Below are 144,179 nucleotides of genomic sequence, written 5' to 3'. Positions count from 1 at the left end.
GCTGTCAATTAGGTAATATCAAATAAACTTGTCATTTTTAAGTGATCTCTTATTATTTTTTCCAGAGCTGTATATTTACTACTTTATTTTATATCCAGTCTACTGGAGTGCATCCTTCACAAGGGCATTTCATACTTCTTGGCCACAATGTGAAAAAACAACACACAGCTCCAAAAGAGTTCAAGCAAAGACTTCCAAACTAGTTGTTAACTGTGTGGTGAAAATGTGTTAACAGCCCTCCATATGTTTCTAACACATATCTCGCACCACCACACCACTCGAGAGGAGAGTTCAGCAGTACACTGTGACCGTTAACAAAGCCTTTGAGGAGCAGACACACTCAGCACTGCACACAATGGAGTGCCGCCACTGGGTTTTCTGTTGCGGCGAGGGCTGCTGGAAGGGGAGACGTGTGGGACGGAGGGGGTGGGTGAGTGAAATGACCCCGCCGTGTCGGTGCTACTGCAGTTTCGTGACCCCTTAAGCTAGGGCCCAGCCCCCTTGCGTGAATGGCTTTGTAAGGCTTGATGCGTGGCACAGGGTGCCGCCGAGGGGGAGGAAGAATAAAAGAAGCCCACCGCCCTGTGAAGAATGGTGGGAGTGAGGTGGAAAACTCCAGGCTCCTGCTATGCACATGGCACTCCAGTGAAAGGGGAACCTTCCTATTGTGAGGGCATCTCAATGGCCGTGGCACCTCATTTGCTGAAGACAAACGCCCTTCATAACATGAGTGTCTTGTCCCTACAAACCAAACAGACCAGAGTCATTAATCATCCATTTTACGTGAACAGTTGTAGAGGGAATCCCCAGATGTGAAGATAGCTCCACATACTCAGCTAAAGATACATAAACAGTCATGTATGTAGAGGATTATTGTTTTTTGAGCCATCATCTGAAAAATAAGTTTGTGTTTCTGAGTGCGACTCGCTCCATTCAGGCTGAATCCGCATCAGCGTCTGCTTGAGGGGGCCTAAAATTAAGGAACAGATCTTTTCTGCAGTTTCTGCCTGATGAATATTCATAGGCCCACAGCACAATGCAGGCAGCCCCTAAGCCCTTGAGAAGAAGTCAGCTTGTGTTTGACTCTCAGGTCAAGGGATTCTGACAGACTGGCGCACAAAGGAGTCTTGACTCAAGCATTCCTCCGAGTTGCCAGGCAATGCTTTTGTCTGTCCAATTTCAGTGTCTACATATTCATACCCCTTGAAGTCATTAGCAGCCGTTCATTCATAGAGGCACACCCACTTGACCCATCGTCTTTTATCGTGGGAACGCTGTAGGGTGGCTTGGTTGGCGAAACATTTTCAGCATGTTTGAGGCAACCTTAGACCTATAACTCTCTCTGTCTCCCTGTTTTTAAAACTGATGCTTCTGCATGTATCTCAGGGGTGCGGGTGGTCTATGAGTGCAATTATTTTTGTTCAGAGTTCTACATACTGAAATGCACTACACCCAATTACACAGGACTAATTGGGTTCTCTTTGTTGCAAAACATGCAATGGGTAAATATTCTCAGAAAAGTGTAGTGTGCGCCAAAAAAGTAGAGATGCTGAGATGCAAAATGTTGATACAGTAAACGTAAATACAAAAAGAAAATGTGATTAATTGCAAATCTTATAGACTCATATTTTATTTAAAAATAACATGAAACACATATCAGATGTTGAAAGCGTCCCCCATATAATATACTGTATATTGCAACTGCAGCCATGCAGTCCAGCCCACAAACGCAAGGTGCAAGAAGAAGCCATGTGTTAATATAATCCAGAAATGGCCCCGTCTGCCCTCACTGAAAGCTCATTTTAAACAGACTAAGGCAAATGGAAAACTATTATGTGGTCGGATTAATCAAAATGAAAATTCTGAATGAACTTTAGCCCAGAGCAGACGGTGGCGTTTCTGGATTATGTTGGCATATGGTATTTGCTTTGCGAGATACAGCTTTAACGTGTATTTGCGGGACCATGCAGTGATTACCAGCATAGAATCAGTAGAATCAGCCTGTTTTTAATGTTTTGCCCACTGAGTGACTGAAGATCACCAGCACTCAATACTGACAATCAGCCTTGTACCATGCGCACAGGGATTTCTCCAGACACCATAAATCTTTTAACGATATTATGTACAGTAGATTGTAAGATATTGCATCTGTTTTTATTAATACCACTTAGTTTTCCAGTCTTATGTTGCCTTGTCCCAACATTTTTGAGAGTTGTTGCTGCCATCAAGTTCTAAATAACTTTTTTTTTTTCATTAAATTATAGAAATATCTCACTTTCAACATCTGATATACGTTCTATTTTCTATTGAGAGTTAAAATTGGGTTTATGAGATTTGCAAATCATTGGATTCTGTTTTTATTTACATTTCTCTACATTGTACACACATTTTATTGAAATTAGGGTAATAATGTGGGTATAAAAATGCAATATGTTGTCATAATGTCTATTTATGCCTTGTTGCAAGCTTAAGTTTTGAATTTCTCATCATTGTGAATTTTAATTATAAAGGAAAGTTCAGAAATTTTGACACTTTAAACACACATACATTTTTAAAGTTATATTTTGTCATTGCCTAAACAGCAAAGGGCAACTTTTATTGGACAAAAAAAACAATATCATGACATGTGTCACCATTCCCTGTTTGAATTGATGTTTTTAATAATATAAAACCATGGTGGCAACAATAATCTAAAATAATAAATGTGCAGGTAAACATAAATGATCACAAACAAAGATTACCACAGATATAAAACAGGTAATACAATGTATTATTTAAAAACAACATCTTATCAATATCAGTACATGTAACAGTAATATTTGTTGTCTCGATTTAAAAACAACTTGTAAGCCTGTATAAAATAGCAAAAAAGTTTGATTCTAAACTTTTGCACAGTAGTGTACATTAGCATACAGTTCACTGAAACCGTGTCTAATACACCCAACAATGGACGAGCATTTACACATTTTGTGTGTGTTGGATTTTTGTTTCAGCTTGTGTTCTCTTACCTGCCTCATTTACACAGATTGATACTTGCGCATTAGCAGATTGATACTGAGGTACTGATACTTACAAATGCTTGTCTGTTTCTGTCTAAGAATTCAAAAACAAATGCACACACAAAAACACACACAATGAAGGTTTTCTTCAAGCATCAATCTAAAAATGTATTGCTCTGTGAAACTAAGTGTGCATTTGTAAACAGACAGTTTATGTAATATTGTATTAAATATGCAAACAGCTCAAATAAATGTATTTTTTGTCCATGTTTATTATTATTTTTTTTACTGCAAATATCACAGTTACACCACTTTTTACACTCTTTGTATGGAACACATTAAAACATATCAGTAATAAATCTGATATTAAGCAGCAGTGAACAGTAATAACATTTTAATTTAAAATCATTTTATTCTAAGTAATTCTGGAGCATTTATATTAGTCCATCCATCATAAAATTTGACACAATGTTAAGAACAGATGCTAGATTCCCATTAGGTCAAAAGGTGAAAACAAAGCAAAAAATTTAAATACAAGGGATGTACATGACAACAACAATACTTATTATACATATATTACATATATGCCCTGTTGATATTTACTATGTATGTATATGTGTATTTAGCCACCCAATCAAGACTATAAGCATGTTTTGTGAGCATATGATTTTTAAGCAAAAACACAGCATCTTCAAAACAGCAGCTTTACAAAAAAAAAAGAAGAATATGAGAGGAAATTTTCTTTCTCACTAAAAGCAAATGTAAAAATAATAATTTAAGTAATTTTGGAGAATCTCTACAGGGGCATTTACCATGAAATGTAAGGGATAACTTCCAGAATCACATCATGTCAAAAAGTAAAAACTTGCAAAAAAGGTAAATACAAGGGCTGTACACACAGTATACGTGCTTAGATTTATATTTTGACAACATGTATGTATGTTTAGGTGTATGTGCTTATCATTATAAAACCGAAAACTTTTTTAGTTGACATATGTGTTGAGTAAGTGTTATATATTGTCTCTGTTGAGCTAAATCCTTGTATCTTCAAAACAGCAACTTTACAATAGAGAAAAAAACACTATTTTCAATGGACTTCTGTGTAACATTTTAATTGAAGGTTTTGGAGCTCTTCTATTGGTCCATGCATTATGAACTGTAGGCTAAGAACAACAACAAAAAAAGAATCACACCACGTCATAGTACATTTAATAATAAACTACTTGCAATACTTATGTACAAAAAATAATATTTTAGTATTTAGTAAGTAAGTGTGGAGCTTAAATAACACTTTTTTGAAAGAGTGCTTGTCCATGTACTCAAGTCTGGGTCTTCACCATACTTTTATAGTATATATACAAAGTATTTATATTTTGTTGGACCGCCTTTAGCTTTGATTGGTGCACTTATTCGCTGTGGCATTGTGTCAATAATCTTCTGCAATGTCACAAGATTTATTTCAATCCAGTGTTACACTCATTTTTCAAGTTAAGATCTGGACTCTGTGGTGAACAATCCATGTGTGAAAATGATGATCTCATGCTCCCTGAATCACTATTTCACAATTCCAGCCCCATGAATCCTGGCATTATCATCTTGGAAGAAAAAATATAATAACCTGGTCTATATTCAGTATATTCAGGTAGTCAGCTGACCTCATTCTTTCAGCACATACTGTTGCTGAACCTAAACCTGCAGACCAACTGCAGCACCAACCCAACATCATTTACTTACTTACATCCAGGTGGCAGGCAGTGTAAATTAAATAAAGAAATATTATTGTAAGAAAAATATTGAACGAGACGGAGTGACTTCTTGACTGTGTACTGCACACTGAACATTTAGAAACATATGTCCTATCATTTTATATATGAAAAAATTGTTTATACATTGATTGTGGTGATTTTCACAATCAAAGTTACAATCAGTTAAAAGTGCCCCCAAAAAAGACTTGTATCGTCCATCCTGGACTGGGAGAGCTTTACTCTGCTTTACTCTGCTCATAAAGGAGCTGAAGGCAAACATCCGAACCACATTTCTCACATGCCGGATGATCCGCCATAACACGCTGTGCTGTGACTCCGCCCCTCTCCTTATATGGTTTAGAGGCGGCCCCGGAGGGCGGGGCTACGCTCGTCCTGTTCTCATGAATGAGCCTCGAGCTCTCAGTGTGGAAAAGTTGGAACACGCGCTACGGAGCTACCAGCACCTCTAACTAACAGGAGCTCTGAGAATTAAACTATTTAAACTACACAAACATGGATTACCGCAGCGTACAGACCTCCTCCATCTGCTTCTATTTATTTATTAACAGCGTATTTATTGCTATCCACTCCAAGGAGCGTAAGTACACCTTTTATGTTTTTAAAACTCATAGTAGACCCATAGTAAAAATGTTGGTTTCGGTATAGCCGTAAATGGGGTTGTTTTACTAGTGGATGTCTTTTTAGTGCTGTGTAGAGACATTATACATGTTATTTATTTGTATTTAGATTTTTTTTATTTATTTATTCATATTATTAGTTTTATTTAGTATTATTATAATTGTTGTTATAGACAGGCAATTATTCTTTCATTTATTTTTAATGTGTCATTCATGTGCTTACAAATGTCACATTGTAGTTTAAATATAAACTGTTTATAAGTTCAAGTTTTTAGATAAAGCCTCCTAAAGCTTTTAAATGTGAGTAGTGAAATGAAATGAGTAATTTGGTATTTTATGTGGTATTTTTGAGTCACAGGAAATGTTATGTCTGGGCCTGTCACAATGAGAATTTTTTTTGGATGATATATCGTCTCAAAAGTTATTGCGATAACCGATATTACTCTCATTTTAAGACCATTAAATGCCATATATACTTCTTTCTACACCTACTTGCAGTACACACTGTGTGTATGGAGTAACAGTATATTTGAACAAACATACACATAAACACAATAGACGATATCATGATTATAAAATATAATGTAGTAAAATATAAAGTAATGTTCATTTATCGTATGATAAATGTCGATAATGTAATTATCGTAAGAACTGTGAAGTTTCCTGAAGCGTTGATAAGATCATATCATGGCCTTGTCTTATGTACTTAATGTATCTGTGTCCCTTCAGACATGCTACTCGATATGAAGGCCTCTGGAGGAGAACTGGGTTGGTTGACCTCACCAAATGAAGAAGGGGTAAGAGAGCTGTGTGAGATTTTATCCATGTCTTTCTGGTATAATTACACGGTTCGGTTATTCACATTTTGAAAGGCGTTAGATCCATGAGTCAGTGGTACAGCAGCACAGCCATAGCTCTTAAAACACTGCCTCCCTGTGAGTCACATTTCCTCATATCTAGTGATAAGCTTCCCAGCTGTTCATGGTGAACTTGGTTTTGTTCTGTGATTTAGATTTCATTACTTCTGTTCTTGCTACGCCTTATCTTGATAGAAGCTTATCATTGCTGTCTCATATACACACAAAACTTGTCTCCAAAATCTCAGAAATGGAAACTTTACAGGGGGAGGAAGAAACGTTTCTGAATGCCAATGTGACATTCAATGTAAAAAGCTATTTTCAAGTAACTTTGGAGCATTTTTGTTGGTCAATTAATTAGAATTCATTATATATTTACAGAACCAGTCAAGTGTTTGGATACACCTTCTCATTCAATGTTTGTGTTTTTTAGACTATGAAGGAACACACATAAGGAATCAAGTAGCAAACTTAAAAGTGTTAAATGAACCAAAATACCACAAATAAGACTGATAACTCTGATAAACTTGTCCTATACAACAGAGGTAACTCTGGGTCTTCCTTTCCTGGGGCAGTCCTGATGAGAGCCAGTTTCATCATAGCGCTTTTTAATTGTTTGCATTTATTGACCTTAATTTCTTAAACTTTTTTTTCTTTCTTACTTGAGTAGTAATCTACAATGCAGATAATTTAAAGATAATGAAAAAAACACTGAATTTATTGTATGTCCAAACTTTTGGCTGTTACTGTACTTGTTTTATATAGTATTATTAAACAATGTAAAGAACAACTGTCACATTATGCCCAAACTGGACTAACATTAAAAGTTTTTTCACAAGAGCAACAATTTTAAAACACATCTGAGACAGTTTTGCCACCTGATTAAGATAGGAAATATCCTGTGCCTTGGTTTAAACTATGCCTTCATATGTTATATATAAAGTCAGCCTACATGTTTGTGGTCCCCATGGCACAGTTTGTTATATGAATAGTGGTATGGCCCTCATCGGATCCTGTTAATAGTGTTAGCTATGTACAGTAGAAGGAAAAAGAAGGAAACTAAGCCCCGTGTTAGAGGGAGCAGACTATCCTCTATCTTTAGTCATGTGGTTTCCTTTCTGAGGGACCGGAGGAAATGGAGACGTGGTCGGGGCAGTGAGTGAGCCATTTTGCCTCTGGTGAGGTGTCGGGATTACGAGAATCCTGCGTAGATTCCAGCAGTCGCTCCAAGGCCTCACGAGAGATTTACACTCCAAATTTGGCCCCCCCGTGGAGACAGCTCTACAGGTTTAAGAGCAAGTTCGAGGCATTCACACTCTCAGGCTGGACAGAGAGGGGTTTAATTACTCGGTTGGTGAACAGTCCTGTCATTTTCTCTTTCTGATGTTGGAGGCCACCCCTTGTTTCCCTGAGCTCTTGAGTCACTGTGTCCACACAAGGCCTTTGAGGTCCGCATGCCTGGCCTGACCCGCAGCTGAAGTGCTTTTGGTGTGCGGAGGAAAGAGGGAGCTTGATACGTTAAGAGGGGGATGAGAGTGGGAAAGAGGAGGGCTGTTATTTCATGGAGGCATGTCTGTCTTTGCACTCTTTGATACACCTAAGAAGACCTTGGGTGGAAGACATGCCTAGGCTTGTAATTCCCACACCTATACATAGAAGTCTGAGATGCAATAGGGGTGAAATATAAGTCAGTTTCCTGAGTGTCGACTATATACAGAATTCTTTTTTGATGTTAGTTATTGAAGTTGGTTATTACACTCTTAATTGTCTACTTATTGTCATTTTATTCAGTCTTCAAGTCCTATTCAAAGTTTATTAACAGAGTTTAATTCATGTTTCACAGTTGTTCTAGATTTTAGATAAACAGCTAAATAGCTCAGTACAATCTAAAGCTTAAAAAGTTAGACAGTTCTGAAAGAGAGAATAGTTTTATACATGTATCCAAAATTAAGTATTGCATTCAATATAAAACAGTTATGTCTCAATTCAATGCAATTTTTTGGTATTACCACATTTAATTTATTAGAAAGCAAGCTAATATACAAGTCAGAAAACACACAGATGATAATAAAATATGAAATACTGCTACAGTTTGATACAATGCTGTATAAAAACTGATTCACTCACTCTCTGATCTTTCTCTTTACTTCTCTGTCTCTCTTTCAGTGGGAGATAGTTCAGACCGTAGTGAACGGCTCCCTCCTCTACACCTACAGTGTGTGTAATGTGGCCACTGACACCGAACAAGACAACTGGCTCCGGACCACCTTCATACAGCGTCCTGTTGAAGCCTCACGGGTCTCAGTAGAGCTGCGATTTGTCGTCCGTGACTGCAACACTTTCGGCGGCACCTCGCCCAGCTGCCGGGAGACATTTGGCCTCTTCCTGTCCGAAACAGACACTGATGTGGGCACCAGCTTCCGGAAGGGTCAGTTCAGAAAGATTGCCACCATGGCTCCTGACGAAGTGACAGCGAATCGGGGTGGTGGTAAAGCATCTGTGCGGGTAAATGTCGAGACCCGGAGCATCGGGCCGCTCTCCAGACGAGGCTTCTACCTGGCCTTTCAGGATGTGGGTGCCTGTGTGGCCCTCCTGGGGGTCAGGGTGTTCTACACCACCTGCCCGGCCATCCAGCGCAGCCTGGCCACATTCCCTGAGAGAGTGACCGCCGGAGCCCTGGCCGAGGTGGAGGGAGCATGTGTGAAGGACGCGGTGGTGGTGGGACAGGTGGCTCCCAGGATGTACTGCACTGCTGAGGGCGAGTGGGTGGTGCCTGTGGGACAGTGCCACTGCAGAGCCGGCTATCAGGCTGTGGGACAGACCTGCCGAGGTAAGAGTTCTTGTGTTGTGCATGTATTTGTAGTATGTGTGTGTGTTTGTTTGTGTGTATAGTTGAAAAGTGTAATTCAGACTAAAGGACACACATTTCTGGAAGATACAAGCTAAAAGATTTAACACTAAAAGTGAAAGAAGCTTTAATGCTAAAAGAATATGATGGTATTTCACAGATTTGTATATTTGGGTTTCCCAGTGCAGCATAGTTCTTGTGAGTCTTGCCCTGCCAGCTTCACCAAAGTTACATAGTGCACTTAACCGCATTACAGCATAACCAAACCTTGTGAAGTGTGTAAGAGCAGAGAACAAAGGCCTACAGTTCAGAACCTAGAACCACAGTTTTAAATGTGTCTCAAATTTTATCTTTTGTTAAACCATCAAATCTTTTCAAAAGGAACTCAATCGTTTAACTAATTAAAAAAACCAATAAACCCTTGTAATGTCGCAGCAGTCAGTGGCTGAATGGTTGGGGAACAACTGTAAAGCTTTGTGGGTGGCCAGCCAGAGTGTGTGTCTGAGTGAGTGTGTGCGTTAAAATGCCTTAGTGTGTAGCACTCTTACCACAGAGCTTTCCGAGAGGAGTCGCTTATGAGTGTGTGGAAGACAGAGAGCATGACTTCAGCATAAAGGAATGTCTGCCTTGTCCACACCCTCTCACCTGCTCACATTTTACATCCGATCTGCGTGTGTGTTTAGTGCTTTAGGAAGGAAGCGTGAAGATACCGGGTTGCCAGTGCAGCAGTATGTGTGTGAGAGAGTGAGTGAGTGTGTCGAAATGGTAGAACTGGTTTTTATAGATTTCATAGATAAAAGGAAATGAACAGAAGAATTTCTGAACTGCCAGTAGAACCGTGGGAACTTCCTCCTATCTTTTTAACAACTGTATAACTATGATAGTACGTAATATATAATTTTTTGTCTTTCTTGTATGTTGGTGAATAACAATCCTCATTACCTGCTTTTATCAGCTACATCATCAGTCATACATGACTTACAGAATAAATTAGGAATGTTTGGAGAGTTGAGGGTGGGGGTTCCCAGGCTTGTCTCATTCATGGATCTTCTTGTCATCCGGCAGCTAAAGTGACTCAGTGGGAAGACATAGCATTACCTGAATACCACCTTGTTTCTGTGTGTGTTTCTATGACTACACCTCACCGCAGATTACAGGGAAGGCTGTTGGCACACCCTCGTCACACTGACTCAGTTATCATGTAATTGAGGGCTGCAGCTCTCTGGACGCCTTTTGTAGTGGTGGGAAATATGGGTTTAACTCAGTGGTGTTGAAATGTAGGCTTTTTCATGCTGGGCAGCTGCAACCTAAAACCATATCAAAGATAAGGGAGGGCGTGGGGGTGGTTTAGGGTTGAGGGGATTGTTGAGTGAACCTCAGAACCTGTGCTTACTCATGAAAAGTGCAAAAGTATTTTTTTATACTTTAATTGTTTAGCAGGTAATAGCTTTACAATGAGATTTTAAGGTTTAGATGCGACCTACACTGACTTACAACTGATATTTATTTCATGAAAATTCAGCAGATACAATAGAAAATCCAAGGTTTCAATTTAGAATGTGTATCAGTATTGGCCTATATGTACTGTATATGAAAATATTGGCAATCTGTGTTGGCCCCATTCCCATACATCGATACACCCCCAGTATTCCTAAGTTTGGCTCATATAATGAACATTCGTGTGGCTGCGCATATGGAAATCTTCAGTAACAAGTTGTTCTGGAAACCTTGACTCCTGGCGCTTTAACAAGGTCTGACGGTCTGCACCTGAAGCGGACGCGGGGGTCATCAGGGAGTGGGAATGTTTCAGTGATATGAAGCAGTTCTGTGGAAACGGGTAAATTCCGAATGCTTCCAACATTCCATCGTTTCCAGGAGACTGTTTCAATGTTTTTTGCCACCTTTGGCAGATGACTGAGTGACGAGGCCTGAGGGAGGGATGTGATTATGAGAGGGGCGTCTTGTTATCTTTGAATGATGGCACAAGCCAGGAATGAGAGCGCAAGCCCGGACTTCACAAACCTCTTTTGTCTTGCTTTCCCTTTTTCCAACACTCCTCATTGTCAGTTTGAATGCTTTTTACTCACCAAGTACGTTAATTTTTATGCCATTCACTTATCACTTTATGGTTTGTAGCATTTGGCCTCTTGAAAGGAACGTAATCATTAAAGTTAATTTGGGTATTGGGTGAAGTACCCTAGGGCAGAAGGCCTCATAGCATTCATTGGAAGAGAAGGTGCTTAACCCCAAACAGAGAGACAATAAAGTTGCTAGTGACATTGTTCTCATTGGAGTTTTACGAGCGTCTCTTTCTATGCAGGACTTCTGTTCCTCTAGGCTTATCGCCACCTGCCACTCTTGGAAAGGCACTATTGTGATTGGCTAGCAGGCTGGGGTGGGGGTAGTGGCAGATTTGAACAGGGATTTAGGGGAATACTGAGTAGGAGTTTTGGAGGTGATATGGCTGGATAGCATTACTTGTTTCCCAGAGACCTGGCTATGTTTAGGGAGGTGTTTACATGTATCCATGTTTCATATCTGATTTTAAAGACAAGATAACATTTCTTTTTGAAAGTGTCTGTTGATGGACTGTACTGCTCCCTGAATACCATTATAATCCACTATTAACTAGTTTATAACACTGATAAGGCTCGATAAACAAAGAAATCTGGAGATTAGCAGAGAGTACTGTAATAGCATTAGGTGTGTCTCTGACTTCAAAGTGAGACAGTTGGAAAGATGATGTTAGAATGCCAATGGTTTTTTGGTTTTATTTTATTTTTCTTACAGTAGTTTCAAACCTATTTGTTTTTTTCATGCATGTTACTTTATTTTCATATTTTGTTAACAGTCAACTGTTGTGTCTTTTCTTAAAACCTTTTTACTTAAGTCTTAAGAAGTACAGTAAATAGGCTTTTTAATTAATCAAACATTAAACACAAAACCTATATCAGAAACCTTGACCTCCACAGTTCCCCTAAATTGCAATTCCACACTGTATAAACAAGCAAAGTTAGCAAAGATGGTTGATTGGATATATTATCTTAGAATATCATAGCTGTTAAATTCTTTCTCAGTAGCTCTTTTACTGTTTTACAGTAGCTTGCTAGGGGGGAACACATTCCTGGGTCTTCCAAAACTAGTTATTTGACTCTGTCACATTTTTTGAGGCTTTTTTACATTGGCGGCATTGTTGGTTTAACCGCAGACTCTTCCTCCCACACATATGTGACTAATTCCTTTGTGTACTGTGCTTCTTATGACAGTATAACTTCAGAGGGCAAAGTCTGTAGTATTGAAGAGGCTTATCTGATTAATCGGTCATCTGTGCCTTTTCCAAAACTTTTTGGAAGGCAATGCAAACTCTTGTTTAATGGGTGTAAAAACAGACTTACTCATTTGTCTTCACTCTTCCTACACACAGTGTCTCATGTTCGCTGTGGCTGTGTCCGCCCACACTAAGTCCTTGCCACTGCTGTGCCCAAAGCTTATATCTGGCATTTTGTGTTGCCAGCTATGACATAAGAAAGAATGAGCATTACCAATGAGTATTATGAGCCGCCTACAGAATTTTAATTTTTGTGTGTTGTGTGCAAGTCTGCATGGGAAGTCATGCAATGTTCTACAGTGTCTGAGAAGAGTCTGTATTAAACCTATTGGGTTGGTTTCCCAGGCAGGGATTAGGTTTAGTCCTGGACTTCATTATATTGAATACTGAATGGAGATTCTCCATTGATGGCAAGCTGTAGTCTAGGCATAAGCAAAATCCCCATCTAGAAAACTAAGCCTGTAAGTATGGTTTAATCCAGATTGGGTCTAGTTAAAAAGCCAGTGTGTCTTAACTTCAAAGAAAATGAAAAGGGAGGCTACTTTTCATATGCGAACATCTCCTCAACCCCCACCGAACATGCGCTCAAACACACACAGCAAATACACAAACCCTGCGGAAAATCCCCTCGAGAGAACTTCTGTCAGCAATCCTTAAGCGCCAGGCCCATTCACACTCACACACCCGCACCACCTACTGCTCGTCAAACTGAAACTCCGTCCCTTTGTTTGAGTCGATGTTTGAAAGGCTGACCTCTGGGGGGTCACGGACCCTTTCAAAAGATTCAGCACTGCGTAGAATCCATAGTCAGCCTTACTTTGCAAACCTATGAGTTTCTCATGCTCATTAAAAGTACATGTAGCAGCACCAGACCATTCTCAGTGCTGTTCTTGTGCTCCAGAATCATGACCCCCCCCCCAAACATCCTCTTTGTTAATGATTGTTAGCGTCGCCACATCCCTTTTTTCCAGAGTCCCTCTATGCTAGCATGTTCTCATCCCTTGCCGCAGGAAGGAAAGGAGGAGAGGATAAAGCCCATACAGACTTGCAATTCCTGCATCCTGTTTTGTCCAGCGGACGTCCTCGTGGCCCTACGCAGCTCACCTGTGGGGCTCAAAGCTCCTCCACCGGTCTTCTTTTATTCCGAGCTTAAACGTGTTAGTTGCTTCTCACGCTCTTAACTGCTTCTCTTTTGTTGGAAGCTAGAATCACTGCGGGTCCACCGTCCTGGTGTGATAAGTATCCGTTGTGAGGATTTGTGTCGTCGTTGATGGATTCGTCCTGTCCGTAACACAGCCAGTGTGAATCCATTTGCATGTATTGTTCTTCTCTGATGGGCAGAGGGGATAACAGTGGTCTCCTGCCGTTCTATCACTTAAGCAGTCGTGAGCTTTGAAGTGATGGATTTGACGGAAACTCAATGCAAAGAATTTTAAAGCCTCAAGCTGTCTACATGCTCAGAATGTTGAGTTTGCTCCTGTGTGCAGTGTTTTGTTGTTTGCTGAAAATGCAACAGGTCTACAAATTTGTTTTGCCAAAGTAAATTAACTGCAAGATACATATTGTAGGTTTACAAGTCAAATATTTTAGCAATGTAGAAAAAAAAATACAGTATTTACACATATCTGGGCAGATGGTTAGAGTCTAAAGTAAAATAAAACAGCTTCTAGTTTCCAGTTCCTAAATGTTGACTTCCACAGTTCCCCTGAACTGGCAGTTTTTAAAATTTCACACTATAAAACTTAAAAGTGAAATTGTTATACATTTATGCAGGCCATTTTATAATATATATATTTTTAGAAAGCAAAGCACTATCAATCCTGAATGAAATTGTAGAAGTCTTGTTTATATTATAAAAGCCAGAGTGACTATTAAAGGATTTACTGAAAAACCTGAAAACCTAAAAAAAAAAAAAAAAAAAAAAAAAAAAAACCATCACAATCACTTCTCAATTAAAACGAATGTTAATTCGTTTATTTCAAGTGTGGAAACTTTTTGCATACAGTTGTCTTTTAGCCAAACTATATATTTACCTCTTTTAATTTTTTCTGTCTTCACAGCTTGTGACACAGGCTACTACAAGAGTTCAGATTCTGCCAAGCCATGTCAGATCTGCCCAGAAAACACCCAACACTCAGGTCCTGGAGCTGTCCTGTGTCCCTGCATGGAGGGCTTTTACCGAGCACCCACTGACTCCAACTCTACACCCTGTACTGGTAAGTAATGCCAGCTGGAACCTTGTCCTGTTTACAAATTAATAAATGTTTTAGTTGGGCTCATTGTAACCTAAACCAATATCCAATATTTAAACCATTTAATGCTCCTCTCTCTTAGGTCCACCTGGTCCACCAGAAGACCTGACGTTCACTCCTCTGCTCACTGTGGGGACTTTACAACTGACCTGGAGACCTCCGAGCAACACAGGCGGCCGGAGTGATGTCACCTACAATGTGGGATGTGAGCGCTGTGATGGAGCAGTGTGTGTACCATGTGGTAACAGGGTGCGGTTCGAGCCTTCACAGACAGCTCTGCCTGATCCAGAGGTTACAGTCAGCGAGCTGGAGCCTCACATTAATTACACCTTCACTGTGGAAGCATTCAATGGAGTGTCACAGTTCAGTCGTCAGAGATCCAGCGATAGCATTACCACTGTGCTACACTTCACAGGTAAGATATATATACGTAGCATAAGAACTTGTGTTTAAACCCATGTTTTAATACCACAATAAGCTTTGATGGCAATAAAATAGCAGGTTATCTAATGATAATCTTAATATTTCTATCACTACAGATCCTCCTAAAGTGAAGTTTCTCAGAGTGGTGGATCGAACCCCTTCCAGTCTGTCACTCTCCTGGGCTGTTGATCATCGCACCCTTTCCCGCCAGCCTCCTCATTTTGAGCTTATGTACCGCATGAAGGTATGAACACCATCTTTTCTTTCTGTCATTATTTCTTCTTCACTGACCTCAACACCTCAAAAATTAATATTCTTGTGTCATCTATTCCTCAGGAGGACCAGCCAGAGCAGGACGTGACTACCTACACCGTTCTGAAGCTGGAAAAAGACTCTGTTCAGATTAATGACCTCTTGCCTGGCACTAAGTACGTGTTTCGTGTTCAGGCGCTCACACCAGAAGGTCATCCCAGCAGCCACAGTGCAGAGCATGAGTTTGAGACTCTACCCATGGGTAAGAATGCAATTGTGGTCTCAAAAATTCTGAAAATAAACCAGTGAAGTCATTATTTTTAATGTTTTATATTTATGTATATCTAAAATCATGTCTTGTTTGTATCCAACAGCGGAGTCACACACACAAGGCAGTTCCAGTATTGTCATGGGTGCTATCGCTGGAGGCGGAGTCATGCTGCTTATCGTGGTGGTCATTTTGCTCCTGCACAAAAGGTTAGACCCGCCATCATCTTTTTCCCCTCCTTTCCTCATTCTGTCCTTATCATATCTCCTCCTCAACATCGGCGGCACAGGATTTCCCGGACCTGCACCCTGCATGCCTCACCCTCCCCACCCATCGGCCTCCTGTTTACATTCCTGCTTTGATCTGAACTTGCCATCATTAAAAAATCATCTTGATAATAGCGCTAATGTGCAAATGCCATTTGTGTTATCAGGAGGCTGAATTCGCATGTCCGGCAGAGATCAGGAGGAAATTACTTCGCCTGTCCAGGTATGAAATGTTCCTTTTTTCACTTTTTTCTTTCTATTTTATGTATTAAAATTTAATATACAGATCTGGAAAAAAATAAAAGACCACTTCAGTTTCTGAATCAGTTTCTCTGGTTTTGCTATTTATAGGTATATGTTTAAGTAAAATTAACATTGTTGTTTTATTCTATAAACTAGGGACAAGATTTCTCCCAAATACCAAATAAAAATAGCTTTCAGATCTCAAATAATGCAAAGAAAACAAGTTCATATTCATACAGTTTTAAGAGTTCAGAAATCAGTATTTGGTGGAATAACCCTGGTTTTCATGCATCTTGGCATGTTCTCCTCCACCTGTTTTACACACTGCTTTTGGATAACTTTGTGTCACTCCTGGTGAAAAACGTCAAGCAGTTCAGTTTGGTGGTTTGATGGCTTTTGATCATCCATCTTCCTCTTGATTACATTCCAGAGGTTTTCAATTTGGTAAAATCAAAGAAACTCATCATTTTTAAGTGGTCTCTTTTTGCTATATACTTAAGCTTACTTAAGGTTTCTGATCATTGTAAGCATACACAGTCTTTAGTATTAATTTGTAGTGGTGACTTATTATGAGGACTGCAATTTAGAACAAGACTAAGATATATAGATAGATTAAATATTGTCAGTGACAGTAAAAAAGGCTAAAAAACCTTGCAAACAACTCTCCAAAAACATATTTCCCTGTGACATTATTATTGCTACCATTTCCAGAAGCATATTTAAACTTGTCTAGTTAAGTGCTTCAACATGCAAATAGTTTGTGTTCCAGAGTCTCATCCATTCTGAGCCACCCTTACATTATTTGCATTATGTAAACATGATCTCTAACCTTCTGCCACAGAAAAACTGCAGCCTCTGAAGACCTACGTTGACCCACATACCTATGAGGACCCCTGCACGGCTATCCTCAAGTTTGCCAGTGAAATTCACCCCAATTACATCACCAAGCAGAAAGTCATCGGAGCAGGTACACTACGCACACTGATTATCATGATTCCTGAAATGCACTTTTAATTATGATTTTCCATTACTTTGTTGGCACAAACTCCAGTACTTATCAAGTTCAAATTTGATTGGTATGATATTGGTGGATATTCTCAATCTAGAGTTTAATCTTCAGTGCTTTGAGCTAAATGGAATGCACACAAGCTGAATTTATTGCTAATAGCCGTTGAAGCTTTAATTTGCATTGGATTTGCACACAGTTTAGGAGGATAAACCACTATTATCATAATTTATCAATCTCTCTTGTCCTGCAGGAGAGTTCGGAGAGGTTTTCCGAGGTTTGCTGAAGTTGCCCGGGCGCAATGAGGTTGCTGTGGCGATAAAGACCCTGAAGCCAGGCTATACAGAGAAACAGCGGCAGGATTTCTTGAGCGAGGCCAGCATCATGGGCCAGTTCTCCCACCAGAACATCATACGCCTGGAGGGGGTTGTCACCAAATGTACGTGTAAAGTCTTGGTCATCAGAGCTCTCAGTCTACAAGCACCCACTCAGTCGAGTCATTCAGCATGTGCTGAATGTCATGTAAAATGAATGATGACTGATGACAGTGTTTAACATGTTCTAATTGGATTCCTCTGCTGCTTTTGTGTTTTAGTCAAACATGCCATGATCATCACAGAGTACATGGAGAACGGGGCTCTGGATCAGTACCTGAGGGTAAGTCTGACCTTTTTAAATTCAGATTTAAAAGAAATTGCTTACATTTTTCTTCAATAAGTGTTTTTTATCAACCTTATGAATCACAAACACTAATACAGTATGTATCTCCACTTGATTGCACAGGACCATGATGGGGAGCTTTCATCATACCAGTTGGTGGGCATGCTCAGTGGCATAGCAGCAGGGATGAAGTATCTCTCAGACATGAACTACGTGCACAGAGATCTTGCTGCACGCAACATTCTGGTCAACGGTAACTTGGAGTGCAAGGTGTCAGACTTTGGCCTTTCCCGTGTCCTGGAAGACTACCCTGAGGGCACCTACACCACCACTGTAAGCCTCTTGATTGTCTGACTATATTTGGCGACACATAAATAAAAATTAAACATGCAATACACTGAATATTAGCTTTAAAAATAAAATAAATGTTTTTGATTTCAAAGGGAGGAAAGATTCCCATTCGTTGGACAGCTCCAGAGGCCATCACTTACAGAAAGTTCACCTCCGCTAGTGACGTGTGGAGTTATGGTATCGTCATGTGGGAGGTGATGGCCTTCGGAGAGAGACCCTATTGGGACATGAGCAATCATGAGGTATGTAATCTTTTTACCCAGCATGTTTAGAAATATATTTAGGGTGTAAAAAAAGCAAAAATATTTTAAAAAGCAAGAACAAAAAAGAGAATAAGTAAAAAAAACCTCAATTTCATAGGATTTTTTTATTTAAAATAAGTTTCAAAGAATTTCTATTAGTCTGTTTATCATGAAATGCTGATACATTGTACAAAAAAAACAATTACCATATTTTAAAATGTGTAAAAAAGTGAAGAATGATCAAAATGTAGATTTTTAAGAAACAGCATTGACATTTTAAATAATTTTAAATATGTACTGGACAAATATGCATTGTGTTGCAATAGTCTCAGATATTTTAGAGAGTTTTATCTTACACTACATATCATTGCTGTCCAATGAAAAACAATTTTCAATGAAAGTCAATGTAAAAAGAGTTTATTTCAGAGTATTTTGAAGACTTTTTACTGGTCCATTCATCAATAAAGTTTGGCACAGAATAAGGGATTGAAAATCGACTAAATAATTGAGATACTTGTTTTTCATTGGACAGTGACGACATGCACTGTACCTAGAATATGTAAATTGTCAAAAAAGTTTTTGTAGAATAACATTATAATAAACAGATGTTTATATATATTAAACACAAAAATTAAAGTGTGTTGTTTTAATATTTCTAATGTTTTTTTTTGTGTTCCTCTAACTATGAGATCAATTATAATCATACCTTTACTTAAAAACTGAACAAAAATCTTCTTACTTTTTACTCAATTTTGGATCATTTGAATATCTTTTCACACAATGTGTAGTTCAATAGTTCAATAGTTTCAAACAGTTTATTGCTGCTTAAGACTTTTGCACACATGCAGTATAATATTTATAATTATTTACGTTAAATATTACACCAACATACAGTATGTACCATATGTTTCTGGATTTGTATATGGTCTTTACCCATGTTTATTGAAGTTCTATTACTCACTGGGTGTGAGTTTGCAGAGCAGGGAGGTAACCTCTCATTCGCTTTCTGTCTCAGGTGATGAAGGCCATAAATGAAGGCTTCAGGCTGCCGGCGCCGATGGACTGCCCATCCGCTATTTACCAGCTGATGCAACAGTGTTGGGTTCAGGACCGCTCCAAACGCCCACGTTTCCTGGATATAGTCAATCTGCTAGACAAGCTGCTGCGCAACCCTGAGTCCCTGACAGCCATCGCCAATGTTGACCTACGGTGAGGATCACATTACGAGGCACCTCTGTTAAAACTGAGTGGCTTAGAAAAGAGGAAATGCATTTGGTATAATAGAGAACCTGAGTTGTTAGGGCTTGGTGTGTTTGTTTAAGGTTTTGTTTATGACTCACAGCATGTTAATTAATCCGTTGATTTCCTTTTATTTCCTCAGAGTGTCCATTCGCCTGCCTAGCACTAGTGGAAATGATGGCGCCCCATTCAGGTCTGTGGATGAATGGCTGGAGTCTATGAAGATGGGCCAGTATAAAGAAGCTTTTGCTCATGCTGGTATCACATCTATGGAGCAGGTGCTGCACTTGAAGACTGAGTAAGTAAACCCTTACAAATAAAGTATAAAGTATCCTAAACAATTATTCTAAATATTATTTAATTAGTATTTTACTCTGTGCATCCCAAGCTCATCCACTATTTCTCTTTCCATTTTAATAGGGACATCAGGAAGATTGGGGTTCATCTTCCAGGTCACCAGAAAAGAATCTCCTACAGCATTCTGGGTCTGCAAGAACCCACTGGTCCTGTGGATGTGTTTGCAGTGTGACACCCAGTTTGAGGAGAGCTGCACTGCTATACTATTCTACTTTCTGAACTCTTAACAAGCACAGCCAGGCTGCGCTCAGACTACTTGAACTTAATGGTTGAAGAACCAGACAATACTTCTCCTTTCTGGACGACAGTTGGGACCAATGGACTCTAAATAATGACTGAAAATAGACTGATATTTGTACTATTATTTTTTCACTTGTTGTTACTTGCTGTATGTTTTGTAAATGTACATACTACCAAGACAGACCCTCATTTTTGTACTGTTTTAAATGTTGGCCAAATCAAAGGATCCAGTAGTGAAGTGCTTGAGATGGTCCAGCCCGTCCCGCCATTTCAGCTTGACCACACATCAAGGACGGATCACTGCAGTACAGGCTCATGGAAACTTAATAGGGTGTTGCAATACTAACGCATTATGTTTTTAAAGGGGGTTGATGCCTGTTTAAATGATAAATATTGAAATATTAGAATATATTTAGGTATGAAATTCAAATTCAAAGCAAGCATATATTATGCATTTTAAGAATTCAAAGCATGTTAAGAATTTCACAGGCATACTCTGTACCCTGATGAGAGACAATGTTTACAAGTCTTATTTCAGCTCTTTTTTTGGGATTATTTAATATTTATTGTGTGTTTTTTTTATTTATTGTCTGTGTTCATAAAGAAGAAAGCTATTGTACATGTTTAGTAATATTTAGTTGTAATAAAATATTTTGTATCATTAACGATTGCCTCGTATGTTTTGCTACAGCAGAAAACAGAAACAGAAACAGAAACGTTTTCGATTTAAACGTAGGGTATTCAATATTAGACTGCTTTTGACCATGATTAGCTATTATTATATTTTCCTACATGTCCATCACTTGTGCGATCTGTTACAGAATTTACATTTTCCATATTGTAAGACTTATAATAAGAAAGAAACGTAATAAATGAACAGGCAACAGATTGTAGTAGTATGAATCTACTGCATTTTAAATGCAATTTAGTGACTTACAATACAATAAAGTAGAGCACAATATACAGTACATTCTAAAACATCACAGACAAGTGGAAAATAAAAAACATATTTTATCTTTTTTGCTAATTATTGTAAACTATTTATTTATTTATTTATTGTCAAATAGTTATAATTATATAGTTATTACATAGTTATTATTGTCATAGATATGTGTAAAAAAATAGAAAAGGGCCATATGCTTATGTGTGCAGCGTAATATATATACATTTTTTTTTATATGTTTTTTATCTTGATCCTCTTCCGTTTAGGCTTGCAGGGGATTTAAAACTACACATTAAAAACTACACATCACACATACAATAAAACTGCTGTGTTATTTTGTGCCACAAATAATTGTAGACAGCACTAAAGAGAGGAACAGAACAAAACTACATTTCCTTATTCTTGGTCAAAAAATTATTATAAAAGCAATATAAATGCATCAAAGCGAGCTACTCTAAACTTCCCTGGTAAATAACCAACAATACATTGGGTGGTGGCCAATAATCTACAATGCACTGGGTGGTGCGTCCTGTAGCCTATAGGGAACTAGCTAAAAATAGCAGAAGCCTACATACAGCTCTGGTTTCTCTGATTATACTATGTATAGGTATATTTTTGAGTAAAATGAACATTGTTGTTTTATTCTATAAACTATTGATAACATTTCTCCCAAAGTCCAAATACAAATATTATCATTAGAGTATTTTTCAACCCTATTGAAAACCTCTAGGATGTAATCAAGAGGAAGACTGATCAAACAAAAGCCATCAAACAAAGCTGAACTGGTAGAGTTTTTGTTCCAGGAGTCTAATAAGCTTACCCAAAAGCAGTGTGTAAGACTGGTGGAGAGCATGAAAACTGTAATTAAAAATTCAAAAATTTCATATTCCACCAAATATTGGCTTATGAACTCTTCCTGAATTAGAGTATTAGTATTGTTGTTTATAATCGAATGTGAAATGGTTTTCTTAGCATTATTATTGATTATAGAATAAAACAACAATGTTAATTGTACTCAAACACAAACCTATAATAAAATAGTAAATGTAAAGTCAGAGAAACTGATCATTTTTCAGTGGAAAGTTTAAGTACACTTCTTAATTTTTAATGCATTAAAGAGTGTTAAATGTGGTGGAAAATAAATTGTACTTTCAGACATGTTTAATAAGGGAGTAAGTGCACAGGATCTTAAGGGAGTGAGTGACTGAGTGAGAACATTAGAGGCCAGCTGTGTTTTACATCTCAAAAGAGAATTAATTTATAACATTACTGCCTGAAGGACAGTGAGCAGCACCCTGCACACCTCCGAGTTTCTGCCCCCCAGTGGGTCACTGTGTTACTGCCAGAATTATAGTTTATTTTTCTGTTGTGTAAAGTATAAACTTATAAATATATTTAATCAAATATACTTTAAGATATGACAGGGATTATATTTATGTTTATTTGCAAAAATATTTACATATTTAAGCTGAGCTTGTAAAGTGGTCACAGTTACATGAGAGACGAAGCTTTAGTTTGTCTGTAGTACTGCTAGTGCATCTCAAAAAATAGAATATCATTGAAAAGTTGTTGATGCACTGTGTTATATGTTATATCAAATCAAATGTCAGTGCAGTGTTTTTTCCAGAAAATCTTACAGAACTTCATGCTTCCCTCTGCTGGCAACTTTTATAAAGGTGCAGATTTCATTTTCCAGCAAGACTTGGCACACTGCCCACACAGCCAAAAGTACCAATTGGTCTTTTATAATAAAAAAAGAAATACACGTTTAAAAAAAATCACTCTGTGTGTTATACGTCTATATAATATATGAGTTTCACATTTTGAACTAAATTACTGGAATAAAGAAACTGTATATAGTACAGTTTATATAGAAGTGTATTTGATTTTTATTTTAGCCTTTTAAAATATTTGTATCTACTGGTTTTACCCATTATGGATAATTTTTTATGTTAAATAGTCACAACTTGGTATATTTCATTAATGAATCATGAGTTCATTCATGAATCAGTACCGCCGGTGTTCAGGAGGGGGCAGCAACGAGGTTTTAGCTGTTATGAACAGCCTATCCGGCTAGAGGGAGCCCGCAAGTGAGTCAAAAATGAATAGGGGTGAATAGAGCTAAACGGCTAAAACTGAATTTAAAATAGTACCTAATCACTTGAACTGGGATTTTTCTTTCATTTTGGAAAGTGGTGTTAAGTATTGAGCTACAAATTCAAAGGGAATTTACCTATATTTGTCCGTTTTTCAACATTAATATATTTGCCTGCATGCTACTGTGAGCTGACTGAGCATAGGCAAAGTGTGTATCGTGTTCACTAAATTCATTATCTACCTGTAAAGGATCAACTACGCATATATTTATTTACAAATAAAACACCTTAGGTTGTTGTGTAAATACTAAAATTTGTAATCGACAATCACTTATTTACTTAAAGAATTTTAAGATTTTTAAATATATATTACCCAATAAAATGCTTTTAAATTAGTTGTTACTGGTCAACTAACCAGTAGTAGCTATTGGGACTTGTTAGAGACTTTACACAAAAGCTTGTACAAAATTAGTGCTGAAGAAACAGAGAAGGATTATATTTGCAGTTTAAAAATTTGAGTTTTTAAAATGATTTCTGCTGTGCTCAAACATTTGTTAAACATTCTGTGTAAAGAAATTCAAGTTTAAAGTACTAAACATTTATAAACACACATTTTGCTCAATTGCTCCGTAGGAACCCATTCATTTTGGTCTCACTCGGGAGCGCCCTCTGGAGGTTAAAGGTTAAATACGCCTCGAGCTCATTCTCCAGTGGGTCTTCTCCTCACTATAGACTCTGTGGCTTCTTCTTCGTCATCACGCAAACATGGCGACTCAGTGAGAGGGTCCATGCTTGCTTGTTGATCAGTTGTTTTTGGATTATTTGGATATTAAAGCAGATCAGAGGGAAGAGACATGTCTCGCCTTATTGTGAAGAATCTCCCGGATGGGGTGAGTGTGGATTATTGTGTTGGATTAGATTAGATTATAGAGAACAGGCTGTTTTAGCAGTGCAGTCGATTTACACACGTTTACACACGTTTAACATATGCATATATGGGAAACTGCAAAATCTAACGTTAAATTAATATGTGTTGGTGAAGGACTGATTAAATGCCAGTTTTGGAAATAAACTATAAATATTGTTTTTCCTACTGAAGCCTGGAATAATAGCACAAACTCACATCCCCTTCACTCAGCACTGAATCACCTGAGAAACAGGTTAAGTAACAGTTAATACATGTAGTAATAAGTTCCTAATGTGAAACTCATATGTTATATAGATGTTTTACACCCAGAGTGATCTATTTCAAGCGTTTATTTTATGTTATTGTTGATGATTATGGCCTACAACCAATGAAAACTTAGCAGTCAGTGTTTTAGAAAATTAGAAAGTTATAAAAGACCAATTGGTACTTTGGGCAGTGTGCCAAATCCTGCTGAAAAATGAAATCCACACATCTATAAAAGCATGAAATGCTGAAAGATCCTCTGGGAAACACTGCACTGACTTTAGACTTGATAATAAAACACAGTGGACCAACACCAGCAGATGACAAGTCTCTCTAAACCATCACTGATCATCAGTAAATTTGACATTTTGTTTGTAAATCAAGGGAGCAGAGTCTGGAGGAAGAGTGGAGAAACACACAGTCCAAACTGCTTGAGGTCTAGTGTGAAGTTTCCACAATCAGTGATGGTTTGGAGAGACATGTCAGTACTGAAATAAAGTAACTTTTCAATGATATTCAATTTTGAGATGCACTAGTATACTGGTACAGCTGTGCCATTTGAAATTATTCATACACTTATAGGCTTGCCACGATAACAATATTCTGTGGAAGATATTTCATCCCAGAAATTATTGTGATAAACAATATTATTTAATATTAAGACCATTTAAATGCCACTGACAAAATTATAATAGAAATAACATCTGTGCACACTGTGTGTTTGGAGTCACAGTTATGGAAGCACTGATTGGTCATTATTGAAGCATGACTGGCTAAAATACTGTTTACCGTTATATATATATATTTACTTCTATATGTGAACAAACATGCAGATAAACACAATAGACCATATCACAAAATTTTCTGAGGTAATGTCCATTTAATGTACAATAAGTCAATGATATATTGTAATAAATTGTGACAGTCCTATATCCACAGCAATAAGACCTATTGAGTCTCCTAAAGAAGAGAACAGTACTGATGATAAACAGCATAGTGTGAACTAGGCATGTCACAATACTATTTTTTGTGGATGATATATCAACCCAGAAATGATTGTGATAAGAATTATTATTGGCATTTTAAGACAATTAAATTCCACTGTCTCTCTGAATAAGAGCATCAGCTAAATGACATAATTCAGAATATAAATATCACATTTTAGCTTTGCATTATCACAGTTAATTTGATAAATGTAGCACTTCTCTAAAGTCATGTTGTATGTTTTATATCTCCTCGTCCCAGATGAAGGAGGAGCGCTTCCGTCAGATGTTTGCAGCCTTCGGGACGCTGACAGATTGTGGGCTAAAGTTCACCAAAAATGGCAAGTTTCGGAAGTTCGGCTTTGTGGGATTTAAGTCTGAGGCAGACGCAGAAAATGCTCTGAAACATTTCGATAAGAGCTTTGTCGACACATCCAGAGTGATAGTAAGTGATTCATTTTCTTCATATTTTTTTGTTTAAGTTGTTTTAGTCTTCAACTGACTGATCTGGTGTATTAAACTTCTTGTATGTTCTGTTTCAGGTGGAATTCTGTACAGACTTAGGAGACCCCAATAAAAGCAGACCTTGGAGCAGATACAGCCGCCAGCCTGAGAAACCAAAGGAACCAAAGGAGGAACAGAAACAGCAGGATAAAGGGGAAAAGAAGGATGAGAAGAAGGTAAGGGGAACATGCTTTGTATTAGTGCTAGGCGATATATTCCTCAAAAAAAATTGAGTCCACTTCAGTTTCTGAATCAGTTTCTTTGACTTTGCTATTTATAGGCATATGTTTAAGTAAAATGAACATTGTCGTTTTATTCTATAAACTACAAACAACATTTCTCCCAAATTCCCCCCAAAAATATTGTCATTTAGGGCATTTATTTGCAGAAAATGAGAAATGGCTGAAATAACAAAAAAGATGCAGAGCTTTCAGACCTCAAATAATGCAAAGACAAAACAAGTTCATATTCCTAAAGTTTTAAGAGTTCAGAAATCAATATTTGGTTGAATAACCCTGTTTTTTAATCACAGTTTTCAAGCATCTTGGCATGTTCTCCTCCACCAGTCTTACACACTGCTTTTGAATAACTGTATGCCTTTACTCCTGGTGCAAAAATTTAAGCAGTTCAGTTTGGTTTGATGACTTGTGATCATCCTTCTTCCTCTTGATTATATTCCAGAGGTTTTCAATTTGGTAAAATCAAAGAAAATCATAATTTTAAGTAGTCTCTTATTTTTTTCCAGAGCTGTATTTAAAAGAAATGGAATTAGTGTTTCCAATAATTACCACCTTTATGTTTTTTTAATGGAAAAGAATTACACTTTATTTATATTAGAAACAAAATGAATTCGTAATTAATGTCAGAATATCCTTTTTCTCTTCCTTCACAGGGAAAGAAAGAGAAAAAGCCTCTTCTTGGAGAGGTAAGTTTTCTGTTTTTTAAGCAATGTTTAATACAGCAGAGTATTTTATAGTCTATTGTATTTATATGTATTAAGTTAATGTTTAAACTAGTTAATTTGGTTTATATGTGTTAGTGTAACTGGTTCAAATGTATTAAGTGTTTCTACGATCCGCTAATCACTGCACTTTGTAATTTGGTTTTGTTAATATTTACGTTTTGTAAAATGCTGTCTTCTGTCTGAATCTCAGCTGGAAAATGATCCAGGTTTCCAGGAGTTTTTGGCTGTGCACAAAAACCGCACGCAGGTGCCAACGTGGGCCAACGACTCTGTGGAAGCTGGTTCTGCTGCAGCAGAGAAGAACAAAAAGCAAGAGATGAAGAAAGAAAAGAAAGCAGTCAGTGATGACTACTTAAACTTTGATGACGACTCTGATGAGTCGGAGATGAGTGACCTTGATAATGACCAGGATAAAGAGGAAGAAGATAATCAGGGTGTGTCTTTCTCATGTTTTGCTCTGTTTTTCTTGTGAGGTATTTCTTATTTGTGCATAATCACAAAGAAGTAAAGAATAAATAAATCCAGATACAGTTTAAATGTATTACTTTGCTACTAATTACTACAAACTGATGTCTTCTTTAAAACCCTATATGCAGTTTTCATGATGTACAGTTTCGAAACACAAATTGAATCTAATATAAACCTTTTTTTTGGACTTTTCCTAACAAGAAATGTCTTAAAAATATATTGGTGAATGATGCTCATCATTCCTTATTGATTTATATAGACAGACTATAAATACCTGATGCCCCAATATTATTAATCATAATTTTTCTTTTGCAATAGATGCGAACAAAGAGGCTCTGAAGAAAGGTCTCTCTGATATGGATTATCTTCGCTCCAAAATGGTGAAGAAATCTGCTGTGTTGGATGAGGGTGAGGATGAAGAAGAGGGTGATGAGGATGATGATGATGATGATCAGGAGAAGGAGGAGGATGATGACAAGGAAGAGGATAAATCAGAGGAGGGAGAAGAGGAGGAGGAAGAGGAGGAAAAGGAAGAGGGATGCCCACCCCCGCAGACCGACAGTGCATATGAGAGTGGTGACAAGGACAGCAATCAGAATGTCAAAAAAAACCAGAATAAGGTGGGAAATTAAATGTTGGAGCGTGTATTTTGAGTAATATTAGGTAATTACTTTTTTTTAAACCTCTGGTATTTAATGTTATTTTATCTCATAGGTTGAACCCACGACAGAGTTCACAGTAAAGCTACGTGGAGTTCCTTTCGACATTACAGAGGTAAAAGATCTCTCAATTTACAGCCTGTTTATATTGTAACTGTTATTAAACAAACACAGTCTATGAAATTGGAACTTTGTATGTGAAGAAAACATGTCTGTAACTGTTCTTTCTAATAGAGATGGAGCAATACCCTGGTTTCTGTTCTAATATGAATATCAGACCTTTGAGGATCAAGTTTATTTTAGATCCCTGTGATTCTTTCCTTCTCAGGCTACTCAGAACACTCCACTATTTTAAAGAAAGAAACATGAGCCCTTTCCAAACAATATTGTCTCTTTTATGGGGGTCCTCTGTGATTTTATTCCTGTCCCGAACGACCATGTACGTGTTTTTCTTAGACGTCCTCTGAAATTACAGGCTGAATTATCTGCTGTTTTTCGCTGAACTCTATGGTCCTCTGGTAAATTTAGTCCCGTCCGGACTGAAATCTGAGTTTAGACTCCTCACGTTTAATAAAATAGCTATTTGTCCACTGCTACGCACTGTAATTACACTTTGAGCACACGTTTCCACAGAGTGCCACGTAAACACAACAGTAAGGCGAAATGGAGGAGCTACTGAACGCGATGTCATGTGACCGAGAAAGCAAAAAAAAACTCACTGGTCCTCCTGTTTTTTCAATTGCAATCCGGATGCAAGAGTTTTCTGAGGTATATTTTTCACAGACGTCCCCCTGAGAAACTAAACCCACCCTGATAGGGCTTTACATCACATTACACAGTGTGAGTGTGAAATGTACTGTTCCAGTCTAAATTTGTTACAACATAACAAATTGGATTCTTCCTCTCTCCAATGTTTAATTCAGTATTTTTTTAACTGATGCCTGGTGTCAGAACTGTGCCATCTGAAGTTTCTCTGTGTCCTGAACAGTTGGAAAAACTGGGAAATTTTGGAAAACTCTTGTGGGGGAAAATGCCCTTCATGAAGTCCTGGGAAAGCGCTCATTAATCTTTCATGTGGGATCATGTTGTCAGATACACCCCCATCATGTTTTATAGTGTTTAATATCAGAAGATGAACAGGACACTAAAACACATGTACCTCACACATATTGGCAATTTTTCTTCGTTTTCTTTCATCAGCGTAAGTCATCAGTCTAGCGCTGTCATTTGCTCCCGATTTAATGACAGATTTAGAAATATTTGTTCAGGTTTGCATAGGAATAAGCTTATTATATGTGTGTAGGGCTGGGTAATGTGCTAAAAATATTGAATTACCATTAACCTCCACATTTAAAGACATTTTATGATGAGCGATATTTATTGCAATATATGTGAGTACAGCTACTTTTAATAAAAAAAAAAAACTCAAATAAAATAAAGTGGACTTACTATTCTCTGAAATTAACTGTACAGATGTGTCAGTGTTTTTTGAACCCTTAAAAGGCATTTGTCAATTTAATTTGTATTGACTTGTATTTGACTCCTAAATCTTGAGTTCTGTTAAAGCATTACTTAAAATAGTTGTATGTTTGATAAGAAATGTTATTGAAAATCCAAATTGTAAATGCAATAGGAAATATTTAAAATATTGAAGTAAATATCATAAAATGACTAAAAATCGTAAAATCTGCACCTTCCTAAACTTTAACCTAAACATTTTATAATCAATATTTTACTGAATACAATAATCAGTCATTTCATTTCCTCCAAATCTTTTGTTTCTTTATGGTTGTCAAGTTTTTGTCTATTTTCAAACACGGACAGTGGACAGGCAGGCCCCTAAAAAAATTTCAGAATGTAAATAACTTGTTATATTGCAGAGAAAAAGGGTTTTGTATCACCTACACTTAGGTAGCCTGTTATTAAGCACTAAAATAATCCTTGATATGCTTAAAACATTGTTATGTTTTATGATACAATAAAATATCTTCATTTTACCCACCTATATATGTATGTAGTCATATACTACAGTCATCCTGTGCTATAAAAGTCCTTAATGTGAATGTGAACTCTACATCTCCTGTTTCTGTTTGTCCATTAGTTCCAGAATATTCACACAATGTAAAACGGAAATCGTCTGTTGAGTGATTCATTTCCAACTGCTTTTTAAAACATATATTAAATTGAATAATTCCTAGTGATATCAATCAATCCATGCGTACTTGTCTCCTCAGAAACAAGTGCGAGAGTTCATGCTGCCCACCAGACCTGTGGCCGTCCGCATTGCCAAGAATGAAGATGGTCGTACATCCGGTAAGACTAATTACTACTCAAGCAATCTAACACCTAACTCCACTGAAATAAAATTAATGTGTAATTTCTCGTTCCTCAGGTTACGTTTATGTGGACCTGCGCTCAGAAGCAGAAGTGGAGAAAGCTCTTCGACTAGACAAATACTATATAGGTGATTTATTTATTTCTGTTTTTATATAAACAACTTTGAAAATAACACGATTAACACATGATGCTCAGCTTTAATTAAATCAATTATTTTATATATACATATATATATATATTTTTTTTTTTGTTCACAGGAGGACGTTACATTGAAATGTTCAGAGATTTAAGAGACAAGGGGAAAGGGAAAAAACACACAGTACAACAGAAAAACTTTGTGTCTGAGCTGAAGGAGGACGAGGAAGAGGAGGATGTGGCAGATTCTGGGAGACTTTTTGTGCGGAACCTGCCTTACACTTGCACAGAGGAGGAGCTAAAAGATCTCTTTATTAAGTATGGTAAGAGAGGTCCATATCACACAAAAATGGTTTGAACACAGATTATATTGATTTCTTTATATTGGTTTATATTTTTATTACAAGGGGAATTATATATTAAATAGTAATTATTTATTACTATTTGGGCAATAATGACAGAATAGTACAATATAAAACTTTTACAAACCCATTTTTACACAATGCAGTGCATGTATGAAATAATGTTGTTGAATAGTTGTTATTATACCTTATGACTGAGTCAAAGTCATTGGAGAGTAGTTGAAATCTTTTTGTGTTTTACCAACTACAAAGGCAAGTATATATAATATGTGATAAGATAGTGCTCTGTTTATTTCGATTTTTTACTGTGTTTTGTACAGTAGATGGAATTTAATCGCGTATCTGTTCTTGTGTTGTGTCTGTTCTCTGCAGGTCCTCTCTCTGAGTTTCATTTCCCCATAGACTCTCTCACTAAGAGACCGAAGGGATTTGCCTTCGTAACTTACATGATTACAGAAAACGCCATCAGTGCCTTGTCTAAGTTAGATGGCCACATATTCCAGGTACAGATGTTTGTTCCCTCTTATGCATTATCCATCTTCTGGATTTATTGGTGTACTTACCTGTCGTTTGTGCTGCAGGGCCGGGTATTGCACATCATACCTTCCAGGATCAAAAAGGAGAAACCAGAGCAAGGGTCCAACTCTTCCGGCAGCTCTTCCTATAAGAAGCAGAAGGATGCCAAAGACAAAGCAGCCAGCGGCAGGTCGGCTTTCTGAAACGATTTTAATGCCAATGTGACTAAAAGCTAATTTTTTATGGCTACACAGTAGATTAAACATAACTTTCTGATCTTGTGCATTTCAGATTATCTAGCTAATGATAAGACCCAGATGCAATAAATTATTTTTCCCTTGCAGTTCTCATAATTGGAACGCACTGTTTCTTGGCACGAGTGCAGTAGCTGATGCCATCGCTGAGAAATACAACACCACCAAAAGCAAAGTCCTCGATCATGTGAGTTTTCATCTTCACTGACCTTCTGATCTGGTGATTTAAGGTGTGACGGATGGCCTGAGATGTAAAGACTGACCGTGTGTGTGTGTGTGTGTGTGTGTGTGTGTGTGTGTCTCTCACAGGAGTCGCGGGGCAGCTTAGCGGTGAGGATGGCTCTTGGGGAGACGCAGATTGTTCAGGAAACCAGACAGTTCCTTCTGGACAACGGAGTGTCTCTGGACTCGTTCAGTCAGGTAGAAAGTTAATTTCAGTTTATTTTAGTCCTGTGTATTAGGAGTAGGGGTGTATAACATATTTTAATATTGGGAACGATATTATACCCTGAAATATTGTGCCATATCGCCCACCCCTAATTATGACATTAGGGTACTACTTTTTTTTTTTTTTTTTAGCAAAAGAAAAATTCACACTGTTCTCATTTCCCATTATATACCTACATTTCCCATTATATACCTACTATAAACTAGAGATTATATCTGTCCAGTATTATTTATTTTACTTTAATCCTGAATATATGGAGATATTTGGAGTGCATTATTATTAGTATCATGACATTCTGGATCATTGACTTCTGTTACAAATCTGATAAAATTCTTGTATTTTTTAATATCTCAGTTAGATGCGTGCCAAGACATATCATATGCAATAATACAATGTAATTTTAATTCTGTTGCAGTATTGTGTATATTCTTGAAATATATATTTTTTTAATTCATTGTTTAGTTATATCGCCAAGAGTATCGCTATCACGAAATACCATGATATATCGTGATATTATTTTAGGGCCCCACCCATAGTTAGGAGTGCACCAAATATTTGGGTAAAAATTGTGAAAAAAAAAAGCCAGACAAATCAGTTTGTTAGATCACAAAATGCTATGATTCCTTCTGGGAATGCCCTGTTATTAAAAACAAATTCTGAAGAGACATACATAATGTATTAGAGGAGGTTTTGGAAATTCCCATTTAGATTTGGTGTTCTATACTTAGGAAACACCCCCAAGGAAACATGGGACGCTTGAAAGGAACATATTTATTTAAAGGACTCATAGCATCAAGTAAAAAGGCGTTAACTAGAAACTGGCATAAACCAAACTCACCACAAATAGAAGACTAGATTAATGTTGGTAAATATGTTTTTTTAAAGGAAAACTATATAGTTGTATGTTTAATTTTCAATAAACACTTAAAAATTTCAAAAAAGCGCAAAAAAGTGAAAAGATGGAATAATTCATACAGAAAAAAACATATAATTTTTAATCATATTTCAAGTGTTTTCTCTTATCAGCAGTGGTGGCAGGCCAACATTTTACATTTTTTTACATTTACATTTAGGCTATATAATTTAATCAGTGTTGAAAAAAGTGGAAAATGGAATGAAAACCTGTAAATAACAATGTTCTGCATTGGCATTTTGTTTGTTTGCTTTTTAACAAAAACAATTTAATTTTAATACATCCATACAGTGTGTGGTTTAGTTTAGTAAACAGCTTAAATCTGTGATAAAGTTGTTTACTGATCAAAATCAAGCATTTTGCCAAGTGTTGCTCTTTACCCATGGAATAAATGCAGTGTGAACATTGTCTTGTATAAAGGAGCATATTATTTCAAACTAAAAAGAAGACCTTAATGTAGTAACGGTGTTTTATTTAGTCTAAATGCATACATTGAATGTGATGTGCAAATTATAGTTCATTAAATCCAGTTGTGAAATTTGTTATCACAATGTTATACATTTTTAGGTTGCCTTTTTTGTAAAGTCAGCATTTACCCTGGTTTTCTCTGTGTGCATACCTCCAGGCTGCAGGTGAGCGCAGTAACTCCGTCATCCTGGTGAAGAACCTGCCGTCAGGAGTAGCAGTGCAGGATCTGGAGGCTCTGTTTTCACCTCATGGATCTCTGGGGAGAGTACTGCTGCCCCCTGCGGGTCTCACTGCTATAGTGGAGTTTCTGGAGCCGACTGAAGCCAAACGTGCTTTTACCAGACTTGCATACACAAAGGTATGTGTAAATCTGGCCTGTGCAGGAAAATAAAGAATGTAGAATTAAACCCTTTTTAACACAATTAATTTTATTTAACACTGTTTTGTAGGATTAAATAAGAAGGATCTGATTGAGTGGCTTAACTTGTAATTTCCATTGCAGCTTAGTATCCAATTTCCATCACAATGCCCAGCTTTTATATATTTTTCTTATTTGATAAGGATCTGGTCTTTTTGTGTAAAAGTGGTGTTTGTTTTATTTCAAGAATATTAAAGATTCAAGTTTTTGGGTTTTAAAAATCATGATTTTTTTTAACTATTAAAAAGTTCTATAAAGGTGCATACTAGGTACATGTACAAACTGACATCAAGAAATTACCACTTTTTAAAAGCAAGAAATGGCAGAAATAAAAGAGGAAAACACACTGAAAGAGGAAGATAAAGCAGCTAATGGAGCTAGATAGGAATATATATTGTAGAAATCATATACAGTACACATATATCTCAAAGCCTGCTGGAATGACAACTGGTTGTTAGATTGTCAAACAATAAGATAAAATGCAATATTTTCTTACAGACTATGTTTTGCAATACTGTTTCGATTTTAAAAGCACAATAAATATTTTTATAATTAGTTTTCATGTTAAAATGGTGTCACATTGGTTTATTTATTGTGTTCCCATCCTAAAGATAGCAGTGTTGTTCTATGTTGTTTGATCCCACTGTTCTGCAGAAAAATGTAACTTCTTTTATTCATATTTTATAAATGTAATATTGTGTTTTTATACTATGACAGTTTGTTTTTTATTTGATTTAAACATTTGCAAAATATTGCCTTACTTACAATATTGCAATATATCATAATATATTCAGTGGTAAGCACTGTATTATTATATTTACATTTACCTTTATATTTATGGCATTTAACTTTTGCTCTTATCCAGAGCGACTTACAAGGATATTATGAATTACGAATTACAAGTGAATTAGGACTCTTATTGGTGAAGCACAGCATTCAGTAGGCAGGTAGTGGTGTTATCCACTGCGCCACACAAACCAACTGTATCATGGTACATATCGTAAAGTTTTTGTCAATACACAGCCCTATAGAATATATAGATATAAATCAATGCCCTAAATTCTGTTTTTTAATTTCTCCTTTTTTCTTTCCTTAGTTTCATCACGTTCCACTGTATTTAGAGTGGGCTCCAGTGGCAGTTTTCTCAAAACCTCCTAAAGGGCGTAAACCAGGTAAACCAACTACTCATCTAATATGTTGTCTTTATTTGTGATGGGGGCTTTAAAATATCCCCCAAAAGCACTATTAAAGGTTTTTCTGTTGTTTTTTTCTTCAGAACCTGAGGCTGAGAGTAAGGAGACAGTTGGTGAGGACACAAAGAAATCGGAAGGAAGAGAAGAAGAGGAAGAAGAGGAGGAGGAAGAAGAAGAAGAAGAAGAGAGTCTGCCTGGCTCAACACTCTTCATTAAAAACCTCGACTACAGCACCACGGAGGAGACACTTCGGGAGGTGGGGTCACAGTCCATGGGAAAGAGGTCAGGGGTGGAGTTTAGAGGAGCAGATGTGTTTTTTTGTGAATCATCTTTGATCTGTATGTGTTTGTGTTTTGCAGACTTTCTCCAAATGTGGAGTAGTGAGAAGTTGTACTATATCGAAGAAGAGGGATAAATCAGGTATATTCATCCTCACTGACAGACTGCTGGGAGAGAGCTGCACCTTGTAACTTTAATAATTGAGCTTTTACACCAGTGAAGTTGATATTAATGCAGTTAATGTCTCTCTGGATTGGCTAGTCTGTTGTTTCTGTTGGATTCTGCAAGTTACTGTAAAATAATCAGTATACTTTATCTTCTCCAGGGAAGCTATCTTCTATGGGCTATGGCTTTGTACAGTACAAAACCCCTGAAGCAGCTCAGAAAGCCATACGGCAGCTCCAGGCAAGTGTATTCTTTTTGGATCTTTTTTTTTTATGGATGTAACCACAAATATTCAGCCAAAAATGACCAAAAATTGAAGTAAAATTACAAAATATTGTGACTGATATATTAAAATAAATCAATTAAAACAAAAAGATAACAAAAATCAAAACAGAACATAAAAAGAAAACAAAAATGTAAATCGATACACATATTGATGTATAAAAATACAAATGGGTCAATTATTAAATAAAAGTTTATAAAAATACGTCTTCGGCAGCTTTTTGCAAATGTTTTTACTGATGCTGCTTGTCTGATCTCAACTGGTAAGCTGTTCCATTTTTTTGGAGCATAAAAAAAAAAATGCTTCTTCCCCACTTCTTCTCTTCTTATTAACTTTAGGTACTTTAAGCAGACTGGAAATGCTAGATCTTAAGGAACGACTGGGAACATAAAGAGAGAGACATTCTGTAATATATGATGGTGCCAATCCGTTTAATGCTTTAAAAACTAATAGCAGTATAGTCATATTGCAGAGTTTCCTGTAAAGTTAGATTTTTTTTAAACAGCAGCAGCAGAAAACCCACAGTACCCAAACACTAAGCACTCCTGAGGTACATTTATGATTAAAATAGTACTTCTGAAGTAGCTAGCTAGCTTAATGTGTTACTAGACCAGCACTGCTGAAATAAATGTATGTATGTAATTGCACTGCTGAGCTAATTGTGCTTTGTGGGTTTGTCTGCTGAAATATTAAAAAAGTGTTTAATAAATACATTTTTAATTGTAGTTTTGTAATACCCTTTGTTTTTAAAAAATCTAGGAAAAGTATATCTAGGCTTTTTAATTTGTTTAGTGGTAAAATAATTATTTATTAAAATCTGTGGAGGAATAAAAACATGATTTTGGTGAATCTATAGTCTTAGTTGTATTCTAAAAGCTGTTTTACTACAATGCCTTTCTGAAATATTTTATTCTTTCTCTGTCTCTGCAGAATTGTACTGTGGATGAGCGTCAGCTTGAGCTGAAAGTTTCTGATAGAGGATTAAAGTAAGAGATTCTCATCACTTTTACAAATCATATTTTGTCTTTTTATTTGTTTGAACTAGAATTTGATCACCATCTCCCTGAGAATGGCAGTAATCAGTCTGAATCTGTTTCAGGTCAGATGTGGTGAACACAAGAAAAAAGCAGACTGCTAAGAAACAGACGACTTCAAAGATCCTGGTGCGAAACGTTCCCTTCCAGGCCACCGTCAGGGAACTGAGGGAGCTCTTCTGGTGAGACTTCATTTAACAGTATTAGCAGCAGGAGTATACGCAAAAATGCATTTATTCGTACACAGGCAGGTGAGTTAGCAATAGATTTGTTAACCTGCATTTCTTTATTTCTTCAGCACATTCGGGGAGCTGAAAACCGTCCGCCTGCCTAAGAAAGGAGTTGGTTCTGCTCATCGAGGCTTTGCCTTCGTGGACTTTCTCACAAAGCAGGATGCCAAGGTTAGTAACATCCTGTCACACTGTTTGTAGTACAAATCCAGATTGACTGAAACCAGAATCACTTACAAGACAGCTAAGACTCTTGTCTCGTTTTTCAGAAAGCCTTTACAGCGCTGTGCCACAGCACCCATCTGTACGGCAGAAGGCTGGTCCTGGAGTGGGCCTCCACAGAGGAGAGTGTAGAGGATCTGCGCAGGAAAACAGCTCAGCACTTCCATGGTAAGACCTCCCCAGTGCTGTCAGGGACATAATAATGTATCACAAAAGATAATCACCTTGCTAGGCTGAGAGATTTTTATTTTTTATACTTTCAAGGTTAAAAAAATCCCTTGTAAGAAGTGCTGGGAGGTTAATTTAATTAATTTGATTAATGAAATTACTTTAATACATTTTTAATTTTTAAAATGTGGTAATTGAGATGGAAACCTGGCATAGGAAATCTCAGTAGATAAACTTGAGCCTCTGGCAGAAACCTGTCAGAACCCCATTTGGGGTTCAGAGTAGTCCAGCAGGCTAAGCGCTGCCACTTTAATCGAAAGATCGCTTTTTCGAATCCTGTTTATGTAGATTGCCATCAGCTGCCAGAGCCCCGAGAGAACCATTGCTGTTTCCTATACATCAGCTCACAGATGCCTTATGTAGGGAGTAATGTGGGGAGAGAGCACCATCTACCCACCCAAAGAGAGCAAGGCCAATTGTGCTCTCTCCCCACATTACTTCCTACATAAGGCATCTGTGAGCTGATGTATAGGAACCAGCAATGGTGCGTCAGCAGCAGTTTGAAAAGAGGTGGAGTCTGATTTTACATGTATCGGAAGAGGTGTGTGCTAGCCTTCACCCTCCTGGTGTTGGGGCATCACTGGTGATAGGGGGAGTCCTAATGAGGGTTGGGTAATTGGCCATGTAAATCAGGGAGAAAATGGGCTAGAAATTAGAAAAGAAACATGTAATTTTTTCTTGAGGATGATATATTTGCTCCTCGTTCAGTAATAAAAAAAATTCAGTTTAAAGAGAGCTGCTTTCTATTAAAATAAATAAATAAATAAAACCAGTATGAAACAAAAGTTTGATATATATATATATAAAAACAATATGAAACAAAAATAAAACAAATATATTGGTTTTATGTATATCAACCATTTGATTCAAATTGGTTTTATTGTCCCTTAAACATAAATGCAGTAGAAATAAGGGTTTGGCACATTTGATGGCTCTAAATTGTGCTGATTTTAACATTTTGAAAATCTATAAATAAAAAATCTACGTACAAAATTGTATTCGGGAATTGCTCATATATTCAAAGAATATTGAGATCTTATTTGTTGTACAATATCACCCAGCCCTGGTTGTAAGTTATTCTTCACATGCTTATTTTTCCTATCCCCAGATGCTCCCAAGAAACGGAAGCAGGCCAAGGAGTTGGAGGAGATCTTGGAGCAGATGGAGGTCGAGGGGGAAGACAAATGAAGAGCAGCTAATCATCCACGTGGCAACAGAGCAGAGTAAATATTGTGATCAAACCACCTGTTTCGCTATAACCTGAAATATTTCCGCCAGAAAAAGAATTTGGCATACTCCATTGTTGTGGTTGTGTATCTTCATAGCTGTGTGCACAAGTTACCACATGTAAATAATGCTTTAATATGCAGCACATCTCCTGCTATAACTCTACATCCTCTCTTTCCCTTTGTCCCAGATACCTGAAACGAGTTTTCCTGAATGCCAGTTCATCATAGCTGGCTTTGTTTTATATAAATAATGTTTCCACACCAAGGAGCTCCAGACAATGGCCATCTCTGGGATCAGATCAACAGGAAAGAAAGCAGAAGCCTGAATTATAAAGCTGCTTACATCTGCATTAAGCTTTATTGCAGAACTGTGGAAGACTGTGGTGTTTTGGACAGAAAGAAAGTGAAAGGACTTTGTAAGATCTGATTATGTCACTGATTTGATGGATCATTTAGTAACACACTGTAGTTACATAATTGATATAGAAAATGTGTACATATGACATCTGAATATCTGTCATGTTGATGTAATAGTGTTTCTATCTAATTTCGTAATTTAGTTTATGAAACTTATTGAATTTCTTTTAAAAAAAACTACATTAAGAAGCATTTTGTATTTATTGCTGAATTGTTTTTGTCTATAAAAGAAAATGTTTGTAGTTTGTGTGATTTTTGTGATTCTCTTGTTTTAAAGACCAGCTATACCATTCTTTAAATATGAAACAGAAATGGCTCTATAAATCAAACTACAGATAATAAGATGAATAATGAGCTATAGATTATTTTCTTGGATGGTTTATAAAAAAAACAAAACAATGCTTGATTACACGGTAACAATATCACACGCATTTACCAAGTACGTTTGACGCTCCATAAATTCCTTAGCTTTGTCTTGAGGTTGGCCTTTAAAAAAAGGAAATATACAAAACTCACTTTTTGCAAGCTTGTATTTCCACGTGGGTCTTGACCTCCTCTATATAGACTCCAAGCATGAAAAATATCCATCCATTCTGTGACTGTGAGTCAGTTTAAAGAGTTTGTTGTCAGGAACCATATGCTTCTATGAGCCCTTTGGATGGCTCCCTTTTTGTGACATTATAATAAGGAAACCTGCAAAGAACTACACTGGTTCCACCCCTTACCTGTCAACCCGCACCTGACCCCATCCACTAGATCAATTGAAGAAACTCCATTTCGGGTCATTTTGGTTGAGAATATCAGACAGTAAACAGCAGGATTAGCCAGCAGACTTCGTCTGAGGGAGGGATCTGTACTTTTACTGAGTTTTGTGCTTCTATCACAGTATAAGCTAGCTTTTTCGTGTTTTGTCATTTAGCCCCAACTAACACTAACATGGCATGGCCATTAACAACAGCTTATTTGCATAAAAGTGACTGAGCCCTTAAACAGTTCTTTCTGAAAGTAACTGAAACTGGCAAGAATAGAGCTGGTGAAATCTCTTTATGTAAGAGTGATTTTGTGTAAAGGACTTTATGACCATGTTTATATAGCCCATAGACATATTCTTACTTGTGTAAAAACAGGTATAATATGTTCCTGTAAGGATCAGTTTGGACCAAGCAGTTTGCACATGGTTACCATTTGCGTTGTATATTATTTTTTTAAGGTGAGTACAGTAAAAACAGAAAATTAAGAGAAACTAGTCTCAAAGAAATATTACTTGGATGTTAGCAAAAAAAATCTAGACAAAAAAGGCAAAAAGGATTGACTGTTTACGTCTAATATTTATTATTGATATTAAAACCAATATAATATATAATATAAAAATATTATTTATTTATTTGTATTAATTTATATAATTTATTTAAAGAACACACTGGATAGGAGGTTTCTTAGCCATCACTAATTATTCAAAATTAGTCAAAAATTAGTCAAAATTTATTCAAAATGTATTTTAACCTGTAAAAAAATAAGTGTACAAATGTGGCATTTATATATTTAAATCATACAACCAAATATGCGTTCAGTTTGTGCATCTGAATTTATATTTAAATCGAGAATTGTTAAGGTTTATTTTAGACAGGCAATGTCGATGTTGGCCACAAGGTGGCGCTATTTGATAAAGAATCGCCAGGTTCCATTTTTTTTTAAAGCCCACCTGGACGTGTTCGAGTTTACAAGCCAACAAACTGCTCCCCACAGGTGAGTAATGAGTAAAGATTAATATTAATGTGTTTATGTTTTAAATATAGTTCTGTGGTATTACAGTTTAATACTGGTGACATGTTAGCAGATTCCTGCAGCTCTAAAAATATCCCTAACAAACAAACACTAACCACAGGCAGGGTGGTAGAGGGCAGTGTTTATTACAGGGACCCATAGCTGAAGGGTCCTGCAGTCGACTTGCTCCCTAAAAATATAAAAATGAAAAGTAACAAATATATATATAAACATATGATGCCCATGGCCCTAATGCCATCCCTAAAGCAGCTTATCCACGGAACTACCCTCCATGGGCATCACTGCCCAAATACCCTTTAATCCCTGCACCTCCAGAAGTGAGAGTAAAAAGTTGTATTTTTGTTGTTTTTTTTTAAACAGAATTTGCCTCTGATAAAATAAAATAAACAAATAAAAAAACATAATAAACCGAAGTTTACAGATGGTTTACAGATATAACAGATCCTCATTTTCTTGCCGTTGCCATGCGCTGATGCCATACACATGCACAAACAACACTATTTTTTATTCTGTTTTAGTCTGAGGCTTTATTTAATAAGCTTTAGTAAGACACAATGTGCAAAAAAATTATCCCATACTTTATATCACTAAAAAAAGTTTCCATTTGAACATTTTCAAAAAAATACAAAAAAATGCCTCAACCACAAACATATAAACAAAGTTCAAATTGCACAGTAACTATAAACTTAAATTAAACTAAACTTAAATTTTAAGATTGAGGCTAAATGCATTGCGCCTCTTCCTTTTCGCAGCACACAGAACTGCTTTCAGGCAGAGCTCGGCCACAAATATAACCAAATATAACCTGCCAGAGCTGCAGGTCAGTCCTCAGTGCTCATTCTGCTGGACCTCTCGGCCGCATTTGACACAGTCAACCATGACTTCCTCCTAACTATACTCTCAAACATGGGGATCGCAGACAGTGTGCTGTCATGGTTCAGATCATACCTCACTGGGCGCTCATTCAAGGTGTCGTGGCAAGGACAGCTGTCCTCAGCCCGCTCCTTATCTACTGGGGTTCCCCAAGGTTCGGTACTGGGACCCCTTCTCTTCTCCATATACACCACCTCTCTTGGTCAGGTTGTCCGCTCACATGGATTTTCCTACCATTGCTTTGCTGATGACACCCAGCTATACCTGTCGTTCTCACCTGAAGATCACTCAATCTCTGCACGGATATCGCAGTGTCTCTCTGACATATCCTCTTGGATGAAGGAGCATCACCTTCAATTAAATCTCTCAAAGACTGAACTTCTGGTTATACCAGCAAAACCATCTTTTCAACACAACTTCTCTATAAGTATCAACTCTCTCTCTCTCTCTCTCTCACCGACAAAGGTTGCTAGGAACCTCGGTGTCATGGTTGATGACCAACTCTCCTTCACGCACCATGTGGCCTCAGTTGCTCGGTCCTGCCGCTTTGCGCTCTATAACATCCGAAAAATTTGACCGTTCTTGACGCAACAGGCCACCCAACTCCTGGTGCAAGCGGTCGTCATCTCACGCCTCGACTACTGCAATGCCCTGCTAACTGGCCTCCCGACCTGATCCAGAACGCAGCAGCACGTCTGGTCTTCAACCAGCCAAAACGGGCACATGTCACCCCGCTGCTCATTGAGCTCCATTGCTCCAAAGCTCTTACAATCGCCTACAAGGTGATGACAGAACAGGCTCCTTCCTACCTGCACTCGCTCCTGAAGGCTTACGCTACCTCCCGGCCGCTGCGCTCCTCCAATGAACGTCGCCTCGCTTTGCCAAACATTCACACAAAGCAATCCAGACTGTTCTCATACAGAGTTCCCCAATGGTGTAACAAACTACCTTCTACTACCAGATCAGGAGAATCTCTCACTATCTTTAATAAACTCCTGAAGACAGAGCTCTTCAAAGAGCACTTACTCTCTTAACACCTCTAACACACTAACTACTTCTAACCTCATTTCCTTCTTCCCCTCCTTCACTCCTCTATCCTATTATTCCCCTTTGACCTCCTTTTATCCCTATCCAAAGTTGTTTTTACCTTTAAACTTATTTTACATTGTACTTGACTATTGTAAGTCGCTTTGGACAAAAGCGTCTGCCAAATGTAATGTAATGTAATGTAATATGATACTTAGTTCAGTTAAATATAATATAACACTTAAAATGAGTAAGGACATGTACAGTTAATCAAATATAATGATCAGTGAACAGCTGGTATGCATGGATACTGCTGAACATTTTCCAGACTGGTTATATGCAACTAGTGGGAGGAGCCCTTTGAGGAGGATTCTGTTAGGTGTTGTACTTTCCTGCATCAATCATCACAGAATTTAAAGGAGTGATCACACAACTTTGTTGTTGCATTCAGTTCATAACTACACTGTCAGTTTATCTTCTTTTCTGCTGAAAATATGTTTAGAATTAAAGTAACTTATTTGCTCTCTGCACATAATTGTTTATGTGTCTCAGCCCTTTGAAAAGTGACTTAAATGTAGACAGATTAGAACAGTCTCGTATTGGTTTGGGGAAAATGGATCAAATTGAACTTTGAATTTTAAGATTAGAAAAAAAATTTCTTCAGTTTAAAACATTTCTGCTTGCCTTTATTAGCATTATTAACATAATATGAAAATGGTTCATCTCACTTATTTGCAACCACCCCCTGCAAAAACTAAAACTAAAACAAAATTGCAATGTTATGCTAAACTATTGTGTTTCATATATTGGTCTTTCAAAAGAAATAAAGCAGTGAAGCATTAAAAAAGTGTGAACATGTACAGTACAGGCCAAATGTTTGGACACACCTTTTCATTTAATGTGTTTTCTCTATTTCCATGACTATTTACATTGTAGATTCTCACTGAAGCATCAAAACTATGAATGAACACATGTGGAGTTTTATGTACTTGGCCTGGCCTCCAAAAAAATGGCCTGGTCTCCACAGTCACCGGACCTGAACCCAATCCAGATGGTTTGGGGTGAGCTGGAGCACAGAGTGAAGAAGGCAAAGGGGCCACAAGTGCTAATAAACACCTCTGGGAACTCCTTCCTTCAAGACTGTTGAAAAATCATTTCAGGTGACCACCTCTTGAAGCTCATTGAGAGAATGATGCCAAGAGTGTGCAAAGCAGTAATCAGAGCAAAGGGGGGCTATTTTGAAAAAACTAGAATATATATATATTTGTTTAGTTATTTTACATTTTTTTGTTAAGTACATAAAACTCCACGTGTTCATTCATTCATAGTTTTGATGCCTTCAGTGAGAATCTACAATGTATCTACAATAGTCATGAAAATAAAGAAACCGTATTGAAAAAGAGAAGGTGTGTACAAACTTTGGGCCTGTACTGTATCTTTAATGGAAAACGTGTGAATTATCCTAATTAACTGTTAGAGGTAAGAAAAAAACATTGCACTAAATATTGATAGAATAATTAGTAATGGAGGTAGTAATTAAATATTCACACTACTTGTTAGGATTGTATTGGTTTCAGAAATCTTTTGGATAATTAAACATGCAACACCATTGCTGTTCCTAACAAATAAATATAACAGGAGGGTTAAAAGATAAATTAAACTTTCATGTTTATATTATCAATTGAAAGATGTAATAATAAAAATAATACAATAAAACTTTTTTGCACTAGAGAACCAATAAGATCCTTGTTATACACTGTGATGGACCACCTGGTTAGCTCCATTCACAGAGCTGTAAGTAACCCCTTACAATTTTTCACTCCTATATTGGATATAAGTTTCTACGTAAGTACTAAATAATTCATACTTCGCACTGAGTATTAATGTTGAAGTTTAAGGCCCTAATGGATATTTTCTGTCATTGCATGGGCCATTTAAGTTAGTGTGTGTATATGTATGTATATATATATGTGTGTGTGTTGGAGTGAAAGAGAGAGAGAGAGATGGAGAGGGATAGAGAGGGAGATTGCTTAATGTGCCAGGTGGGACTGGCACCGGGCTGAGCACACAGGCAGGTATGTGGAGAGAGGGAGTTGGCACCCTGTGTGGCTCATTAGTGTGAGTGTGGGCTGAGGTGCTGTCTCTGTGGCGCTCTCCCCCTGCATGCCCCTCATGGCTATGAACAAATTGGTGACAGTGATCGGCCATCACAGCACCGGCTTGCACTGCCCGCTGTCAGATACCTCTTTTAAAACCCTACAGAGAGAGCATTGACATCAGGCGAGCCTTGGGAATAGGTGTCTCAGGACCCCGAAATGTCACGGTACGGATGAGTTAGAGACATTCAGCCGAATAGGAAAATACTAGTGTCAACAAAAGTGTTATATTTCTCCGTCTGTAACGGAGGATCTGTTATTCGTGCTATTCGAGCTGTTCCTCTACCTGCTGTGTGTATGTGTGTGTGTGTGTGCGTGTGTGTGTGTGTCGCTTCAAGACCAGACCTGTCTTTCATTCATTAGTGTCTGCGCATATTTTCTCAACATCTGTTGGGCATTTTATTATAATTATTTTAATTAAATGTACTTTACGCAAGCGTGTAGAAGTTGAAAGTTGAGTAAGAATGATAAGAAAAGTGTGTTTAGAACTTTAGTTGGATTTGTCTTACCAGGTTAGGTCACCAGGTTCTACAACTAGGTTTTTTAAGGCACACTGATGTGTCATATGCCAAAAGTCATGGGATGGCAATATGTAAATTATCATCTAAAAAGTGTTTTAGATTCTTTCTCTTGCACACGTTCCCTGTTTTTACATTTGCATGTATGGCGTTTAGCTGACAGTCTTATCCACAGTGTCTAACAAAGCTATTTCTCTTACATAAGTGGGTCAATATAGTGTTAGGAGTCTTGCCCAAGGACTTTATCTGAATAGTGGGTTTGTTAAGGTCAGTGCCAACTTTGTGATATGCCAAAAGTCATGGGATGGCAGTATATGATTTGATCATGAAGTGTTAACTCAGAGGATGGTTTGGGAATGCTTTGGAGCTCTTGGGAATGCCTACAGTTGTAGGCATAAGTTTTGTGGTGCTATCTTGTGACTGAGGTTGTACTCTGCCACTATGCTCATTACAAGGTAATGTGCATTATGGAAGTTGGAGGGAGGCCTGATCGTGGGTGTAGATAAATAGGATACCATTCCATTTCTAAAGTTTTGTAGGTATTTACCATTTCCAGATCCATCATGTTACAGGTGCAAAGGGAATATGTCATAAAAAGGCATCACAGTAATACAGCATTAACACCCCAAATGTCCTTAAACACCCTGACAAAAAATGGCACTAATTCAGGCACAAGATTTCAGCTATGCGACAATGATAAAAGGTGAAAACAAGGCTAGTATAATCACCCCAACTGCAGAAGACAATAACAGTGCCACAAGTGCACTGATACATTATTATTTCACGTGAAGCAAGCTGACAAATGCCGGCTTTTAATGTTTCCTCATGGCTCTAAGATAAAGAAAAGAAATGCAAATTAAATGACTGGCTCAAACCAAAAAGGTGTGGTGTTTTAGAAACAGAAATAAAGACCCTTAGAAACCTTGCAAAGATTTGTGTCATTATACTGGATGACATCATAAGCACATAAAAAGTAGTTGTAAATTGTTGTAAATGCCAGTAGAAAGGATTTTCAGAACAAAAATTTACACTTTACAGAAGTGTACATTGCCTGTGTAAAGTCGAACATTTTTATTTAATATTTAAGATTCAAGTTTTAAGATAAACACATTAGCACCACCTACCTAACATTGAGTAGACACCTGGGCGCAGTGGTAGCTCAGCAGTCATATTCCATCTGTGCTCCCAACATAAATATGATGAATAATTGTCTTGACTTGTCTTGTCATTTCTTGTCTTTCATTTTTTTGTCTTGCTCTTATATCACCACAGAAGACCTGTCCATTTGACGGATAAACTTTACAAGACTTCAGAAAGTGGCACCAGTATATCACTAGCAAATTCTTCAAGTCTGGTAAGTTGAGCCTCCATCCATCCATGAGTTTGGGTTCTCCTGACCCTGTTGCCAGTTTACTGACTTTCATTTCTTTGAGCACTTGGGTACTGACCACAGTATACCGAACACAGGAACCCCTCACAAGATCTGCCTGATGTTCTGCCTCTATTACCTTATTTTACGGACTGTAAGGCGCACCGTATTATAGGGCGCATTTTAAGCGACAATAGTAAGGAACAAGGGTGTCGGCATGTTTCCCTTCTAATTTAGAAGGCTCCTTAAGTAAACAAAACTATCATTCTCAATAAAAAAAACATTTTATTTTAAAGTCAAACGAGTGCTGGATATTAATCTACACAATGTTTTCTCCTTAAAACTGCTTATTTGGATGAGTAAAGTGCTCTTTTTTAATTTACAGTAAGTGGTTAGCAGCACTTAGCGCTAAAAAATGCCGCCCAACAGCACTAGTGTTCCAGTAATCCAGGCTGCTATCAGCTAGCTGTTTGTCCCACGTACCTTGTTTTAACGCGGTAAACATGCAGGCTACAGTCCAATATACTTACCTCTGAATGGTGAAAGAGCTAGCACTACAGTTACAGGCTAATGCTAACACTGCTCCAGCCTTGGTGCTGGAGAAACTTCACTGAAACTTCTTTATAAAGCTGTACCTCAGTGGAGTGGCTTTACTGCTCCGTACAACCTGACTGGTAGAATTTATACATAAGACTATAAATAAGTCTATACATAAGGTTTAAATGGTGCACTGGCATTTTTAAGGATAGTTAAAGGATTTTACGTGTGCCTTATAGTGCAAAAAATATTATATCTAATCATGACAATTTGGCTCTTACCCAAATAGTGTATTAGATTCTTAAGCTTGCCCATTTTTCCTGTTTTTACATTTACATTTATGGCTTTTCGCTGACTCTTTTATCCAGAGTGATCCAGAGTGTGGTGTTATCCACTGCAACACACCAACCACCCATCAACTTTAAAAATCCTATGTCTTGTCAGATGCCACAGTACATAAAGATACTCAATGTTTTTGTCAGTGGAAATTCCTTTGTTTAAAAAATAATGAAAGAAGTACAGCAATGAGGTTAAAGGTATTATGTTGACTAGGAAAGGTTCAAGACCACCGGAAAAAAATGTACTTCAACTAAGTATAAGCAAAAATGCCATCAAATAATAGAATCAAGACAACATAGTGCACTTTGCATTACAGCAAAGAAGAATTACACTGACTTTAACCCATTGGCTGCAGCCCATCATGGAGAAGTGTGCAATATTTAATAAAACATTTCAGGTAGACACTGCTGTTAATCACACAGGAGCAATCCTCAGATGTAGAATCTATTCATGTGGTCATGTGTGAATGAAAATCTATTCTCAGCAGCTGACCTCTAACAATGATATATAACCATCTTAATAACCTCAAACCCTCTGACACCTAACCATCTTTTAATGTAACTTATATCATCTGTGCTACCAAAGAATGCTGGTTTATATACCAGGCACTGGTACAAGCAAACACAGTATATGTCTAATCTTTACTCCAGTTAAGAGTTAAATTAGCAAAAAAGGTCTTGGGGATATTACCTTAAGGCCGAACCATCATGTGTTTGTCATTGTATACATTTGGTTCTGTTAGTTTTGCTTTCACACTGAAGTTAGGTAAGTGGACTTAAGGACTTTGCTATCTCCTGTTGCTATTACCTATGTGGGCTGTATCTCTCTTTAATTGACATTGATTGGTTTGTAGAATGATATCAGTTTGGTGAGCTGCCGTTTCAAATGTACTAATTTCAATACTCGTTTTTGTGCACATGCACCACACAGTGTAATGAGCATAATAGATTTTTTTTTTTTTTACTATTTGGGTCCTTTTGATTCCAGATGGCAAGGATCATTTTCAAATGTTAAAGCAAACATGTTTATATGAGGACAGCTAGGAGAAATTCAAAAGCACACCAAGTAAAAGTTTGGGTCTCAGGAGTTTAAGAAATGACGAAACAATGCAATGGTGAACTTTCTTGAACAAAAATTATAGACAATGAATGAGATTGCTTGTATTTCTGTTAATAAATAAGGGTTAATGTACAGTAGCTATACCAGTCACAAGTGTAAGTTTGCGTCCAAATAACACACATGCACAACAAGGGGAGTCAGATTTCGGATTTTTCTATGGTTGGATGTGTGGAATGTGGAAAAGTGTTTTTGCACTGCAAACAAACCAGACCGGACCAGATATAAAGTACTAGAGACCCGGACTGTGGTCTCTAGTACTTTATATCTGTTCACCGCACCTTTTACACCTGATATTTAAAAAAATCCTGACCAAGCAAGGAAGCTATGAAAGCACACTTAGGAGTAGATTATGATGCACCACAAAGATGAAGGAGTCTAGATGAGTGTGTTGGAACAAATGCAGATTCTAAAGAAGCTACAGTAAAATAATCAATCCTTCAATTATTAAAGTTTGCATGTTGAGGGGACATCTGAACAGTGGAGCTCATTCACCTTCCATAGTGATCACCCTAAAAATGTTCTTGAATTTGCTTTTGAAAAAAATCCTAACAGTGTGTCAGATTCATATTGTGTTTTCTCTGCTCTTACTGTATAATGAAAGGGACAACTGCCTTTGCAAACTGGACAAATTACAAAGACCCAGTGACTCTAATTAACATGGTTGTTGAAATGCAGCTTGCTGATTCATGTGTGTGCTGTTTATTGTTTGGCCTCAATAGCAAGATTAGCCTACTAGAAGACATGGATTTAGGTTATCTGGGGTTTAAAAGCACAAGTGGGCAGGGCTAAGCTTCTGTAGGCTGAATCAGTGGGTATATGCAAATATGTAAGCCTTTGCAAGATTACAAAAACACTGAGTTTATCATTGAAAACATTACTAAACTGGACTGCATGAGCTTTAGGACTGAATGGTTCATTTTAAAAATCTCACAGTTTTTCATGCTACACCATGTGATGCTGGTTTCACCTTCAGCTTCAACATTTATAGAATTATAGACCAGCCAAAAGTAGACCAGCTTTTTGCATCAAAGGTTAGCGAATATTAAAAAGAGTGGTGAATTTTGACCACCAAAAACCCCTATTCCTTTTCCACTCTTTATCCTATATCTATATCTATATCTATATTTTCGTATTTCTGCATCCACCCTTGATAAACTGTCTCTCTCTCTTTCTCTCTCTCTCTCTGTCTGTCTATCTGCTCTGACTCCCTTCAGAACTCTTCCCTGATGGCAGAGTCAACCTTCAGCTCCTGTCACCTGTCTCTACCTTCATCATGGTTCAGGACCTTGTGTGTATGTGTGTGTCTACGTGTGCGGACGCTCGTGGGGATGACGACAGGCAGTACTACCGACACGCATCTTATTATTTTAAATTTGAGTGTGCCACTCCTTCAGAAAGACTTATTTATTTTTTAACCAGCCGCCAATTTATTTCCCTCCAGGTTTTCTATTGGAAATGTTGAATCTGACAATTATTGGGAGTATTCTGTGGAGAAGGTGCAGTGTGTTCCAGCGAGCCTTGACAGAGATAAGATGAGGGAGGGTGAGAGAGAGAGGGAGGGAAAGAGAGAAAGAGAGAGAGAGAAAATGATGCTCTAGCTTGTCAGTGTTCTTTGGCAGTCCTAGATTTGTGTATGAGCCTGTAACTTTATGCCACTCATGAATAGCGGTGTAGAACACAGGGCAGCATTTAAATGGAGAGGCACCAGGACTCGCTTTCTTATCACGAAATCACGTCCACTGGACACTGTTCGCCCAGCATAGTGAGTTTTGACGCACGTACTGTTGCACCATATGGCCAGAGTCAAAACCTGCCCTAAATTATTCAACCAAACGTCTCGGCTGAACCGCAGCGGTAGCCGTTTCCTCAGGAACAGCCAGCAATACAGGGACTGTCTCACTAAAGCTCTAAAGCTCTGAGTAAAGGCTGGGGTTTCTGTTGGAGTGGCACAGTCAAAGAATGTGATATGCACCGCTAAAACTCCACGTCCAAGCCGTTTAACACCACAGTAAATATTAAGGTCAAATTTGACCAACACTGTGTTTCAAAGCTGTGTACGATGAGTGAATGAATACACTCAGGTGTGTGGCTGCATTCCCTGAAACCTCTTTCTTCCATTATTCAGCCAAGCCTGACAGATTCTCTTTGTCGTTTTAACTCTTCATTCCTGCACTGGGCCAGACTTCATCCATCTGTCTGTCTCTGTTTGACAGAACTGTGTGAGACCAGCATCCACAGTATACAAGCTACTAGTGTTTCTAGAGGCTAGAGGGAGTGTGAAAAACTAAAGCTAGAAATTGTAAAAGTGTAGTGCTGCTTAGCTACAGTAAAATCACTGCAAAAACTGTACAAACTGTACATGCTGTATAAGGTTGTATAGATGCTAAAGTGGCACAGTTCTGAGGGGTAGTTGAAGGATTAATGTGATTGGTTGACAGGTTGAGTGTCCAAAATATCAAATTCATCAAATTCAAAGCTCTTACAGTCGCCTACAAGGTGGTGACAGAACAGGCTCCTTCCTACCTGCATTCACTCCTGAAGGCTTACGCTACCTCCCGGCCGTTGCGCTCCTCCAATGAACGTCGCCTCGCTTTACCAAACAAGCATTCACACAAAGCAATCCAGACTGTTCTCATACAGAGTTCCCCAATGGTGTAACAAACTTCCTTCCACTACCAGATCAGGAGAATCTCTCGCTATCTTTAATAAACTCCTGAAGACAGAGCTCTTCAAAGAGCACTCACTCTCCTAAAACCTCTAACTAACTTCCTTCCACTACCAGATCAGGAGAATCTCTCGCTATCTTTAAGAAACTCCTGAAGACAGAGCTCTTCAAAGAGCACTTACTCTCTTAACACCTCTAACAAACTAACTACTTCTAACCTCATTTCCTTCTTCCCCTCCTTCACATTTCTACTTCCCTTCGACCTCCTTTAAGCCCTATCTAAACAATGTTTTACCTTTAACTTCTATTACTTTTGAACGTGACTATTGTAAGTCGCTTTGGACAAAAGCGTCTGCCAAATTTAATGTAATGTAATATACTGCATTCCTTTTGCTTTATATGTTCAGCTAATGTAGCCATGTAAATGTATAAGAAGTCTAAGGTTGTTTCCACTCTAGCACTATTTGGTCCAGTTAAAATGGACTCATTTGTACCCTTAGTGCGGTTCGATTTAGCTGGTGTAAAGATGCTGTCTCTGCTCCATGCTGTTTACACACGCAGTATGTGCAGCGTTCAGTACTAGCAGCCGTGTGACTCCATTTACTACGTGCACATCTGCGCTGCACGTCCTATTAAAAGCACTGTGTTTAAAAGCACAGTGGCAAATATTCAGTGATAAAGCATACTGCAGAAATACACGCTGGAACACAGAATCTCAAAGTAAACAAACTACTGGTGTAAAGAAATGCCCTAAAAATCTATTATAGGATCAGCCACACTTTCAAAAAGACATCTTAGTTTTAAGATTAGCTTTAAGATTTATGTTTAAATAATTCAAAAAAGCTTTGGGCAAACCTCAACTGAGATTAGTTTGTCAGCAGGCAGTCTGTAATTCATCTTCTCAGTGATAGAACTGTTGCATCTGTTAAATAAAAATATATCAGGAGAAGAGAGATTCTAGGGAGCTGTATTTTACATATTGTTTGCTTGCTTCAGGCATGGGCCTATTTGTTGTATGTTTACATTATGTGCTAATTATTTTCACAAAATTAAATGTTAATTTAAAGTAATATTTATACATGGATTATCATAACAGTCCTCTTTAGATTTGTGATGTATGTAATTTTAGTTTTACTTTCTGCTCCTGATAATTCTCCCCTAGACAAGAGGATGTTGACTGGTCTTTCACACAGTAGATGGAAAAGTGGCTGATCTGTTTTTTGGTTTAGCACTGAAACTACGAGACTGATGTACTAATAGCTTTCTTAGTAACTATAAAAAGACATGGTGACTTGGGCCCAATTTGGACAGGATTCAATTTGTAAAGGCTCCTGAGGCAATTTCCTTATTACAGGTGCTATTTTTTTGTTGTCATTTCTCTTCCTTTAGAAAACAATTACAGGCCGAAATATCTTCTGCTGTCCTCTAAACTCAGCTCTGCTTTGATACTTTTAGACCCATTCTGTATGGATAACAGAGAGTTTTTACTTCTACTATTTACTTTTAGTAGATCTGGGGTGGGTTTCCCGAAAGCTTCGTAACGCTAAGAACTTCGTTAACTCGTACTTAAGATTGATCGTTAATTAAAGAGTGTTTCCCAAACCCGTGCGTAACTAAAGTACTGCGTAAACTCGCTCGCAGATTAACGAGTGCCCTGACCCAGTCGTTATTTTTAACAAGCTTCTTTAGGGGATCTCGACTTGCAGTTCAGCACCTTAAACACCAGGGACCGCCAATTTTGAGGAACAAAAATGATAATTTCCGTGTTTGAAGCAATTATATTACATTACTATTAATCATAATCAATTATATTACTATATAATTATTAATATTTTTATATTATATTATATTACTATTAATTATAATCAATTATATTACTATATAATTATTAATATTATTATATTATATTATATTACTATTAATTATAATCAATTATATTACTATATAATTATTATTATATTATATAATTATTATATTATATTATATTATATTATATTATATCCCGTGTCTGCGGGTGCTCCGGTTTCCTCCCACAGTCCAAAGAAATTAGTTCAGGCTAATTAGATGTCGGATAAAAATTGCCCCTTAGGTGTGAGTGAATGTGTCTGTGTGTCTGTCTGCCCTGTGATGGATTGGCATCCTGTCCAGGGTGTATACTGCCTTCAGCCCGATGCCAGCTGGTATAGACTCCAGCCACCAAGCATCGACCACCCCCCCCCCCACCCCCCCGCGCCCCTTAACGGATAAAGCGGTTGACGAGTGAGTAAATGAGTGAATAAGTTATATTATATTATATTATATTATATTATATTATATTATATTATATTATAATAATATATATATATATAATGCCAACTGTGGCTTGTAGTCTAACTGGGCAATCAAACCCACGAGTAAATTATTTAAATCCAGATTAGCGATGATAGAAGTCTTGACATTAATGCTGCAAGAAATGCAATCAGTCAATTCCTGCAGATGATGCTCACGGTCTAAGCAAAGCTGCAAAGTCACCAAGTTCATCTGGGCAAACTCTGGGGTGTGTCAGCTCGCAAATATCAGTCAAAAGTTGGACACGTCTCATTCCATGTTTTTTTTTTTTTTTTACATTGTCGATTAATATTAAAACCATGAAAACTAATTGACGCAAATGGAATTAGTAGACAAAAAGGTGCATGGCTTTGACAATCCCCTGACATTAACCCAACTGAGATGGTGATTTAGGATGAGCTGGAGCTTCACAGTATAAAGTACAAAACATATTTCTGTTGGTTTAAAATGTAATATATATATATATATGTATATGTATATATACATATATATACACACACACACACAGGAACATATGTATTATTATATTATTTTTATAATAATAAAAAATTAAAATAATAATAAATTTATATTACTATCAATATTACTGTTAATAATATTAGTATAATATCTATTAATATAATATATATTAACAATAATAGTTTTAAAAATGTAAGAATAAGTTTAATGTTTTAAAATAGATTAGATTTTCGAGTATTTATTTAGTCATATGTATCTTTAGGAGTATAATGTTGTTAATTACAACACATTTCTACGTTTTTAGGGTGTAATAGTGAATAAATACTGCATATTGCAGTGTTGAATCGATATTTGTGGATCGATTGAGCGCGCTGTTTCGGGGGAGGAGTCAACAAAGATGTTCTTTAACCTCGTTCGTTAATTTTCACGTTGCGAAGCTCTTTGGGAAACACTCGCAGAACTGGCTCGTTCTTTACACACGTCATTCGTTAGTTCGTTCGTTATTCGCTAAGATTGATCGTTTTCGGGAAACCCACCCCTGAATGGTAACTGCTGCTCTGTTCTTTCAGAACAGTATTGTGTAATTGTAGGTCTGCATTACTCTATTTAAACCAAGGGCTTTAAACCAACATAGGCTTTGACTGAAAGGAGTGTCAGGAGCACAGCGGGTGACACAGCCAAGCCTGTGAGTCTCTACAAGTAAGACTAAAAGATTAATCCAATTTAATTGGTTATACAAGCAACAGTGAGAAAAATGACTAATGGTAATTCCTCTGGAAAGATAAAAAATGTGAGACTGAGAGGATACAGAGAATACAGTTAGGACTAAGTGAAAACTGAAAATCTGGATGTGCAAAATCTATTTTGCTGCAACAAGGCAATGTCGGATTTCATCAGATATCTCATTCTGACCTGATATATATCAATTAAAATACTGAACAACAAGTTGTTCGATGTTCAAAAGTTTGTTACAGTATTTAGAAACAGATCAGGAATGCATCTGTCGCTGCCTCTGCCTGCATATCACGCTTAATCACACTGAGTTGGCAGCTGCTGCACTAATTTTTTTTAACAGTAAACAGCAGACTCTTTGTGATGTATCTTATCATGCATTCTGGACTAAACTATTCCGCTGTATTACACTGAGTCTAATTCTTCCAATATAAGAAAATTGGCCTGTAATAGAGCTTACTTCGGGTGCAGAAAACCTGACCCTACCGAAGCCTGTGCACATTTTGTCAGAAACCCGACCCAGCCCATCCCATAAACTGTGATCATGAGCCCGAGCTAAATTATGCATGGTATTGTTTTAGCAAGTAGTCTGTAGTTTAAACTGGAACTTCAGTATGTAATGTGGATGAGTGGATGAGACTGTGTGCCCTGCACAGGCAAGTGCTGCAAAATGATTACATTATTATATACAGTGTGATTTTGTTACTTTGCTATATTGTGAATAACACTTTATACCTATTGTGGCGTGAGGAGGCGGGGGAACCGTGGGTCCGCCCCACGCCGGAACTCACAGCCATGTCTGTCCCAGCTGGTGTGCATTCAGGACTGATTAAGCCGCCAGCTGGGACAGGCATAAAAACTCTGCCTCAGCTCACACTCGGGAGAGACTTGGACTTGGGAGGAGTGAGCTGAGGCCGCACGGACCTTTAAACGACCACTAAGTGAGTTATACAGACTCTAGAGCCCCATTGGGCCGAGTTATGTTTATTTAAGTTTGTTTTTGGGTGTGGTGGAGGGCATTTTCGAAAATAAAGGTACGTTTTGAGTTAATTTAATCCCCGTGTCTGTGTATCTCTGTGTGCTTCCTCCTTCCGGGTCACAGTGGTCACGCCCCTAACCCCAGGGGCCTACCACACCTATATTTTAAAAAAAGGCATAAAAAGGCATATCTCCAGCGGACTAAAGTGCTTGCCTCTCTGGGTGGGTAAGTGTCGCTCTTTTGATCAGTTGATCAGTGAGCTGATGTATTGGAATTGAGTTTCTGCGCTTTCCTCCGAGTGCGCTACTCGGTAATGCTGCAACAGCAGAAGTTTGAAAAGAGGCGGTGGCTGACTTCATGTATCTGAGGAGGCATTTGCTAGTCTTCACCCTTCTTGTGTTGGGGCATTACTAGTGATGGGGGATATACAGCTCAGTATCAGCTGAGTAGCAGCTGAATGGGTGGGACAATTGGCCTAGCGAAAATGGAAGAAAATGAGGAAAAACTTTGAAATAAAAAAACTAGGATTACATCACAGACCATTTTCGTGAGCAAGCCCCAATAAGACACGAGGAAACTGGCGGATAAATCTCAGTGGTGGGCATCAGGTTGGGCTTGAGCTCAGGCAGACAGTCTAAATTCAAGTCTGTAAGTACAAAATAAATGAATAACCCAAAATCCCAACAACAAATTAAAAAACATGCCAGGAAGTTTAATACCATGCCCAAAAAGTCAGCAAATTAAAAAAATGAGAAAATGTAGAAAGTTTCTAAACAAATATTCTAAAAAACAAAAAAACTATTATATTAATAGACATAATATGGACAATATAAAACATATCAGCAAATTCAGAACTAGGGCAGATGAACTTTAGTAGAATAGCACAGCCAGTTTTAAATGTGTTTTACACCTTACTCACATCAAATAAAAAAAGCCACAAAGCATCTGCACACATTGGAGCACAGTGTGGGACAGACATTGCATGAAAATTACCAAGTTTACTCTAGCCTTCTTCTTTTCTCTCTCTGTCTTCCTTATCTCCCGCTCCCTTGGCTACAAGTACACTTATCTGGTGTTTTTATTGGGAATGTTGAGTCTTGTGATTCAGATATAAAGAAGGTTTGTTCGGACTTGTGCAAGAGGTCCTTGAGTTCTGTTCGGGTTTGGTTTAAACTTTCAGCAGGTTAGTTTGGAGCTCTGCTGTGTTGTGTTCGGTCCTAGCTCTCTCTGTCTCTCTCTCTCTGTCTCTGAATGGAGCTCACAGGCTGGACCTGAGAGAGGGACTCGTGGGACAGCTCGTCTTGTATTGTGCCACCTCTCCGCCTCTTCAAGCAGCCTGGAACGCAAACAGACACACAATTTCTTTCAATTAGCACGATCAGGGCAGCTCAATAAATTTCAGTTTGTACTGAGAGACGCCTGGACCCTGGAGCCCGACTGAGGCTAAATGAAGACTAATGTGTGTATGAGCTCAAGCTGCTGAGCTGGTCTTCCACTTTACTGCCTCCACAGCGGTTCCCTGCTAACTAGGAGTCCAGTTCTGAAGTACACACACACACACACACGCACACTTACCGGAGCAGACGTGTATTGTTAATTCATGTATTCATGGCTAGCTGCTACTCTTTCCCTTCTTGAACTTTGTTTCAGGGTAACCATGTTGAGCTGTTCATCAGAGCTCAGGACAGATCTGAACAAACGAGCGTTTAGTCACTCACGACCAGGCATGAGTAAACGATCACTCACACACTGAGAAGAGCGGGATCTCTCTCTGCATACGGAGTATAAAGAGTAGCACTGAAGAGACCGAATAGAGTTGTCTGAAGTTTAAAAGCATGTTTAGTACGAATGGCAAAGCAGAAGTTAAGAGAAGAGAAGAGAATAAAACATGATGAAAAAAAACAAAAACTATATATTTAACATATTAAATTAGATTACCACATCTTAGAGATAGATAAGTAAATAGAAAAGATAAAACCATAAATGAGAAGACACTAGATAAAACAGAAACAGTAGAAAATATGCAAATTTAAAAAATAAAAAAGAGAAAAGCGACTACAAGAAGAGGAAACTGGACAACAACAGAAAAGACGAGAATAGAAAAGAGAACAGAACAGAGGATAAGAGAAAATAAGACAAGAGAAGAGAGAAGACACAAAAAGAGAAAAACACAAGTAAAGAGACAAAAAAAGAATAGTTGAAAAAGAAAGAAAACACTGAAAAGGTGAAGAGGAAAGAAAACTGGATAGGAATTGACAAGAACTGAGAAGAAATGAGAACAGAAAATACAAGAAGAATAGAGAATAGCAGGCAAGAGAAATGAAGAAAAGAAAGAAGCACATGAAAGGCACAGTGCCTGTAAAATATATTCTATTTTTTTTACAAGAATTTGCTAAATAAAAAAAGAATCTCTTAAATATTGAGATGAAAACAGATTTCATTAGAGCAATGTTCAATAAACATGAATATATAAATCAGTGTTTTTTATAAATATTAAGTAGATACACTTTGTCTGCATTTACAACACTTTTTCTGCATCTACTTTGCCCTTTACCTTCACATGCCATACAGACCCCTGCTGTCGAGAATCATCCTCAAACCATAATGCTCCCGCCACCGTGCTTTACAGTGGCTATGGCTGTATTCGGTACTGCCAACTATAGCAGCTTAAAACGCATTTTGGGATTATTCAGAACAAAGAAACTTTTTCCTGAAGATCTTGGAGTCTCCCACATGCCTTTGGCATCGTAAAAGTCAAATTTAGAAAAAAATATTTTATACGCACTGTAAAGAGAAAAGAAGAAAGGAGAAGAAATGAGAAGATAAGACAAGAAAGCAGAGGAGAAGAAAAAGAAGAGAAGTCTTCCTTGGAGCAAAGGTTTAATTTCCCTCTTCGATCAGTTGTGTAAATGATGATGGAAGGTATTGACCTGTTTCAGTTTAAATGAGAGACATATCTCACCCAGAGGTCTCACATCCCTGAAAGAACATAATAATAATGTCAATAATAGTAACTGCAATGAATAATACAAACCCCCCTGATATGATGGTATTGTAGTGCTGGTGGGTCGGCCTATAGGCCACAGGCAGTTGATTCAGGCAGAAAGTGTGTTGCGCCGCTCAAGCTAAGATATATTATTTACAAGTCAGAGAAGGTGGAAGGAAATTGATTTTGCAATATGGGAGTCTATCAAAGAGAATTATGGAGAGCCAGGCCTGTGAGTCTCATTAAAGGAGGATCCTATTGTTTCAAGTTCCCTCTGGCGTTCTGAAATGAGATTATATGCAATAAATTAATTAATTAAATAAAGAGAGAGAGAAAGAGATGGTGGCAGGCGTGGCCTGAGAGAGTATGTAGGAGAGAGAGAGAGGGAGAGATATCCATTTGCAAACATATGATGCTATATATGCTATATTTTGGTGTTCGTATTTAAATAGCAGTACTTGTAAGGCCTATATTTGCTGTAATTATCTGTAAAAAAGGTTATAATTTTGGTGTTTAACAATATGAGCAGGTCTTATATTTATTAACAACAAACAAAAGCTTTAATGCACACACACTGAATGCAGTCTGAGGGCTGAAATGTTGATAATGCATTTGCCCTTTACTCAACTCATGGAAAATATAAAGACAACAATTCAGAGTGAGTCATTTGTAGCTTTCCTATTCCTTCTGCTCCTGATGGGTCCAACAGGAAATTATGTCTCTACATATTTTTATTTTAAAGTCACATAAAATTATGTTAAAATGTTTTTTAAAAAATAGAATAGTAATAAATGAATGAATAAATAACCTCATTAACTGTAACTTTTACTCAAATATTTAAAACCTGAATCACTATATCTTATTAAAGAATGTCTTAAATTGAATTTAACCTGATTATCTCATCTCTACCAATTTACAGATTCTCGTAAAATCCACTAGAGTGTGCTAGGTTTTTCAGTAGTTAACCTTTTTATTCATCATATTTCCCAAAAATCATCATTTATTCCACTTAAGTCATTCCACACATGTGGATGGTAATAACACAATTGTTTTAACATTGTTATCTATTTTCAGTTATCTATTTATATCTGTCTAAAAAATCTTTTTGTAAAACCTAAACAATTCAGTTAAGGGTAACTACCAAGTAACAACACTTCAGAAACTACCCCACTTATTTATAATTTTAGTTTTAAAAGAAAGGTTGCTTGATCGATAGCAGTAATAACATAAGAATAGTAATAGGATCATTATAAAAACATTGTAATAACACAGTTGTTATAATGTAATAACAAAGTAGTCATACCATTATGATAACATGCCAATAACAAAACATCAATAACAATAGTAACTACAACTATTTACATAAAATACCCTAGTAACACCCTAGCAGCTGGGCAGACTGAGATGCAATAGAAACTTTCTTGGCTGCACCGGTATTTTGGTCTTTCTATCTGTCTGTTTGTTTAGTCTACAATAAATATCTTTTTGGCAATATTTATTTTTTCTTTGGATTTCACTTTTTGAGTTTTTTGCCTTGCAAGCACTGGACTTCCCCTCAGGAAATGCATATTTAGTTACATTTGTAATGCAATAACCTTCTCTCTACAGTCATGTCAATAAAACTACTTAAAAGACAGAGGGACAGAGCAGACACAAAAAAGGGAGAGAGAGAGAGAGAGAGAGAGAGAGAGAGGGAGAGAGAAATGAGAGAAAGAGATGTGCAGCAATATATATTTTTAATTCTCAATCAGATTGTGTGGATCCCTGCAGGCCATTCTATCCGCTTGGCCGAAAAAGAGGAGCGTGACACCACTGAACTAAAAAATGTATTTCACAGAGAGAGAGAGAGAGAGAATGAAAGAGAGAGAGAGAGGGAGAGAGGGGAATATCTGTTATTCGTATAATCTATATGGATGAGAAAATGAGAGAGAAGAAAAAAAAACAATTCTATTTGTAATGACTTTTCAGGGCGTCTTCATAACACCTTGTGATAATTCCATTATAATATTTTGCCATAAAGTGATAAATTCATTATCCGAGTGAATAGTAAATGGCTGCAATAATATCCTTTAATATTCAGACATTATTCATGTTATTATTTGGAGAGATTCTTTTCCTCCTTTCTTCTTTTGTGTCGCCTCTGTCGCTTTCTCATGGAGGAGAAGTGGAGGGGGTCGGTCTGGATAAGGGAAATGCAATTATGACACGGGCACTTTGGTATTGTCATTACTGAGTGTTTTTGTGGATGGAGGAAGAGAGTGCTATCTCTGACATAACTATACATAAGAGTGAAGAATTTTAATTTAGCTCAGTGAACAGTAAGAAATGTCTTTGTTTGAAACTGGCTCATCTGTTCTCTGAGTGCTCTGTACCTCTCTGTTACACTTTTTACATTTTTTATAAGCAAAAATCCACTGAACAGGCTGAGCACAGATGAATAGTTCAGTTTTTTAACCGTATGTTTTTTTTTTATTAACTTGGCCAGAAATTGCTGTAAAATTCTGACTTTACTATTGTCTTGTCACTGAATGCAATCATATCCTCACAGCTATGCTCCAAACAGGCACTCCAACAGAAGCTGGATAAACTATTAGTATTTGTACTCAGACAAATACCAAATTTGGCCTCAGATTTTGGCCCAAGGGCGTCAAGGTGGTATCACATGTTGTACTATATGTGCACCTAAGTTCACGCTAGTATGTGAGGCATTTGGTTTCCATTTATTGTTTTTTAGATGTTTCAGTTTCTTACACCTTCCGAAATCACACTGGGCAACCCCATTTTCAAAAATGTTGGGTCGTTGTGAGAAATGTAAATAAATGTGGAAAAAAACAGAATGCAATGGTTTATTCACAATAAAACATAGAGCATATATCAGATGTAAAGTGAGACAATAAACCATAACAACCAGAAAAAAACTATTGGAATGAAGCTAGAAAAGGCTGGATAAGTAAGTGGCACTAATAGAAAACAGTTGCAGTAGGAGTAATTTGCTCCTCACATGACGGGGTCTCTTAGAAGAAAAGATGGGCAGAGCTTTGCCAATATGTGAAAAAATTTTCTGAACATTTTGTTAAAAGTTTAAGAAAAAGTTGCACAACATTAAATCCTTACTCAAAACTCATCTTTTTAGGGAAGCTTACTGCTGTTAACATATGTTTACTTGTATACTTTACTTTATTTTTTATTTTATTTTATTTTATTTTATTTTTTTGTTGTTGTTTTTAAATACTTGCACTGTTATGTGTAAGTGCTTGTATGCATGTTTGTTTTTTATGCACTATACTTTTTGTCTACGGCTGTGTTGTTAAGCTCTTTGAGTTTTTAGGAAAGGCGCTATATAAATAGATTATTATTATTATATTATTATTATTATTATTATTATTATTATTATTATAACATAAAATTGTGAATACTTTGACTATTTTACAATATATAGTACATAATGTCATTATCAAAAGATTTTAGAATTTAGAGTATCTGGAGAAATCCCACTGGGCATATAACAGTAGCCCTATCCGGACAGGATTAGTTTCTCAGGGGGACGTCTGTGAAAAATATTTCACACTTCTACTTAGTGATAAATATCTTGCATCTGGACTGCAATTGAAAAAAACAGGAGGACCAGTGAGTTTTTTTTTTTTTTTTTGCTTTCTCTCACGACATCGCATTCAGTAGCTCCTCCATTTCCACTCACTGTTGTGTTTATGTGGATCTCCGTGAAAGCACGCGCCAAAGTGTAATTACGGTGCGTGGGAGTGGACAAATAGCTATTTTACTAAATGCAAGGTGACTAAACTCAGAGATGTGACTCTGGATAGGACTAAAATTACTGGAGGACCACGGAGTTCAGCGAAAAACTGTAGATAATTCAACCTGTAATTTTCTCAGAGGACGTCTGAGAAAAACACATACATGATTGTTCCGGATCCCACATAAAAGAGAAAATTACCCCAAGAACCCCTGAAAAACTAATCCCGTCCAGATAGGGCTAATCCTAACGTTCAGTATTGGATGCTAAAGATCTTCGGGCCCTCAGGTGGCACTGCATTAAAAACAGACTGTACTGATTCTGTACTGGAAATCACTTCATGAGCTCAGGAACACTTCCAGAAAACATGTCTCACTTTCAACAACTTATTTGTGTTCTCTGTTCTATTGTTAATAAAATAGAGATTTGCAAAGGACTGCATTTTTTTAGAATTGAGGTTGTAGATTGACCATTACAAACTGCCTTTAGGTGTGTGTGTGGGTGGGTATTCCTGACAAGCATCCAATAATAGCATGTAAGCTCCAGACCCAGTGACAAGCCGATAGGAAGATGAGTGAAAGATTCTCGGCTGAAATTGACTAAAGCAGAGGAAGCATTTTGTACTTGTTAAGACGAGGCCTTAAATAAGATTTCCTCGCTATTATTTGAACTCAGTCTTGTAAAGAGCTTCATTAGTCATAGTCTTAGACACTGAAATTGACAAAGGTGATATTGACTGTAGCTATAATGTCAGGATAAAGATAACTTGGCAAAAGATTAAAGCTGTTTCTTCAGCGTGAAACTGAAGGGCTCTCTGAAGGAGCCAGTCTCCAAACAGAGTTCCACAGAATATTGAGCAGCTCAGTGGACAAATATAAAAAGTAAGAGAACAGTTCTGAGGAGTATATTTTTTCATGACATGGCAGACATCCTTTTAAAGACTTAATACTTTATGTTTAAGTTACGTTTTGATCATTTTTAAAACATCAGAGCCTTTCTTTATCTTTAACATGCAAAATAACCTCAAATCTTCATCCTCAATTAGACAAAAAGAGGGTTATACAGAATGTAAAAATGTGAAAGAAGAGCCTAGAGACAAAAGTGGGCAAAGGGAAAGAGGAATAGTGAGATAAAAAGATAATGGAGACTGCATGAGAGACAGAGAAAGAAAGAAAGAAATAGAAAATGGAAGAGAGAGAGAATGTATGTACAGAAAGTGCATAATTTAAAGTGAGGCAAAATAATGAAAAGCTAAGAAAAGGGCGGTGAAAGAAAAAAGAGGAAAGAGCTGAGAAAAAAGGTGGCAAAATGGAAAAAGGAATACTGCTAGAGAAAGAAGGAAAGAAATAAAGAAAGAGAAAATAGAGAGAGAGAGAGAGAGAGAGAGAGAGAGAGAAGGTATGTACAAAAAGTGCATAATGTAAACAGGCAGAAGAATTGAAAACTAAGATAAAAGTTGGTGAAAGAGAAAGAGGAATACTCTCTGAGAAAGAAAGAGAGAGAGAGAGAACGAGAGATATAATGCTTGTACAGAAAGTGCAGTGAGGGAGAAGAAAGGAAAGAGCTGAGAAAAAAGGCAGTAAAAAAGAGAGGTATACTGAAAGAAAAAGAAAGAAAGAAAGAAAGAAAGAAAAGCACACTGCATGATAGAGACTGGGAGTATGAGGAAGAAATCTGAGATGAAAAAAATAAGAGATACGGACAGAGAAAAAGAAAGAAAAGTGTAATAGAAAATGGAAGAGAGAGAGAGAGGGGGTATTTATTATTAGTGCTGATAGGGGCTGAGTTAAGGTTTCTGTTCTATCATTGCTGCTTGAATGAAAGCAGGAGCTCTTACACACACATGCGCACCTTCACACACACACACACACACACACATTTTAACATTTATGGGGTTTTTGTGTGAGGTTGTCTAATGTACACACGCGCACGCTCCTGCTCCAACATTTATGCGAGGCTCGCGTCTGAGGTCATCTAATGTGTTTCTAACCACAGAAAGGGGCGTGACCCCTGGCGTTGCCATGGGGACTGGAGGTCATGTTGATGTACAGCCGGTTCCAGTGGAACAGAGGAGTGTGTCTGAGTGCGGTGTGTTGACCTTCCTGGTGACGAATTCAGAGAAAGAGCGAAGAAGAAGGAAAAAAAAAAAACATTTATATCTGCAGCAGACTGCTATTGAACAGATGAGCACAATCCTTTAGGGAACAATAGCTATTGTGTTTGTGTGTGTAGGGATGTGTGTGTGTGTGTGTGTGTGTGTGTGTTTGTGTGGATGTATAAGCAGAGCAGGGCATGGGAAGCAGGTGCATTTTTGGTTTTCCTCTCCTGCCTTAATGCATCTCATTCTGTGGATCACCCAAACACCGCTCCATATCAGCCTGGCTGAGAAATGCACAGTAACTGAGAGAAAGACATATCCTCTCACTTACACTACACATCCACCTTTTAAAAACCTGCACACAGTAAAGTGTTATCACAATATGCTGTACCAGAAAAGTTTGGACCCACCTTAAAAATGTTTTTTTTTATTTCATTCTACATTTAGTAAGCAAAAAAGTGAATATGTGACAAATGTGAATATGTTTTATATTTCACATGATTTAGAGTAGCACTTTTTGCACTGTAAACCCAGACGTTGTTTGAACTGATTCAACTGAAATTATTTAAGTCTGTTTTACATAAAATTGGATATTTCTAAACAATATTCAACTATTTTAAGTTAGTTGAACGTTTGTGGGCACATATATACATTCAAACTGAGATCTTAGAGTTGAACCAACTTATTATAATAACTGAGTTTAATCTGTTGCCATTGACAGCTTCTTTTCCATTGGCTTCTGTCACAATCTATAAGCATACTGGGTGTGTCCAACAGTTTCTGACTAACACTCACCATCAGTGTGTAGTGATTCCCCCTGGGCTACCTTAGAAGTAAATCAAGTTGCTCTTTAGTTGTAATAACCTGATGTTTTAATTTATGCTAACTTAAGCTTTCATTACCCATTACTTTTTTAAGGCAACCGGTTTCCTCAATTTTTTTAAGTAAATTTAACTTATCCGGGCTTACAGTGTGCTTAGATATCAGCTTTGCACATACAGTAAATACCACTAATGACTTCAATAATAACATGTTGTAAATTGAAATTAAACTTGTGTCTTGCTTGTGCAATAGAGCTTTTGAGAAATATCTCTTTTAATACTTGGAACTATTTAATTTTATTTAGTTTTGTAAAGGAAGCTGTGTTAAAGTTGCTGTCATATCTCTTTTTAAGGTCTGTTGTTTACATTCTTCGGCTGTTTTTCTGCTAATGAAGTTTGATTTCAATATATATTGTGTAATTTTATGGGACAAGGAAGCACCAAAGTAATCAATGCCTTAATTTAAATCCTTAGTGTTTTATATTATATATACTCCTAACAGTAAGTCACAAACCTATTTTTTGTTTTGCCCAGTCATGCAAAAATAAATAATAAATAAATACATCAAAATAATAAAAATACAGTGATATACAGTAAAACTGTCAGAATCTTGAAAAATACAGTGACATACATTTTTGGTAATAAAATCGGCAGGAACTGAGTGAGCATATTTAAGCTGCATCTGTTTTTGGTAACCTTTATCTTCTTTCTGCAATCTGATATATTTCGATGATGAATGTGTAACAAGATGTCACCATAGTTGTCTGTTTCATATACAGTAGCTCTTTCCTGTTTATTCACATCGATCAGTGGGGGTGTGAGGGGCGGTACATAACAATGGTTCAGCAGTCTACAGCAGTCTATTGATCATAAGGACTGTTCTTTCTGTTGGCTTTGTTTTAAATTATTCAATTTGTGAAAAGCTTTTCTGCAATAATAGATTTTGACGTGGTGTGAAAACATTGTTTCAGCATGTACAGTTCACTTCCAAATAACTTTCAATAGGTCCACATATGAAAAAAAAACCCTCAAAAAAGCTTTGAATTCAATGTTTCATATAACTAGATGAATATATATCCTCCTGTTTAGTCTACAGTGGTTTAGCAGCACGTTATAAGTTATAAGCTACGTTTTGCCCAGAAAGCTTTAGAAAGGGGCATAATACAGGGCAGCCAATTAGAACAAAGTTTATTAACCCTTGTGTGGTGTTCGGGTCTGTGGGACCCGTTTTCATTTTTCATTAAATGATACTAAAAAAATATTTTTTCTAACTCAAACTCATTGGCATTGGCTCATTTTTTGTGAAAAACATATATCAAAACACATTTTCGATAAACACACACTGTACACCCCCCACCCCCCCACCCCTACACATTTATATTACATACAGTATGTTTGGCCAAGGGCTAATAAACATTGCTTCATTTGTAAATTTGAAACGAAACAAATTTTCTACTCATATCTTGAGTTTAATTCATTTTCTTTTACATTTTATTAAAAAACTAATAAAAAAAGAGTAGCACTTTTTAAAAGAAATGTAACATAAGAAAGGTAAAGGGCAAATATTAACCATGTAAGCTGTTTATATTGCTTGCAATTTAGGTGAAGCAAGCATGTGTAAAGCCTTTTAATGTAAAATTGCTTAATTTTGCTGAATTAAATACAAGTAACAAAGTAAACGAGTAACAAAAATATGAACACCACACAAGGGTTAAAGGCCTCCATCTACTTCCTGTGAGAGGTAGTTTGTGACTTCACAACGACACGCCTTTTTTTTAAACAACAAATCACAGGTGTTGTTACATATTGTCTTCGTCTGTAGAGTTAGGGTAGAGTTAGTGATGATCTGCAGATGATCATTACCAACGAAATAACTGCTCATCTGCACATTGATACTTATTTTTTGGCCTCATATAGAGTATATACACTGCCTGTACCATCTAGTGTTCACATTACAACAATACACTTAATTTGATTGAAAACAAGATAGTGGGAATCCCAGTCAAAATTTTCTACAGCCAGTCCAGACAGAATTATTTTTAAAACTAGTTTATTTACTTACTGTAGAAAGTTAACTCTGTTAATTGTTTTTTGGACTAATTTGGTCCTTCTGATCCAAAATGGCAAGAATTATTTTCAAATGTTAAACTCCTTTCCTGGGTGCAGCGTGGTCTAGCAGTCTGCTGCCACTATGATTAAGAGATCACTGATTCGAATCTCGGTAATATAGCTTGCCATCAGCTGCCGGAGCCCCGAGAGAGCACAATTGGCCTTGCTGTCGCTGGGTGGTAGATGACGCTCTTTCCCCTCATCACTCCTAGGGTGATGTCGATTAACACAAGGTATCTGTGAGCTGATGTATCGTAACCAAGTTGCTGCGCTTTCCTCTGAGCACGCTCTGTTGCTACTCAGAAAGAGGCGGAGTCTGACTTCACATGTATCGGAGGAGGCATGTGCTAGTCTTCCCCCCTTGTTGTGTTGTGGCATCACCTGTGATGAAGGATATACAGCTGACTAGCAGCTGAATGGGTGTGATAATTGACCAGATAAAATTAAATAAAGAAAAAAAAACTCCTGTAAGAGGACATTGTCTTTTGCAAAAATGACTTCCAGTACAAAAACAAAGTTTAGTTTTTATACTTATTAGGTCCTACTTAATTTATTTTGTTTATTTAATATTTTTAATAATTTAAATTTAAATCAATTTAAAATGTACACCAAGCAAAAGTCTCAAGAGGTTAAAGTTTCCCCAATTTAACCTCCTGAGACTCAGACTCAGACACAAACTTTACCACTATAGCATTATTGGAAGGTTCTAAATTGAGGATTTTGGGATCTGGGAATATACAGGTGCATTAGGCTTGGCCAAAGCCTCACCTCTGAGGTAATGAACAGTAATTCTAAGTGTCGCACAAAAGTATCTAATGACAAGCAACTGTCCGGCCCGGGCACGCTAATGCTAATTGCATCAAACACTAGGTAATTACATGATGGTCTCGTTAAGGACGTCAGAGCTTTAGAGGTAAGTGCTTTTGATGCTGGAGCTGACGCTGGAGGAGGTGAATGCCTGACCTTACTGCTTCCTCTATCAATCAAACAGCATGGATATTTCCCACAGGTCAGGGGGCAAATACAGGTGCATCTCCTCTCTCTGCACACACTGCCAAACAACCAGACACAGCAAAAACAAAGTGTGTGTCTCAGAGAGAATGAATTAGAATGAAGGGTTTTATATCATGACTGGAATCTGTAATCGCCATCAATGTCACAGTCAAAAGTAATAAAACCAGTAGACATACAGGTGCATCTCAAAAACATTTATATCACTGAAAAGTAACTTTATTTCAATAATTTAAACTCATATATTATATCGATGTATTTTTTTTATTATTATTGTTGATGATTATGGCTTACCCAAAAAAGCCATAAGTCAAATATCTCAGAAAAATTTTATATTATATAATATAATTATATATAATTATATATATATATAAGTATATAATAAGACCAATTGGCCCTTTTGGCAGTGTGGGCAGTGTGCCAAATCCTGCTGGAAAATGAAATCCTCGTATCCATAAAAGTTGTCAGCAGAGGGAAGCAGGAAATGCTGTAAGATTTTCTGGGAAAAAACTGCACTGACTTTGGACTTGATAATAAAACACAGTCGATCAACACCAGCAGATGACATGTCTCTCCAAACCATCACTGATCATCAGTAAATTTTACATTTCATTTGGAAATTAAGGGAGCAGAGTCTGGAGGAAAAGTGGAGAGTTAAACAGTCCAAGCTGATTGAGGTCTAGTGTGAAGTTTTCACAATCAGTGATGGTTTAGAGAGACATGTCATCTGCTGCTCAAAGCTGACCTGCTAAAGGGGAAAAAAAGAGTAGCAGAACATTTAGAAAACGCTATAAAATTATAAGACTAGTAGATAAATCCAAGCATTAGTGTTGGATCTTTGTTCACTATTTGCACTGCAAAATATATACCTTCAAATTGGCAAATTGAATTAGAATTAATCTCATGAACACATGCAATTAAACCCTGTCTGACTTAATGCTTGTTTACTATGAATATCAGCTATAGCCTCTCTCTCTTTCTCTCTCTCTCTCTATCTCTCTCTCTCTCTCTCTCTTTCTGTCACTGCATCTCGGCATCTCGGCTAGTAGTGCGCTGTGGAGGACAATGGTGAATGCATGTAACAGTTTGCTGGACTGCAGTAGAAACGTACAGCTGATGAGGTCAGCCCGAGGATGCCAGCTGTGATTATAATGATTAGATAACAGCCCCCCCCTCTGTCCCTTTTCTCATACACACTGACCCCCTTACTGAGAAATGAAGGACGAGCAACAAGTCCATTCCCCCCCCCCCTCTCTCTCTCTCTCTCTCTCGTGCTCTCTCTCTCGCTCTCTTGTTCTTGTTCTCTATTTTGGAGAGGCAAGCAACATAGTAGTCAGTCAGTGTCGACATTTTATGGCCTCATCACCTCATTTTGGTGTGTTTAGAGTGTTTACTGTGATTTAAAGAAAGTGTTGAGTAGGTAGCATTTAATTTTCTTTCAGCTGGTTCTGCTTTTTCAAGCTCATGATGCTGAAACGAATTTTTCAGCAAGCAAAGAAGCATCCAGGAGTAAGTAGATTTCATTATTATGATTTTTTGTTTGATAGTACAAATTATAAATTTGTGATATATATGATACATAATTATATTTTGATTTATCTGCTTATGATAATAGTCTTTCTATTCAGTATCCTCTCAAACTCGACACCTTTTGTATATGTTTAAACAATTTACAGAGATGTGCATTAAGAGAAAGTGGAGGTACTCAAAATCTATGTCTAACTCCATCTCCACCAAGTCGATTTAGATGCAAAAAAAACATCCGACTGAATGTAAAGTATGGAAAATAGAACTATATATACATAATATTGTTGTTTTGGATGGAGCTTCATCATTCCTGAGAACACAGTTCAAAACAGCTTAAAACTGTAGTCATAATTCCAATAGGTTCATTGTATTGGCATTACCAGGTCTACTAGACAAGCTGTGTTTGTATATCTGTCTGTCTGTCTGTGTGCTTGCCTGCCTGCCTGCCTATGTGTCTGTCTGTCAGTCTGTGTGCTTGCCTGCCTGCCTATGTGTCTGTCTGTCTGTGTGCTTGCCTGCCTGCCTGCCTATGTGTCTGTCTGTCTGTGTGCTTGCCTGCCTGCCTGCCTATGTGTCTGTCTGTCAGTCTGTGTGCTTGCCTGCCTGCCTGCCTATGTGTCTGTCTGTCAGTCTGTGTGCTTGCCTGCCTGCCTGCCTATGTGTCTGTCTGTCTGTCTGCCTGTCTGTTTGTCTGTCTGTCTGTATAGAGATGTTCTGCTGATTGTTATGTCTTGATTATTGCACCATTCCTGTTATGAAATCTGAAACAGAACCATGAACACCAATTACAGATGTAGGGTTTAAAGTGTAATGATGTAACATAAAATAAGAAAATATGCCACAATGCAGGTCTACATTTTTAATTATTGTTTTTACTTTGATTTGAAGGATACTTCATCTGGAATAAGCCGACATTTAATAAGATCTCTGAAAATTGGTTGCATCTGTTGTCATATTTTTTAAGTGTCTTTCTTCGAGAAAAATCTCCTGAAAAAAAGTTGTGACAGCTCAAAAAACGTCCTTAATTCGCTTTCCTTCAACAGCTGCCACGTTTCTGAAAATCAGTTCGCAGTGACCTAAATTCTTGTTGGCAGGCTACCAAAAGCAGCCAAAAGTGACATTGTTATATAATCAGACTGAAGCACCAAACAGCACTGAAGCGCACTGCATTATCCACAGCCCAGAGCCCACATCGTTCAGACTGATCACGTGAACAGAGCTGCAGCATCTCTACAGCGTTTAGCTGAAGAGCAGTTTCTGAAAACAGAGGAGATCTGGAATCATAGTTTACCCAAATTTCCACTTAACAATTCCATACAAACTCAAATCTCACAGTGAATTTTTATACCATTCATTGGTTAGGCCTGTTCTGCTTAAGAGGAGTCAGGTCAGGACCAGATGTAACACCAGATGCTGAGTATACACACACACACACAAACACACACACACAAAGATTAAGAGTCAGTGAGTTCATCTCTCTCTCTCACACACACAAACACACACACACACACACACTGCATGTCTGTGACGAATGACAGAACATGCAAACTGCACAGGTGTTGAATTCACAACAGAAGTGTGAACTTTTAATGGTAACAGTTTCCACCACTTCTACGAACTAAATAAACATACAAAATATTCTGTGTTGCTTGGAATGCACCTACATAAAATTAATACAGTCATTGAGTAATACATCAGTTCAGCCTTCGAGAATAACACTGAGTATGTCATCAGATGTTTAAGTGTCAAGTAAGTATAACTTTAGCTTAATTACAGCTTCTGTTCTGTTCAAAAGCTCTTTTTCAGAGATTTTCCCACATCTTCACACTTTTCGGAAAGTGATACAAGTAGAGGTGTATAGTAACAAAGTATAAGTACTTCACTACTGTACTTAAGTACTAAAATACTGTGTCTGTATCTACTGGAGTATTATTTTTACTTCACTACTGTACTTAAATACTAAAATGCTGTATCTGTATCTACTGGAGTATTATTTTTACTTCACTACTGTACTTAAATACTAAAATGCTGTATCTGTATCTACTGGAGTATTATTTTTACTTCACTACTGTACTTAAATACTAAAATGCTGTATCTGTATCTACTGGAGTATTATTTTTACTACACTACTGTATTTAACTACTAAAATACTGTATCTGTATCTACTGGAGTATTATTTTTACTTCACTACTGTACTTAAGTACTAAAATACTGTATCTGTATCTACTGGAGTATTATTTTTACTACACTACTATACTTAAGTACTAAAATACTGTATCTGTATCTACCAGAGTATGATTTTTTCACCTACTTTAACGTTTACTTCACTACATATTTTGGACGAGTTTAATACTTTTACTCTGACATTGTTTACGTGCTGCATCGTTACTCAGTACAATTATAAAAATGTCAGGAATCATTTTAAACCCACATTATCACTAATCATTTTAAATTATTAGTGTTGAATAATTTCTCAGTAAAAGTATGAACACAAACATCGGTAGAATAAGTATTATTCTTAATATGAGTATTATGAAATGACACCCAATTATGCATTTATTATGGATTTTAAATTGTTGCTTGATAAATAAACAGCAAGCGTGTGACTTTGGTTGGAGTGAAATAGTCAGTTTCACAAACCTATTAACAACCCTGTTATTTTGCCTCTATTAAATTAAACACCATTTCCTTTAAGCTCCTGAGACGCGGACTTTTGCTTAGTGTGCATTTTAATTCCTTCTAGCTATTTGGGATTAGTAGGAAATAACAAGTATAAAAACTATACTTTATTTTTGTATAGGAAGTCCTCATGTTTCATATGGTGACAGCAGTTAATTTTAACATTAATTTTATCCTTTCCATTTTGGATCGGAAGGACCCAGTTAGTCCAAAAACTTGTAAATCTTACAGTAAGTAAGTAAACTAGTTTCAAAAATAAAATTGCATGAGAATTTTTTCCTGGCCCATGTTTCAATCAACTGGTGTAATGTGTCAGAACTGGACAGAAGTCAGACACATGCAAGGCTGGACAACTTAGCAAACGAGGGCTAGGCAAAAAGTCAAAATCAAATATAGAGTAGCAACGGTCATACACGAAAAATATCAAACAAGAGTGACAGGAATGCCAGTAATGCTAGGTGGCTAGTCAAAACTTGCCAATGAACTGAATAGAGGAGAGGGTATACATAGACAGAGAAGCAGGTGAAAACAATCAATAGTCAGGTGATTGAGACCAAGTGTCATGTAATGATGATCAGGAGTGTCAGCGGCATTCTGGGAAATGGAGTCAGTATCAGTTTGGAAGACAGAGGGAAGCGTGACATAATCTTATCACATTAGATGACCACACTAGATGGTAAGGGCTGTGTCTCCATATGAAGCCAAAGGGTCTCAAGCGGTTAATAGTGGGGTTGTGTAAAAATGATAAACTAGTTTATAGCACCACAACAGATACCTTATTATGCTGTTGTCCTCTCTGCATTGTGTTCTTTAGCTAGCTGAAGAGGCTGTAGCTGATCCACTGTGTTTGTAAAGTGTATTCAGCTTGAATTTTGGCATGACGTTTAAATAATATGCATAATACACTGTATACGCATGTCCTGTTTAAAGTACATTTCTGTTAAGGTGTCTGCTGTGTAGATGTTAGTGGCACCTTTGAAATTAAATATTTAATAGACTTTTATTTGATGCATTTGAGAGACACATGCATCTCTATTCATCATTCTCACCAGGCTGCTACACACACACTGTCAACGCTGAGTGAGAACTCTTGCTGGGAGGTGAAAGCTCATGGTGGTTTATTAATTACCCAGTATGAAAGGTGTGGAACCAGCAGCAGTCCAGTGTTAGAATGGAAAGAGGGCCTTTAATATTTTATACTTCATTGAAAAATTCAAATAATTCTAATAATTAAACAAAAAGCAGGTTAAACTGAAATGTGGTTGGATAATTTGAGTTTGAACTCTGATCCATTTTAGATTCAAATACAGACAAACACAGACCAATGCTAATCGTGGTGCTAACCAATAGATGTGGATGCTTACAAACTTTTGCTTTCAATTTTCAGTTCCTACTAATGAATTTCTGCCTGAAATACACAGCAGTGATTTGTGTCAAATATGTATGAGATAGCATCTACGTGTCAGGGCCGGTGCATTGTGTAATATGTGATTAAAATTTTTTTTTTGATAATAGTGTGTGTGTGTGTGTGTGTTCCTGTATAGCTTTAATATATTATTATTATTAATATTAAATTTACAATGTAAAAAATAATTAAAAAGGAAATAAAACAAATTGATTGAGAAGAGGTGTGTTCGAATTTTGACTAGTACTGTATATTTTTTACAGTACGTATATATTTTTTACAACTGTATAAAGTTGTTGAGGCACCATCTTTTTAGGTGTGTTTATAAAAGTCAAATTTGTTAAGCTAAGTATTCAGCTCATTTTACACCATTGTGGAAATTACATTTGGAATTGCTAAGAATCAGAATCGATAAGCAGAATCAGAATCAGAATTGTAATCAGCAACAATGGAACAATGGAAACCACTGTCCAGTGGTTATTCGTAACAGCACTATTCCTCAGGTTTCTTCTTATAAGTATCTGGGTGTCTACATTGACAGTACATTGGGGTGGTCAACCCATGTGGAGTATCTGTGTGCTAGACTGCAGCAGAGACTGTACTTTTTGAGGAGACTGAGAAGCTTCGGAGTAAATCAGAAGATCATGACCCTGTTTTACAAGTCCATATTAGAGAGCATTTTAAGATATGGTATTTCTGTTTGGTTTAGCAATCTCTCAGTGCAGCTAAAGAATAAACTAGCTAGGGTCGTCAGAACTGCTTGGAAAATTATTGGTGGTAGCCAGTACTCCTCTCCTGAAGCAATTTTTGAAGAGTCTGTTCTTAGGTTAGCAAAGCGAATTACCTCTGATTCCGACCATGTACTTTTCCCAGAGTATCAGCTTCTCCCCTCGGGGAGGAGATTCAGAGTGCCAAGGGGTAGACTAATAAGGTACAGAAATTAATTTGTACCTGCATCGATCAAACTTCTTAATGCTAACAGATAAGGATGTGGATGGAAATCTTAATTTTTTTTATATTCATTTTAGTATTTTTTACTGGCTTTTATGTTCATGTTCATTGTATTGTGTCTTATATTGTATTGTGTTTGTTGAAAGGCTTGTGTGATTGTATTGTATTGCCAATACAGCCGGATGCAATCTGGGGTAGCCCAAGAAAAATTTCCCCTGTGGGGGACAATAAAGTAAAGTCTAAGTCTAAGTCTAACATTTAAACATTTATACTTATACTTAATCCAATATAACTCAATGTACTCTTTAGGAAATTACTAAAGATTAACTGATTGCTCATTGGCTGATTGATTCATAGATTTTTGTCCAGAACACTGAACTCTAATGTTGGCTGTGTGGTCTGCAGTGATGGTAAAGTTATTTTGAAAAAGTAATCTGATTACTGATTGCTCCTAACATAAGTAACTTAGTTACTTGATTACTTGATTTTAAATGTAACTAAATTAGATTAGACATTACTTTATTAGTTACTTTATTAGTTACTGACAACAATAAGAATGCTTGTTTTATTGCCATTGCTGTATTATTTTTGTTGTTATAAAAATGTTGTTAATGGGAAATATACAACAAAATTAATATATATTTAAATACCACCATTGAAATATTAAGAAAGGCTAGGTAGGTTGAAAAAAATATTGAATTGTTTTGATTTCGTTTTCTTTCATATAAATAATGCACAGTACTCAGTGCTTATAATTTACAATTTCTGCTTATAGTAACCTAGCTGTTATATTAACTCATATCCATGCAGTTTAACCCTAGAACCCTAACGCCGGGTGATTTTCACCCACACAATATTTTCATGTGATTTTCATTGTGTTTCATCTGAGTTGTGTGGGACTTTGCGAAGCTTCAGTTCTCATTGATGTCATTAATGTTATGGTTGATTCTCTTCGCCTATCTATGGTTTTTTAGAGGCATGCATTCAGGTGATTTTCATCTGATGTTAGTGGTAGAGAGTAACATATTTTATGGGTGTAATTTACCTGAAGTGTTTGTATGTTTAAATCAAGTGCTCACATGTCCCAGGAATGGGTGGACCAAAGACCAAAAGTTCCCAGCAGCATTTTTTTGTTTGTCAGAACATTACCATTTAAGGATTACCTGATTTTCCAAAAAAAAAGTCTCCTTTTTTATAGGGTCGTTCATGGTACCTTTTTTTATTTTATGTGATGTTGTATGTTGTAAAATTAAACAAGGGTTCCAAAACTTACATCATACAGTGTATACTCAACTTTGTACATGTTACTAATTTTAATGTTAGTGTTTTTGGGGTTAATGCTATAATATCAGAGGAATTTCCACTTTTATTCAGTTTATAATAGCTGGCATCACTGGTGTTGCTGACATCACTGGTGGTCTGCCATGTAATCAGAAGATAGACAGTAATGTAACAGGCCCAGCAAAACATGAAGAACTTATCCCTCCACCTCACAGTGTTAATAACCATGAGGATTACCCCTCTGACCCTCTGCTGGGTCTGTACATGTGACAGTCACCCAGTGGGAGACTCCAATCTGAGACTCCTTTTGAGCTGACAGAGTAGACAAAGGTGCTGCCTCTGTTATCCCAAACAGCATTCAGCAATACTCACAACACAAACCACCTCAGCTTACAGTGCTAAATCAACCATATTAAACCATGAAGACCAGAACGTGTCCGTCACAGTTCTGACCTGAGAGAAGATGAGAGTGGATTAAGCTCGCACACATAACGGGCTACAGCCATTTAAGGCCATTTTAAACACTTGATAAGCTAATGTGAATATCTTCCTGAAAGCCCCTTTGGGGATTATGGAAATGTCTGCTATAGGACGTAAAGTTTTGACAGCTCAAGGCTAAGCTCTCTCTCTCTCTCTCTCTCTCTCTCTCTCTCTCAATCTCTCATTTTCCCTCCTTGGCATTTGAACTGATTTTTCCCCATTTACCCTTACTATGTATTTATATTCTAATCCCTGTCATCGACTGCACAGACACACACCCACAGACAGACACACGCCCACTCACAGGTCTCCCTGAAGAGTGTCTGTGATCCTGTCACTCACTCTGACAGGCAGCGGGTGCAAGCAGGAACACACACACACACACACACACACACACACATCTCTCTATTTGCTGCGTCCTTGCCCGCTCAACCCAGCCTGACACACACCCCACAATATCTCTCTCTCTTATACATATGAATCAGGGAGAGACAGGCAGGAATAACAACCACGTCAGTGTGTGCGTAGGTGCGTGTGTGTATGTGTGTGTGTGTTTATTTATACACTGGAGGTAGAAAATATAACGGAAACCCTTGGAAATGTATGGATGTAGGTAATGAGGACAGGTGTTCCTCTATAGAGAAACTCTTCTACACATCCTAAAACATGCTTGATTTAACATTATAATGTGGTACATTTAAAAAGTAATTAAGACACATTAAATGTGTATTGTGTTTGTTATATGTGTTATATCCCAACTTTATATTTAAGTTTCTTTTCTTTTTCCTATTATAATTGTGATGTGAATGTATGTACAGTATAGGCCAAAAGTTTGGACACACCTTCTCATTCAATGTGTTTTCTTTATTTTTTACTTTTTTTTTTACTTATTTCACCTTTTTTTGTTAAGTACATAAAACTCCACATGTGTTCATTCATAGTTTTGATGCCTTCAGTGAGAATCTACAAGGTAAATAGTCATGAAAATAAAGAAAACGCATTGAAAAAAAGGTGTGTCCAAACTTTTGGCCTGTACTGTATGATGGATGAGTTTACACATATGCATGATGATGAGTTTCTTTGATTTTACCTAATTGAAAACCTCTGAAATATAATCATAAGAAGGATGGATGATCACAAACCATTAAATCAAGCTGAACTGCTTAAATTTTTGCACCAGTAGTAGCATAAAGTTATCCAAAAGCAGTGTGTAAGACTGGTGTAGAACATGTCAAGATACATGAAAACTGTGATTAAAAACCAGGGTTATTCCACCAAATATTGATTTCTGAACTCTTAAAGCTTTATGAATATGAACTTGTTTTCTTTGCATTATTTGAGGTCTGAAAGCTCTGTATCGTTTTTGTTATTTCAGCCATTTCTCATTTTCTGCAAATAAATCCTCTAAATGACAATATTTTTATTTAAAATTTGGGAGAAATGTTGTCTGTAGTTTATAGAATAAAACAAAAATGTTCATTTTACTCAAACATAAACCTATAAATAGCAAAATCAGAGAAACTGATTCAGAAACTGAAGTGGTCTCTTAATTTTTTCCTATTAAAATAGTATCTGATTTTTTTTATTGAGATTTTTTTTTATTAACTAAAACATTTATGTTGCACTTTTAAAACATGCATTTCTGGACAAGCTGAGAGATGGAGATTACCCTATGAATAAGAAAGAATCATGTGGATTGAGGCAATAGAGTAATAATGGAAAAGTTTATATGACTCAGGTTTTGTAGCATTATGCAGTTCTGCTACATAATGTTGCTATAAATGACTATAGTCAATTCCATTGCTTGTAATAACTGCTTTAAGCCAGCAACTCACTGATATAATCAACTTCTTGTAAGATTTTACTGCAGTTTTATTTTATTTTTATATATTTCAGATGATTTATTTTCACACTAAGCTGATTCAGTAAAAGTGTAAATATGTATATATTACTTTTTAAAATGTGTAATTATGATAGCTTTAGAAAACTCACTCTTTCTGCTCTTGCGTACGTTTAATATGAATTATATGGTTAGTTTTTAGGCCATGTGTCAGGATTTTGTAACAGCTCTCCTCAGTGTCAGAATGTCTCTTGTCAGTGAGAATCACTGCTCTCTTCCTAATAGGAGCATTTTCTGGTGTAAAATATGACAGAATTTTGGACCCTGTCTGTCTTGGTACACTTTCTTTCTTGTTTTTGACACAGCACCAGTCTAAAAGTACAACTAGCAGTGATGTTTTACAGGTTTCTAACTCAGAATGTTCATAGTTTTGAAGACATCTGTATCAAGAATAAAGAAAGTTGGCAATGACTTAAAAAGTAGAATAACTTTCAGTTTAACTAATCAGGTGAATGTTGCTAACAGTAAATGGACTTTTTGTGGGTGATTGTCAATTTCTGTTTATCATTGGCATTATTAATATGTTTGGATTTAATAATATAATATTATGCTGCAGTAATTATCTGCTGTTGTAACACTTACACAGTGATATTTGCATCATCTATCCAAACAATCCTGACAGGGTTTTTTAAAATATATTTTGCTTTGTGTTTACAGCTCATCCCCCAGTTTTTTTTCATGGTTTTGGGTATGAGTGGAGCCTCCCTCTACCTGATCCGACTGGCACGAGGACCTCATGTGAGGTGGGTCACTGTATGTATGTGTCTTATTTACCACAATTAAATAATATACACACAAACTGTACTGTAAAAACAGTACAGTAACAAAATATAAATAGGAATATCTGTTAGTAACATTAGTTTTTAAATTGCTGAACTATTTATCACAGTGTGTCATGATATCTATGGAGGTTGAAGGTTTGCAACAACATATCTTAGTTGGAATTGATTAAACCTGAGGATTTTTTAAGCTTTTGGAGTCTTTTTAATCTTTAATATCAAAAAAGAAATGCTGTAATACGTACATGCCACTAATTAACTCTTGAATGTGTACATGTCTCAGCAGTTATTTAGACATACCTTGGTTCATTAGCAATTAGCACATAAACATCCCACTCATAAGAACTCAGACTACAAAGAAACCATACTTTTCCAATGTAATCACTAAATACTAAGCGAATAAATAATAATAATACTATTTGTGATTTTTTTTTGTTATGTTACAGCCTTCATGTTTGAAGGTTTTCCAAGATGACAGGGTGGATAGAAATTCCTTGGACTTCTTTAAATCACTTTAAATTGTGACTCTGGCCAGACACACAACAGACACTCGTAGATACAAATCACACAGTTTATGAATAAAGGGACTAGGCTTACTAGAGTAGTTAGGGACAGGCAGAGTCAGTAACAATTTGGCAGCAAATATAAACAACATACCAGAGGGTAGTCAGGCAAAACAGGGTCATACACAGAAAATCCAGCAAGGAGACGGCAAAGGCAAATGAGTCAAAAAATATAAAAATGGTCAGCAATGGAATAAACCATGGAGAGGGAAAGGCAAAAATTGAGAGTCAGAAACAAAAAAGTCGGTAGCAAAAGGCAATAAACAAGGGGAATGCGTTGTTGAAGAGCTAGAAAAATAAATTCAATACTCAGCAGAGAACAGAGCAAACTGAGGGGTATTTATACTAGAAAGGAGAGGTGGAACCAATTAGTACCTGGGGAGTGGGAACGCTGTAGTGTCACATGATCAGGGAAATCCGGTGTGAGTGCATGCTGAGAAGTGGAGTCTTTGTTGAGTAGTTCAGAGTCCAGAGCAGGCAGACTGACAGCATCAGGACTGAAACACACAACTAAATTAATAATTGAAATGTCCAAACCCTTACGGAGGTTTTGGTAAAACTTTAAGTAAAACATACTTAAAAAGTTAAATATGTCCACATATGTCCAAATATTTATAATTATAACTTATATCTTACAAACCTTTTGAAAACTTACTTTTAACAGCCACTTAACAGAGAACACTTAATTTTCATCTTAACCTACCCATATATCAAAGAAAAAACTATCTGAAATGTACAAATAGTAGTTTAAAGTGAAGGTTAACATTTATCCAGATTAGTTAAAGTAATCATACATTTGGTGCCTGAAAATTAGTTCAAGTCAGTGGTTTGGAAAGCCATAAAATATTTCAGATTTAAACTGCGTAACCCTGCTCTATTCCTGTGTTGCTCTATTGTGTTTGTGTGTGCATGTCTGATCGCATGGGGGCGTTCGGGCCCGCCGCTCTGTTATTGTGCTCTCTCTCTCTCTTTCTCTCTTTTTCTCTCTCTCTCTCTCTCTCTCTGTCTCTTTTTCTCTCTCTCTCTCTTTCTCTCTCTCTCTTTCTCTGTGAGAAACAAACTTTGTTTAATGAAAAGCGGCACTCTGCCAAAATACTGCCCTCCTTCAACTCCAGTGATAATTACTTCCCTCCTCTCTTCTCACCCTCCTTCCCTCCCTCACTTCACACCTTTCCCTTCTCTCCATCCCCTTTTTACTCCTCCCATTCCTGTCTCATTTTCACCCCTTTTCTCTTCCCCTGATTCCAACTTTCCCACATTCTTCTCCCTTTTTTGCCCCCAATTGACTCTCTCTCTCTTTTTCTGATTCTCTTGCTCTCTTTTGCTCCTCCTCTCTCTCTCTCTCTCTCTCTCTCTCTCTCTCTTTCTCTCTCTCTCTCTCTCTCTCTCATACGGGTCTGGCCTTATCCTCATTCTGTCAGCTGGGACAGGAAGAATAACCCAGAGCCATGGAACAAACTCAGTCCCACCTATCAGTACAAGGTAAAAGCTCCTGCTGACTGCACTCAGATCAGTTTCAGCCTGACAGCGGCGACACAACTGTCATGCCTTCTGCTCCCGGTTCAGCCTGCATGATATTTACAGTGGAGAACATTCATCGAGACACAAAAAAACCCCACAATAACCCAACTACAGCGATACACAAGAGGAGGGAGCATTCTACATAAAAGTAATGCATTCAGTGTAATCACAGCTTATACAGGTGTGGCAATTCCTAAATCGTCCTAAATTCCTAAATCTGTGCTATGTATCCCATGACATTTGGCATGTTAGTATAGGTTTCACTTTTTGACATAATGTGGATCTGATGTTATGTGAATTAAAAAATATAATGGAAAAACATTGCACAGACATCTATTAAGAAGCTTTTTTCTTCTCCTATAAATTTGTGTAAAGACTTTTTTTTATGATTGTGGAATTTAAAGCCGATGACCTTCTAAAATCAAACACCCAAATGAATGATTTTGTTGGCAGCAAATACATGTTTTCTGTTAGATAAAGAAGTGACAAATTCAAAAGAAGCATTAAATACAAACAAACTTCAAAGCAGTGCATTAAGGAAGTGTACGGAAGTGTATGTTAAAGGTGTCGTTTTGCTAAAAAGCTTTCAGTACCTGCTTTTTATTTTAAATACAGTAGGTCACACCAAGTTGTATGCTGCACATAAAACTGGTCTTCTACCCCCTTTGCCTGCATTAACCAATAAAAGAAAATAGACAGAAATATGAGTGAATCAGGAAAAGACTCCAGACTGAGGTCGACCCGTAAATTAGAGTTCATGGCCCTGCCCACCTCGACTTGTGATGGCCCACTGCAGAGCCGTGGAGGGAGAGTGCTGTTAGCCAATCAGAGGCGAGACATGTATGAGTATGAGACAAAATCCTGTCGTGCTTCCCCGTCCAGTCCTCCGCTGATCTAAAACAGACTGAAATAGTATAATAGCACTTTTTCACAAACACTGGCTCACAGGGCATTCATTCAAACTAGACCCCGACAAAATAAATGAAAAAAACATGACAGACAGACAGATTACAAAAAAATGTGTAAAAAGTTACAAAACAAGGATAAGACATAATGATATAAATAAAAAATTGCAGTTACACATAGTGAAACAACAAAGAATTATACTTTCATTAAATAACAATAACGAATTATCCTCTTATACTTCCGGCGCCGACACGAGTGGCTGCCTATTCCAGTGGCTCTGTCTCTGTGTGTGTGTTTTATTTCTGATATTAGACCTTTAGACAATCAGAAAATTATCTACAGTATAAATAAAGACAAATATAAATTCTGACAGAAAATCAGAAATTCTGAAAACTCAGACACTTCTTAAAATTCACCGCCTGTCAGACTGTAACTGAGGTAGCTGCGGTTGGGATCCCCTCTCCGGTAGCCTGGCGGTGGAGCATCGCTGAAAGTGTGTTTCCGCGCGCTGCTCGTTAATGACGCTTCAGAGAGAATAATTCAGGACGCGGCAGGTGAACATTTTGTTCCCGTTTGGAATAACAGAACATGCCGGTCGAGAGCGGCATCCCGAAAAGCTGAGGGAAAAAAAAAAACACGAGAAACACAGACAGCAATTTGAATGAGAAATAACAGAAATGCTCAGAAGAGATGCGTGTGATGTGTGTGTGTGTGTGTGTGTGTGTGTGTGCGCGTGCGGTTGGTGGATGTGGACGTGAACACATGCGCCGAAGCACATAAAAAGGTCACAACACACCATGTTTAATTCTCAACCGCAGTCAAAGGTCAGGAATCCTCATTCTACTGCCATCCTTACTCAGTAATAAGTCTGAGTGTGTGTGTGTGTGTGTGTGTGTGCATGAGCGTGTGTGTGTGTGTGTGTATGGGAGTGAGTGTGTTTTGGGCTGTTGGGAGATCAATGAAAATATGCAGATTGAAAATAATCAATGCAGACAGAGGAAACCGCATCTACTAGAGTGGGTTGGAGTGGGGTGGGGTACCTGTTTGAAAGCCGTGACCTCAACATGCAAAGGGTGATGCGGTGAGAAATGTGATTTCATGCTGAGTATAAAGAGGGCGGAGGGGTGGGTGGGGTTTGGGCTGAGCAGACACACAATATATATACGTGTGTGTGTGTGTGTGTGTGCTGAGTGTGTGTGTGTGTTGGTTTCCTGCCTCTGCCAGCCTGATGGTCTTAATTTAAGCTAAGCAGATTTAAATGTATTCCCCCTCTCCCTCTCTTCACAGTTGGTGGCCGTCACTACAGACTACAAGAAGCTGAAGAAGGAAGGACCTGACTTTTAAAGGTCCTCTCTGTGACTCCGAGGGCACATCCAAACACGCACACACACTCACACACACTCACACTGCTGTGGTATCACTTACCGTCTCAGATGTGTGTCGTTGTGAACCTTTTCGTAAGACAACAGCAACCTCAACCCTCTCCCATCCATATTGTCTTCCAGAGAGCAGAAAGCTTGTAGAATATTAAAGTCATATTTCCACGACAGCAGAGGCATGTTCAGCATGCCACACGCACTTAGAGAACGCATGCGTAAAATCCTAGCTCAAGGATATTTCTCAAAGAACAAATAAAGACAATTTCCATGCTTAGAAGTTTGCTCAGGGTCGTATATTATCCACAAAAGAGAAATACAAAATAACATTACTGCATGCTATGATAAAGTGCTGTTTACTAGTATAAAGAACAACAACAGCAGCCATCCCCTGCAACATGAAGAAACATGACGAAATCACGAAAGTGTTTAAGAGTGCACAACAATTACGACTTTTACTGAAGATTTTTCTATTGACAGTATTCTAGAAATCTATAAGTCAAATTTTAATAAAATGTAATTTAAAGAAGCACTTTATTCTAGGGGTGAGCCGATATGATACTCCGTATCGGTATCAGTCTGATATTGGCCAAAATCACATGAGCGAAAATTGCAAGAAAAAAGTCATCTGTTAATCCAATATGATCCATTAGTCTATCCCATAATTGCTTAACCCTAGATGTTGATGTGTTTATGTGTTTAAACCAGGCTACATGCCAGTATTTATTTATAAATATTTATTAAACTCTGAAAATCTTTAACATTACAGCAGAAATACCAACAACGCACAATACTGTTTTATTTTGTAAGTGTGAGTTCATGTAGTTTAGTTGTGGTGGTTCTACTGGTGGTGTGTTATGCATTCTCCTAATCCTTTATTGCTTGAATTACATTTTTGGGAGGAAAAATATACTTTTTGGAAGTTTAGAAATCCATGTGGATATATTAAACATACAGTTCATTTTTATGCTAACTTTTAATAACAAGCTGATCAGTTTTTTAAGCAAGAAATCACCTAAAACTTGCAGGGCAGGTCTCTAGAACCATAGATGAGAACCCTTGATTCATTATGATTAATCTGACAAACATGGTTTAGCTGCATAATGTTTCTCAAAAGGCAACAAATATATATACTGTGTATAAAAATCTGTTTTAGTAAATTATAACAAGAAAGTATGAAAACAGTAAGAATCTGTTGGGTTCTAGGGTGGATTAAGGCCTCCATCAGTTATGAGAGAACCACTGTTTGTTCTTTCACTCTCTTTCCTGTTCTAAATAAAGTTTTAAAATAAATTAAACTATGGCCTTGCCTCGTTTTTCCGTCCCCAGTGATGCTACATTATTAAAAAGCACCAAAAGCATACTTAATATTGTAACACAGTCAAATTACTAAAATATATTTCCATTCCTTTCATTAAAAACAGAAGTACATATGTTGTAGTTCAATCTCTGGTCAAACTAATCTGGTGTGTCTGGCTTATGATGGCACATACAGCTCTGAACATATTAAGTTTCTGAATGAGTTTTTCTGATTTTGCTATTTGTAGGTTTATGTTTACGTAAAATTAACATTGTTGTTTTATTCTATATACTACAGACAACATTTTTCCTAAATTCCAAATAAAAATATTGTCATTTAGAGCATTTTAAGTAGCAGAAAATGAGAAATGGCTGAAATAAGTAAAGTTTTCAGACCTTTCAAAAATCTATATTTGGTGCAATGACCCTGTTTTTTTTCATGCATCTTGGCATGTTCTCCTTCACCAGTCTTGCACACTGCTTTTTTGCAAACATCTATCAATTAAGTAAAATCAAAGAAACTCCAAATTTTTAACTGGTCTCTTATTTTTTCCAGAGCTATATTTGGAACATTGAGACTTCTTTGGACCTCATAGTGAAAGACAACTGTAATGCACTCGTCCAAAATTAGCTCTATACCTGTTGTACTAATGTTGCAACGATGCACAGCATGGTAAGACACAAGTGAGCTGCCAATTGTCCAATTACTTATGGTCCATGAAAACTGAAGAACCGTTTCAAATTAGACTGACATTTATAGTCACTGTTTCATTTCAGATCCAGCGTGCCGCAGCCAAAAGAGCATTTGCGTCAGCGTCCAATTACTTATGGCCTGCGATTCTTATCACGTACGTCACGTTGCGAGATTTGTGAGCCATTTGACAACAAAACAGCAATATGTTCTCCTATGAAGCAATAGATGAGTCTTCAGAAATATCCCTAAGTTTGTGGCTGCCTCATTTAAGGGGCATTATGTGTGAGAATTGGTGGCTGGAGTCAGTGTAGCGAGAATAATACATGCTATCTAGCAGCAATCTCTCCTGTCCTTCGCACAGATGAGTACCCATAGAGAAGTGTTCAGTCGCGCGCACGCGCACCCAGAAACAGATCTATAGCCATGATGAACCATTCAGCTCCTCAATAAAGGATATATTCCAACCCTCTTCCCTGTCTGCATTCCTTTAGCGAAACCACTAGACTAGACAGCCTGGTAGGAGGACTAAGCCCACACACACACACACACACACACAGATGCATGAGTTTCTAAAAGCTCCACCTGGTGTGTGTGTGTGTGTTTGTGTGTGTGTGTGTGTGTGTGTGTGTGTGTGTGTGTTTCAGAGTGTGTGTAAGGGAGAGAGAGTTGCGAAGCTCCTGTCAGGACCCAAGCACATGCTGACAGGTAATCAGGCCAGTTGAGGCAACGCACCATGCATAATCACACACATATGCACGCACACACACACACACACACACACACAGACACACACACACACACACACACAGGCCATCACTGCCAAAGCAGAAGGCTTGGTGGTCCATTACGATTGTATTACCTCCATTTGTTATTCTTTGTATTACTCTTCGCCTGCAGGCCTCAGGCAATCTACACACACACACTCACAAACAGCACCACTACATGTACATGCTGTCCACACACACACACACACACACACACATACAAACATACACATGCTCCAGTGCAGTTCTAAACTACACACACAAACACATGCCAGCATGGTACAAAAATAAAAGCGTACCGCACACACAAAAACAGATCCTTCCGTAATTGTTTTTGTTTAGCTATATAAGAATTGCAATATGTGCACTTCAGATGGGGTTATTTTGAGGTTTAAACTAGTTTCTAGTAGTGTTTTCCAGGGAACGTGACAATGCACACTACAAAGATATTACTCTATATTGTTGCAAAGCATGCGCATGAATCTGAAACGTTACCACCAACAGACATTACTTCACTGAAACAAATTTAGGTATACTGTGGATATTGAGGATATTGTATATATATATATATTCTTTTCTCTCTCAGTTGCTTTTTCATTTTAAAATCGTTATTGAAATATTATAAATAAAGATCATTGAACTTATTTCCAAATTTCCAAAATAAATACATAAAGCAACATTACATATCACAGGCAGCTATGGCCTAATTTTTGTGTGAAGCAGTGGAGAAAGTCTTCATCATCCACTGCCAGGTAGCAAAGCTTGCTCTCTGTGCTGATATCAGTATGATTTTGGCAGTTTGTCAAAGAATCTCAAAATCAGTGTAAAATAAGAGTTTTATTTCATATGTTTTTCTCTTATTTGTGTGTTTTTCTTAATGTTGGCCACCAAATTCACCCAGCTAGCAAGCTTGTTTTTTTAGAAGTGGAATTTGGGCTGGAAGGTCACTGGTTTAATCCCCTGGACTGGCAGGAAGCACTTGGGGTAGGATAAATGAAGGAATGTTGTGTTTCTCTCCTTCAGCATTTCTTGCTCAGGGTGCCCTTGACCAAGGCATCTAACCCCAAATTGCTCCCTGGGTGCTGAAGTGATCCCCCATTTCCCTGTGTGTTGACTTTTGGTGTAGCAAAACATGATACCTTTGTTGAATAGCCCACCTCCTCTCCTCTGCAGTTTTCCGAGATTTTGTGCAGTTTCTCCAAAGATGCTTTAGAATGGAGGATACGGGGTATATTTTCCCCTGCAGATAAATCACTTTTTACACCGTTATCCAGGCTCAAAGTAGCTCCACACTTCATTGGTAAAATCTGGAGAGCCCTGACATTTAAAACTAGGCATTAAGAACTTTAAAAGTGCACAAGACGCTTATTAAAAACACTGATTACAACCTGTAGCGTAACCTATTTTTTTTTTCTGGTGTTTTTTTTTTAAAAAGGTTTGTACTCTTTTTGATGTTTTACTACACCAAAAGTAAATTTTAGACCGGAGTTCTCCTTTAAATGTGGAGCTCAAAATATGTTGCATTGCTTTTTAATAGCAATAACATGTAATCTTACTTTAATATATTACCTTCAGAATCATGATAATGCTTCACTGACTATAATTCAACGAATGGTATCGCTAACATTGCCATTCTGGGCCAGAATGCAGCAACTGCACTATGGAACTTTTAATGCAGCTGCATTAAAGCTTCCACCAAGAAACTGCTGCTTAAATTTATTAATATTTGTATACAATCTTGTACTGTTAGTCTACTACCTACCCTTGCATGATCTCTACCTTTTAGCTTTTCAGCAAATGCATGTAGACATCTGTCCATGAGGTAATTGTTTTCTTTTTCTTTGCTATTGGTGGTTTTAATAAACCTAATTTTTACACAAATAACACTTGAATGAACCTAAAACAAGTTAAATGTGCTAAATATAATATTATTACACTCTCACTCTACCAGTACCAGTACTCATTGAAGGCAAGCATGCTGTAAGAAATCGTTAATCTTAATAGTATTTACAATGTAACCGAAAACATTTATAGTTATAGTCTTTGGCGAAGGCCTTGTCGTCGGCCCAGCTCTGCAACATTTGGACCCTCGTGGATCCTGCTGTGCATAGAAGTCAGGGGGCAGACCCAAGCCTCTGGGCAGCTGGCCAGACCAATCTGTAGGCGGTTGGAAGGAAGGTGGGAGAAGGTGTGTAAGTTGGCAATTGGTCGAGACATGAGTGACATGCCTTTGAGTCTCCTGGTAGAACTTGCACTGAAGATTTCACTTCCAAGAGCCACACTGGATTACTGCGTGCCAGCCTGCTGGTCCCACGTTTATCTCTTATTCTGTTTCTTAAATCCAAGGCGCTCCTGAAGGATATCGTTTATGTCCTGCCAAAAGGGCCAAAGGAGATGTAGCTGATATTTTCTGATAAGGCAGAGTCGTACTGGATGAGATAAGGACACACATGTAAATAGGTAAACAAGGAGCTGTGATGGAGCTCAGCAGTGGCGGCTGCAGGTTCACTGAGGTGGATTATAGGCTTCTTTCACTTTTATAATGCTGATGAAAAAGTGATAAGAACTCCTATACTTTCTCTCTCTATCACACATCCACACACACACACACACACACACACATACAGTTGTTCATCTCAGTCGCATCCAAAGCCCACTACACTACACTCACAGTGCAGAAGCTCATGTAAAGAGAGATGAGTACAGGGATATGTGTATTCAGTAGCAAGGCAACAGCAGTGGAATCTCCAATTTAACAACATGGTAAGAGAACTACTGCTCTCTTCTGTTTAGCTGACCTGACATAATGACTTTCTGTGGATTTTAATGAGAGATCTGTAGGTGGTTATTCTGCGTTCTTGAGTTGAAATAAAAAAAGAAGTTGTCCACTCAATACCATGTCAATGACAAAGTTTAATTTAAAAAAATAATAATTATAAAAAAATTAATTATAAAAAAAAAAAAATAACATTACAGAAGGACATAATGCTTTGAGCTCTGGGTTTTTTTTTTTAATCATATTTGAGATGGTGCCTCATCTTTTTGGAATTAGCAAAAGTCCACCTGTGATGAATTCAATTGATCAGACATTTGATTGATCAGATTTTAAAAGACACACTCAAGATCAGATCAAACATTTAGGGCTCAGGCTGCATTTGATCCACAAGTTTAACAATCTATTATGGCTTAGAAATTAACTTTTTTTAACAACAGTGCTAAAGATGACATGATAGACCTGCATCACAAAATAATGTACTGTAACATTTGAAGAAGCAGCTCCTTATAATCTAAAATCACAGACACCTGACAGGCTTATCATTTTGGGGGAAAAAAATGAGATTGACATCCTATAAGTCATAGTTACAATAAGGTCAAATATACAGAAAAACAAATGAGGGAACTTAATTTTGGTCTTCTCATGATCTTTAGAAGAACCAGCTGATGTAAGGTCCTGCTGTAGATGTGAATGTTCCAGGTGTTTCAGATGGGGTAATGTGCTATGGTAACAGGAATGAGTAAAACCAAGGAACACAACTAAAATGTGTATTTTAACTTAAATATTATTATGATTTTTTTCCGATTTTTTTTAAGCATAGATGGGATTTGGAGTGACACAACAATAAAAAAAATGAATTTTACTAATTATATTTCATGGTGGGGACAGGTAACAAATGCTATTTTGTCAATGTGTGTTTTAAATAGTTTTTATTAATGTTTACATATCTTACTTTTGCAATTAGGTCAATGTACACAAAATGTAATTTCCTGAAGACAAAACTCCGATTTAATGGAATATGACACATATTTTTAATTATTCAAGTGCTTGTAGCCCCTTGAGAAAAAAAGCATAGAAAATAAAAATTTTGTTTTCTTAATAATTATGTGTTTTAAGTTGTTTATTTGTAGTACTAAGATTTAAAACGCAGTTGTAAAAGATGCAAAAAAAAAAAAATATATATATATATATATATATATATTAATAATTTATAGGTTTATGTTATTAAGGTCCATGGTTTGGTTGAAATGGACAGTGTTAAATGTTAAATGTTAAGTGCTCAGTTCAACCTATGTTGGGTTCCTTTATCTTCTTTCTGATTGGATAGTCTAACAGCCTCTCACGCTTTGGGTCTTTTCTATTGGTTCCTGAGTGGGAGGGGCGGGGCAGAGTGGCTGGAGTTTCCAAAGACCAGATGAACTGCAGTAAAGCAGTAAAATAATTGAGCTCTAGCACTTTTAGAGTAAAAAATGCTGTTATTAACTGCAGTAAGTGTCTGCTGGAGCTTTAAAATGCTGAGTAGAAGCTTAACATTCTCACTAAGTGCTAACTAACTTAATTGCGTTGACCAAACGTTCAGTTTGAGTGTTAATGAGGTGAGAGTATGGAGCCAGAGTGGAGAGCTTGGAGTGAGAGTTCACCATTAACTAACTGTTACAGGTGAGTTACTGTCTCTGTACTTCAGAAGAGCTGCTTTATTTGTCGGAGTTACTGGAACTGAGAGATAAACATATTCACAGCCCTGTGTGAGGATAGCTGGAGCTTTAGCTAACAGTGCCAGGGAGTGGGATACACGACTCCAGAGCTGCATACTCAAAGGCTACGTTAGCATTACCAGGCTTAAGTGACTCAAATCTGATTTGTTGCTCAGTGTGGCTCAGATCTGATTTTTTCATGGCTGTGTGAATGTGCCAAATTCGATTTTTTTGCTCAGATCGGATTTTGCTAACTTGACTGTTCACATTCACAAATGTAAGTGATCTGTATCTGTGTGTAATGCGAACGAATCTATTCCTGAAATGCCACACATGTGCAAATTGATACGTGTATAAACGCAGCCTTCTTTACCAACAAAAAAAACGTCATATTTGAGAGAGGACTCGTAGTTTTATAAAGGGAAATGGATGCGTTTGTTAGCAGCTCATATGTGGAGCATGTTTTGCTGGAGTGGAGAGTAAACAGCTGGTCTGAAGTACATGCTCAGGTCAAGGAGGTGAAAAAAGGCCAGGCAGCTTGCTTTTGCTGTTTTTGCAGCTATAGCTGCACCTTGTATACAGTTAGCCCCCTGTACTGTTATATTTTCTTAATAATCACTTTTTTATTTAGGCAATCTAGAGTGACAATTACATTGTCTAAGCAGGCAGTAATAAAGGGAATATAATTCATTAATTAACTCTACTTAAATAGTTTTTTTATAGTATTACTATATATAGTTTTTCAGATTGTGGGGACTTTACTTTAATTTGGCTGCATTTAAAATTGAAACATCTCATTTCACTACACTACATTGTCTGAGTAAAGCTCTTTTCCTTCAGTAAAGTTACACCACACTACAGCAAGAACACAGCAGAAGTATTTAGCCTAGTATGAAGATGATCCGTGCAGAGACTCAAGAGAACTCCAGACAAACTCCAGTCCAACTAAGCTTATTTAATATATATTTACATTGTACTAAAATACATTAATTTTTAATTGGAATATATGCAGCCGAATCAGTGAGCCCAGTGCATCCTGAAGTTATTAACATTTTAATATATAACATTATAATCATTTTAGCTTTTAGAAAAATGTGTTTTGGGGACACAGCTGCACCAAGAGATGTGTGGGTATGAGAGGAGAGAGAAGCACGTAGCGCATGCGTGAAAGAAAAAAGATGCATGAATTCCGATTTGACCGTTCACATTCATGTTGCATGTCCATTAATCGGATATGCAACCGATTTAGAACCACATATGAAAGTGACTCAAATCTGATTTGAAAAAAAAAATCATATTTAGCATGTTTACTCAAAAAAAATCTGATCTGAATTAATGGAATCATAATTGATGCTTCTTTCAAGTGCTACATGTTTCTCTTGGTGCAGATGTCCAGCTATAGCTGCAAAATCAGCAAAAGCAAACTGCCTGGGCTTTTTTTCACCTCCTCGACCTGAGCATAAACTTCAGACCAGGTGTTTACTCTCCACTCCAGCAAAAGATGCTCCACTTATAAGCTGCTAATTTCACCTTTATAAAGCTACGAGTCGTCGCTCAAATATGAGGTTTTTTGTTGTTGGTGAAGAAGGCAATGTTTATACAGGTATCAATGTGCGCATGTGAGACGTTTCAGGGACAGATTCGTTCACATTACACACAGATACAGCTCACTTACATTTGTGAATGTGAACTGTCAAAAAAGCCAGATTTAAAATCTAATTTAAGCAATGTGGCTTGTAATGTGAACGTAGCCTCTGAGAGAGAGAGAAGCTGCGTCCAGGAACTTTTCCTACTCCTCCTTTCCTACTCCTCCTCTCCTACCCCCGAAGAAGGTGGAGGAATCGACGAGAAGAGAGGAGGAGCAGTAATTGGGGAAATGAGACAGCTGAAACCTTTCAAAAGGATGTTAACTACTAATAAACTGGGCCAATCACAACACTTGCTTTCTGCTCCCCGAATACTGCTCAGCCAATAACAGCTTTTGCAAATCGTCAAGCAAATATATATCCTGTCAAAAGTGGATGTTTAAACTCCTGGTTTATTGCAGAGAAAATACTACATTTCTAAAATTATGTGAAATATTTGCCATAAAAGTTGAAGCTTTTTTTAAAATTTTATTTATCTCTTTTATTTGTTCATAATAAGTGAGGATATATGTTCAACATGTTTTTATAAAGTTGTATTATTTCTACACATACACAAGTCAAAATATAAATTAATAAATAAGTACTTAATTTAATAAAAAAAAAAAACATGTACTTTGTGGGCGTGGCCACAGTGATGTTACTTCAAAATCTTTAAAGCATTTCCTGGGTATGATACTGTGGTGTATTCTCTGTTGGAAGCCTCTTGGAGGAGGATTTTAAACAGCTTCTTACGTCTCCTCTGGTATTCTGACAGGTGGCAAGATGGCGTCAAGAAATCAGTTCCGGGTCACAGAGGAGAGGAGGAGGATCGGTAGGAAAACTGAGGTACTTTTGGGGATTCTGGATGCAGCCAGAGAGAGAGCGAGAGAGGACCCAGGATGACTGAAGCGTTGCATTTGTTTGGAGGTACTGTAGCTCTACATTTCTTTTCCTTTCATTTTGCCCAACATGGGCTAAAGTGACCAGTGTCGTTTATTGTTTTAGGCTTCAATGCTCCCAAAAATACAATCAGGTCTGTACAAGTTTGTATCCTGGGTGAGGAAAAAGACTGGAATTAATTTTTCATAGCAGTCTTATAGTGCACACATGCTACTTACTGATATAAGTGAGTTTAATCCAAACTTTCATTCAGTCAACTTTGGGTATTGGTTGGTTATTTTGCATGAGTGTATATATATTGCATTTGTTCATGACTGGTTTAAACTACGGGTGGGCGGGCAATATGGCCTAAAATAATATCAGGATATTTTAAGGTATTTTTGCGATAACGATATTCTTGCCCATATGACAAAACGTATAAAATATATATATATATTTTCAATAATTTCTGCAACAAAATGAATAATAAATTTTAATTGGCAATATAACTGCATACAATATAATATGGTAAATCCTAATTGAAGTTTTCACCAGATTATAACCGAAGTTAATGATTCAGGATATTATCAGACTTATAATTCACTTAATATATCCAGGATTAACGTAAAATAATGGAAACTGGGCAGATATAATATGTCTCCAGTAGATATATTTAATGAAAAAATGAGAAGAATTTTTTTTTTTCTTTTGCTGCAAACAAAAAAAAGTTGTACCCTAATGGCCAGTATAGCGCTAAAATAAAATCACAATATTTCAGGGTATTTTGCAAAAAAAAATAGTCTCGTTGCGATATGGCACACCCCCAGTTTAAACATAAAAAACAAGGTTCTAGCTAGGGGTGTAACAATGCACTCTGCTACATTCATTTTCAATGAGCATATATGCAGCTGAAACAGGAAGGAGCCTAGTGCATCACAAATTTATCAACATTAACATTTTACTATAACATTATATTCATTGTGGCTTTTAGAAAAATGTGTTTTAGGGAGAGGGGTAGTGTACTATAGGACTCTGTGGACGTGGCCTAAGCTTTTGTCCTTAATGGCATTTTTCCCATTAACCGGCTCTTTTAAGATAAGTATACATAGTATATACCTAATATCATTACTGGGTAGTATGCCATTAAGCTGCAGCCATAAGAAAGTCCTACAAATGGAGTTGCAATGCGCTGAAAAATACGACATGCTGAAATATTTCGTGTTTTTTCTGTGTTGAGAAAACGAGTGCATTTGTCTTAATAAAAATGTTTAATGATTTGCAAATTAGGATTTTGCTCAGAAGAAGCCGTTAATTTTGGACTCGCTCGGGAACACCCTCTAGCGTCTTACCAACACGGAAGACATTATTAATTAAGTGGCAGCTCTCCTCACAACACATTCTCTGGCAGAAGGCCCGGGTCTGAAGATCTGACGTGATAGCTCTCGGTGTCGGTGTGTGTGTGTGTGAGTTTGTTTAATTTGTATTGATGCTTTACAGTGACCTCAATAATATTAAACAGCAAACAGCAAGCTCTAAACACACTGTGAAACATCTCTGTGAAAAATATGTCTAGTATACAGTACAGCCTAACAGTGCAGAGATTTCAACATCTACAGAATGGTACAGTAAATACTAATGACTGTCTAAACACATGTATATACACACGTGTAGATTAGGGCTGCAACTAATGACTATTTAAGTAGTCAACAAATCTTCAGATTATTTGTTAAATTAGTTAATTAGTTGCAATTTGCAGTAGCCCCAAGACCAATTTGCAGTACATTTTGATAGTTTGATGTACCTGTATTAAACTAAAAATTACATAGTATATTACAGGAAACATTCACACTGGCTGGATGTTATTTTCAGGAGAATCTTGGATACTTGTATGTATTTTTTTTTTCTTAAAGGTTTTTATTAAAGTATGTAGTTACTGTAACATATAACAGTAACATATAGTAACTATAACATATATTACGACTTCATTTTAATTGAGTGGACAGAGTACAGTATCTCTCTTACACTTAGCCAGGTACTGTTAGTTTAACTAATGTTAGCAATGCTAATGAACATTGCTAACATTACACTTGTACGCTTGTTCGATTTCATGTTTTAAAGTATGCACCATCCGCTACTTTCATCCACGCTTCATTTTCCTCCAAACATCGCTGTGCTGTATTCTCAAATTCTATCTCTCTTTCTCTCAGACATTAGCACATGCACTCAGCTACATTTTATTTAGTTTATTTTTGCCATTAAAGCTCCTAGTTCTCAGTAACTCAGCACTTTACAATATTCTTATTTAAAAAGCATCAATAATAATTATTAATAATAATTAGGGCTGCAACTAATGATTATTTTGGTAGTCGACTAATCTGACGATTTTTTCTGCCAAGTTCATCTCTTAAAACAAGAGAAACAGCTGAACATGAGATTTAAAAGGCAATGTGTTTAAACTGTTGTGTTTGAATACTTTTGGAGACACAGGCTAAGCTGAGTTTAACCTGTGTGAGTGAGCCATTTGCCCATTTCCCGTCATGCTTTCTCCCCAGCACTTTGTGTAATGCAGTACTGTTACAAATGAACGATTAGTCGACAAATTTAAATGATCGAAATTGTCGATTATATCGACTAATCGTTGCAGCCCTAATTATAATACAAAATTAAGTAAAAAAAACCTATATATACTTTGGATAATACTTTATTCGTACAAAGATCAAACATTATAAATACCTTTTTGTTTTTGGTTTCCTTGTAGCTGGTTTTAATATAACCCACACAATATTAATCCACAATTTTTTGTATTCATTGTTTTATTAATAGTAAAAAGTAAATAGAAATAGTGTCAAAGAGCTTAAAAATTAAGATTCATTATGAATCATTATAGATACATTACTTTAAAAGTACCATGTAGTCATGAAATCCTATATAGAACTAAAGTATACATCAAGATACATCAATAATCGTTTTAAAATCACAACATAGACCACTGAAATATAATCAAATCATAAAATACCTAGAGATTCCCAACCATAAATGATAAACATAGAAACAATTAAACCCCAAAATGAGACGCACACTGCGGGCTATATGTTAACATGGTATTTAAATAAAATCCTGTTTCTCTTTATTCCTCAGTCAGCCTCTGCGTGTAACGAACAGTGAGAAGTGACACCACAAGCTGTAGTCTGGTGTGAATAAAAGGAAGGAAAGAGGTGTGCGTTTATGTGCCAGATGTTCATCTCAGAACGAGTTGCCGTGCACGCGATGTGGAAAAGTGTTTGTGAATGTGAAGCCTGAGGTGTAGGTATGACAGATAACATGCATACGTGTGTGTGTGTGCGTGTGTGTATTTGCAAAATATACTGCAGTGTGACTTTGAGGAATCCCATTACTTCAGACCTATAAAATTAGGTCAACATGATATAATTTCACCACTTTAACATCATTGTGTGAGACTCTGAGAAAATTGCTTATATATTCAAATAACAACTTTAGAGAAAGAACATGTGTTTATATACACTAATGTAATACTGATGTTGGGACAGTATGGGAAAGGTACATATAAAACCTAACAAAGTGTTTCTAATATATTCTTTGACTTTTATTTGATTGCAGACTGCATAACCTCAAAATATTCAATTTAATCTCTCTTTTTAATAAAATCCCTGCCTGCATTTCAGGCCTAAAAAAACATTAGGGCCAGTAAAGTATTTTCCATTTTTTAACGTTGCCATTCTTTCTTACAATACAGAAATCTGTGGTCCAGTTCAACTTGTTTGGAATGTTGCAAACCTTGTATGTATGTATGCATGTATGTATACACACACACACATGCTATACATATACACACATATGCTGTTGGAAGCATATTTCTAAAAGTGAGCTTATTTTTACATTGAAATATACACTAGGGTAGCGTGATTGGACAGGGTAGCACAACCTGTCATAACACCGGTCCTTAAAGAAAAGAAAAGGCTCACGGTTACTACCCTCAGTTCGTTAAACCATTTAAATTTCCCCAAATAGATTTACTAGTTATTATTACAACCTGATGCTCTGTTGAGTTTTATATACCCATAATAAGTGAGCTTACACAGAAGTGTCCAGACCCCGGAAATGTAGACCCCGGAAGCGAGAGAAAGGCCTATTCCGCTAGTAAGGGCCAAAAAAAATAGTGGGGGCATACCAGGGGCGGAGGACATGTCTGTCATTTTTGACTGAAGCCAATAATACCAGCCCTTTTTTCCTGGGGGTTTGGCTGGGGTGCTCTTTAAGTAAAGTAATAAATTATATTTCGTTTGTTACTGTCTGCTTAGACAATGATACTTTCACTCTAAATATCCAAGTGATTGAGAAATAAAACAGCATTAGTTTGTTTACGCTTAGAACAGAATATGAAGCATTTTTAGAACAGAAGGTGATTTTTTCATTGTTTATACACAAGAAATTACAAGAATAAAAAGTCTCATAATTTTGCCATTCAAGCTTTTTTCCAAATATTAATTTATTTAGAATCGTGACTCGAATCTAATTGTTAGCATAGCAGAGTGCATCGTTACACAGTAGTGTGTTCTTGAAATATATTTTTAATTCAATGTTTTGTCATCTGATTTGGAACCAAATATAGTAAACTCAGTGAATCATTTCTTTGTAGGCAGTGATACTGGGCCATTAGTTAAAGCTGTCCTCAGCTGAACCGGATGAGGGCGAGTTGAGTCCAGTCTTCCAGGCTAGGAGTTGCTTATCACAGCAGCCTGGCACTCAAACTGGGGGTGGGCTTGAATTTTTTTATTTATTTATTTTTTTTTTAAGCAGCTGCTGGTGGTAAAAAGCAGAGGTGTTAGTATACTTCTGTTAGTTGAGGAGAGACTGAGAGACAGAAAGAGAGAGAGAGAGAGAGAGAAGGGGAAGAAATATGCCCATGTGTAAGAAGATGGGCGTGCTCCCCTTCAGCACAGTCTCTCCACAGGGCTGTCAGGCCACTAACTGATGAGTGGAACGTTTCCGCTCCTCCCTCGCGATCTCCATCCATCCTTCACTCTCTCAGTCTCTCTCGATGGGGGAGCATTACTGCGCTATAGGAGACACTTACACTTTATTATGAGATAATTATGGTGCATTAGGACAGTTTGGAGCTTAACTCTAAAACAGCACTTAAGACCGAACAGCCGTCTGCCTGTAATGACTCGTCATGTTGCTATGCGTTTTTAATTATGACAAGCGCCACCACGACGGTGTGCCACTCCAAATAAACGAGTCCAATTAATTGCGGGCGCTGTCGCTTATCCGTCCCTCGTTGAACATTGGTGATTTATTGTCAAATTAGTGCCTGCCTGTCTGTGTCTCTCTGAGAGAGAGAGATAGAGAGAGGGAGAGAGCTAACAGTGACATGGTAACAGTGAGGCAAAGAGCAAGGCTGACGGGAGAGCTACTGCTCCTTGACACAAAACAGGTAGGCTGTGTGGATGTGTGTGTCCCTCTCTCTCACACAGCTTCTCTGAGTGAGACAATTTCCACTGTTGGCCTGTCATTAAAGCACAGCTGTGGAACAGCACACATTCTGCTGCTGCTGTCTCGCTCAAGGACACACACACACACACACACACACACACACACACACACGGATTACACTTACATGTACCTGTTCAAGCAATCACTATTTGTGTTCCATAATGCATCAGCTTGTTTTTAATCACCAGATCAAGAACAAATCACACTGTAATCCATAAGCACAGTCCTGCTTTCCCAGCCTCCACATAATCTCTCAAATCCAAAATGTTTTGTTTTAAGAAGAATCTAGTCTAAAGCCCTTTCCGGAGGGGATTCGTTTCTCAGGGGGTCCTGGGGTCATTTTCTCTTTTATGGGGGTTTCTCTTTTCATGTTATTTTATTCTTGTCCGGAACAACCATGTATGTTTTTTTCTCAGACGTCCTCTGAGAATTATCTTCTGTTTTTCGCTGAACTCAGTGGTCCTCCAGTAATTTTAGTCCCGTCCAGACACACATCTCTGATTTTTGTCTCCTCGCATTTCATAAAATAGCTTTTTGTCCACTGCTACGCACCGCAATTACACTTTGGGTGCACAATTCCTTGGAGATCCATGTAAACACATCAGCGAGTGGAAATGGAGGAGCTACTGAACGCGATGTCATGTGACCGAGAAAGCCTAAAAATTCACTGCTACTCCTGTTTGTTCAACTGCAGTCCGGATGCAAGAGTTTTATCACTGAGTAGAAGCGGGAAATATTTTTCACAGACGTCCCCCTGAGAAACTAATCCCGTCTGGATAGGGCTTAATAGTCTTTAGTTTAATCAAACCAATAATAAAAAAGAAAAGAAAAGCAGGCATAGTTTAATTACTGCACATGTTTATTGGGATTAGATTTTCTTACAAAATTGTACACTTATAAAGGTTGTAAAGGTCAGTTTAAAAAACTTTACAGATAAAAATGTCTCTTAGGCAGCATTCTGGAGAGTGATAGACTAGAGTTAAAGGTAAAAGCTGATGTAAAATGGACTTGGATTGTAGTAAAACATGATAATGAGTACATACTTTTGTCAAATAGCTCACTTCCGTTTACCCCCAGCATTCTGCAACACAGCGTTTTTAGCCGAATGCTCCCAACATGCTTACAATGAGAGCTTTGAAAGTGCACAGGGCATGGAGGTGGGCTATCACAACACCCCAAGTCCATTTGACACCGGAGTTCTCCTTTAAGGGGGAAACCAGAGGCTACTGTAGGCTTTGCTGGTGGACATGGAGAAAACAAGACGCGTACATCAAAAATATCTATCTCTTACCCTCAGACTATTTCATCAGTACCTTATAACGTTTGGTCAGGATTATCATTATATCATTACATTTTCACATTTATTTTCCCCTAAAACCAACTGAGTTAGTGAGGGGTGGGTGGTAAGTAGGTTAATTAACCAAAACATATCTAGTAACAATACATTTCAACAGTTAAACAAAGTACCTGTACTACATTGGGCAAGACTCCCATTTCCCATGTTATCTTAAGCTCCATTTACATACTCCACAATTCATTAATGACTTCCATCATAAGCTCTTACTTATATTAGACTCTAAGTTTGAAACATATGTGCGTTTTAGTTTTCCTATATAAATAACAATTAATGTATTTTTTTTTCTTAGTTTGAGTGCAGCAGCAGTTGTTAGGGTGAAAAAGAAAATAACTCATTTGTTCTGCAGGTTAATATTAAGACATGAGAGGTGAAAAATGATCTGTAAACACAATGAGTGCCAATGTAGTGCAAGGATCAGTTTAAATCAGTTTTGTTCTTAACACAACTTGTTCGCAATGTAATGTTAATTTCTAAATTAAAAAGAAAGAAAAAAAAAAATAAATCCAAGACATGAATTGTTGTTAGTCTACAACAGTTCCAGACCTTAATTAATACTACTACTACAACTAGAATTGTCCAAATTGTGCTTCACAGTTTTAGTTTGGCAAGTCCATCAATTAATATCAGCTCAATTCAACTGATTAAGCATGTTCTACTTGGAACTCCAGCATTATAAAATCTAGATCACAGAGCCACAATATTTGGACATCCCATCAGTTACACATCAGTTGTGACTGTTAAACCACTGCTCGTGTTATTCTGAATGTGAGCCTGCTGCCACTTGTTTCAGAAAAATATGCTGAAACAAGAAAGCTTTCAGAATGCAGAACTGTATGTTTGCACTACTGGCCTCTTCAAGACTTTAAGACATTGGAGTTAATAAATTGATTTGTTCATTGGTTCAGCATAATCGTGCATGATGACCACATATATATCCTCCATGGCATTTACCAACACCTCACTTTCTGCATTTACCAACAAGGTGCCTGATAAACAAAGGCTCAAAATACTGTCTGAAACTAATCACCTTCTTCTTACTGTTTACTTTGCTGCAAAAAGCTGCAAGGCTCCTACGTGGGTGTGTAGATTCACCACTGTTTCTCGCTCACTGTCTGCTTGTCTGTCTCTTAGTCAACTTAGTAGTTAGTGGTCATGGAAGCCTGGCATTGGGAAGGGCCGGGCAAAAGCCTCCACACGGTGCCGCAGGTCAGCGATGCGGGCCACTGTCTCTGGATCCTCCAGCAGGAAACTCTTAAATTCGGCTAGCTTTTCTGTATAGCAGTAGAGAGATAAGAAAGAAAATAGCATGTTAGAAGGCTTTGATGTCATAGAACACTTGCTAGTTCTATACCGTATTTTTTTAGAATGTAAGGCACTTAAAATAATTTAATTTTGCCAAAAATTGCAGTGCACTTTTAAAAATCAATTGCATCGTACGTATGAATTCTACCACTTGAGTATTAAGGAGCAGTAAAGCCACTCCGCTGAAGTGCAGTGTTATAAGAGTGAGTTTTGGCTAGAGCAGACACAGGGATACTGCATGGACACTAACAGGTGAGTTCCCGTGATTTTTCTTTTATGTTAAATATTATTAAATATTTCTCTTCTTTTACAGGTTCTACACATGAGATCCCCTCCTAGGCTAACCGTGGATCCTGCTGGCTTCTAGAAGAGGACCCACCCAGCAGCACCCTCATTCCTAGACCCTTCCAACAAGGTAAGTACCAAAGTCTCGGTCTAGGTAGAGGGTTACATTCCCATGTAGGAATGTTAGTCAACTCCTAGTGACTATCAAAATCCCCATTTGTCCTGTTCTTTAATGGTCAGGTCCTCATAGGTCCACTGCTGTGTGTTATGCTGGTACAAATGGATCAGACACAGCTGTGCTGCTTTGCTTTATTTATTTAAAGTAAGGTGAGGTAGGCCTTCCTTTTTTACTGCTATGTAATCACAATATAGTAAAGTTACAAATCACACTGCGATCGTACAGAAAAGTTGCATAAGTTAAAAAGTTATAAATTATGCAGTGCTGACCTGTGCAGTGTGCGTGTGTGCTCCTCCACTCATCCACATTACATTCTGGAGTTGCATTCTTTATAATAATAATAATAATAATTTCTTAAATAATAGTCCTATGCTTTTTCATGCTGCACTGTTCATTACCATTATTCTGAACAGATTTCACTCATTTAAACAACTCGGAACTGTAGTTAAAAATGTCAGTTTTAACTTTCTAAAAAATATGGGGTTTAAATCTGGCTCAAGCTCATAATGACAAATTTTGGGGCAAGTCGGGCTTAGACAGTTCATGCACAGGCTTGGGTGGGGTTGGGCTGGATTTTTTTTTGGACCCGATCTAAGCTCTAGTGTTCCTGATCATTGTGGAACATGGTAAAAGAAGGATAATAATGTATAGTAATGTAAAACATGACTACAGTCTGTAAATATAGAACTGTCCCTATATGTTTGGTGGCGCTAATAAGGTTGGTGAAGAGTAGCAACACAGAGATGATTATAATATTGTGACTTCACCATGTACATCTTTACACTTCACAGTACTGTGGACATATAGACCGAGGAATACAGTTACACCACTACAGGTTGAGGTCCTGGCTTATCTGTAAACTCCAGATACTGTATGGATTTATTTGTTTCAGTTTCAACACTTCAAGTCAAGTCAAGTCAAGTAGTTTTATTGTCAATGCTGCATATGTACAGGACATACATAGAATTGAAATTACGTTACTCTCCTTCCCAATTTTACAGCAAGTACAGATAATGGATAATAAAGAAAAATAAAGAAAAAGGGGAGACACTATGTGTACAATACAGCAGCAGGGACACAGACATACATGAGACAGAACAAGGTGCAGTAGTGGTGGGGGTGAAATAGATATATAAATAGAAATAAAAAGAAATAAATATATAATCTAAATCTAAATGAGTGGGAGACACTATATGTACAATACAACAAAAACACAATAGACATTTGTGAGACAGAAGATAATAGTGCAATATTAATGGTGATTAAGATCAAGTGACAATATAAATAGAACCCGTATAACAGTAGTGCAATGTTGTATCTAGCTTAAGGCTGGTAAAGTTCTTAAAGTTCCCAGTTCTTGGGGAATTAAAGTGTGTATGACAGTGCAGCGTAACAGTAGTGCAGGTATTGGGTGTGTAGTGCAGGTCCTTTTACAAAAGTTACAGTACTGTGTGTGTTCTAGTGCAGAGTTTCAGTACTGTGTTGGTGGGAGGATGTGGGGTCAGGATGATGAGAGTGTGTGTGCTGTGGGCAGGATTGGGATGGGGGGTAGTGCGGGAAGAGAGTTCAGCATCCTCACAGCCTGATGGATGGGGCTGTCTCGCAGTCTGCTGGTCCTAGACCCGAGACTCCGCAGTCTTCTCCCTGATGGCAGCAGGCTGAAGAAGCTGTGTAGTGGGTGGGAGGGATCTCCTGCCAGACGGAGGGCTTTCCGCGTGAGGCGGGAGCTGTACAGGTCCTGAAGGGAGGGGAGAGAGGTGCCAACGATCTTCTCAGCTGCTCTCACAATGCGCTGGAGGGTCCTGCGGCAGGATGCTGTGCAGGCCCCGTACCACACGGTGAAACAGCTGGTCAGGATGCTCTCGATGGCCCCTCTGTAGAAAGTGGTCATGATGGGGGTGGGGGTTCCAGCTCTTCTCAGCTTGCGGAGAAAGTAGAGACGCTGGTTTGCCTTCCTGGCCAGTGATGCTGAGTTGGTGCTCCAGGAGAGGTCCTCTGTGACGTGCACACCCAGGAACTTGGTGCTGCTCACCCTCTCCACAGCAGTTCCGTTGATGGACAGAGGAGTGTGCAGTGTGTGAGTTCTCCTGAAGTCCACAACAATCTCCTTAGTCTTCTCTGTGTTCAGAGAGAGATTGTTGTGTTTGCACCAGGAGGCCAGGCGGCTCACCTCGCTCCTGTAGTGTGACTCATCGTTGTTGCTGATGAGACCCACCACCGTCGTGTCATCCGCAAACTTGACGAAGAGGTTGGAGGTGTGTTCTGGTGTGCAGTCGTGGGTCAGCAGAGTGAACAGGAGGGGGCTCAGTACACATCCTTGGGGAGCCCCTGTGTTCAGTGTGGTGATGCTGGATGTGTTGCTGCCAACCCGCACTGCCTGTGGTCTACCAGTCAGGAAGTCCAACAGCCAGTTGCACAGGGAAGTGCTCAGCCCCAGACTGTCCAGTTTGTGTATGAGCTGTTGGGGGATGATTGTGTTGAATGCTGAACTGAAGTCAACAAACAGCATTCTGACGTAGGTGTCTTTCTTGTCCAGGTGTGTGAGGGCTGAGTGGAGAACAGTGGAGATGGCATCATCGGTCGAGCGATTTGACCGATATGCAAACTGGTAGGGGTCCAGGGAGGAGGGGAGTGAAGACTTGATATGGTGCATGACTAGTCGTTCGAAGCACTTCATGAGGATGGGGGTGAGTGCAACCGGACGATAGTCGTTGAGACAGGATGGCGATGCCTTCTTAGGGACAGGGATGATGGTGGTGGCTTTGAAGCATGTGGGAACCACCGCCTGACTCAGAGAGGTGTTGTAGATGTCCGTATAAACCTCTGCGAGTTCCCAGGCACAGTCCTTCAGCACACGACCAGGAATGTTGTCAGGTCCAGGAGATTTTCGAGCATTGATCCTGCTGAATGCTCTCCTCACACTGTCTTGGGAGAGCGTTAGCACCTGGTCACCAGGAGGAGGGATGGATTTCTGGGCGGGTGTGTTGTTGAGTGGCTCGAACCTTGCGAAGAATCCATTCAGGTCGTTCAGCAGAGATGTGTCGCTGTTGCAGGTCTGTGGATGGGGTTTGTAGCCTGTGATAGACTGAATCCCTTGCCACAGGTTCCGTGTGTCTCTGCTGTCGCTGAAGCGTTGGGATATCTTCTTGGAGTACTGCCTCTTAGCTTTCCTGATGCCGCGGGACAGGTTGGCCCTGGCTGTCCTCAGGCCTGCCTGGTCTCCAGCTGTGAAGGCTGCATTTCTAGCCTTCAGGAGCTTGTGGACCTCTCCTGTCAGCCATGGCTTCTGATTAGAATGAGCCAGAATGAGAAAAGCATCTGGGTGCGCTGTCTGCTGCTCACTGATGTACTGGTACAGTTCATTCAGTGCTTCACTCCTCACGCTGTTGTTGGAGGTCGGAGGGATGTAAACAGCAGCGATCAGCACGGCGGAGAAATCTCTCGGTAGATAGAACGGACGGCATTTGATAATCATCAGTTCCACTACCGGTGAGCAGTGTTTACAGACCACAACAACGTTCCGACACCAAGCATCGCTGATGTAAACACAGAGTCCGCCGCCGCGGCTCTTACCTCCGTCAGCTAGCGCGCGGTCCGCCCGATAGCATGTTAGCCTCTCCAGCTGAACGGCATGGTCCGGGACGCTGTTGTTGAGCCAAGTTTCCGTGAAAATATAAACACAACAGTCTCTCACGGTCTTCTGAGTTGACTGAAGTAAGCGGATGTAGTCCAGTTTATTGTCCAGCGATCTTACATTCGCCAAAAGCATGGTGGGGATAGCTGGCTTGTGTGGGCTAGCTGCTAGCCTCGCTCGGATACCTCCCCGCTTACCGCGCTTCTGCCGTCTCTCCCGCCGCCTGTGGCGCTTCCATTGTGGGCGAGATGCAGCGGTGGGGGTGCGGGTGTCCGGAGCACGCCGCAGGCTCGCAGCTCTTCTCGGAGATCGCGGTTTAAATCCAAAAGTGAGTTTCTACCGGCTTCCAGCAGAAACTCACGGCTGTAGGTGCGTTTCAGGACGTGAACGCACGACAAAGACGTACAAAAACAAGACACGAAAGCGCTGTATCCTCGGGAGAGCGAGAAGCCGCAGCGTGTGCACGCGCCGCCATCTTAGTTAGACTAGACTTGCTCACTTGATTACGTTTAATGAAGGCCTGAGCAGATACATGTATTGAATAGAATGGGTAAATACTGAGCTTCATTAAGAAAAGGTTTAGAACTGGTTAACCTAACACTTTCTTTGAGACCCTTTAGTGAGAATCATGAAATCATTCTCCACATTTGCCACTGGTGTAGCCATCTTCAAACCCTAGATATTGGGGTGTTTGTCCATTCTCATAAATTACAGTAGTTCAAATCATAAGTAAGTGTTTTTGATATTACAATCTGAGATTCTGTATTTTGTTTTCGTGTGTTTCGTAATTCAAGCAAGAGAATAGTTGGTGGGGTATACACTTCTAATATGTTTTGATGGTTTTTTATAAAAATCATGTTTTATAAAAAAAATTCTCCCTAATTTTGATGATCAACTACCTAAGCCCTGTTCATATGACTAGCAATGCCACCAACGCCAGGAGGGTAAAAACTAGCACATGCCATCAGCAGCCAGAGTCCAAGAGAGCACAATTGGTCCTGCTCTCTTGGACTCTGGCTGCTGATGGCAAGCAGCATGAGGCAGAACTTAATCTGGCGATACTTCGGTCACAGTGACAGCTCCTTTGTTCGTTTTGACCACACAGAGCCATGATAAAGCATGCTTCTATTACTTGTTAGATACATTAGCCTCGTAGCTCCCATGCAAATCTGAGGTGATCATATTCAGACAGTTCTTATCAAAAGCATTAAAGCCAAAAGCCTTATTGTCCTGAGAACTCACTGGTCTTTTTCTTGACGTCCAAAGCGATTTTGAAGCCTTCATCCATAAATTCCACAACCTGTTCGAAGTCTGCTTCTTTGAACTGCCGAGATGTCAGCGCAGGGGCACCTGGGACACAAGAGCAGCAGACAAGGACAAGCTGAATGGCACAACTCATCAGCACCGCTCTTAGAGATATTGTAGGAGCATTAAGAGGGAGGTAAGTGAGTTTGTGTATGTATGTATATATTTTTACACTCTTCTAACCTAGTCGGAGGCCTCCTGGTGTAATTGCGCTCTTGTCCCCTGGGCAGGTGTTTTTGTTAGCAGTGATGGAAACAAGCTCCAGAACCCTCTCTGCTCGAGCACCGTCCATTCCCTGAGGCCTCAAATCTACCAGCACCAGGTGATTATCAGTCCCACCTGAGAGAGAAAGAGAAAGATGTGCGTTACCTAATATTCTGAACATATCAGTAACCTATATGTATCAGCAAATATTCCAATAAGCTCATTAAGCATTTTGATACTTTAATGAAGAAGCATAACAAAGAAATACATATAGGGTTATTCTAAAAGACATTAAACAAAAAATCTGTCTCGGTTTACCTGACACAAGAGTGTAATTTTTCTTCAGCAAAGCATTGGCCATGGACTTCGCATTCTTTATGACTTGTGCAATATACTCTCTGAACATTGGGGTGTTGGCCTGAACGAAAATGAAAGAAAGGGAAAGATAGAGAAAGGTCAAAAGGTCTGCTTGCAGTGAATCTTCTTTGTTTACTGCAGTGGAAGAGTTGAACTCAACAATTTCATTAGAGGATCTTTGTTTTGTAAAAACACAGAAGGTTATTGTAAGTGTTAAAAATGGCTAAAATGACCCTGAAATGCATATGTAACAGGAGAGGTTTGATAACTATAGTGTAACACCCACCCCATTTTTAAAGAGGAACTCTGTTGTTAAATTGACTTTGGTTGTAGTGAAACATAACAAGTACATGCTTTTTTCAAAAAGCCCACCTCCGTTCACCCCAGGATTACAAAATACAGCACTTTTAGCTGATGCTCCCAACCGTCTTACAGACTGCTAATTTTTGTACTCGTTATCATGTTTCACTACAGACCAGAGTTCTCCTTTAAACATTGCAATATTTAACTAGGCTAAAGGTAGTGAAAAGAGGCTCAGAAGCTTAAAGGCCAGAACCAGCCGGTTCCGAGATAGCTTCTTCCCCTGGGCGACCAGGCTGTGAAACAGCCACTAGAACAGTGTTCTGCACAACTCACCCCACTGCCATCTATACAAACTCTTGCACCTTGCACTTTTCACACTGTACCTACTGGAGTGTCTCATACTTATCCCACATACAGCATTCTGCACCCTGCACTCCTCACACAACTCATTCTGTACCTACACTTTACTCATAATTACTCTGTTACCTATTGGACTATTTCCTCACTTCCACACACATACTCTAGATATCTGCACATCTGCACAGAATATTTATATATTCAATGTATATCCATGCAATACCATATGTCTGTATGTCTAAGTGCAAGTTATTGTGTGTATTGTGTATACTGTAAAGTTAACTGTATATTTCTCTTTAATCTTATTATTCTAGTTGTTAATATTATTCTCTACATACTAGTGGGAACCTGCACCCAACCTTTTCACTCACACCTGTACTTTGTGATGTGACGATAAAAAAATCTTAAATCTTGTAATAACTGTCAACACATGACGCACACTTTACTGCCACTGCACAGCAGCAGACCAGATCCAAATGAAGGTTAGGTACCTTGCCCAAGGACACCTCAGTAGCGGATGCCGGTCTTGGCATTTGAGCCAGCAACATTATGAGCCAAAAGTTCACTTCTCCAACCTTGAGACCACAGCTGAGGCTCCCTTAAACAAAACAGCTTAGGCCCAAATGTACCCTGGGACCCTGAGGTCCAAACCAACAACAAAACTTGCTTATCTAACCTTCAGGCCATGACTGCCCCAGATGATGCATGTTCACAAAGCACAAGCATGAATACCATATTTTTCATGCTCTTTAAAATAATAAAATTTTCCGCCAAATCATCAATGCGTTTTATAATCCGGATAAATTTTACCAGTCAGGTTTTAAGGAGCAATAAAGCCACTCCGCTGAAGTGCAGCGTTATACAGGAGTTTCAGTTTAGTTCTCCAGCAATATTAGCATTAGCTGCTAACCACGCTAAGCTAAGATAGCATTTTGGCAGTCCAGAGGCGAGTATTATCGACCTGTAGCCTGCTGCTCCAGCAGTGCTAGCTGGGGTTAGCAGCAAGCTACAGGTCGACAATACTCGCCTCCGGACTGCCAAAATGCTATCTTAGCTTAGCGTGGTTAGCTGTTCCTGTGGAACACTTAGGGTTCCTCAGTGTAGTGCTGTCGGATGGTATTAGCCGCTAACTGCTAGCTGTGAGCCATTAATGCTAATGCTACAGTTTTAGTGGGAATCTAAGCTTACTGTAAATAAACAGTTTGCAGGAGAGAAATCTGTGTAGATTAACATACAGTTCTTGTTTGACTTGTCAGAAATGTTTTTAATCTTAAAGAATTACAGTTTTGTTTACTTTCCTTTGCTCAGCTTTGCAGGTCTCGCCACCCAGTGGTGACACCCGTTCCTACTACTAGTTACTATTGTTGCATAAAATGCATCTTTTAATCTGGTGCACCTTATAGTGCGAAAAAAACAGTACAGTGCAATAGTTAGTTGCCTAGGTATCTAACATCATTCCTTCATTTTACATAAACAAATGTACAACATGCCAAATCAACTGATGGAACAAAAGATGTTAAAACAAGCTTGGGTGGGGTGGTCAGTTTGGATCATACCTGTCGGAGAGCTACAGCGACCCCAGCGATGGCGTGATTGTGGGGTCCACCCTGAAGCGAGGGGAAGACTGAGAAATTGACCTTGTCCTCAAGGTCATACTTGACTTCAGCACCTTTCTTGTCCACCGAGCGAACGCCTTTCCGATAGAATATTAACCCAGCCCTGAGAGGAGAAGACAGGAATTCTGAATTAACCAACACTTGGTTTTCTACACTTGTTAAACCTTCATAAATGAAATAAACTAAATTACACTGCAATTGAAATCCAATTAACATGTAATGTGTTAAGGATACTCTGCTCTTTAATTAGTTCATTAACTACAAGGAAATTAATCTTGTTTATCTGAACTGTGTTTGAAAGATTAGTGTGCTCATTCACTCATTACACAGTAGTACTCTTTACAAACACACACACACACACACACACACACACACAGTACCTGGCTCCTCTGAGGGATTTGTGTGTGGTAGTGGTGACAAGGTCAGCGTGCTCAAATGGAGAGGGAATAGCTTTAGCAGCCACAAGGCCACTAATGTGGGCCATGTCTGCCAGCAGATACGCATTTAACTCTGTACACAGCTAGAGGGAAGAGAGAGAGAGAGAGAGAGAGAGAGAGAGAGAGAGAGAGAGACTTTAAATAAACATCTCTGTATAAAAAAAAAGACTGAATACATGATAGTACATTTTTTTTGGAGAGGGAAAAAGGGAAGATAACACTGAGACAAAAATGAAACCATACTGTGAAAAGAATCCTCTATATTCTTCTTTTATTTGCACAGTTAAAGGCATCAAATCATCCAAGTATTTTTTTCTAATTGATAAAGAAAACAAGTGTAAACACAACACAGGTTTTAAATGATCAATCCATTTACTAAAGCTAAAATGTACTCAAAACCCATATCCACCATGTAAAAAAAAAAAAGTGATTGCACCCCACCTACACCTAATGACTAATTGTTTTCCACTAGGTAGTAACAACTATGACCAATTTTTTACTGTCATCTGTGATGTCTTTATCATCGCTGTGGAGAAACAGTGGCCTTCTTGTCTTTTCCATAATTGTTTTAATTTGCCTAAACTGCAGAGTTTTGAGTATGAAATGCCTACTTAAAATCTAGCCACAGAATTTTGGCATTCAGTTCTGGATTTTGACTTCTTACTACAAAATTTGAACTATATTTCTTTTTAACCATTCAGAGGTGGTCGTGTTTGTGCACTTTGGGTCATTGTCCTGCTGCATAACCCTGCTGAGCTTGAACTGTAGGTCATAAACTGACAGGTGTTTTTGATATCAATTATTACAAGTCGTACAGGTTTTATAGATGTTATTTGTGGACATTAGTCCACTGAATGTTTTACCAAACGATTTTAAGGTTTACTGGCAAAAACTAAGCAACTTAGAAGGCAGCAAATGCATTCGCAGCACTATAAAACGTATTCACAAAAGCTCAAAATAATACTTAATTTACAAAAACTGCTTTCTAGGGAGAAAAAAAAAATCTGTGTCGTCCTCGAACAGTATAGAAAGTGATGCATCACTGCTTATCACGGGAAGAGATACAAAAGTTCCTTTCCAACTGATTATCAACTGATAATTTCATGCACGACTGCTTAATATGCATAATCTGTGTATGTATGTGTGTGTGGTGGATCTGGTGTTTATCAAGCAGTAAAATCAGGCCACACTGAGTCCCTGCAACAAACATAACACACAATCTGGCCCTGCAGGAAGAGAGAGGATAAAAATCCATGAAAGAACGAGGGGAAGAGAGGAGAGGATGAAAGGAAAAGAGGAAGACGAAGAGACCGTGAGAGCATAAGAGATAGAGGCAGAACTAGAGGGGGTAAGAAAGAACGAGAGAGAGAGGAGTAGCAGCCCCAGGAAAGCTGGAGCTGGTCCCAGCTAAGAAGAACCCAGCAAACTCTTTTAGAGAATACTGAAAAAAGAGGGCAGGATGAACTCACTGGATGTGCAAAATCACTGATGTCCAGTCTGTTCAATCAGACACTGCGGTCATTAATGCACTTTATTTATTTACGCTGCACCTTTTGGTTCATTTATTAAACCAGCTAAATGTGGTTAAATACAATATAAAGGATGAACTCCAGTGTTGCAGTGGCAGCACTGCACTGTCAGTCTATAAAGGAGGTGCAGATCTGCTGGAACTGTGACTCGCACGCAAGTGAGGAACACAGACTTTCGCTACTTTTTGCAGAGGGTGGAAAAATTTCGCCAGCTGTTTGCAGAGACGATAATAATACACCACAGCCTTCATATTATATGGCAATCCACGTTCCAAAAGAAAAAGCGACAGTGAGCACAGAAAGATCTCAACCCGTTTACCTGGACAGGTGTTGGCGTTAAATTTAAAGATATTAATTTAAGCATCACTCTCTGGCAAAACCTTGTTTCTCCATTTTTAGGATTTAGAATTAAGTCGGTTTGCATTAACTTCCATTAAAAGCTCAGAAGTTTTTCTTTGTCTTTTCCGTCAATTTTAGTATTTTGGATGGACGTTTACTAATGGTTATTAATTAAGTTGTAAATTAAAACCCATAAGTAACATCTCTTAAACCTGGCCATATCTTCTGCTTTTTTTTTTTTTTTACACTGCCCTATAAACCAACAGATACATTTTTCTAATATTAAATTATCCTAAGGGAACCGAGAGGGAAGAAGCTTAATGCAATGCTACTCAAACTCAAAGCAAAATGTTTGTAATGATGCAGGCTGTTTTAGTTAAACTTACCACATTTTTTAAATAATATATTTTTGTAATTTTATCACATTTTCTCATATTTTCAATTTGAAAGGCTAAGTACCCTATTCTGAATCATGTACATAACATTGAAGATACATTTATGTATGTTATCTTAAACTCTGTGACAGAGGCATAGAACCTTTCTTCTTTTCCCAAAAGCAAAAAAAAAAAAAAGCAGACACTGCAGAAATGTTATGGAACATTATGTGAATGTGAGTTTTGCAGTCAGCTATTATCAGCTGCAAAGCAGACTAACACTTATTTTATAAACACAAAAACTGCTTAGTTATGGTCAAGAAGTGTGTGTGTGAACACGAAAGAGACAGAACGGGTGTGAGGAGCATGTCTCTCACAAGTCTGTTCCAGTGAGGAAACACAACACATGGCACAGTGCTAAAAACATCCTACTGATGCAGACAGAATAAGACCAACACTGTGTGTGTGAGTGTGAGAAGGTTTGCAAGAGAGAATAAGACAGAAGTGTGTGCATGTTTGAGAGTAATAGAGGGAGAGATAAAGTGGTGGATAATGTGAGATGAAAGTAAAAAAAAAAAAAAAAAGGGTGCAAAAATCAGCATCAAAAATGATTAATTAAACAATGGTGTGTATCTATGTGAAGCAGAGAAGATCTGTGTGTGTGTGTGAAATAGAAAGAAACACAGATAGAACAATAGATAACAGTGAGAATATGTTAGAGAGAACAGCTGTAGCAGAAACTAGAAAAAAGACAGAAACAGGAAAACGAAAAGAAAAAAGACAAAGGAGAACAGGTGGAGAGGTATAAAATGACAGAGAGCGAGAGAGAAGTGTGTGGCACCTTCTTGATGCGGGCGTAGTCAATGAGGCGGGCGTAGGCACTGGTGCCAGCAATGATCAGCTTGGGCCTGAACAGCTTTGCAGTCGTCTCCATCTGGTCATAGTCTATTAGACCTGTTTTAGGCTAGACGTAAAGGAAAGAGAGAGCGGTGCGTCATTTTTCATGTGAATGTCATTCATTTGTAGTGCATTTTGTAGTCACTTTCATATGACAGTAAATTTTAAACACCTCCTCATATGCTTATTGGGGAAAAAACAAGTAACTAAAACCAATAAATACAATAAATAAATGTACATTTGATAGACATAAGGCTAACTATTGTTTACACACTGTATGATCAAATGTTTGTGGACATCCCTCCTAATAAATGCATTTCGCTACTTTTAGCTAAATCTATTGTTGGCAAAATAATATAAACGTGTAAAATAAAAACTTGCATGATTTGGTCGAATGATTTTGTTCTTTGGACGATGGGGACGTTTGGACGTGCCCATCATTCTGGTACAAAGAAACATTGTATTACTCTGCTCAAATTCTGACCCAGAGCTGAGCAAGCTGTTTTTTAGCTAAATATTATGTTTTTTCTTTTCTTATGCATTATTAGATGTTGATTTTGGGGGGAAATATTTTGGTTAATTTGGTTTTGTGAAAGATCTTTTCTTCACCAAAAGAAGAATTGTGTGATCATCCACTTCTAATTGTCCTCTGTAGTTGGTATGAGCGATTCTGTAAAAATATTGTATTACAAGATGTAAAACTATTTTCATTACACACAATATTTCATATTTTTACATTTTTGCATTAGAAGTAGCAAATTCTTAAAGATGTTAATTCAATTAAATACTAGTTATTTAAATAATGATTTTTATTCAAAATGTGCTGCAATTAATAAAAATAAATTCCTTGAATTCCTGTAATGAGATGTGCAGTTGTTCAATGTGTTTTAGATAATGAATAAATCTATAATAAACTCAGATCCAAAATAAATTTGTCATAGTACAATAAAATAATATTTTTCTTAGTTTATATTATATTAAACAGTAAATTCCTTCTTTTTCCGAATATTTTTACACTTTCACTTTTTTCCACGTTAACAAATATTCAGAACACACATGAGAGTTCCCATGAAATCGCTACCAAATGCAACTCTTGGAATGAACTCCAGACATTTAATATCATTACTTTCTCATTCATTCCTCCACCTCTGCACCATGATTCAAATTTAAGTCAGTATGGATTAGAGTACCAGCCAAGCACCATAAATGTTTATATATCAAATGCATTTGCTGTGCCAGTCCCCATGTACACATTACTTTTCTTCATATTAATCATCAGAGAAAATGTGAAAGAGGGGTCACTAATGTTTTGGCACTATTTCCTTCTCACAACAGGCACGTGCTTCTGCAGGATGCTCAGATTTTCTGCTCAATTCTACACTTCAATCAGATCAAGGCAGCGTCCCACCCCCTACTCAAACAAACCCACCCACTCATAAAACTCCATACTTCAGCAGCTGCCACTACTCAGACGATTCTGATGAACAGCACAGTGTATAAACTGCACTGTAATACCTCACATTTCTGCACTGTGACTGGTGCTGGATTTAGCAGACTGATGCTTGCTGATGTTGAGAGGCTCTCTATGGATGAATCGGACCATATTCTACCTGGTAAAGTAACCCTGATTAGCTAATATAAAGGACTGATTATCAGAAAAATACCATTGATAATCTGAAGGCTCTCTTGTGCCACTACTCATCTCTACTCCTCGCTCCGCCTGCACAGGTGGTAATCTCCCATCTCCACCACTCTTTCACTCTCAGTCCATCTACTCACTCCTTCACTGACATGGGCTCTTAGGGTCTTTGTGAGAGTGTCTGTGTGTGTGTGTGTGTGTCTGTGTGTGTGTGAGAGAGAAGAGAGAGAGGCCACGGCCCGCCTGTCGATTTCCTATTATCTCTCCCGTAGAGAGGGGAATGTCCTTCCATCCATCAGATGGCAGACCACGGAGACAGCACACAGCCCAACACATTGATCACCCAAAAACTCTGCTGCATTGATGAGCCGCACGTACAAACGTACAGACGCGTGCACACATAGGCACTGATCAATGAATCACGCAGGAGCCGCAGCAGCCTGAGGAATGCCTAGCAGACAATGGCTAGTCTACCTGTTTTGCACACAAGTGTGAAAACAACAGCTACAACATGGCATGGTTACAATACTATACTCATGTTTACTGCATTTGGTTGATTTTCTTAGCAGATGATTTTGCAAAAGGAGGAGAATGTGGTGTTAGTAGTCTTGCCCAGCTTTTTAATGCAAACTTAAATATAATCTAATAAACTATGTTGCACAAAAAAAGCACACACTGCATTAAATATACAGTATTTAGACATATGCGTGTATGAGAATATGAGTAATCGACTGGCCAAACTTATGTTTAGCCAAACGTTTTTTACAGAACTGGGAAAATCTGCTTTTAGTTCCTAATCACCATCAGGAAGCCTGTGACTGTTTTAAATTAGTTATTTAATTAGTTTATCTTTTTTCTTATTTTAGATTTTATTATTTATTTATTTACTTATTGTTATTTATTTTTTAATCTAATGTTTCATATTTTGATTTATGTTCTTAGTTCATTATTATTCGTTTCATCATTTCTTATCATTATCATTTTACTTTACTTTTGCTATTATCATCTATTTCTTTATTGTATATTTTATAAACTCTTTTTTTATGGTTCTCTTGAATCTTCTATTTTTTTTTACATATATATTTTATTCATATATATTAAATGTTGATTTAAAATTAGTATTTATTTTATTATTTTTTACTATTTTATTCCTTATTATTACTAACTTCTTATTAAATGTTTTCAATCCCTTTTATACTGTAAATGTTCTGCAACATTGTAAATGTCATCCTCAATGTGTTCTTGAGTAAAATAATAAAGGTTAATTGATTGATTGAATGATGTTGAGCTTGTAGGGCATAGACTAAAACAGATATAAGTAGCAGAGATACGCTTCAATATCACCAAAAGATGTTGTTAGTGTAATGGGCCTAGGTTGCAATACTTTAAAAAAAAAAAGGTTAAGACAAAATGTGGGAATTTCATTCAGGGCCCAAACACTTGTCATTGGACATTGTCCAGAAGGACACTGACTGAAAACATTAAATCTAATCCTCACAAAAGAAATCCACTGACCACAAAATCAGGTTTTTGTAGTGATTACTCCAGTCCAATGATATAAAGACATAATAAAAACCCTGTTGGCTGAGCTGAAGAAAAGATTTAATATTTTTGAACCAAGGATGCTCAAGGATCTGGGGAGCTTTTTGTATGGAGGAATAGTCCCAGATGTCTTTTTAATCTCACCTTTACCATGTGTGAAAATTAAAACATGCCTCAGCAAAAGCAACAAAATGACACTGCAGATGCATTCACAGTCTGTTATTGACACACAAGTACCTTTTTCCCGGTAGCCTTCTGAGTAATAGACTGGCCAACTTACATTGAGCTTGTAGGGCATGGACTCAAAATAGATAGAGGTAGCAGAGATACGCTTCACGTCAGACATGTAGCCATGGGTAAGACTAGAGAGAGAGAAAGAAAGAGAGAGAGAACACAAGAGGAAGAGAGGGGAGAGAGGGAGAATAAGTGAGAAGGAAAAAAAAGAAGAGTACTAATGAGTGAGATTTATTTACACACGCATTAACTCATTAGCTCACGTACAACATCCGCCACTCTTAAAACTACAGGATGTGACAATATTTAATATATTAAAACACAATTACACTGCCTTCAGTCTAACAGGGGAACAAAATTAACAAGAGAAACACACACTCTTCTCCATTAGGCAGGACAGTGAAGGAGTAAGTGAGTGGGTGAGTGAGTGAGTGAGTCAGATGCAGAATGAGTGCACAAAAGAACTGCCTGTGCTGAATCCATTGATGGAAAGTACGGATGAATGAGTGCGAATATCTCACTATAAAACTGGACAGACATGATGGAAAGAAATATTGGGCCACCAACAGGTTTATCTTAGCACCACAGAAAAGTTTATTATTATTTCCATATTTTTGAATTAAACAAAATTATGGAAGTTTTGTTAAATCCTATGCAAGTTAGCTCTTTTAGTCGAATCATACTACCAAGCAAGCTACTCACTACATAAAACAGGGTTTTGTTAATAATTACTGTCAGTAATCTCAATCGCAGCATAGGAGAGCAAATAAAATGTATTTTAAAAAGTTCATATTATTGTCTTATTGCTTGTAGTATTAACAATTTTAGTAAAAGATTTTAGTTTGACCAGACATTAAAAGTTGCTACCTAAAAGGGGCCCAAGTAACAATTATTCTGACCATTTTTAATGATTCACTTATTCTATGCTTAACTATTAAGCCTTGGCAGTAGCAGCAGTAGAACAACGGAGCAAAAACACTTGTGTGAGTAAAATGTCAGTTCACTCCTAGATTAGAAAGCTCTGCACCAGTAACAGAGCATGAATAAACACTGTTGTAAACGTATGTGGACAGAAATAGTTAAACCTCGGAGTAAAAGACATTACAACATAATTACCATATTTTTGCACTATAAGGGGCACTTAAAATACTTTAATTTTCCCAAAAATCATCAGGGTGCCTTTTAATCCAATGCACCTTTTGTATGAATTTCACATGCTGAAGTAGAGCATTAAACAGAAGTTTCAGTTTGGTTCTCCAGCAGTATTAACATTACCCACTAAGCGCTAGCCAATCGGACAGTATTGGTGAGTATTATCGGCCTGTAGTCTCCTTCTAACCCCCGCCTAGCACTGATGGAGCAGTATTAGCATTACCCACTAAGCGCTAGTTTTTTGGCTGTTCAGTGGTGAGTATATTAGACTGTAGTTTGTGCATTTACCATGTTAAAAGAAGCTACGTGGGATGAACTGCTAGCTAATATCGCCCTGGCTAACCGGAACACTCAGGGTTTTTTTAGTGTAGCGCTGTCGGGTAGTAGTTAGGGAGCATTAGCGTCAATTGCTCCAGCCTTAGTTGAAATTTGGAAATCTAAGCTTCCTAATAAATAAATAAACAGAAGTGCTTTACTCACTCAAATAAACAGTTTTCAGGAGAGAAATCTGTGTAGATTAACATCCATTGCGGGTTATACTTGTCTGACTTGTCTGTAAATGTTTTCTCTCTTTCTTTCTTTTTTTTTTTTTAAAACTAATTACAGTTACAGTTTTGTTTACTTTATTTATCTTAGCTTTACAGGTCTCACCCAGCGTTGAGTGTGCCTATAATCCAGGGTATAATCCGGTGCGCCTTATAGTACGAAAAATACAGTGAACAATTATTTTCCACAATATACACTTAAAGGCCACTTACTGTCCTCCATCAGGCAGGTCCAAGCCCATCAGACGGTCATGGGGCTTGAGGACAGCAGTGTAAGCAGCAAAGTTGGCAGGGGAGCCTGAGTAGGGCTGCACGTTGACACCCCAGCGTGATGGATCCAAATCAAAAGCCTCCAGAGCCCGCTTCTGACACAGCAGTTCGATCTGGTCCACAACCTCTGCACCACCATAATACCTTCATATTAACATACAAATATAAGAATATGAAACTGATCAGCTTAATCAATTCTAATAATGCTATTGTAATATTACACTAAAACCTTTCTAGCAAGGACAACATTAATTTAGGATTTTACAGCACCTTCTAAACATCTTTATGTATTTTTTACCAGTTTAAAAGTTCGACCTTACACTCAAAATATGAGAGACATCTAACAAATGTCTCATCCAGAGCACAAACACTCGTTTTGGCCATCCTCCAGAAGAACACAGATTCAAAACATTAAGTCTAAGCCACACAAAAATTCTGTACTGATCAAAGAATCAGGTTTTTGTCGGTTAATATAAAGACACACTGAAACCCTGTTGGCTGAGCTGAAGAGAAGATTTTATATTTTTGGGCCAAGGATGCTAAAAGATCTAAAGAGAATCTTCTATGGAGAAATAGTCCCAGACCTTCTTTTAATCTCACCTTTACAATGTGTGGCAATAGAACCATGCCACAGCACATGCAACAAAAGTGACACAGCAGATGCATTTACAGTCTATCATTCAAACACAAGTACCTCTTTCCTGGGTAGCCTTCTGAGTACTTGTTATTGAGACAGGAGCCTTGGGCCTCAAGAGCTGCTCTGCTGCAGAAATTCTGTACAGGAGAAACACACACACACACACACACACACACACACACACACGCACACACGCACACACGCACACACACACGCACACACACACACACACACACACACACACACACACACACGCACACACGCACACACGCACACACGCACACACGCACACACGCACACACACACACGCACACACGCACACACGCACACACGCACACACGCACACACGCACACACGCACACACGCACACACACACACACACACACGCACACACGCACACACGCACACACGCACACACGCACACACGCACACACGCACACACACGCACACAGGTGAGTAAATATTTTAGTGGTGTTTATCATAAACCTAGGGCTATAACCCCTGAGGAGAGAAAAAGGAACTGCCCCTGCAGGGTGGTATCCAGACAAGCCTCTACACAAAATATCACAGCATCCCAATTTCTATCTGTCCTACTGTCCTTCTCACACACCCACACACACACTTAATGTTTGGCCTCAGATCATCAGGTACCACAGTGCAGGCAACAGCTCTCCACCACATGGCATAGTCATGCTGTGAAAGCACACACACAAATTGGAAATGCAATTTGAGGACTTTTGTGCTCTTGCTGCAAAAACACAGTGTCACTACAGGGGACCAACAGGTACTGAGAGAGAGAGAGAGAGAGAGAGAGAGGGAGAGAGGGGGAGAGAGAGAGAGAAAGAGAGAGAGAAGGCAAGGATGCAGTGCCAAAATCCATCTGAAGAGAGTAAGCTGCTTTAGATACTTTAATAAACAGGAGCGAGAACACTTAAAAAGCACACACACACACAAAAAAACAAACAATTTTTACAGCATCATGACAAGACAGCTGTCATTTTATTGCAGATTTAAACATTTAACGCATCTACAAACAGGTCACTGACCAGTGGAGCAGGTAGGGGATCAATAAAGCAGGTGGGGAACAATAATGCAGAAAGATTCAAATAGCATTTGTTGATGTCTACAGTCATATTATGACTGGTATTTTTACTACAGGATGTCAGGAAAAGATATCACAGATGTGCACTGGAAAAAGAAATCTTTGCCTAAATAATGCGATGGGAGTTGCTTCTTGATTTACACACAGCCATCACCTCCAAAACATGCATCTTATAACCCACTAGTAGTACTGGAATTTTAACTTTAAAATTAAGTTACACGTGTTCAACACATTTTTAGGCTATAGACTATGCTCCACAACTACTTGCCTAAAGCTACGTGGCTCTAAGTAGTCCCTTGCTTGGTCTTTCGGATTTGAGGTGTGGAAGTCATAAAGCACACTCAAAACTATTTTTTTTACAGGATATGATTAAATATTTACCCATTTTCTTGTAGTTCATTTTACTTGAAAAAGAGTACCTTACAACTTATACAGATGTGGGTGTCCTCAGGCCATCCCTTGAGGCATCATTTTATGATCCAACACTGCTATCCCACGACTGTGTACAGAAAATGCTTGTTTTTTGGGGGTTTCTTTTTCTTCAGACAGTAAAAGCGTACATGAGATTCTTTTTTAAAGGGATAGGACTATTTTTGGTATCTTATCGGAACAAAAAGGAAACAGATAATGGCTTATTATCTTCCCGCTAATAAATTCGCCATCCTGTAACCAAACACAATAAGAAAAGAAACAAAGCAATGCATGTTAATATTATCCAATATTTTTAAGCTCACTATCAGCTCTCTCCTCCAACACAGGCAATCATCATCCATCAAGCACTGGCCTTGGGTTACTTGTCAGTCATCCAATTTCTGCCTTCCAGCTGGCCAGCCCCAGCAGATCCAAAGCAACAAAGACAGCCACATACCTTTTCATTTAGGAACAACTCCTATAAAAAGGCACCAATTCTCATTATATACTAAACAATATACTAATGTAAAGATACTAAATTTCGTAAAAAAAATAAGAGAACCAGGGTATGTCCTTAGTGATAAACTGATACCCAGTTAACAATACAAATTCAATATACCAATAGATGATGCTTTTCAAGCGTTTTAATGAGTAAACGGGTAAAGGAAAAAAAAAAACTCTTTACTACTTTGAGCAGAACCATGAATAATGTAAAATTATATCATAATTACCTATTGTCCATCATTATGACTGGCCATTTTACCAAACGCTAAAGGACCTAAGACTAGTAAAACAGGTTCAGCTTCTATGAATTTGCCCAGAGCAAATATCAACATGGTCTTAAAAGTTATTCAAAGCCTCTCTAGACAAGACAAGTAGAGATAGATAGAGATAGATAGATAGATACTTTATTGATCCCCGAGGGGAAATTCTTGAAGTAGCAATGTTCTCTATATCAAGCAGATGTTTCCTTCTACCATTCTGCTGCTGTGCCAGAAATTCCATTTCATGTACATTGACCTAAGCTGCCACTGAATAGATGCTGTCAGAACACCCACTCCTTTGAAGACAATCTACTGTCTCAAAAGTTTCTCTATTAGGACACGATGCGACTCACATTAATGGCTGTTTCTGGAAGATAAGATTAGCTTTTTGAGCTTCTATAAGACATGCGGTGCTCTGTTCACTACGTAAGTAAAAGCCAATTTATAGTCGGCAGATCAGCCTAGACTGTTTATTAAAGTTTTTCAATAGCTGACCCTCATTATTTCTACAACTAGGTAGCATTCAACAGATGGGCAATTACTTTTTCACACCTGAAAGTTGGACTATTAATTACCTTACAAAACAAATTTTTTGTCAGACCCCAACCCAACTGAATCACCATGTTAACCTAATTAGATAGAGTTAAACTGGTGGCTAGTTCATTATACACTTGAAGTAAACTTAATAATCTCTGGACTTGCTGCTTTATATTAGGTCATTTTACACTGCCTTACTGTGAAATCTCAGAGAACATATACCGCCACAGTACAGATGTTAAAAATACAGAATATATGTGTAAAAGTGAGCTTGTGAAAAGCATGTAAACCCATTGAAATTGCCAAAATTTCTGCATGATCAATTTTAATAGGACTTGACTATCATAGACACTTTTGAATAACAAACCCCACACAGCATTTAAATCACTTTTTTTGCTGAACAAAATGTTCCTTCCTGCACATTTCACAAACATAAACCTACTCCAACACACCCCCTCCAGTCCATCAAAGACTACTGAAAACAAGAATACGGTGGATCAGTTGGGGCTGATCAGTGGAAGGGAGAAACCAGGAACGAGTGGGTGACCACTGCTTTGAACAATAAGAGTAATCATCATCACCATCATCATCATCATTATCATAGTGGAAGTAGAAGTTGTAGTAATAATTAAGTAAAACTAGGTGTGGACTGTCAACAAAAAGCAGCCCAGGGTGGGGTAGTGTGTTGTTCTTATCAACAACTGCAGACTGCCCTAAAACCGTTATTATTTTTTACACACAAAGGTAGATATTTTGAAGAAATGCTAACTAGATACACTATATGAACAAAAGAATTAGGACATGCTCATTCACTGTTCATTCATAAATCAAAAGTATTAAAAAGATTTTTGTGCTTTTTGGAGTAAATTTTGCAAAAGATTAAACAGTTGCACATGCGATCAAGTTGAAAGATGATTAGTGATTAAAACGGGACTCACTAATTGGTCCATCTCTAATAAATAGCAAAGTCAAACAGAAGAAATGTTGTATTTTACATTAGTAAAATCAGTATGTTGTTCCTTTTAAGCAGGGCTATGCAATTAATTGTATTTGTCTTGTTATTTTAATATAAGAAAGAACTGCAATAAGGACATGAACCTCAAACTCTAATTGCATTACACTCTGCAGACTGTGCTTATGTGCAAACGAGGCAGAAGTTATAGTAAGAGGTCCATAGTGAACACGCTCACCTACGCACTCAGAAATTTCTTAGGCTAGAACAAATTAGAGCAGTCAAGCAAAGACTGAAAAACATTTCAGGAGTATAATGAATCCTATTTTTTGTCTATATTGTGCACCCCTAATTTACAGTCTTTTGATATGCAGGTGAGATCTGAAGGACGTTTAAGCAAGACATCCCAAAATTGAGACGTCTTGTATAAATAAATGATAAACAGCCTCAAATAACTTCTACATGCTGTACTGGAGTAATCAGCAGCTACACAAAGGGTTTGATTAATTACTAAATCATTTTAAATAGTTAACATCAGTGACCTTCAATGTCCTCTTCTGCAATTTTTAGTGGTTTATAGACATTTATTAAATTAGCTGAAATATAAGTTGCATTGTTGTTGACAACAAGGTAAGATGTACAGTGGGTATGGTGATATTACAATGTACAGGTTTGGGAACTGCTAACTTTTGTGTTTTTTCCAAACACTATTAGATGTAATACACTGCAGGTGACATCTACAAAAAAGACATATCACTATGATAAAACAATATATAACCACAATGGTAGGTTTTAAAGCTGTGTTCTTTTGCTAACGTTTCAGGTCAGGCCCAGCATCAATGAAGAGTAGAAAACCACAGGACCATATGCTGCAGACTCATAAAAGTAATTTGCTTTAGAACGAAAGAACATGACAGGCTCTCAAGTGCTCTACAAAGTCTTGTTTCTTCAGAGTTCCATGGTTTCATAACAAACCCACTCATTCTCTTCATCCGCTGCTCTGTAGCTCAGTTCTTGTGTAAGCACTACAAGCGAATCATCAGCCCGTGTCTCCATGAGTAAACAGCTATACTTCTAAATCTAAAAGCGGAGAACTGGGAGTGCAAATTAGCAAAAACTACATAAGTGACCTGGGGGTTCAATGTAGCAAAGTACGGGTCATTGGTGACACTGGGACATTCGGAGGACCTCAGAGATGCATAAAATGATACCTAACCAGCAATGCCCTCATTGAAAACACCCAGAGATTATACCAGTGAGGCTGTCAAGCTCCTAGCATGATGCCCTCAAATTATCCAGGCACTGTTTAGCCTCTGGGAGTGCATGCCAACTTCATCCAGTGAGAGTGATGCAGGCTGGGCAAAATACGACAGCATCATCAACTTATCTGTTCCTGCTGTAGGCAAACTGCAGGGAGTCTGAAGATTTCTCCAGGCATTCATAGCACAAACCCAACAGGTTCCACTGGAGTCAGGATTGCTGTGTGGTGATGGGAGGCTTACAGTGGATGGAGAAGCTGCTAGGTGTAGCAGATGTTGAGAGGGTTGTGGTGCTTATGCCCAAGCCTGTGTGTTGGTGTTGTCTGCCCTTCTACAGGTTGTGTTTTGTTAGTGGTATAAAAAAAAAAAAAAAAGTAAATCTTGATCACTAAACATTTGGACATGGGGTGCTCTAGTCTGTTCTACTGTCACTTAATAAATTGGGATACACATCTTAAGCGCTATTCTGATGGGTAAAGTAAAATATTTTTACTACAGGACATCAGAAAAATAGAAGTTATTCACACAGGAAAAGAAATCTTGGCATAAATAATAGAGATGGAAGTGGGCCCTCCACTATGCCCTTTTGTCATATCAAAAAAATAAAAACATAAATAAATAAATAAATAATGCTAACCCACTTACAGTTATAATGAAATTGTAGCTAGCAGATACAGGTTCATCTGCTGCAGAAACATCTCTTTCACAGAATATAAGTGCATATTTACTATTTATTTATATTATATTTAAGCAGAACTAATTTAACCTATTAACGTGGAAGCATGCAGTCCAGGACAAATGACTGATAAACATTCAGAAAGGACATTGTCCAACCTCCTTAGGTAAAACTAATCCTATCAAATATTCCATATGGTTCCTAAAGAGATTTAAAAAGTTTATTCCACAGGCTTTTAGGACCTCAGGAAGTGAGGATTTGTATCAACCCATTAGAATTCTGAGTGTAGTATGCTTTATATTTTTGTTTACCTCTGAGGCAATGAGTTCCAGGCCACGACACTGTCTGTCTTTCTCTTTCTGCAACAGGTCCCACATCTCGGGGTCATCTTGAGCCAGACTGTCTTGTCCGGTCCAGGGCCTGTCATGCTCAGCTGCTCGAGCAGCTGCAGAGTGCTGCCACCTCAGGCCTGTGCTCAATGCTGCAGGGCCACGCTGGCACAGGGGCTGGGTTTAGAAATGGAGACAAATACCATACAAGTTAAAATTCAATCAAATCATACTGGCTCCAGGTATAAAGCTATCTTTTATCTTTTAATAACAAGGAAGAAATAAAATAAACAAATTCAGTAAATATATTTTTTTTTTAATTTGGTGGTTGCAGTGTCTTGCTTTAAATTAGTGCTTCAAAGTAAACACCTGAAACTCAATTAAATTCTGTATTAATGCAGCAAAACCCAAATAAGACCAAAATTCCATTATGCAACAGACATACAATACAGTGTGATGAAACATTTAACAACTTTCCAGGAGCTGGGTACGTCAAATAAATTCTAACTAACTTTAGGGTAATGTAAAGCAATATTATCCGCCGCTTTCATCTTACAGCCAGACAGAGGCAGCCCACTTTCAAGTTGAGCTTATGGTGATGAGGATGGAAGGCATCATCAGCATCAACTTCATAGTAAACATAACTCAAGATTGTTAGAGACAGAATAATGTAAATTAAGATTTCATGCTGCATCTGTACAGAAACAAGCAACTTAGCCCAATATGAACATCGCAATAGAAATAGCCTAGCACACCACACTAACAATATAGGCTGTATATACAGCTAACATGATAACTGGTACTGTAATGCATGTAGAGCTACTATCCATTCAAGTCTACACAGTGTATTATAGTAAACTATTTCTCTGTGGTAGTAAGAAAAGAGCTTCTGCACCCTAAGCCAATCGATACCACATGCAACATCATTTTAAATGTCACATAGAACAGCAAGTAGAAATAAGTAAAGCAACATCTGGGCAAAGTACATGAAGTCATGCTTGCAGTCATTATTTTTAATAAGCACAGGAAAATGTGGGAACTGTGTGAGACTGAGCATTGAACAGCTGTTTGGGTGCTGCTGAAAAAAGCTTTTCTGCAACTGTTAGAAGCACGGTCTAACTGCAAACTAATGAACAGGACCCAGTCCTTAACATTATTTCTTTTTAACACCAAAATCAGTATTGTTTGGCAGATTCCACTAAAGATTAACATGCTGAACTGCAGCTCAGTGTCCAGAGATGCTGCCGATGATCCAGATAATCAGAATGAAAGCCTCATTAATTTTTAATGAATACAAAAACAACAAAAAAACAGTCATACTTGAATATGTTATATTTCATCCATCTCTCAATATTTGTCCAAACTTAGATCAAATGCACAAATGTTTTAATATGTTACAAAAGGTTTTCATGGAGATCCCCTGTTCTTCACAGTGATGTTGCAGTTCTTCTAATTATGTTAATTGTCAAAACCTTTATTGCAATAACGCTAAAAATGTGACTTATTTTACAGCCCTAGTGGCAAGTCAATGCAAACTAAGTAGTCAGTGCAATGTGTGCTGCGACTAGGGCTGCCACAAACGATTATTTTTATAGTCGACTAATCACCGATTATTTTTTATGATTAGTCGACTAATCGGATCATACGTTAATTGAATATAAAACACAGTTTATCACAATAGAATGCAGCTGCTATTATACAACCAACATTAGATTTCAGCTATATGCTAACTAAAAATAAAAACAATTAAAATCATAGTTCATTAAACCTTTAATGAAATATGCAGCTTGTTGTAACAGACAATTATTTTACTGTTTAGCATAAAGTGTAAACAACTGTGTAAAATAAGGATAAGGCACTGGCATTTATGAAACATCTCAACCGTGAGGTTGTTTGAACTATTATGAAAAAAAAAGTATATTAATAAAAAATGCCTCTCTGTCCAGATATAGTGTACATTACCGTACACAGGGCAGCGGTCTGCACAGATCTGATTGGCAGAGGAGAGCGTTTGGTGATTTTACACCACACATGACTGATCTGTGAGTTTACTGCACCGAAAAGCACTGAAAACAAAAGCCACTGTCAGAATGAAATCCTTCTCTGTAGTTTATCGGTTTGGGACGGCATTTGTGACAACGTCTGGGTCCGGATCCGGATCGCGGTCCGCCTATTAGTGACCTCTGTTTTAAAGCTATCAAGATGAGTAAGTTAAGTACTAAGTTAACGCTCTGTTTACGCTAATTTTAGCAGCTAAATAGCAATTTAGCTTCTTCGTCGTTTAATCAGCCACAACATGCCTCCTTTTCAGGTGCTCGTGCATCGCGGTTGTGCTGCCGAGGAAGGCAATGAAGCTTCTTCATTGCAGATATTGCATTGCACGCGTTTCACTTTTATTTTCTTGGTGATCCCACACTTTTAAGTTCTGTAGCGGGGTAGCCATGAAACCAGAGCCTGTCTGTATAATGTCCTGAGATGTCGTCCACTACCTACCCCGGTTTCCACTACTGCGCATGTGCGTCCAGGACAGAAAGGCAGTCGCAGCAGTTTGGAGAGAAAAACAAAGAAAAAAAAAAAAACGACTAATCGACTATTAAATTAGTCGTCGACTATTTTAATAGTCGACATAATCGTGACAGCCCTAGCTGCGACAATTTATTTGTATACACAGCTCTGTAAAAAAAATAAGAGAGTATTTATTTGCAGAAAATGAGACATGGTTGAAATAACAAAAAATATGCAGAGCTTTCAGACCTCAAATAATGCAAAAAAACAGGTTCATATTCATAAAGTTTTAAGAGTTCAGAAATTAATATTTGCTGGTTTTTAATCAGTTTTCATGCATCTTGGCATGTTCTCCTCCACCAGTCTTATACACTGGAATTTTTGCACCAGTTTTTACTGGTGCAAAAATTCAAGCAGTTCAGCTTGGTTTGATGGCTTGTGATCATCCATCTTCCTCTTGATTATATTCCATAGGTTTTCAATTCGGTAAAATCAAAGAAACTCATCCTTTTTAAGTGGTCTCTTATTTTTTTCCAGAGCTGTATACACACACATCATATATGCATTGTGTGTCTATGTGAAAATGTGAAGGCAACACTCAGCAGACCAGTCATGGTCTACGTACAGGGTATGTCGCTACGCATAGGGTACGTGCAGGCTATGGCATACATTCAACGCAAAGGCATAAACTGGCTTTAAGCAGGGCTGGAGCATCCTGCTTCAGGATCCGGGTTCAGTGAAATTGGAACAGCCACGGCAGCACGGCAGTCAGGTAGAGACAGTAATCACACAAAAGAAGAGTTCACAGGCAGGACATGCCGTTATCTCAAAGAAGACATGACCAAATATAAGGCAATTATTTGCGATCTAGTGGGAATTGATGTTATTTTAGCAGTATTATTAAGCTGGACAGGCCAAAGGCAGGTTATATAGAGTACAATATAAGTCATGCTATCATTGATATGTATAGCATAAGTGTAGGTTGTATGACATGTGCATAGTTTTTGGAGACCTGCATTATGAAACCTGGAACAGTGGGTTAACCATAATAAAGAAATCTAGTAATCAACAACTAATAAATTGAGACCTAATATCAACTCACTAGCAGTAATGTTCTTTATGGACTGTCTATTTGAATGTTAGGAGCATTTTTGACAAAGAGCACCTTTAAAGCTTTAAATAGTTTATTTGATGATCAAATCAGATCATCTAGATTTAGAACTAACCACTAAACGCAGTCTCATCCAGAGATGAGAGAGAGGGCTGGTTGAGAGATGTAATAAGCAGTGTTCAGGGTTAATTATGCTGGAGTCAGCAGTACTGACTTTATTGCAGGACTCTACAAAGCAGAGCAAAAAATTCAGCACTCTTATCTAATCACACACTCACTCACACTTCACTATGCATGAAGCCTTTATCAGTTCTTTCTGCTCTCTCCTCGCCCTTCTTCAAACGCTCGGCTCCATCCGATCTGTTCAGTCATGCTCATTCGCTTTAGTTCAGGCCTCATTTTCAGGTCATCCTCTCCACCTCTTTCTTTCCTTTCATTTCTTCCTGTTCTCTCCTATATTGCTTTGCGTCAACAGCGAACAGCTAGTTGCTTCTTTGACATTTCTTCTATTTCTATCTTCTATTTTCCTTTTTTCTTTTACATGTGTTACCCTTTCAGCTATGCCCAAACCATAAACAAAAAGGGCTGACTAAAGAATACTGTGTATTCTTGGAAATGTTTGTTTCACAATAAAATGGCTAAGAAGAAAGTATTTCTTACTTAATAAACGCACCAGGCAAGTCACTTCATAAATAACAGTAATAAAGATAATGAACCCCCTGCCTGACCCCTTTTCCAATCCAGCGATGCTCCTTGCTCCACAGGAGGCCAGGAGTGTGATGAACTACTTCATTTAAAAAACGTTATTAAAAAACAATTAGCTCAATGATGTGGGAGCATTAGGAGACGATGTATGAGAGACTGGCTTTGCCTAGCAAGAGAGCACTGACGGTCGGAACAGACTCTGTCACTTCATCAGAAGCCATAATACTGCAGGGTAAGGTGGGCGCCCCTTGGTGTCTCAATGATATAATGGGTAAATACTGTAAATCTTATGAGTAAATAAATAACAGTAATGAGTGTTATAATAGTCCTTAGGGCACATGACAAAATGAATAAGACGTTCATTACTTTAGTGCAAAGCAGTGCATGGCACAAGGGCAAATGGCTGAGTTTGTAGAAGGTTAAGAAAATGCTACAGGTTACGGGCAGTACAGAAACTCCTTATTTACTGAGCAATGACAAACAGAAAAAAAGAAAGAAGAAGAAAGCACATTATCAAGAGGTTTATTGTCTTATACAAGGATGATGTCCAGCCCTAATTAAAATACACTCACTGATAGACCAAGAAAAAGTTGTTGGAGTTGTATGAAGTTTTTTGTGCACAAATGTAACTGTTATATATCTAAGCAATAAATATACCTAATGTTAGCCGAGATGTTTATTTATTTTTCTATTTAATAATAGGTTAAAGGGTAAAATAAGCATTTTTATAAAAGGTTCTAGGAAATATTTGTTGTGCCAATTAATGTTTTATTGTATATCACAACAATAATATTCTGTGATAAATTATTATTAAAATCATGAAATAAAATTAATTGGAAGGGAGATAAATGTAACTGTATAGGCAATCTAGAACATTTTTATATTATCTCTATTATCTGTAGTTTTGTTGGTTTAATGCTCTTCCAAATTGAATATTTTAGGACAATTTTAAAACAAAAAGAGCTTTATCATCAAAGATGAGGAAGCTCAGACAAGATGAATAAAATGCTAGTGTGGTGCAGCTCGCAGCTCAACCACTTAAACTCCTCTTTATTTAAGCTTCATCAACTTTTTAACAGATAAACAGATGGATTAATCCAGGAACAATAAGTAGCAGGTGTGTGAGAGAGTGAAAAATCATATAATTTGGGACCCTCTGCTGCCGATCAGTAATATAATGTGAAAGCCACAACTTAAATAACACACAATTAAAGCACAACTAATCATGTTGTGCGAATGGCAAAACAACTTAACGACGCAAAAGGTTGTGTAGTGTGAATCAGGCATTATATGTCACTATGCTCTGTGAAAAAAGTTCACTTTTAATTAAACTTCGTGACTCAGCACATTACAATGTTCTAGTTTAAAAAGAATCAAAACTACTTTTATTATAATACAGTAAACAAAAAAAAAAATAAATAAATCACAGAATTTAATTGTGATTTTTAAATCTATCACTATCCAGAAGGCGACTACTCACTGTTCTCGAATTACACCACTGCACCTGTAATATGTGGAATGCTACCCTTTTAACCTCCCACCAAAACAGTTAAAAAATACCAGACCACCCATTAGTCAACCAGTTACTAACCAAAACTCCCCATCACAACAGCTTGTCCGTCAATTAGACATTACTACACAGCAGGACGTTACATTCCCGACTTGCTCTCCTTCTCAGGATATGATCACACATGCACATATGCTCGAACTGCTCTCCTCATCCTGCAGTAAGAAAGGGGGTCAAGACGAGAGGTGCCCATGGAAGCAGTGTTGCTGCGGTAATGGGCAGCAGAGTGGCACAGCTCCCCTGGCCTTCTGTCAGCGCCAGCGCCCCACGCGCCAGCCGCAGGACAGAGAGCGCCCGGCTGTCTCTCTGGGGCCACATCATGAGCGCACACACACTCACAGGCGCGCACACACATATCACATGGGTCATTACTCTCTGACGGGACCTGTCCTTTGCTGTCGGCTCTTCCACTGGGGACACAGAGACCATGGCGATATAGAAGGAACAGAGTGAAGCGGAAGGATTTGTGAGCATGTGTGCAAAAGTGCACAATAAAGAGCAAACCTTGAGACACACTGTGAACACAAACTGAGTCGTCTGACAGCTGATTGCCAATTCCAGGCAGGAGAAGAAGACACAGTGGCCCAATGCAATTGCAACACATTGCGATACTGCAAGCAATGCGATATATTGCAATTGTATAAATCAAAGTTTAATAAACCCGTCATAGTAGGGGTGTGACGAGACACTAATATCACGAGACGAGACACGATACTGTGTTCACGAGAACGAGACGAAATTTAAAAATAAAATTTTAAAGAAAATGTCTAAATGTCTAAAACTAGAGTTTTATTTGACAAAATCAGATAACGCACACTTAACAGACTGGTTTCCCTCACAAATTGATTCTATAAGAAATAGAAATAAGAATAAGAATAAAAAATAAAAATAAAACTTTTCTAGGTCTTATATAGTGCAAACCACAACCAGTCATATTAAGACTATGATTTGTGTTTTTTTTTCTCCTAAATCTCTTGTAATTTAACTATGCACAACCATAACCAGTCATATTAAGACTATCCTTGAAGTGCAAACAGAGACAGAACATTTTTTTAATACAGTACAGAGTAAAGGGATTAGTACAACTGCCTATGAAACAGTCATGTGTAGGATTTGCTTAGAGTATTTACATATGGTTTGTGTCTTGTTGGTCACTCTGTTACCGATTAATGTTTCCACTGGAAAACCAAAATGCAGCCAGACATACAAATTAAAAGTAGCAGAAGCATCTTCTATACAAATGCTCGAAATTTTCCTCTTCTGCTGAGAGCTGCTCTCACTGCTCAGCCACCACACTTGCTGCTATCACTACTGTGTTGCCAGATCCCTCTTAAAAAGTCCACATTAAATTATTTTTTTCCTCCGCGAGACAGGCTTAAGCTTGACGAGAAATATTGTCACATTTTAATCTCACAAGATCTCGTTACACACTTACGTCATAGTATAAAAACATTATATTTACATCATACTTCTAAATATGAATAAAAAACAATTTTGTATCCAACCATACTCCATATGTCTAATGACAGAAGATAACATTGCTTTTTAGTGGTCAGGGTTTAAACAAGTTTAAATGTTTATTTTGCTAGTCGACTAATCTGACTATTACTTTTCTTATTAGTCAACTATTATTTCTGCCAAGCTCTCTCTCTCTCTCCATCTCTTCAATAAATAAAAACATGGAAACAGATGAACATGGGACTTGAATGCCCTTTAAATGCCCAGGAGATGTGAAATGATCGGATATTTAGTGAGAATATATGTAATCTGTTGCATCAATCACTTGTGAGTGAGTGAGCAGCAACATTGTGTATTGTGCCAAGTATTAATTGCAGCCCTAGTTTAAACACAATACAACATGAACCACTGTCAAATAAACAAAGTATTGCAAAAAAAAAATTAAATTATTAATAGTGTGACAATATACTGATATTGTGATGTATTGCATAATTCCGATTATATCAATTTATGGCAGCAAATACTGATATATTTATTGAAACATAGGCGATCTAAACTTCCTAAGACCCACCCCCAAATTGACTTAACGTTACTGCTTCATTACTTCACATGGCACTAACTGCATGAATAGGGTAAGCCTGCAGTGAAGATTATTCTGTAGAATAGAGAATTGTTGCAGAATCACAGTGATAAAATATTGTAAAATCATTATCGTGTGCAACATATTAATTGCCAGGTAATTTGTAGAATGATTAAAAGTCATGTTCTACATGGAGAATGGTAAGTAAATTTTTAAACATTCCTACCCGAATACCCCTTTAAAGAGTACAACGCATGTACTAGGACAGTGAGTATCAGAACACAGAAAAAATAATTACATTTTATTTTGTGACACAATTAACAGAATTTTACAGATGCCCTGCACGACTGTATGCATTGCCTAGTTTGCCTGGAAAGGTTAATGTGGCATCCAGCACACTTCTGGCAGATCAGGCTGATGGATGTTCAAAATTGCCTCAAAAAAGCCCTGATCGGTCCATCTTTAATCTAATAAACAATTAAGAAACAACGTTGTAAAATGTATTTTATAACTTTATCATGACGACTGTAGCAATTGAAATATCTGTACTGCACTCCCAAATTATTCTGAAGCATTATCAACACTTACAGAGTAAAATTATTAAAATATTCTGAGGAGGATGAAAAAAAAGATGAAAATTAGATCTGATAAGACACAAGGACCAGATCTGTCATAGAACTATATTTGGAACGAGAGATATTACAGGCGCTGAAGGTGAACTTTGAAGTGGGAACTTTGTAGCGGCACAGAGCACAAGAATAGCTCAAACACACACACATACACACACATCCGCTGAAATGACTGACACAATGTTTGTCATTTTAGAGCACGCCATTTCACATCTGGCCTGCCTGACTCACGCAATAAAGTGGCCCAAGACAGAAAAAGAAAGAGAGGGAGGAGGAGAGAATCATTTCATTTTACTTATTATTTTTTGTTATTTTCTTGTTTCCAAGGGAAGGAGTCAATTTTACAGATGACTGCTGTCCATCACGGTCTTGCCGGATGACAATCAGCCTTGTAACACGGGTGACGGAGAGAGAGCGCAGAACGAGGGATGAGTGTGAGCGGAAGAGTGTCGACGGGCCGTGGAGATCAGTCAGAGTGACACACGCTCTTTTCTTTCTTGTCAGTGACTAATAGGCAAGCGGCCGTTACAAATTACCCGCCAATTTGTCCGAGGATGACACACGGGGCAGGGGCAGGAGGCAAAGTGAGGGTGGAGAAAGAGAGGGAGAGAGTTGGAGAAGTGGTCTGAGCCCTCACTGCCTAGCGCTCGGCTCCTCACAGCCTGAAGCCGAGTGACACAGAACAATCAGGAGTGTGGAAAGCCAATTTCCCACGGAGACTGGAACATTATCGCCGTAATCCTGGAGATGGAGTCGGCCGCGAGGAGCGATCCTGGAACGCATCCGTCCCTGTCAGGCCGCGTTCTCCGGTGCATGATGGGACACATCTGGGCCCAACGAAGTGAAAGAGAGAGTACGGGAGCTTGAGCCGAAGCAGTTAGAGAGCAGAGGAACATGAAGGGCGCTGGAGGAATCTCTTTAATATGCATCTAGACTAACTCTGCATTTCTGAGTGGCTGCTCAATCAGTTCGTTTGGCTGCCGGATTTGACGGCAGCGTCCTGCCAATGCCGGTGCAGGCAGCTGCAACTCACCCCCCCTTCTCAACACCATCCCTCCATCCTCCCCACCCACTTTCACAAAACTGGGACTTAGGCAGAGTGGGGCTAAAAATAGAGATGAAACCATTAAAATATATGCTCTAATCAATTATTAAGTAGCCTTGAATCTGGATGCGACAATCCAAATAAGGCAGTTTATCTCTCTTTATTCATAAGTTAAAAAAACAGTTTAGCATATATTATACTATAAAAACAAGGACATCTAACATTAAAAATAGGATAAAACAAACAAATGAACAGTAAACAAATTATGGCAGAAGGCTGGTGACCAGACTGGTCATGGATGCATTCAAATACCTAGATCTGTTTATTTAAAGTGCCCTTACATGTTTATTACAAACATGCATCTATTTATAAATAATCACTTCAGTCAATCATTTCTAAGACACAGGCTAATAAAAAAAAAATGTTATGTGGCATTATAGATTATAACATGTCAGACTCATGAAGATGAATCATTATTTTAAGTGCAAAGATGTGCCCATGTGTCCTCAGTGTAAAAGGAGTACAGTTTGATTAAAAAAGTTGATAAAAAGTTACTGCGTGAAATGATCATGCAAAGATAGTTTATCAGCATGATTATTGAACGTTCAGTTCACTCCAAATGTGTTATATAAAGAGGAACGCACTGTTCTCATGGCACTTAAGGTTAAATCTGCTCCATCTGTGATGTGAAAATCTGTTAAAAAATGCAGTGTTACTAGCATTGTTATAGTACTTTAAATTCACTCTTGCTGTATTACACGGAGGAGATTATATGTGAACTAGTGTATTAAAAAAAAGAAATGTGGATAAAAAACATTAACAAAAGATGCATCAAGGACTCCACTCTATAATATCTCTTCTCCACCTGAGTAATTATTTAAGGAAACCACCCGACATCCCAGAAAATTGAAAAAGCTCAGGTTTAAAATTTTTCACACTGTTGCAGGACTGTTTCGTACTTGGTGTGAAAGACAATATCAAGATTTTGTTTTTTTAAACGAATTACTGTCATGTAATTGCACGTCATCGCCACTGCCCCTCCTCCCCACCCCCACCCAAACTCTAAAGCAGTTATGTTTAGATTAGATTACTAACAGGATGAAACTCTGTACAATTATTTTTTTGGACAAGAGACCAAAGAATGTTCAGGTCTGCCTAAGGGGTGAGCTAAGTTAAGAAAGGTTAAGTAAACAAAACTGTAATAAAAAAAACTTTCTTTTAAAGTCAAACGAGCGCTGGATGTTAATTTACACAGATTTCTCTTCTGTTTATTTGGGTGAGTAAAGCACTTTCGTTTATTTACAGTAAGCTTAGATTCCTGAATTTTTTCAGCAATAAGGCTGGAGCACTGTCATTAGCAACTAACCACTGGCTAATGCTGTCCGACATCACTTCACTGAAGAACCGTGAGTGCTACGGTAAGTCACGGCGATATTAGTTAGCGGTTCTTCCCATGTAGCTTGTTTTACAAGTTAAAAGCGCAGGCTACAGTCTGATCTAGTCCCCTACGAACGATAAACAAGCTAGTGCGGTTAGCAGCTAACACTGCTCCAGCAGTGTTAGCTGGGATTAGCAGCAGGCTACAGGCCGATCATACTCACCTTGAACGGGGAAATAGTGGATAGCAGCTAATGCTAATGCTACTCCAGCCCCGGTGCTGGAAAACTAAACTGAAACTCCTGTATAACGCTGTACTTCAGGGGAGTGGCTTTACTGCTCCTTACAACCTGACTGGTAAATTCCTTAAACACAGGGCTCACTGATGATTTTTGGGAAAATTAAGGGAATTTAAGTCTTTGCGCCTTATAGTGCAAAAAATATGGTATACAAATACAGATTTTATTCTAATAGTTCTCAGATGAGGTTCTTCAATTTCTTAAGCAATGTAACATCATCCATACATCAGCTGTTTATAGAGTGGCATGCAGAGATCATAAATAGGACTTTAATACACTGCTGCACACTTTCCAGTGCTAAATACTGTGTCAAAAATAAATAATTATTAAATAAATAATAATTATCATTATTATATAAATAATTAAGTGTATTTATTAGAAATAAGTAACAGGATAAAGCTGAGCACACTTCTTTTTCTGGACCAAATACTATGGATGTTCAGGTCTGTCTGAGGGGTAAGGGTGTGTATACAAAGTACAGATTTGATTGGTCGAGCACACGTGAGCTTTGGCTCTGCTAAAAGTCATATTATGCAAACACAACAACAAGAAGTTAATAATTGAGTTGTCTGGTTGAAAGAGCTGCTTATGAAAGAATAGAGATAAGAGGCTATAGGCTGTCAGGTGGAGAGGGAAGGAGAGGAGGAACGCAGGGAAAAAAACACTGTCCGCTGCACATCCCAAATAATTCTGTTTCACCACTACACAGCCTGTCTCAGGCACCTGAATAAAAGCAGCTTTGTAAGAGTCTAGGTGCTTTCAGGCGTTCAGCTGGAGTCAAGCTGGCTGAAGATCTGCTCATCCTGGCTGAGGAACACAGCATTAATTTGGCAAAATGATCCACAGTGCAGATACAGCCACTCTAAATTCAGTTTACTGACCTCATTTCAGAAAGACTTTTTAAATAGTCAATAAATGTTGAATATTTGGGAAGACAAACACGAGCTCGAGATAAAGTCTGCTGATCTAGCAAATATGCAGATATCTAGCCAGACAGAGTGAGGCTTTCCAGTTGAGGCCGGATTCTGCTGGGTTAATCTGGGTGACAGTAAAAGTACTTTGCACTTTGTTTCTCATACTTTGCCAAAACACAGTGACACTAAATAATAAAACAAAAATTAATTAAAACAAAATGAATAAAATGATTTATTTGTATAACTCCAGCCCCAAATATCAGTTGGTTATATAATATTGTTAGTTGTATATTTCTTCAAGCAGGGTAGTATTTGGATGGCCCAGAAATAATATGACGAAAAATTAGGGTATTTTTGCCTTAACAATGTTCCTGGCAATGTGACAAAACAATTAAAATATGTTTGTACACTTCCAAAAGAACTACTACAAAAATAAAATAATACATTCTCAAATGTTTCAACAGTTTCTTACCAATATTATGAATTCGCATAAAATAATAATAAAAATAATAAATTAAATAAATAATAAAAATTATGTTAAATTATGTTAAATAAAAATATTCTTGCTTGTATTGCTACTGAATGTTTAAATGTGTTTTATTTATACTAAATATCTTAAAAATTTGTTTGGTTGCAGTATTATGAAAATTATTTTAACAAAATAGTTTTCAGGGTTTTTTTTTTTGCCAGGAATATTATTATCACACAAATAGCCTCCGATATTGTAATATCGGAGTAATATCGTCTACCCCTAGACAGTACTGAAGTGCAGGAGTTTTAGTATATGCATATAAACTGCAAACAAACAATTATATGAATAATACACTGTATTCTGTGCTGTAAGCAGACCATTTTGTATTTGTTATGCTGTCAACACAGAACGCTTCTTATTGAAAAAGAATAACCACATTATACAACTGGGTGTTTTACCAGGACAGCCTACTTTTAAATACTCATTTTAATTTAGTGCTATAATCAGAAGTAGCTTATTTGAAAGTTTATAAAATGAGATAATGTGCCATCTCTACTCAGCACACTAATACTACTAATGCCCTAAAATAAATTAATGGAAGTGAATGAATGGAATTGGCTTCAGCGGATGCAGTAAGTTGGCCAACAAAGCTAAAGAGAAGCATGTGCTTCTATATTGCATTAAAGAGCACAAGGCATTACTTTTGTACAATTGAAAAAGCATGCAAACACATGAAGCCTGTTTGCCAGTAGATGGGTATAGTAGGCTGTCTGACTACACTGTAAAGAAAGCAACATAAAACAATAAGACTACACCTCAATTATGGCCATCAAATAATCAGTGGTTTAAACTGTGGAACTGCATGGCATTACATATTAACTAAACAAATGAATACTAATAGTTGACCATAAATGCATTTTTCCATGGGTGAGTAAATCTTGCTGAGACTGTATGCCACTTTGCCCTTTGATCGTTTAGCTGATGACACACAATACATAAAATGTTGGGGCTATGAGTTAGGCTACATGTATTTACATGCATCTATTTTTGACAGAAAAATAGTGTGTGATAAGATATGTGTCACAATACAGGGGTTACGCTTCAATATGCTGTGATGTATTGCAAAGCTTAAACAAGCTAACATAATCGCAATTTATATAAATCAATAACAAAAAAGAAATACATTATTATTCACTATTCTAATAAAACAAAATCTACTTTTTCTAATTAATCAGAAGTATGGGATCTACAACACTGCTACCTATAGGTTAGGGTTTAAACACAACACATACTGAACCTGTGCCTCACACCAACCATAACATCTAAACTCCTAACTAAAAATCGTGTTTTTAAAAATGAATGCAGTATTGCAAAACATACTATCACAACACTTTGATGTATTGGCATTTTCTTACACTCCTTTTGTAAACAGGGCTAGGAAATCCATAGTTCTACTAAATGTCTACTATTTATTTTCCTCTCCTCACTAATAGCTTTAAGCTCTCTCTTTTTATGTTATAGCAAAGTTATTGTTTGCAGTTTTTACACAAACAGACTAAGATGCTCAAAAACAAACTCTAAAAAATGTCTGCACAAAGTGTCTTTAAAATACATTTTAAAGAACACAGTAAACTGTTCACTGGTCTCAGGCATAAGGCATAACAATTAGTATATTAACTTTATTATATTAACATTTGGGGCATTCGAGACATCTGAATCATTTAGGTAGGACTCTTGCCGTATGACTCTTATCGTAGTAGTATGGTTAAGAGGCATGTGCAGCTTTAAAGTCTGGTTCAGCACAGCTGTAAACATTTTTGACATGTTCTTAGATCTTAGAACAGGGCTTTCTTTGTTATTGTCAATGGTCTCCAACCCTCCACCTGAAAAGCTTCCTTTCTGCAGGTTTTAACCTAAATCTAGCACACCCCTTCCAGCCAATAAAGAAGGGGATTGTCAATACAAAGTAAACCTAGTTCAGACTAGCAAAGCTGGCAGTATGGACTTGGCAAATTTGAATTTCTAGTGCAAACCACTAAGAACAGGATGATGCTGTTCATTCATTCAGCAACAGGAAAAGTAGTATACTGTGTAATGATCTTAGAAAACATCAACACACATTTTCATTTAGGCGCTATCTTTATATTTTAACCACCCAATTACCCAATTAAGTCTACACAAAAAGTTGTGTCTAAAAAAAGCTAATGATTTCATTCCATGACACAACAGTAGTAAAATTATAATCTTATATTTAAATTACACACATGGGCAGAGTAAGAAAACATTAGGGCTGCTTACTGGCAATAAATTGTTGTATATGCAGATTAGTATCACAATACAGTTATTTAATTTTAATAGTAATTAAATAATAATAGTACTTAAAAATTGGATGTTATGCAGCAGCGTTCTGCCTTCTGCCTTTTGTTCTGAGAAAGTTCCACTGCTTTCTGTAATAACTACATAACACTGTAGAATACTTTTACCTTCAGCAGTTTAGTACTACATTTTACAATAAACTACTTACTGCAATACTTGAGTTTTTTTTTAATACTTTAGTACTTCTATTTAAGTGTGGTGTTTAAAGAACATCTCTACTTCTACTCAAGTCACTTTTTAGATATAAAGCACTTGTACTGCGTCCCTTGTACCAAAATAAAACCACATACTAACAGTAACTGTCCTAGATCAATGCTGAAAGCAAATAAAATATATATTAGATTAAAATATCTATATATTGTCTAGCACTAGAAAGGCATAATTGCATTATTATGCTATTACATTATTCCAACTACATAAAACGATCTTAGCTGACAATATCATTTGTTGCATTTACTTATGGTACAACATATTGTCCAAAAAAATCACATAATAATAGTAATCATGACAGACCTAAAGATACATTCTGAATATTGTTTGCAGTGTTTGTACTGCAATAAAGCTGCAGATTCTGCAGGGCCTTCACACTCTAACACATCACTTCCCCTCAAGTGGACAGGGGCCTGGGTGAGTGAAGGAGATCAGGGGAAAGTAGGTGAAGCCTGCAGGCTGTCCAGTGCAGAGGTAGCTCCACAAGTTCTGATGAAAGACAGGCTGCATGATTGCATCATCGCTTCACTTCAGTTCACTTCTTCAACTTCACATGCAGCACCATACCATACACACAAAACTACTGGGCTGCTGTATAGTTAGTTAGCTAGCTAGTTAAATAAGAAATGTTAGTGTCAGTTTACTCAGGATAATTTACTAGCAAGTTAGGTTAGATTAAAATGTAAAATGCATAACTTAGCTTAGGTTAGGTAAGTTAAAGGTTTGAAACATCAGCTTCTTGTCATTTGGCACATTTAATACAGTTAAACTGTGGCAATACTGGTGTTGCTATATAGTTAATAGCTAGTTAGATAAGAAATGATAGTATCAGTTTATTCAGGATAACTTTACAGCGAGTTTAAAAGGTAAACTGCATAAGGTTAGCCAAGTTATAAGGTTTGAAACATTAGCTTCTTGTCACTCAGCACATTTAACAAAGTTAAACTGTGGCAATAATGGTGTTGCTATATGGTTGCTAGCTAGTTAGATAAGAAATGATAGTGTCAGTTTATTCAGGATAACTTTACAGCGAGTTTAAAAGGTAAAATGCATACCTTAGCTTAGGCTTGCTAAGTTTTAAGGTTTGAAACATCAGATTTTTGTCACAATTAAAACTGTGACAATAATAGTGTTTTATCCAAAAATATAGACATTTAAGAAAAAACATTTTTTTACATGCTTTGGACAGTTAGCATGCATGCTAGCTAGCTAAACTGGCTACCACGTTCACAAAATAACATTAGCACTAGATAGGAAGCTATTTTAGATAGCGTTAACTATCTAAGCTTCGCTAAATTCACTTTATTTGCCGTCTTGTTTGAAATAAATAGTGTGAAAACACCTACCAGTGCACTCCAGTGACAAACATAGCTAGGGTTAGGTTAGCTGAGCTACACATTAAAGCCCAGCTAGCGTTAGCCAACCGTTAACGCTACCGTTTGTTTGGTGCTACAACCCAAACCAGCGCACGAGCCAACTAGCTACTACATACTGCTCCAAAAATACCCCGCAGCTGTGTCTGTGTGCGTTATTAATGTCCTTTAATAGGAGAACCGAGCTTTATACTCACCCGGGCGAGCTGTCTCAGTGTCAGTGTCAACATCACGGCAGCGCTGAGTGAGTGAGTGAACGAGCGAGCGGCGTCTCGAGGCTCTGCCTGCACACGTTGGTCCCACAAGCCAGCGGTAGTCTAGAGCAACGTGCGCAGGGTGTTCATGGGAATTGTAGTTTTTTTGTAGAAATTGGCCTACAAACCCATAATGCTGCTAAAAGACGCAATTTGCTGTAATTGCTTTTTAATTTGGCATAAATTCATCAGCATTCCTGGAGGTTCTATTTATTTTACTGTTGTGTTTTTGTGAGCTATGGTTAAGTTCAACCATGATTCAACCATAACATCAATGTTGATTCAATGTTGATTTAACATTGAAATGTCAACTGGAATACTAATTCTGTATAAAAGGAAATATGGGATATTCTTCAGAAATTTCCCTTTTTGCAGTATAAACCTTATTGCTATTCTGAAGAAGAAACATTTAAAATAGAAAATCCTGTGGAAATATATAAAGTAAGGAAATTTTTCTGTATACTGTACTTATTTTACTTTGTACTATCAGGTAGTGTATAATTTCTACTGCTTTATTAGGTAATGGCTAATACAGCAAGACAACAATAAACATCAATAAAAATATTTTGAGTAATGAACAATAAGCAATGAATCACCATTTAAGCAAATGTTACCATGCAGAAGTGAGTTTAAACCTATTTAGTTTGTTTGTCTTTGCTGTCTGGCTTCAAAAAGTAAAAAAATAGATTGAAGCCACGTTTACAATAAAATCTCTATATATACATTATAGAAGCACATATTTATGGACATTGGCAAGAATTTCATTCATATATATATATACATATATATATATATATATATATATATATATATATATATATATATATATATATATACATATATACATATATGTATATATATATATATATATATATATATATATATATATATACATGTATATATATATACATGTATATATATATATATATACATATGTATATATATATATATATACATATGTATATATATATATGTATATATATATATATACATATGTATATATATATATATATATATGTATATATATATATATATATATATATATATATACATATATATATATATATATATATATATATATATACATGTATATATATATATATATATATATATATATATATATATAAAATGCTCTTCACCCCTAAACTCTGAATTCTAAAATCCCCCTGCTGAAAATCGATGGCATCAGTAATAGTTTACCTGTTGACAGTGATCCAGACATCTTTCTTCTCCCGTGATGGCATTTCATCTCAAATCTCTTCCAATTATCAAAGTGGCTCCCTGATGCCCGCAAGTCATGTACAATATCATGGCTGTACTGAAGAAGAAACAAAAAAATGTGCTTTTGCAATTTTGGTTTATTCATTCAAATTC

The 144,179-nt window shown here is 37.6% G+C and overlaps 4 protein-coding genes and 1 long non-coding RNA gene across 5 annotated transcripts; 4 read left to right on the top strand and 1 right to left on the bottom strand.

Moving 5' to 3' along the window:
* The first annotated feature begins 5,159 nt into the window (after positions 1–5,159).
* Positions 5,160–20,879, top strand: epha2a (eph receptor A2 a). Its single transcript, XM_007253390.4, has 17 exons — positions 5,160–5,342; positions 6,112–6,179; positions 8,406–9,069; positions 14,476–14,631; positions 14,750–15,082; positions 15,207–15,334; positions 15,427–15,604; positions 15,717–15,819; positions 16,044–16,099; positions 16,961–17,086; positions 17,379–17,564; positions 17,721–17,782; positions 17,909–18,118; positions 18,229–18,378; positions 19,394–19,587; positions 19,760–19,915; positions 20,038–20,879. The coding sequence occupies exons 1-17, from the start codon at positions 5,258–5,260 to the stop codon at positions 20,144–20,146; spliced, it is 2,964 nt and encodes a 987-aa protein (XP_007253452.2). The 5' UTR covers positions 5,160–5,257; the 3' UTR covers positions 20,147–20,879.
* A 2,963-nt stretch (positions 20,880–23,842) lies between these two features.
* On the top strand, positions 23,843–39,375 carry rbm19 (RNA binding motif protein 19). Its single transcript, XM_049479648.1, has 25 exons — positions 23,843–24,143; positions 25,670–25,852; positions 25,950–26,087; positions 26,804–26,836; positions 27,066–27,309; positions 27,662–27,963; positions 28,058–28,117; positions 30,237–30,315; positions 30,395–30,466; positions 30,597–30,797; positions 31,209–31,339; positions 31,418–31,542; positions 31,697–31,793; positions 31,916–32,026; positions 33,593–33,793; positions 34,950–35,025; positions 35,130–35,302; positions 35,406–35,466; positions 35,651–35,730; positions 36,704–36,759; positions 36,873–36,989; positions 37,106–37,208; positions 37,307–37,427; positions 38,596–38,710; positions 38,905–39,375. Exons 1-24 carry the CDS (start codon positions 24,108–24,110, stop codon positions 38,673–38,675), a joined length of 2,880 nt encoding a protein of 959 aa, XP_049335605.1. The 5' UTR covers positions 23,843–24,107; the 3' UTR covers positions 38,676–38,710; positions 38,905–39,375.
* Positions 39,376–70,086: 30,711 nt separating this feature from the next.
* LOC103046899 (NDUFA4 mitochondrial complex associated like 2) lies at positions 70,087–85,460 on the top strand. The gene is made up of 4 exons (XM_007253392.4): positions 70,087–70,303; positions 79,675–79,760; positions 81,781–81,841; positions 84,074–85,460. The coding sequence occupies exons 1-4, from the start codon at positions 70,259–70,261 to the stop codon at positions 84,128–84,130; spliced, it is 249 nt and encodes an 82-aa protein (XP_007253454.1). The 5' UTR covers positions 70,087–70,258; the 3' UTR covers positions 84,131–85,460.
* Positions 85,461–91,113: 5,653 nt separating this feature from the next.
* On the top strand, positions 91,114–102,469 carry LOC111193759 (uncharacterized). The gene is made up of 3 exons (XR_002650700.2): positions 91,114–91,354; positions 93,790–93,941; positions 102,380–102,469. It is a non-coding gene; the product is annotated as an uncharacterized LOC111193759 (long non-coding RNA).
* On the bottom strand, positions 100,249–142,857 carry shmt2 (serine hydroxymethyltransferase 2 (mitochondrial)). The gene is made up of 12 exons (XM_007253393.4): positions 142,749–142,857; positions 125,913–126,107; positions 119,958–120,037; positions 119,207–119,407; positions 117,343–117,424; positions 113,826–113,948; positions 110,686–110,825; positions 110,246–110,408; positions 107,991–108,090; positions 107,652–107,807; positions 107,406–107,513; positions 100,249–102,035 (listed from the first exon to the last, which is right to left on the bottom strand). Exons 1-12 carry the CDS (start codon positions 142,779–142,781, stop codon positions 101,908–101,910), a joined length of 1,509 nt encoding a protein of 502 aa, XP_007253455.1. The 5' UTR covers positions 142,782–142,857; the 3' UTR covers positions 100,249–101,907.
* Positions 142,858–144,179: the final 1,322 nt, after the last annotated feature.

The sequence above is a fragment of the Astyanax mexicanus genome, chromosome 5 (genome assembly GCF_023375975.1).
Source record: "Astyanax mexicanus isolate ESR-SI-001 chromosome 5, AstMex3_surface, whole genome shotgun sequence".
Taxonomy (NCBI): domain Eukaryota; kingdom Metazoa; phylum Chordata; class Actinopteri; order Characiformes; family Acestrorhamphidae; genus Astyanax; species Astyanax mexicanus.
This window is presented reverse-complemented; position numbering and strand designations above follow the sequence as displayed.

What these genes read in the sequence shown, in the direction of transcription:
- epha2a (XM_007253390.4), top strand. Translation starts at nt 5,258, where the DNA reads ATGGATTACCGCAGCGTACAGACCTCCTCCATCTGCTTCTATTTATTT. An exon ending in TGCTATCCACTCCAAGGAGC is followed by an intron (nt 5,343 to 6,111) that starts GTAAGTACACCT and finishes GTGTCCCTTCAG; the next exon opens with ACATGCTACTCGATATGAAG. An exon ending in CTCTGGATCAGTACCTGAGG is followed by an intron (nt 17,783 to 17,908) that starts GTAAGTCTGACC and finishes TTGATTGCACAG; the next exon opens with GACCATGATGGGGAGCTTTC.
- rbm19 (XM_049479648.1), top strand. Translation starts at nt 24,108, where the DNA reads ATGTCTCGCCTTATTGTGAAGAATCTCCCGGATGGG. An exon ending in TTCCTTTCGACATTACAGAG is followed by an intron (nt 28,118 to 30,236) that starts GTAAAAGATCTC and finishes TTGTCTCCTCAG; the next exon opens with AAACAAGTGCGAGAGTTCAT. An exon ending in AAGCCATACGGCAGCTCCAG is followed by an intron (nt 35,731 to 36,703) that starts GCAAGTGTATTC and finishes CTGTCTCTGCAG; the next exon opens with AATTGTACTGTGGATGAGCG.
- LOC103046899 (XM_007253392.4), top strand. Translation starts at nt 70,259, where the DNA reads ATGATGCTGAAACGAATTTTTCAGCAAGCAAAGAAGCATCCAGGA. An exon ending in AAGCAAAGAAGCATCCAGGA is followed by an intron (nt 70,304 to 79,674) that starts GTAAGTAGATTT and finishes TTGTGTTTACAG; the next exon opens with CTCATCCCCCAGTTTTTTTT. An exon ending in GCACGAGGACCTCATGTGAG is followed by an intron (nt 79,761 to 81,780) that starts GTGGGTCACTGT and finishes TCATTCTGTCAG; the next exon opens with CTGGGACAGGAAGAATAACC.
- shmt2 (XM_007253393.4), bottom strand. Translation starts at nt 142,781, where the DNA reads ATGTTGACACTGACACTGAGACAGCTCGCCCGG. An exon ending in GACCTGCCTGATGGAGGACA is followed by an intron (nt 117,425 to 119,206) that starts GTAAGTGGCCTT and finishes CTCTCTCTCTAG; the next exon opens with TCTTACCCATGGCTACATGT. An exon ending in ACTACGCCCGCATCAAGAAG is followed by an intron (nt 110,826 to 113,825) that starts GTGCCACACACT and finishes TCTTCCCTCTAG; the next exon opens with CTGTGTACAGAGTTAAATGC.